Source organism: Corvus hawaiiensis, chromosome 13 (genome assembly GCF_020740725.1).
Source record: "Corvus hawaiiensis isolate bCorHaw1 chromosome 13, bCorHaw1.pri.cur, whole genome shotgun sequence".
Taxonomy (NCBI): domain Eukaryota; kingdom Metazoa; phylum Chordata; class Aves; order Passeriformes; family Corvidae; genus Corvus; species Corvus hawaiiensis.
Genome location: NC_063225.1, coordinates 5063874 through 5202122, shown reverse-complemented (window position 1 = coordinate 5202122; position 138249 = coordinate 5063874). Strand labels below are relative to the sequence as shown.

Genomic DNA, 138249 nt, shown 5'->3' with positions numbered 1-138249 from the left:
TCCAGCTCTCTTGCTGCTCATTCACACAGGTGATTCCTGGCTGCAGAGCAAGGCAGGAGACCTGTCTGTGCCGTGGAGAACATGACTCATGGCTGGCAGAGATGCACAAAAAGAGTGAGAAATCTGGCCTGAAGTACCAGAGGAATGCTAAGGTCCCAAAGCTGAGAGCTTGCCCATGCCAGAATGGCCAACAGCCAGGAAAAAAGCATAACAGAGACTTAGGTAGGACTGTGTGAGAGCCTCAAAAGTCAGCAGACCTTGCCTGTGCTTTGCTGGCTCAAGCCTAGAGAGATTTGAGCATGTCCTTCAGAAACTGCGGGCTAGGAGGGATTTATTTGGGGCGGGTGCCCTCTGCCAGGAATGGAAAACAGCCCATGCAGCCATTGCTGCCCATGGCAAGCACAAACTGAAAGAGCACCTGCACCATAAATCCACCTGCCCCCAGAATGCCAAACATAGGTACTTCTGTTCCCAGGAAGACTGGAGAAAGTCATCGTGCCTCTGGTGTGACCTAGGACAACCTCTAGGCACTGGGAAACCCATCGCATTGCCCATGGCACTGGAGGTGGCTGTGACAGCACTGGTGCTGCCCCTTCAGTCAGCGAGTGACCCTCCACAAACTGGAGGAGAGCTCCCTGGGCCAGAGAGGACAGCTTTTCAGCGGCTTTGTGCTGCTAAAGATCCAGAAAGGGGCTGGATCACAGCCACGGATCCAGCGTTCTGTGTTTCAAACCAGGAGGCTCAGGGTTTCTTTCCTTTCTGTGCTGCTCAAAGCAGCAGTAACTTTTGCATCCCCTCTGGCATCTTTCCCTGGGTTTTTTTGCACCAGCTGGGCACAGGGCATGGCCTGAGGAGAGGGAGCAGCTTGTGATGCCGTGCCAGAGCGGTTTATCTTTCCTGTGGAAAAGGAAACAGCCTCTCTGCTTGTCTCTTCCACAGTCCTGCACGTCAGTGGAATGAACCCTGGTCACCTCTATCAGGAGATCAAGGGCTTGCAGGAGTCTGAGGTCAAGCAAGACTCCCCGGGCTGAGGTAGGAGTGAGCAGGTTTCTCCAGGCTTCCTACAGCAGTGGAGAGGGAGATTTCCTGCACAGGGCTGCTCACAAAGAGCCTGAGCTGCCGTGCATCAGTAACACTCAGGGATGCCTTTGCTCAGGGCTGGCGAGGGAGGCTCGGCAGCAGCACTAGAGAGTCACTGGAGGGGTACCTGAACGAAGGAGAGCCTCCTTCCTTCCCCCAGCACTCTGCCTGCGAGCGAGGGCGGGCAGGGCAGGCAGGGCTCTGCGAAGGTGCCAGCCCAGGCCCTGGCAGCCTGCAGTCCTGCCTGCACCGCTGCCTTGCAGGAGAGGAGGGAGATTCGAGCACCATGTCTTAGGCGAGGGCACCTCATGCTGGCAGCTCCAGAAATAGCCTGGAAGCCTTTGTTTTAGTGATTTCCCTTCTTTCTCTCAGGGTCACACGGCTGGTGCTGACTGGGTAAGAGGGTGCTCTGGAGCAGAGAGAAGCTGCGGGGACTAAAAAAGCATCCCAAACCTGGAGATCACCCTCCTGTTTCCTCTGTCACACGTTCCCCTGCGTTACCATGCCCAGAGCCACCCCTGCATGAGGCCGAGCCAGGTTTTTGTTGGACACAAGCACTATCCTCCAAGGCGACATCCCCAAGCTCCCGCTGGACCCAAACCCACCAGGACATGGGGGCTGTGGGGTGGCTGGCCTTCCACAGCCCAGATAGGGACACCCCCATGTGTGGTAGCAAACCCCAGACATTCAGGGCTGAGTGCCTGACCGCGATGCCCCAGTCTGCCCTCCAAAGGCTTCTGCATTTTCCCTTTCCTCCCAGGGCAAGCTGCCTCAGCAGGGGCATCCCTGGGCCTCGCCGGCGAGCTGTTATTTGCCAGCCAGAGGTGGGTAAGAAAAGAAACACCCTCCCTAAAATACAAGATGTCTGGTGTGAATATCCTGATCCTGCTAACCCGAGGGCTCGGCTGGAGCCGGCCGCGTGCAAGCAGCAGCCCCGGGTCTCGCTTAGCAACAGGGCATGGAGCAGCCCGTGGCTGGCAGGGAGAAAAAAGGGTCTTTTCTTGTCGGTGAAAGATTCATCGTTGGGCTGAAAGTGGCCCCTCCCCTCTTACAAATACTTGTCAGCAGGGAGAATACAGCTTAGATACTGGGCTGATCAGATCATGGCTAATCTGTTATTCCCGGCCATGAAAACTGCCGGAAGACTTTCAAACAACTTCACTGGGAGCGTGTGCGGCGGGAGGGAGCGGGCAGGAGGTGCCGGGCCACTGGCAGCCCCATGCCGGCATCCTGAGGGCATCCCCTGCTCGTGAGGTGTGCAGGGAGGGCAGCACTGGTCCCCCACCCCGTGCTGACCGGGGCATCCTCAGTGCCATGGGCAGGGGCAGCAGAGGGGAAGGGGTCAGTGCCGAGCAGTAGAAGATGGGCTGGCCAAAATGTCCCTGTGGTGAGAACAGGCTGTCCTGGTTGCATTTTTTTTTCTTCCAAATGAGGTGGTCTGAAAATGTTTGTCACTGTTGAAGGACATTTGACACTCATGTCTGGGAGCCTCCCCGCTGCAGAGAGTACCAGAAAAAGATGGCCAGCTCAGAGAAAGGTGCTTTCCTCCCTCTGGGCTGAGATGTTTGTAAGGAAAAAACCAGAACAGACAGGTCAGACAATTTGTGTACTCAGTGCTTTGCAGAAATTTCACATGGTGGCCCAGATTCTGCCCCTGTACATGAAGGTACATCAGAGAGATGCAGTATCCTACAATATCTCCTACAAGTCTTGCTATACCCAGCACTGGGGCCAGTGTGGGTGGCCAGCCCAGGGAACAGTGGAAATGCATCCTCACTGCCAGAAACTCACTTCTCCCTACATAACCAGGGTAGGTGGAGCTGCTTTAACCACTGCCACTGGACACACAGGTAAAATCTGATCCCCAGGCCTGGCACACACTGCTCTGTCTCTCCCCAGATGCTCTGCACGCCCGTACATCTTGGCCATGCACCTTGCCCTGCTCCCCAGCTTTCCTGCTGCTGCCTTGTCCTGCTGCATTCCACTGTCAGCTTGGCTTTAGCCCTAAATCTGCCTCTTCTGGGCTCAGCAGTAGCCCGGGTTATTGTCCAGTACATGCCATGAAGATGGACCTTTGGTGGGACAGCTCTGTGATAGAGAGGAAAACTACCCTGAAGTGGCCCAAACTGATGGTAGCCTGTGGGAGGGGGATGGATGACCAGCAAGCCTGGGGACTGGCCTGCACCTTGGCAAGCTCCTCTTAGTCAGGAATAATTAATTAACCTTCTCGAGGATCTTAGCTTCAGCCCTTCCCTGCTCATGCCCAGCCCAGGAGAGGAGGGAGGAGGAGACGGCAGTGAAGAGGGTAGAGAATTAATTGGACATTGTGTTGGGAATCGCCTCCTGGTTGCTGTCAATCTTGGGAGTGAACAGCCTCTTGTCTCACTCAATAGGAACTTTATATGCTCCTTTAATCCTTCAGTCTGTATTGTCAGAGCTTCCCCCCTCCTCCTGTCTCTCCTTCCCACCACAGGACTTTTGATGACCCCAGCTGTCTGAGGCAATACAAAGAAGCCCCTTAACTAACACCCTGTGATCTATACAGGCAATAAAGAGGGTCCCCTTGACAAGGATTTGCGGGCAGAATATATGCAAATGCTGGGAGGTGCACGGGTGGGGAGGTGTGCCGGGAAAACCACTGTGAGGAGGGCATGGCTCCTGGCCCTGGGGATGCCGTGGCCCGAGCGGGCATGTGGTGCAGGTGAGGGGTGGCCAGAGAAAACCAGGGCTGTCTGGGGCAGGTTGGCCATTGCACAGCCTGCCATGGGCTAAAGTAAACAGGAGTGCCCAGTTCATCAGGGCTGCAAGGCCAAGCCATCCACCATGGGCACCTAAACGGGGGACTCCTGGCCCATGCACCCCTGTGCTTTGCTCCTTGACGGCCACCTCCCGAAGTCAGGAGGCCATGCTCCTTCCCACATTAGCACATGAATGGGGTTAGGGGTGGGGGGGAGGTGTGAAGGGGGGCAAGCCCCCACTGTCCACTCAAGCAAACAATTTGGCTAGCAAATTGACATAATTACAAGGGACAGAGAGAAAAGAAAGGCGAGCCCCCTCCCCTGCGCTCCAGAGGGCCCGACCCCTGCCGAGTTACTTAGACCCTTTGTGCGACTCAATGCTAGGTACTGATGAGGGGACGTATGCCCTTTTCAAGGGCCCTAAGCGACCGGCTGCCCTAATCTGATTACAATTTACAGCGCTCCTTCAGAAGGGGCCGGAGCGGTGCTCACGCAGGCGTGGACACGCCGGGCCGGACACGCACGCGCTCGCTCCGGCCCAAAGGTAGGTGGATGTGCGTGGCCAAGGTGGGAGGATGTGCACAGTGGCACCACGGCCAACACCGTGTGAGCATCACCAGCAGCACCCACAGCGTGGTTTTCAGCGTGCCAGTTGTGCGAGGTCAAGAAGGCTGAGGCACGGCTGTGGGAACATGCGGCTTTGTACACATGGGCACTCTGCCAGCAGCAGATACGCAGCGGCCAGGGGCTGGGGTGTGCAATGTGTCCATTTCAGCCCAAATCTGGGGTTGGCACCATGTAGCTGCACTCATGCACACCAACACACACATGGGCATGGATGCAGTAAGCAGGCAACCCCCCTTGTCTCGGGCAGATCCACAGATGGGGCCCCTCTCCACCAAGAATGAGGGACAGCAGAGGTGAGCAAAGGCCTTCTGCCAAAATCTCTGCAGCAGCTTACAGAAGCAGGAGTGCGAGCAAAGCCCACCACCTGCCTATTAAAAGAGGGATTAAACTACGCTGTTCCCCCCCCACCTCCTCCCTGCTCTCTCTAACATCATCCCCTTGGGGAAACCACCACCTTTACATGAGATTTTCTCTTTTTTTAAACCTCTTTTCTGCTCCGTGCCACACAGATCCCAGGGGATTAGCAGCCAGGCTGGGCCTTCCAGCCTCCTTGAAGGCAGGTTGTTTCAGCGGCCCCCCCCCCCCCATGGGAACCTGCCCCAGGACAACTTTGGTCAATGCCTCCGGTGCTTCCCAGCCAATTTGTAGCACCTAATCCCCACGAGTATCTACAGCCCCTTTCTCACACGTTCTCCCGCCTGCCAGAGCAGCCCAATCCTCTGCTCTCCACGCTCCCCTGTTGAGAAACCCTCCGTCCACTGCTGGGGCGGCGACTGCACTTCAAACGCGCCAGCCCGATCCCAGCATTGTTTGCCAGGGAATTAAAACTGCACAGCCAGCCCCAGAGAGTGATTTAGGTACTGAGACCAGACTGAGCCCCGCAAGAGCATGGGCAATAAAACGCTTCGCTGCCCAGCAGCCTGGGCAATTTAGGTGTCTTCCCATGAGGAGGAAGCAGAGCCCGGAGGGACAGGGAACTGGGTCAGGGCTTCTTCTTCCAGCACGTGCACATGGGAACATCTCCCAGGGCTCACAGACCCGTCCCACAAGAGATGTGGGCTGGCCACCTCGCAGAAGCAGTAAGGGTCACCCAGTCTTTGCCATTACTGAACCCCACAGCCCCTTGCAAGCAGCTGGGAGGAAGATCAGAGGGTCATGAAGGTTGGACACACAGATTATCTGGGACACAGACAGAACTCAAATGGTGTGGGATGGAGGGACACCAGTCTGGTGACACAGTAGGAAATGCAGTGCCCAAAAGGTCTGCTGCTGCTTTCAGATTTTGCAGACTTGGGGGGAAGAGTTTAGAACTCCCTTTTTGAAATGACATTGTCTATGGTGCCTGTTAGTAAACATCCCTGTGGTGGTTTCTGATGCACTCTCTGAATGAAGCTGTGAGCAGAAAATGGCTGTTACATCCCTTTCCCAGTGCAGAGAAGCTGGGAGGAGATCTCCTTCCTTCAGGAGATCCCTGCACAGGGAAAACTGCCCTACATTTTCCCATCCCTATTCTGGAGAAAAGATGCAGCTCAACATATGCTTCAGCCTCTGCAGGGATCATTCTCCAGAGACCATTTCTAACCCCTGTCAGTCCTGCCTTTGCCATCGTAAAATAAATACACAATATACCACTTGCTGGCAAGAGGGCTGGAGCTCCTGATGGCCCAGCTACGATATTTCTGAATTTCTCCTTAGCCAACCAGCCCTTTCCCTGCATCACACACTGCTGCCATGCTCGAGACCAATCCTATGGAGGATTTTAGATCTTTTATTACTCTTCTTTTTTCAATGGTGAGGTTGTTTCAGGCCAAATGGAGGCAACGCGTGTACAGGAGAGAGCGTCTCCCGTGCCTGGCTGTCCCCGTCCCTGCGCCATGGCAGGGGAACACAGTGTTTCGGCACCTCCTCCTCTGTCACAATGTTTTTCAGCTCCACCAAGCAAAGTGTCCAATTAGAGCAGAGCCTCTTGCTTCCATCTTTGCCGACATTTAATTAACATGCTGCTGCTGGCAGCCGCTGACAAATTCCAGAAACATGTTGTAAAGGGTTTTTGTCTTTACTCAGCATGGAAAATGAGGGTGTCATATCCCAAGGGGATGTGAATAGCTACTTTTGACTCCCCCCCTCAGGTGTAAGAATTACAGCTAGATGCAGTGAAGAGACCTATCAGCCCTCCTACCTCCTTCCCCCCCCCTCTCTTTTCCTTTCCTGCTCCTCACATTATATCACCCTGGAAAACATGTAGGATTTTAGGCCTGGTTTTCATCCCTGTTTCCTCCAACTCCGTCTGAAGCCTGATGGTCCAGCTAAGAGAAAGTGACTGTCCTCTTCCCATCAGAATAGCACCAGTAAGTGGAAGGAGCCATCTGATGACACTGGTAGAAATGGCTGAAGCCAAAAAAGAGGAAAGGATCCTGTCAGTCTGTGCTGTACATCCTAACAAGGTTCCCAGGGAGCTGATGGAGGTCTCAGTAGGGCAGTTCAAGGGAAGGCGATGGCAGAGGCCATCATGTAGGAGTGTAGCTGGACTCACAGCTGGCCCTCACCCCACTGTGGATGGCACGATGAGTGCAGGGACAGCTGCTGCACCCCAGCATCCCCTCCTCAAAAAGAACCAGCCTGGCCTGTGCTTCCCATAGGGGCTCATCACCTTCTGAATTGTCATCTCAAGGTGCCAGCTCCCAAACTAAGCGTCTCCCCAGCCGGCACTATCCAGTACAGTATCTAACTAACACACCCAGCCTCTATTGCCACCGTTCATGCCTCCACTTTGTCCCCGAGGCACCAGGAGTGTCCCAGCGCTTCCACTTTGTCCCGGGCAGCCAAGAGCTCTCCCGACAGCCGGCGGGAGAGACGGCTCTGGGCGACATCCCATCCCGCTCGGCCGCTGACACAAAGCAGCACAGCCCTGGAAAGAAGAACACGTCTTTATTATATCCACAGCAGCTCGTTACGAACGCGGCAGAGTAGGGCAGAGCCCTCGTCGTCACGGGGAGAAGGCGATCCTTCGGCCCCGGCAGCGGGGCGAGCTCCTGCGGCGGGGGAGGCGGGCGGGCGGCGGGGCGCGGCTCAGGGCGAGGCGGGCTTGTCGGGGTTGTGCATGTGGTACGCGTCGCTCTCCTCGTCCTCCGGCACCTGCGGCAGAGCCCCCTGAGCCCCCCGGGCCGGGCCGCGGGCCGACAGCGCCATCTCGTGCCCCCCGCCCCGCTCCCGCCCCGCGCCCCCCTCACCTCCCAGTACACGTCGTCCTCGAAGCAGTTCTCGGCCGCGGCGTCCCCCCAGATGGGCAGCTTCAGGATGCCCCCTGGAAGGAGGAGGGCAGGGCGGTGGGCAGGGGGCCGTGAGGGATGCAGGCGGCATGAGGGTGGTCCACCCAAGGGGGCAAACGCAGCCCTGGCACGTTGCTCAGTGCCGTTCCCCCAGGATGATCGCCCCGGCCATGGAGAAGGAGCAGACTGATGCCTCTGTTTCAGCTGCAGGCTGGCTCAGCCCTCCCCGCTCCGCGCTCCCCTCCGGCTTACCCACAATGGCACCCCCAGCAAATGCCATCAGCAGAGACACCACAATGCCGGCCGCCTGGAACCCTCCCTGGATGCTGGGTGTCCGCGTCTGGTACGCGCCGGTGAAGTCAAACGCCTTGATGAACCTGCCGAGGGCAGAAATGGTGACAACAGCCCCTGGCAGGAGATATTCCCTGGCTCCAGAGGAACCATGTTGCCCTGCTCTCCTGGGAACTCCTTCCTAGCCCCATCCCTCTTCTACAATCGACCAGGAGAGTTTTGCAATGACCAAAACACTGCTCACTTCCTTCTCTGGCCCTGGCAAAGCTTTACCAAGGAGAAGCCCAAAATATAAACATTCGCTTTGTAATTCAGACTTTTAGCCTTACCTGACCCCACAAAACAATGCAGGGGGGAGGGAGAAGCACTTCCCTACCCATTGTGGCCCAGAATAATGCCAAACAGCAGGACTGTGGCTCACTTTATGAGGCCACCAGGAATCAGCTGCATAAGATGCTGCTATGTAAGATGGACTACAATTCTGTAAGCCCAACACAGTCAGTGCGCCCCATGTTTTTGAGGGACAACTCTGGGCAACTCTGAACTATTAACAAAAGCTCTTAATTGCTCCCTGCTCCCAGCCCACAGAGTTTCAGATAAAATCTGTTCTCAGGGAAGATTTTCAAGCCATCTTACCCTTCCTTTCCATATACATCTTCCGTGGCTGCGGCTGCTGTGATGGCCCCCACAATGCCCCCAATAAGGCCTGGCATGGCATGGAGGTTGTGGATGCCACATGTGTCCTGAATGTGCAACCTAGACTCCAAAAAAGGCTGAGGGGAAGGGAAGTAGAGACAGATGAGGGAGTTGAGCGTGGCCCGGGAAAGGATTAGTCCCTTCCATGGAGGACTGGGATAAGCAGAGAAAGAGGAGTGATATTGTGTCCCAATAAAGAGCTAAGGGCTTGTAGACAAAGATGTGAACCAAGCTCAAGGTAAAACAACAACAAATCCTCCAAACACACTCCTGTTGGGAGTATGAAACTTCCTGAGCACTTTGGGGCAGCAAAAGGAGTCAGAAGTGCACCTCATAAGGGATTCTGGAAAGCAGGAACCATCAAAGGGAAGTGAATCCATTTCTGGTCTCCTCAGCAGGACCAGGGCTGCAGACCCCTCGAGCAGCACTCACCGTGAAGTAGACATACCCCACCGTGGACACGATGCCAGAGATGGACCCGACAATGAGGGAGCCGTATGGAGTCAGCATCATCTCGGCGCTGGTGCCCACGGCCACGCCGCCGGCCAGTGTGGCGTTCTGGATGTGGACCTGCAGAAGCAACCGCCCTGCCTTGGCATCTCAGGAAGATTGTAATTGCTCAGGGATGGTGCAAATGGCAAACTGGGAGAATCAGCTCTGAAAATGTTTCCAGAGGAAATATCAGGGCCCATTTTCCTGCTTGGTGGTGAAAAACAAGAAAAGAACAGGCGGCTTCTGTCTGTAGCACAGGTGCACATAGACTCCCACTCCCTGTACCACACACGTTCTTTGCATCCACAGATATGGGTGGGGAGTTGTGATGAGATGGAAATTGTCTCACCCGTGTGTCATGCAAGCTCTGCTGTCACAGAGACATGTCACCCACACATCTAACACGTACAAGTCAGCCCCCCGATTGCTCACGAGCTGCTGCGCAGGCCTGGTTTGCTGGGGAGCGCTGCCAAACACGCCCAGCAGAGCAAGTCTAGTCCCTGCTGTGACTTGGGTCCACCACAGATAGGGCATCACCCCACACCTCAAGCCCCGCAGGACTCATTCCCACTTTCTTATTTCAGAGCTTCTGCCTGGATGCTGGTTTCATCATCATGCCCTGAAACCCTGCATCTGTTCAGCATAGCACAAGTGCCAATTGTTTCCTGGGCCCTTGATCAACCTCATTACATGTCCTCTGGGCAGTGCAGAATGCTCTGCTCCCATCTTACCATGTCAAGCTTGCCCTTCTTTTGCAGCATGCTGGAGAAGGCCATTGTGGTGAGGACACAGGCGGCCAGTGAGCAGTACGTGTTAATGGCAGAGCGGTGCTGGGAATCCCCGTGATCAGAAATGGCTGAGTTAAAACTGGGCCAGTACATCCACAGGTACAGGGTACCTGGTGGTGGGATGGGGCAGATGGGATGAGGAGGAGAAAGGGAAAAGAGAGAATACAGGGACTGAAAAAAAACCTCTAAAGAAGATACTTTTGCACAGGGGGAAATTACATCCCATAGTCCTCCTTCCCCCGAGCCGCACCCCGCGTGATGAGACCAGCATCAGGAAAAGCTGGCTGAAAAAGGGAACTAAAATACATCCTTGTCTTCCCAGGCATCATCTCAGACCAGGCACTGATGAAGGGAGCTGAGTAACTCTGAAAGGTGAAAGCCCTCTGGGATGCAGAGCTCCTCAACTCCATATCCTGGGTTCAATTTTTCCCAGAGACACAGGAGGAACCACCCTGTGCAGCTGAGTGGTCCCCACGTAGCAGCACCCCCGAGATGAGGGCTGACTCACCGATCATAGCAAAGAGGTCGGAGTGGTACACGGAGCCCTGCTTGTCCTTACTCTGCTCCAGGTTGGGTCTGTACAGGATCCGTGTGACTGTGAGGCCGAAGTAGGCTCCGAAGGTGTGAATGGTCATGGAGCCACCCGCATCCTTTACCTGCAGCCATGGGAAAACAGAGGTTTGCTTCTGCAATCGCCACTCATTCTGGAGCTGAGGCCTGATTTGCATCGTGCCCAGCTTGTCTGCGCACTTGACAGAGGGACCCAGTGCTCCTGAATTGCCAAGCTTACGTGTAAAACCCCAGAAGATCTCCCTTCTCAGGCAAGTACAACCCACTGCCCCTCTCCTTCATAATCTGTCTACTTTTGCTGCCTGAATTCTTGCATTTTAAATGCTTATGAAGGCAGTGGCTTGGTGGAGCCATAGCAAAGGGAGACAGTTTGGAGAGGTGCAGAGAGGAAGGAGCAGAACAAAGCAGGTACTACCCAAAGCCTTACATGAAGAAGGTTGAGGAGGATGTACTCGTTCACTGAAAAGAGCGTGACTTGAAACAAAGTCATGACAAGGAGCTGGATGGGGCTGGTTTTGCCCAGGATTGCCCCAAAGGCGATGCATACGGACCCCACGCAGAAATCAGCATTGATCAGGCTGGAAAAGGGGAAGGAAAATTGTGGTTCAATAAGGAAATACTCCTCTGTGAATCACTCTCACCTTCACCCTGCTCTAGAGATCCCACCTGAAGACAAAGAGGTGATTAGGAGACATCTCCGGATTTCCCACTGACCTTCCTCCCATCCTCACACACCCACATTATTTAGATAACGCGGATGATACGTGCTCTCAGCACTGACATCCGTGGTGCTTGGCTTGGCACTAAGGGGTGACACTCATCTCAAATCTCCCTTTGAGCAGTACCACCACAATGGCAGGTACCTTTGGACTGACAGGTGGAAAGCAAGTGGACGTATGTGGAGGGAAAACAACAGTTTAGAGACTGATTTGATGTAAGTGAGGGACAGGTGTTGCCAGCTGCTTGGCTCTCATTCCAGCTCTGCCACTGGCCAGGCAAGAGGTGCCATCCCGGAGCCCAACTCCTCCTTACTTCTCCACTCCAATGAGGATCTTCCCGTTCTTGAAAGAGTGGAACCAGCCTTGCATCAGGAGAGCCCACTGGATCCCAAAGGCAGCAAGGAGGAAATTGAAACCCACAGATCCGAATCCATAGCGCTTGAGGAAGGTCATGAGGAAGCCAAAGCCCACAAAGATCATCACATGGACGTCCTGGAAGGCTGTGCAGAGGGAAGGGACTGTTAGCTCTGTGAGGACAGCAGGGCTGAAAGTGCCACGTGCATTTGGTGTTGAATAGAAACTAATTACATCAGAAGCAGTACGGGGGAAATTCAAGCAGAAATGTGTGTTTGCCTCATGTCCCCACATTTCTAAGTCTGAAAAGGGCTCAGCTTTTGGAAACTGGCTTTTGGGTAAAAGGCTCAGCCTTTAAAGTAAATGTTTACTAAAAGCTGTGTGCAAAAGAAGACCTGAGAGTAATGGAGTGTACAGAGGAAGACATTTTTCTGTTCAGATTGTTTATTCCCCTTTTGTAAAAAACTCAAAAAATATCATGTGAAATGAACAGTAAAGTTTTGTTCAAACACGTAAGTGGTCATTTTGGGTAGGTCCATTCATTGCAGGGTCCTGGTGACGGCTCAGAGCAAGGAGAGCACAAGAACAAGGAATGTTTACAAATACATTTTTAAATGCTTTGGAAATCAGCAGCAAAATACCCTTGAAACCAGAAACCCACTTTGTGAGATTTTTAGTGCTTAAACCAGAGAGACCCAGTTCTTCCCACTAATGGTCAGACCTGCTCACTCGAGCCCCTCAGATGCCCTTCCCCGGGGGAAACCAGATCTGTGTGAGCCTCTTGAAAGACCTTCTTGGTGCAGTAAACCCACTGTACTTTTTAATGCTGCACGTTTCTATCAGATAAGCATTGCTTTGCAATTAAGTGAGCTGAAACGCTTGCATACTTACAAATTGAACCATGCAAACCCTCACACTGCAGGCCACTCAGCCCATGGAAAGAACAGGAGGCCCAAGGCTGGGATCCCCCCTGGGAGGCTCCCACCAGCAAACCCATGCTGTAGGACAGATAAACACAGCATTGATGGAGCTAAACCAGAAAGTTCTGCATTTTGCAGTGCACAAATCATTGTATCCACTATATCCAGCAACATCTGTGCACCTCAGAGAGGGTGTAAACTCAGGGCAAAGGAAATTCAGTGACTGCAAGTCCGCTCTACCCCGAACCTGTGCTGAAATCCATCAGCCCCTGGTCCATTTCCACAGAGCTTGTGTCTGCTACTTCCACTGAGGGCTGGTGAAGACTTGCATGAAGTGCAGCTCTGCAGAAGCCATGACTTTCATCCTTTTGTGCTTTAGAAGACCTTGCAACTTGTTTAAGATGAGCATTTGGACAGGCTTAAGCCATGTAGTGCCATGCTCATCTGCTTGCTCTTAAAAAATGCCTCCCATGCCTATGAAATCACTCTGAAAAAAGGAAGGAGGCGAGATCTGCAGCTGGCACTGTTCAGCAGAGGTCACTTCAAAAGCACTTCTCCACATGTCCTAAGAAGCAGCCTTCCTTACTGTGGTTTTTCCACACAATCCCATAGACTTTCTCTCTGCAGCTGTATTTATTTCCCCTCTCTCTTTTCCAGTGTAAGCAGCACAATATACTGCTAGAATTATCCACTGCCATTTGCATTACATATTCATTCTTTCTTCCTAAAAGCAGAAATACACACGTCAGACTTAAAGCTGTGGACTGTGTGCCTTCCAGAAACCCAGAGGATCCCACTGTGTGTTAGACCCTGTACGAACTCAGGAGGAAGAGCAGATCTTTCTTCAAACCGCACCCAGACTAAAACATTTTTCTAACCCTTGCCTTTGTTTTCCCTTAGTAAGAATAACACGGTTATCACCGAGAGGCAGAACAAGCATTGCCATGCCCTAAAGGTTTTGTAAGCCCACTTTTGTGGGAGGACAATTGCCATAACTACCAAGAGGAAGTGTTTGGGCTTTGGGAATGCTACCCGGGATGAAAAATCGAATTTCTTTTTCCCTAGAGAGCAGATGAGTTACCCATTATGGAATATCCATGTGCAATCCAAAATGAGAAGGAATTGTCGCACTGACTGGACCTGGCAATGGGCACCACTGACACAACCACGCACTGGCTTCCTGAAGCCAGGACAACTTCCCTCTGCCCGCCTTCCCAATCATCTCTGGCTTGAAGGACCTGTCAGTTTGTCACTCCTATCCCTCTGCCATTGTAGACAGGTCCTGTGGACAGCAGTGATCGAAGATATGTGGGTCCAAGTGATCTTTGGGTGTTCAGCCACCACATTATTCTGAGCAGCACTGGATGGACACAAGGATTAAAATTCCAGGGCTTGGCCACCTTGTCATGTTTGTCCGTCTTAGCAGAGAGAGAATATTTCTGATTAGATAAGGGAGAAAGAACAGCTGCGCTTTTGGGCATGTGAACTCTTCCTCAGATCTGAAACAAACGTAATTCAAAGCTAAACTGAGCAGCTGCCCTTAGATTGACTTAGTTGTGTTGAATCCATGCAGCCATTTGAGGGGGAATATTTGGCACTGCAGAGCAGGAGTGGGATATGAGGACAGAAGAGATGTCACTTCCTTAGCTCCTACACGCTCTTTCTTGGACTCCTGATGTCCTCCCAGCACACCAGTGACAAGAGCAGCCCTCAGGCACTGCTTCTGTTCCACACCAACCTGCGTGGGGCTGGTCCCAGGGGCAGATGTCCAGGGAGAGCCTAGGGCAGCCACGACCGTACATGAACCTGGAGGCTGACTGAGCAGCAGGTTTCTGTAAGCCAATCCTTTTCTGAACTAGCTAATCCTCAGCAGCCACAGGTTGCTATAGCTCCTTTGATTTAGCAGGTGTTTTTAATGGAAATGTTCTAAATAGATGCATGACTCAGGCCTGTTGCTTCCTTGGAAACAATTGCCTACAGAAGCAGCCTGTTCTGAAAGGCTCACAAAGATGACCAGCCTTGGAGATCAAAGCCACCCAAAGGCACTGCCTGGCCAGAAGGGCTTTAACCTTCTTAATAATTTCTGTGTCACTACAACGTAGAGACCCAAGAACCCTAGGATCCTAGCAGCTTAGGAGGACTCTGGCATTGAAATGCCAGTAGCTAAAGGGTAATTCACAAGTGAGGGGGTGGACGGAGGAAGAGGAGGAAGATGTCACAGGATCTCGACAGCTGTTCCTCTGTGTGCACAGAAAGGCTTGCTCTGATCCAGAGCTGAGGGAGGGGGCAGCAAGCTGAAACTTTCACAGTGCTGGGAACACGTCAGCCCTATTCCTGGAAAAAAGACATCACGATACCCTGCTGACAGAGCTCCAAGGCACTGGAGGGCCATGAGGCTTTTCTCTTGCTCTTTGGTGAACCCCAAACCAGCCTCAAGGCAAGAGCGCGACTTTCCAGCCATCGGTGAAGACAGCGCCTATGACAGGCTCTGCCACAGGACAGGATGGATGGGATGGGATGGGATGGGATGGGATGGGATGGGATGGGATGGGATGGGATGGGATGGGATGGGGACCAGCCAGCACAAGGATTAGGCTCCCAGAATACTCACAGGGGTATCGGAAGTAGAAATCATTCTCTATGTCACTGGTCAGGTTCATCTCTCGCTTCTCTTCCTCCCAGTGTGCATCAGCTTCGGCACCGAAGTGCACGAAGACCCCAAAGAGGACGATCATGGCCACCTCCCAGAGGAGGCACACGAGCGGGAGCCGCCAGCGCATGTAGGTGTTCTTTGCCATGCCTTGGTGCCTCGGCCTCTCCATCCACAGGGATTCCGGGGGACCGTGCGAGCCCGCGTCCCCCGCGCCCGCCGAAGGCCGGTCACATATATAGGTCGGAGAGGGCGAGGTGGGGCCCAGGGAGGTGCCTCTGGCAGGATCACATTTCAGAGCACTGGAGCTTCAGCAGGGTTGTTTCTCTAAACCCACCTTCCTCCCTGGGAGGAGGGACAGGCTTCAGTACCTTTCCTCTGAGCTGCTCCGAGCACCTCTGAGCCCTGCCTCCACGGGGACGAGAAGATGTGGAGGCCAGTGCGAGTGGAGAGTGGAGGCAGCGTGTCCAGCCCCCTGCTCTGCCCAGTCCCACACCCCTTCCCAGCCCCTGGCAGGAGTACCCTGATCCCTGCTGTCCCCTCCCCCCTGGCTCTGGGTGCTCCCCTCACTCCCCTCCAGTTCTGCGAGCGCCCTTCCCCTGCTGGCACTGAGGGTGAAGGCAGGGTGCCCTTTCCTCCCGCTCTTGGCTTTTGGAAAAGCAACGGTGCTGCAGAACTGGAGGAAGGGGAAGGTGTGTGCTTCAAACCAGGTACCAAGATCCTGCATTGAGTGCACAGACACGCGACGGCCCCGCCAAGGCTGCCACAGAGCTGTAAGGATGTTCAAGTGACACATGTTCCATAATTTCCCAAAGCGATTTACCCAGAGCATCCTCCTGGCAAGGCAAACGGAGCTGGGGCTGCATAACCAGGGCAATACTGTGAGATGGTGCTGGAGGCCTGAACGCCCCCTCCTCTGGTATGAGGTTTCCTTTAATTAACAAACATAAACACAAAACTCCGTTTTTCCTACTGTTTTGAATTATGTTCTCTTTCCCCAAAGAGCCGGGCAAGTCCTTCAAATGGATCCCAGCTCCTTCCTCTGCCTGCAGATCCCTGGGTTGCTTGTCAGTCTTCAAGAGATGAAAGACTGCAGCCCAGGCAAGCTGCCCAAATTTGCTGATGGCATCTAATTGTGGCCCGCAGGCTGAGCAAGCAGCGCTGATTTTGGTGTTGATTAGGCAATAATTTGAGTTTATTATTTTTTCTTGTGTGCTTTCTTCTCAAAATGACAGATGGCAGAAAAATGCTGTGGATGGTCTTGAAGAGACTGACGGCCACACAAAATCATTCCCCAACCTCATTTGAACCCCGTGCAGGCAGCAGGATAGAGACAGCGCTGAGAAAAAGAGAGAAGCCCATCTGCCTTAGCCCTTACCCTGCATGAGCAGAGCTCTGTGTGACTGGGGTCACTTTTTGGGGACACCTAAAGCAAGTGGATGTTGCTGTTATCTGAAGGATGAGCGCTCCCTCGAGCGATGCTGCTCAGGGTATGTTTTTGGGTCTCCCATTACACAGGGTTTCTGCAGGGCACTCTCAGCTGTACACACCAGGAAACAAAAGATCTCCAGCTAGAAAGAAGCTGAAATCCCCAAACAATACTTGAGCTCTAATTGCTGGAGCACTGTTGACAGTTGCATGTTCTCGTGCCAACTATGTGGTAAGACCAGTATTCCACCCTGCCCTAGAGCAGCCCTTAAACACCTCAAAAAAGGCAGCACAGAGGAGCATTTTAAAACAAAAGGGAACTTGCTAAGGTACTGTATCCACCAGCAGCTATGCTCTGTGATTATGGTAAATAATAATGGCAAAAGAGTAACTACAGAGCTTTTCTAATCTATGGCATCACTGAAATGGCAGGGTGTCCAGAAAAGCAGCTTGCAAAGCCCTTGTGCAGCCCCAAGAGGCAGCAGTTCTGCCCCTCCTGCTGTCCCCAGCCCCTCTCCCCAGGTGTGGAGGCCAGGAACAAAGGCTAATGGTTTTTCTGCTGGCCTGATAGGCTCACTTTGTTGCATGCCTGGCGCTGCCCCTCCTTATCAACCCGCAGATCAGCACTTTGTCACTGCAGTCCCATCAGGGCTGGCATGCTCCACTGGCTGTCCATGCTGTGAGAGCCCGTTAAGGGACCAGCTTCTCTTCAGGCTCCTCCTGAGGGCCAGGATAACACTGGGAAGGCTGATGGGGCTGTGCCAGCACCTGTCTGCAGCAGTGCTGGCAGAGCACTTCCTGTGGTGCCTTAGACCACCATTGCATCCACCCTACAAGATACCCAACTGTGTGGTAGGACACACAGCGCAGGTTTCACCATGCCCCAGTCAAGAATACCAAGGTGCTTAAATGTCCTGTTGGAAACTCCAGGCTGGTGTGAGCTTGCTCCACCACAGAATTTCACTTATCACGTCCAGCACCCATAAGAGCTGCAAGGTTTCCCCAAAAAATCACTGGGATGATGCTGGGGGAGAAAGAACATTTGCCTTTCTGCTTAAGAGATGTGGGACTAGGCCTGGCAGTGGGCAGGTCTTAGTTGCCTTGGGTGATGGTTGTACAGTACTGGCCCCAGCTGGGTCTCCCAGTTTCTCACTTTTATGAGCACTAAAAATATTTGAAAGATGTAGAAACAAAATCGAAAGCACACAGAAATCCCTCTCTCCTGCCAGGAGGCCTTGGGGCAGCTTCACCCTGGATAGGAGGGAATGGGTGCTCCCCAGAATTAGTGGTCAAAGCTGCCACTACCAGTGGCCTTTGGGCACACGGGGTGGAGAGGGCACTGGAGAATGAGGATATGGGGAGGCTTGGAAGCCTTCATGCAGCACAAGGGAGACTCTGGGCACTGCCCAGTATCAAAGATGACTTGTTGCTTGTGCAGGTCCTTGAGGAGTGACCTGAAAGCAAAGCATCTGAGTCAATACAAAACAAAACTTTTTTTTGAGCTGGCTCAGCAGAAAGGCAAACAAACTTTCCACTGGGGCAGGATAGAGTGGTGGTATGAGGGGAGATCAAACAAGTTCACTTAAGTCTGGGCTTTCTCAGCTTTTTTTTTAGCCCCCACCATTAAGTATCGCTTGGAGATAAATGCTGGAAACAGGATGAAATAAAGCGAGACTTTTTTAAGTTTAAAAAATCCTATCTGGATCAAAGTGTCAACCACATGTGAGCCAAATTTACAAATGGTTTTTCTTGCGCCCTCTCCTTCCTCCCAAGAAACAGCATTTATCAGCAAGTAAATGATTGTCCAGAAAGAACCCAAGGACTGTTTGAGAGGGAAGTCAGTGTCCTTGTGGAGCAGGCAGAGAGGGCAAATGTCTCTGTAAGCAGCACAAACATGGGACAGCATAAGAAGCAGAGGTGTGAGCAACTCTGGCTGTCACACTGGGAAACACCATCACCTGGGCTCAGCCAACACCTCTGCTGGCTTTCCCAAGAGCTGGACAGGCTTCTAGAACAAATACACTGTAGTGGGCAGGAAAGGAGAAAGGGTTTGAGTGGCCAGCAGCAGTTCCTGTGTTGGAAGCTGTCAGACTTTGCTGGGAAACTCCCCTTTGCCCTGGGTTTGTTTCTGGTCCCAGGTGGACTGTGATAAGGCAGGTTTTGGTCACACTCTGCTAAGTGTCCTCAGCGGGCTGCTGGGACAGATGCCGGTGGCTGGACAATGGCAGTGACATGGTGTGGTTGGCTCTTCTTCAGGGCTCAGACAGCAGTGATATACTGGCAAGCAGCACAAGATGTCAACCCTCAGCCAGGAGAAGGGACCCACGGCTCCCCAGGGAGCCCACATCCCCAAGGCTGCAGGCTGCCCTCCGCACTTTCACCCAGGGAGAGCGGTTGTCCTTCTCCTGCTCTTGGTGGCAGGTTACTCCTGCCCACCCGAGTGGATCAGCTCCTTGTGTTCCAGCCCATTAAACCCACTTGTGTTCACAGTCACCAGCAGAGCCAAATGGGCAGTTTAGTGCCCGCTTGTCTTTGTTGCTTTATAAATATGACTGGCTGCTGGTGACACTGGTTTGGGCTGGGGCATTCAAGCTCTGGAGGCGAGGGTGGAGCGGGCAGCTGGGTGGCTCTGCTCTTTGGGGATTCCTCTGCCCTTACCCAGTGCGATCACACCTTAACCACCAACAGCATGGGGCAAGATGTGCTTCAAGCCCTGCAGGGAGGAGATGATCCTGGCCAGGGCAGCTGATGACGACCCAGGGTCTTTGTCCTCCACAAGTGTCAGCCCCTGTCCGGGTGCTCTGACCCTACACTTTTTCACAGAACCATCAGGGTTGAAGAGACCTTTACAATCAAGTCCAACCATCACTGTAACTCCTAAACCACATCACCCAGCGTCAGATCCAGATGCCTCTTGAACACCTCCGGAGATGCTCTCTCCACCACTTCCCTGAGCAACCTGTTTCAATGCCTGACCACCCGAACACTGCATTTTTTTTTTTTTTTCTAATATGTAATCTGAATTTGAATTTCATCCATACAGGCCCTGGGCTGTCTTTGCTGCCCTCCAGGGAGGCTCGGGGAGGAGGATGCCGTACCGGCAGGACCCTCCAGGCAGGCTCTGTGTGCCGCCGTCCCTGTCCCTCCTGCCCGCGGGCGGTAGCGGGGATGGGGAGGTGCCGTTGTGCGGACGGACGCAGACCTCTAGCGGCACTAGAGGAGCCTGCCCGGGTGCAGGGTGGGCAGGATCGGGCCGGGGCTCAGCCCCGGGGTCGCGGCCGGTGCCCGGCGAGCGCTGCCACGGGCGCTCGCTCCGCGGGTTTCCCCGCCCGCCCCGGTGACGTCATACCCTCGCACACGGTGACGTCACCGCTCCGCGCGCCCCGCCGGCTTTAAATTTTAAACCGGTGGCGGCGGCCAATCGGCTCGGTCCGCGCGCTGGCCCCGCCCCCCGCTCCGTCTCCGGTCCCCGCCAATGGGATTGGCTGCGCTCGCCGCGCGGCCGGCCAATCAGCGGCGAGCGCCCGTCTCGCCGCCGCGCGGCTCCGCCCTCCAGCTCTCCGCTCTCCGCCAATGGGAGAGGGAGGCGCGGGAAGTGGGCGTGGCGCGTGCTCGGCGGCAGCCAATGGGGGCGCGCGCGGGGCGAGGGCGCGAGCGGCCGTACCGGGCGGGCGATGGCGGCGGCGGCGTGAGGAGGCTGCGCCATGTCGTGCTCGCACAGCGCCGTGTTCCTGCTGGACACCGCCGGCCCCGCGCGCCGCGAGCGGCTCCAGCGCGGCGCCCTCCGCCTTCTCGCCCTCCTGGGCTGCCGCTTCGGCCTCTCCCGCCTCCGCTGGGCCTTCCGCTTCTTCGACTCGCTCGGCGGCCGCGGCGGCGCCTCGCGGGGCGGCGGGTTCCGCCCGCCGGGGCCCCGCGCCTGGGAGCGGTTCGAGGAGGAGCTGGCGGAGCGGCTCGGGGCGCGGGCCCCCGCCGCCTTGCCCGGCCCCGCGCCGCGCGCTGCCCTCACGCACAGCGGGCTCAAGGAGACGCTGCTCGACTTCCAGTGGGACCGCCCGGAGATCGCGTCCCCCGCCAAGCCGCCCCGCAGGAGCCGCAGGACGGGGCTGGCTGCCCGAGAACCCCCGGAGGCGCCGCCCGAGGGCTTCGTGAACGCCGTGTTCCTTTTCTCCCCCTGCCCGCACTCGCGGAGGGAGCTCCGGCAGTTCGTGTCCGGGAACGATGCCCCCTCCTCCCCTGGAGAGCCGCCCACGGCGCAGGAGCTGGCGGAGAAACTCCTGCCCAAGAGTGTCCAGGAGTTGCTTACGGAGCAGAAAATCACCCTGTTCTGGGTGGACACTGCCGACTGGGCTCAGGTAACGAGGTTACACCGCACAGCTTTCAGCTGGGAGCACTAGCGGGACATCTGCCACGCTACTTTCTGGCATAAGTCATCTTTGGGTGGTAGGGAAGCGCGCCAAGGTTCATTTACTGCCTCACAATCTTAGCAAGGGACTGAAATCTGGAACGGAATTATCCACCTGGAAGCTGAGATACATCTGCAGTGGAGTAGCTGTGCAGTGTTTATTGATGGGATGCCTTGTGCTTTGAGTTAGGGGGGTGTTACAGTTGTTCAGAATTGCGGATAAGCAGCCTGATAGTTCAGGTGTGTAGACACCAGATTTAAAAAAAAAAAGAGCTTGAAAATATTGCTAGCTTTTAGATCACTGGGAATAGTATAAACTTTGCTAGGTTCCTGTGAAGGCTGATAAAGTCCATAAAAACTCCCAGGAAGCACCGTGTTTAGATGCTTTGGATAGGTTTCCTATACCAGCTTTTCTGAAAACGTGCAGTCTTTATTTGTTTACATGGAAGTTCTCTCACTGCCAACCTTAACTTGAGACCTCTCTTACTTTTATTTCAGCTGATCGAATGCCCGGATCATGGGGGCTACTGGACAATGTTTGAAGTGATTTGTCAGATGGGAGGCACCATTTTGCCAGCTGAAACCTTGGTGCACTGTTTGAGTCACCCTAGGGCAGATGTTGCTGCTGGCTTCCTTGGGGACTCCAGGTTCCCAGTGCCACAGGCTGTGCCTTGGACCACGCTTCTGCCGCTGGATGCGACTTTGAACTGCTTGTTCTCGAGGCCATCCGTGTATCGATCAGTGTTTCCCCAGCAAGAAGGAACGTTGTTTCTCAGCATGCCTGGTAATAAAAAAAAAAATGAAAGAAAAATGTAGATATATATGATAGTAACTGATCTCTCATGCAGGGTCCTTGATGAGCTTCCCTTGTGAATAGTATGTGTAGAAGTAACTTCGGATATTTAAAAGCCTAGGTGTTTTTTTTTGTTAAAGTTCTGGTGCTCTATTTCTGATTTAGCCTCTTCAGTTTTCCATGCTCCTAGAAGTTTGGATGAAGAGCTCTTTGCTGGTCCCACCTTATAGAGGTGTACTCCCTTTTCTCATACGATTATTCAGTTTAGCTAAAAAAACCCCACAGATTAAAAGCCTCTTCAAAATAAAACAGATCAGCTTTAAAGCAGCATGCAGTATGGGTGGGGTCTTTCTTTAGTGGTCCTTCCATGCACTCAGCTCCTTGAGAGCTTGGGAAGGAGATCAGTTCTGTAACACACTTACTGCAGAATGTATTCCTCATTTAATCTTGGAGCTAGCTTTTTTACATTGAACTTGTCTCTTCACCTAGATGGAAAAACCTTTTTTACTTGCTTTCAGACTTTTGTTTTTATCCTATCCTTGCACAGGAGGGAAGAAGCAGGAAAGCTGTGCCGTGATCCTGGAACCTCTTGCCATGAGCCAAAGACACCTGCAGTGTCCAGTCAGCATCTTCCTGAAAGGAAGCTTGACAGGTTGGAGCTTGGCACAGGCTGGCCACTTCTTCACAGAGAGCTGGATACTGCAGAGCTCACAGGCTGAGCAGGGAGAATGTAACACATCTCTGTTTCATCAGCTGTTGAGGAGTCTAGTGGCTGAAGGGCTGCACATGGTAAATCTTCCTCTTTGCCTTAAGCTAATATCTGCTCTGAAATGAGCTGTGACAAAAAGGGTGGCAGTATCATGTTGGGAAGACAATAATAGTAATAAAAGCTGCACTGCAAATTGTTCATTTGAAGCTAAATTCAGAACATTTTCATTGAGATCATGTGACTCTACAACCTGCTTGTAAAGTATCTGTGCTCCTTAGGGCTCTGTATTTCCAGATAATGTAAACTCTTCGCTTTTCCCTTTTTTTTTTTTTTCTTTTAAAATGCAGGTTGCTGAGGTATCTCTGTCTAAAACTTGGTGCCCCTGCACTGCTGTTCTGTCACCACTTTCTGAGGATACTGCAGTTCTGACTGTGCTTGGTCCTGAGAAGACTGCTGAAATTCAGGGATGCAGCCTTGAAAGAGCTGTAGTGGAAGACTCTTCCCAAGACTGTGCTACTCACCTGCCAGAGATTGTGAATAGTGTGTTGAGTAAAATTGACATGTCAGTGGAAAATTCTCTGGCCAGTCTGGGTAGGTGTCAGGAAATGTAAAACTTGCCATCTTTTGATCATCTCCAGATCTGCAGTGGAAAAAATCTAAGGTTAATGATTTTGTCCTTGAGGAGTCTCATTTTTGGGACTTGTTCATTGTGTCATCTGTAGCTGAGGCCTTGTGATGTGACACAGAAAGAAATCTGCAGGGGTGTAGCTTTCTGGCAGAGTGTTAGTTTCCATTAGCTTGCAGCTAAAGCACAGCTACATGTGCCTGGGGCCATGTTTTCAGAAGGAGGCTTCCTAAAATGTGTCACATGGGCTATCCCTGGCCAGGAAAGCCTTTGGGTGGGACGGCAGCAAGAAGGCTGCTTTTACTGGTGTGTTTTGTGTTTGAGTGAATCTTTCATCTTCTGATGTATTAGCTATGAAAATGCCTTTCCAGGATCAAAGGTTTGGGAACCTCTGCTTTAGAGCCTCTCTGAAGCCTGGGACCTTCTGCCACTTCGTTCAGCTTTTCTAATTTTTATGTATGTGTGTGTCTGCTTACAGGAGGAGAAACTCCAGTGCCAGAGTGGGTCCAGCGGGAACTGTCCCACACAGGGGCCTGGCATCCTTCAGTGCTGGAAGCATGGTATCCTGCATCAAATGCTTGTGGAGCAAGCTCGGATCTGATGGAGTCATTCAGGTATTTTTCTGAATGTCTCTGAGTAGTAATCAAGGATTTCTGCTTCTAGTTAAAGGAGTATGGCTGTAGCATTGCTTAGAGTTCTATAATTAAGTGCCTCTTAATTAGTAGTGCTTTTATTTCTGTACTCAGTTTACTGTTGGCTTAAATCTTGGTGTATAGACAAAAGAAAATGGGAACAGGTTGTTTGGGTATCAGTTTGTGTGGATCAAAATCTTGGTAGTTTCAAGAGTTATACAGGTCACTTAAAATGACCTTAAGCTACTTGGGAAATTACAGGCTTGAGCTTTTATGGCATGGTAGGATCCAGTGCAAGATACTGAAGATGTGGTTGTGTTCTCACAGTTGGTATTTATTTGGAATGAATGAGCTTGCTTTCTTCAAAGAGCTTGCTGAGTGAAACAAGAGAGTCTAATGCAGGGTAGTTTAGAAAGCACAAAGCTGCTGATTTAGTTTTGTGGTACAGGTCAGTGCCATATCCATTGTACATTAATGTAATGCTTGTTTCCAGCTTGCCATGACCCTTCTAAGAGGGTGGTTTGGGTTTTTCGCATCTCCTAAGTGTGTTGGGGAACAGGTGCTGGAAGAGTTACTAGTGTGTGCTACTTGCATTGTATTGCTGCAGAGTGGAACCTAGAAAAACCTTGTTTCTGTCCACAGGGAAGAAGGGATACACCTCCTATTCCCACCTTTTTTTGATAACTGTAGTGTTCTTTCATATAGGCTCCTGCAGGCTCCTTGTGCTAACAGGAAGGATGATGCAGACCAGTCTGATGTGGAGCTCTCAGAAAGTCTATCTGAGCTGTACCAGAGAAAATTCAGTGAAACTTCTGCTGCAGCTGGACCAGGAAATAACAAAAAAAGACGTATGTATACTTTGGGATTATATATGCATGTTGTCAAAAAAAGATAATGCATGAACTGCAGAGATATGTACTCTTAAGTAGTAGCATGCTTTGGATTATTTTATTTAGGGACAGTCTCATTTATCTACTAAGTATTAGGTTTGTCCTATAGTAGAACTTGAATTACTGTAATTCAAGGCTGTGCAGTGACTGACAAAGCTGTTAAAAGCAGCATGCAGAGCTCTGCAGTTTAATTAGCTGTTGAAACAGGGACTGCTACAACTACTAGTAAATATTGCAACCTCTCAATTTTGTTCTAATTAGAGAAATAGAACACTTTCTTCTACAAGAGTTTAATCATTGCATTTCTCTACACTAACCATAGTTGACTTTACCCTAGCCTCATGTATCTGCAAGTCCTACTCTGTCAGCTGTTTCTATTTCTGTGACATAAGATTGCCTCCTATATATATAAATTTGATTAAATCTACCTAAGTTCTTATGCAGAGCAATGTGCACCTGCTTTTTATTTGGAGAAGCAGCTGCCTACTGTGCTGCCTGTATGCTCATTTCATGAAGAAATGTGAACCTTTTGGGCCACACTTTCCTCTAGGAGGTTACTAATTTCACTTCACAGTTACAGAGTTTAGTGTTGTGCTCTACCTTGGATGGAGTTCCTGTCCCAGCATGCCTGATGGTAGAACACTTTTTTGTGGCATTGCAGGTGGAGTTCCCCGAACTCCAGTCAGGCAGAAGATGAAGACCATGTCCAGATCCCTGCAGATGCTCAATGTAGCAAGACTGAATGTAAAAGCTCAGAAGTTTCAACCTGATGCTGTGCCACCAGCAGTGAACGAGAAGGTTCCACAGAAGCTTTCAGCAAAAAGATTGGATGAAAAGGTGGAAGGAAAGGAAAAGGCACTTAAAATATCAATTGGTGTGTGTTAAGTCCTGTTATCTTTCTGTCTTGATACATCCCATATGAACTCTTGATATCCTGATATAGGAGTCCATGCAGGATTTTTATGGAAGGGAGAGCAGAGAATAATGGAGTATTCAGTGCCAAGGAGCAGATCAGTGTTTGGGTTTCTGTATCTTCAGCATGGCAAACAGTAGACATTTTTTTCCCATCTTTACCCCATTTTGTTTCTGTCTCTTTACAAACTAGTGTTACAGCTGCTTCTGGGGTTAGTTTCTTGCCTTATATCCATCTGAAAAAAGCAATAAGGATTTACTTCTTTATTTTTTTAACCAAAAAAAATAGAGGGAAGCACCCATCAACGTGTAACTGGAAATGTAGTCCTGTTTACTAATTAGGTGGAAATAAAGGGCATTTCTTGACTTTGTTGATTATAGAATTGATTTAGCTTGTAGTATGTCAAGGGCCTGGACCTGGGACTGCTTCTGTTAGTGTTCTGTGGTCTGGATGTGTCCTTGCTGGAGAAAATATTTATTACTTCCTCTGTTCCCCACTTCAGCTGGGGTGAGTATTTTATCGGTGAGGTGTGGGGAACAGGCACTTTGTTAATGTAGACCATTTCCTTGCAGACTTCCAAACAGAGGAGGAGCTGCAGTCCCACCTGACTGCGAGCTACCAGAAGGCTGTTGCTGAGGGAATTCCCTCACCTGCACGTGCCCAGAATATGATCATGGCCATTAAGAGGTTCTTGAAAATACAAGATGCCAAAGAGAAAGAGGTAGGTAAGAGCGTGTGAGCGAGGTTGTTACTGATCTGGAAGTCAGAATTTTTACTGTTTTGGGCTACCTTGCCTTCATGTTCTCTGAAGTTTTATGTGCAGTTGCACCCTGATCACTGACTGCTTCTATCTGTGAGGACTCAATAGTGAAAAACTGTGGATGGTTGTAAAGAACGTAGGAAAATCCAGTTCAGTTATCAGTTTACAACTTTGCTAAACGTTGCAAGACGTCTTTTCTTTATATTGGCCTCCTTAAAAATTCTAATTTCAAAGACAGTATTTTTAAAAATACATTCTTGCAAACTGTATTGTAAAGAAGGTGCATCTTTTGTTTTTCCATTACGTGGCAAACCTAGGCCTGGCTTTGCCAGCAAAGAGAAATCGTTCAAGGTATTTCTTAAAATCTTTAGCACTATTTACAGGCTTACAACAATCTGAAACCAAAACTGGTAAACCTGTGATTAATTGAACAAAAATACCGTGAGAGACAAATCCAGAGTGAAGAAGGCCTGAAGCTGTGAGCAAGAAACCTCTGTGATTTCAAGCTCTAAGCTGTTCTGTCTCATCATAACTGTGCTACTGAAAAGTAATTCCTTTCCTTGAAAGAAAAGGAAAAAACTGAACTACATCCAAAAGAATGTATTGGGTTGGGGGGATAACTGGGGGACAAGGGAGGAACCTGCCCTTCAGACAGGGAACAGAGTTGAAGTTCTTGCTGTCATTATGTGTCTGCAGGTGGCCTGTGTGGAAAGAGTCAGAAACCATCTCCTGAAGACCAGCAAAATGCTCAGACAGCAGCAGGGCTCACAGAAGGAGACCAAAGTCAGAGAGTATGAGACACTGTATTTACTTCAGCTTCTGAGATACTGTGGAGTTGGTTAGCAGTTTTTAATGGTGGCTTTTTTGTACAACTGGAAAAGTATTTCCATGGGGCACATGTTTCAAGGAGAATCTCTGGTTGCAGTAAAACCGTTTCATTAAATGCAGATATACCCATGCTGTGTGATAAGCACTGCAGCCTGTATCTGGAATGAGACATCTCCCTTGCCACCAAAATGAAATGCTAACTAAATTTTGCTGTCAAAAGGAACCACTTCCCTTCCCATTGCTTTTTTTGAGCACACCTTTTGCAGTAAATATGCTGTTTCCATTAGAAAAAGAGGTGATGGATAATTACTTGTTTTCTTAGGTGCCGACTTCAGGTATTTCTGCGCCTTGAGTTGTGCCTTCAGTGCCCTTCGCTGCAAAGCAACGCTGAGGAAATGGAGCAGCTGTTAGAAGAGGCAAGTAAAGTATAAACCAGGTTGTGTTTCTGCATGGCACTGGAAATGCAGACCTGGAAACTGCTTTTCCTTTGATTTTACACTAACACTTTATATTCTTTGGTAAGATATCTGGTGCTGCAGCTGTCACACCTTAATCCATTTTCCCACCTGACTTTCTCTTCCAGATGACAGATACGCTGCGCATTTTATGTCTGACTGAAGACCCAGCCTATCTTACAAAGTTTCTAGAGGAAATATTAGAATTGTAAGTTCTTTAGCATGACTTACGTGTTGCTGGGGACTGTGGTTTGGGTTGGATCTTGTCTGTGAGTAGACAGCAATCAATAGCTTTGATTACTGCATCTTTGTAATACCCAGAAATTTACATGTGTTCTGTTTCTTATCTCTTGATTAAAGAAAAAGTAGCTGATAAGCAAGTAAACTAATTAAAAAACCCAGTTGATATTCAGTTTGTTGTTTGTTTTTAAATTGACATGTAAGAACAAGGATTTAGCTCAAACCTTGGGATTGAAATACCAACAGTTTTGAGGAGGGGTGTATTTGATGTGGGTTCTCTCTGATGCTCCAGGTATATGAATTCTATACCGAAGACCCTTGGAGATATTTATTATGGTCTGGGTACACAAATACCTCCGAAGCTGGCATCTGTTCTGCCTTCAGACTTCTTCAGTGATGACTCCATGACTCTGGATAGCAAATCTCCAGGCCTTCCACCCTCTTTATCATCTGTCTTAACTCCCAGCGCTGTTTGCAGTGAGAGTGATCAGCTGGAGGAGCTGCGCACCAGATCTGCCAAAAAGAGAAGGTAATAATTCCGAACAGGAGGCAGCTTTTTGTTGGCTATAAAAATACAGTCTTGGTTCTGTATTTGTATCTTATGCAAAAGTAGAGTTCAGGAGCATTGTCCAGGAGAGGAAAAGCATGTTATGCTGTGCAGTAGCTGACCTATATTGTTGAAAGTGATTTACTGGAGATTTCTGTGTTGGGGATTCTGTGTTCATATTAGCAAATTGTGAATGAGTTCCAATACCAACCTTAGATAGGAATAGCTTTTTATATTGCAAGTCATATCTTAGTATAGTAAGTGAGTTATCAATGCAGTTTGCAATTTCAGTTTAGGTAAACACTTCCTATGTCTCGAGTCAAACCTGAGTTTAATTGTCAGTAGGTTGATAACTGTGCTTCTGATCTTATTTTAACTTTTGTTTGTCTTCTAAAGGAATAATGTGTTAGCCAGACACAGGAGCATGACAGAAGCACCACAGAACTTGCGTCAAATTGAGATTCCCAAGGTAGCCAAGAATCCCATCAGAAAGGTAAAACTCTTCCAGAAGGACTGTGTATGAGTTGCGATGCTTGACTGCAAAAACTCTTGCTCCGTATTCCCTTAGTAAGTGTGCCCTGTAGCAGCTGTACAGAGATCAAATTGTTTCAAAGGAGAAACTGAAATAATGAGTGGTTCAGAGCTTACAGTTAATATTCATACTTAAACATAACATTGCACTGCTGCTGAGGCTGATTTCTCATTTGTTTCAGGAGAACTTGCGTTCTTACCTTGCCACTGAGAAGTCCCAGCAGGTACCTTTGTTGCAGAAAGAGGCAGTGCAAGGTATATTGACTTCTGGCTTGTTCATGGAAAGGTGCATCTTCAGCACATGTTGTCCCTGTAAATTTTACTGAGCCATGATGAAATTATGCTGAGGCATGCTGGAAATGTGAAGGAAGTTTTGCTGAGTTATGCAAAAACTTTGAGGGGGAAAAAAATACGCGATATTCTGTGTACTCATACGCAGAAAACTTAAATTCTGTGTCCTCGAAAGAAAACCTTGACTCTTGAAATTATTTCCGTCTTCTCTGTCCTGGAAAGGAAATGGGGACAAGAATGAACTATATCTGAAAATAGGATATATCCCCACAAATACTTAATAAAAATAAATCTCACGTGTTTTCTCTGAACCAAGATGTGCTTTGGTTGAGATTTTGTAGTACACCTAATGTTCCACATGGGACACACTGACTGTCTGCTTTTTCTGCTATGGCATCTGCTTGTAGTTTATTGCTGGAATAATGCAAATAATAGAAATTCAGGAGAGAAGGCTGGAATGGATTTAGAGGAGGACATGTTCCAGTAGCAGAAAAAACAACTTTTCAAAGCTTTGTAGCCTCTAAAAAGTTGCCTTTCCATGCTGGTAAATTGTTCCTATCCCTAGTGGCCTGGCAAAATTAACTTTGTATGATTTTTCCTTTCTTTCTTTTTTTTTTTCTTCTGCTTTTCCTTGTAATCTGATCTTTTCTTGCTTTTCTTGCCTCACAGAGGTTACAAAGGTAAGGAGGAATCTCTTCAATGAAGAGATACCTCCACCATCAAAAAGGTCACTGAAAAAGATGCTTAGAAGCCAGTCAGTATCTGCTGTGGAAGGCCTAAAATACAAATGCACCAGTGAGGGCAACAAAGGTAGGCTATGACTTGCACATGTAAGATTGTTGTGGAAGAGCTTTTGCTAAAATTCCTATTTTTGCATTCTTAGTTCTATGAAACAATTAGGATCTGTTTTTAATAAAGGAGGAGGTCATCGCTGTGGTGCTTGGGGATTGAATAATGATGGTATTGAAGCTGAAACCTGTTTTTTACTGAACTCTTTACATATAAAGAAAATTAAAATGCTTGGTTGAAAAAGGACCTGTGAAATAAAGATGAAGAATGAAAGTTATCTCAGTAGGTTAACTGTGTCTGACATGGTACTATTAATAATATTGAGGGAGTGGGAAGGAGGCGTAGACACTGGACTGAAATAATGATAGCTTGTGAGTGCTGGGAGACAGCACAATGGTTCTATATTGACTGTCATTCTTAAGCTGAAGCCTGTATGAAACTGTATTTATTTATTTGTTCCAAGTGCTTATTAATTGTGGGATGTTACACATCTTGCATGATTTTTAGATCATCGCAAGTTACTGACCAGGAGAGTTGCAGAAACACCACTACATAAGCAGGTGTCCAGGAGACTCCTACACAAGCAGATCAAAGGCCGGTGAGTTCCTTCTGAATTTTTCAGTAAGTATTGGGTGTCTAATTAATGGATGTCTAATTAGTGGCTATGAGCAGAATTATCAGGTATCGTTGTGGTCGAAGATCATCTTCACTTAAGGCAGCAAGGGAACCAGTGGAGGCTAAATGCCACTGGGGGAAATACTGCTTGCTTCATCATGTAAGTCAGGCTGCTTTAATTCCTGCAGCTAATGTCTGTCTGGATTGAGTTGCTGATTCCAGGGCTTCTTCAGAAAAGGTTCCTGCTGTATCTTGTGGGCTCCAGGCTGAATTGTAGCGTTTTCTTTCATGTAGAACTGTTACCTGTACAGCTAGGGAGCTACCCATACTTAATTACATGTTAATAGGAGGTGAAGTGCTCACTAACTGCTCACTTAGAGTAGCCCACAAAGCAATATATTGGTGTAGAATAGAGTACTGCTTTTCAGTCTCTGTGCAAGTTGTGTTCCTGTAAATGTGCTTAGTATGCTAAGCCCAAACTGTCTGTTGTTTCTCAAGGTCTTCTGATCCAGGTTGTGACACTGGTGTTGTAGAAGAATCTCCAGAGAAGGCCATATATGGTAAGCACTGATTTTTCATTAAAGGTGGTTTGGCTGTGTCATAGCTCGTAAGACGAGTGTGCTTTGATTTAGTTAATTTATGAGAAGTCAGCCCAAAAGTGTTGTACTGTTCTGTTGGTGGAGCACAGCTGCCTCTGAGAGAACCACTTGCTGCTCATTGCTTTAACAGCTCTGTACAGTAGAGGTTAAGAAAGAGAGGTAGATAGTAAGTCTGTTAAATGAAAAACATGAAGGACTTGAAGGGTGAACAAGATTCCGAGCTGCTATAATTACTGTCAAACCAGCACATGCTTATTTTTAATGTAACTTCACCATGTTGTGCTGTGACCCTGCTCTGATTTCTGCTGTAACAGACAGCCACTTGGCTCTGGGGAGCGTCTCTTATGTTGGCTACTGCTGTTCCTTATCCCCAGAAGGGAAGAAAAAACCAGCACGTCTGGGCAAGGAGGAAAATGAAATTGGTAGCAGAAAGAGACAAGAGTATTAACCCATCTTTTAACCTGGATGTAACTTGCATTGAACATGGCTTTTCTAGCATTCCTTTCCATTTAATTGCTAAAGAGGAATGAGTGTAAACATGACTCAGAGGAGGGGGCATCATAATTTAGAAGAAGATTGGTATGCATAAATATTCCAAATTCTCAAGAAAGCTGAACCTTTTCTTCACCTGCTTGCCTTGCTGGGTGAGATAGGTATCTGTAGAGAAGTTTATTCTGAGAGTATGTTCCTTGCAGTTGGGAACTGTTCCTGATGATGTGCCCATTGTTGAGGGAGAAAGAAGGCTCAATCTCCAATGTCCTTGCCTTTGCAGAAGCAGGTTTGAGAAGAAGTCCACGCATCAAACAGCTGTCTTTGAATAGGACCTGCTCTGGTGCTTTCTATTCCACTACACAGCCCAGCTCAAAAAATTCAGAGCACCTCTGCCAGAGACAAGAAAAGGAGAGCTGTAAACTGCAGGATGTAGAAGGTACTGAGTGGGATTTGAGCAGACTGATACTGCTGATCTGAAAAGCTGGCATGGATAGCTCTGAGTTTGATTTGATTTGGCTCTACAAGAGACTGTAAGAAGCTAAGAGCTGTCATGTAATATCTTCTGTAGACAGAAATTCATCCTCAGTAATTATTTTTTTTAATTGGTAATCTGAATTTTGAGGATGGTAAGGCAGCTATTTTGAATTCACTGCCAACTTAACAAACCAGTCAGGCCCATCTAACAGAATACCACTGATTGTCAGTCTGCATTCCTTACATGCAGTGAAATCCTTGTAAAATATGGGACAGAAATCCTATAGCTTACTTTCAGTCTACTCTGTGGCAGCATAAAGCAATGACGGATGGGATCTTCTTTGCGGGCTTTCTCAGTAGGATTATCAGCTAAAAATGGTGACACTTAGTTCTTTATATTCTACTTATTAGAATCCTTAGTCATGAACCAGAACTATCTAAAGCTACAAGCTATAAATAGAATAAGAGGCTGAGGTATTTTGTACCTTTTTTTACCATTGGAGCACTCTTCCTACAGATGGATATTAATTTCATAATGGGAAATAACAATAATTCTGATGAAGCTTTAACACTTGGCTAGAAAAGCACATGCCAGGGATATGAGCTTTTTACACTACTTTTCCACACACCTGATGTGATTCAGACAACTGTGGCACGTTACTTTGTATTAGTTAAATTGTACTGTTCTATATTATAGGCCTTAACCAGCATTCAGAGAGCCCCCCTGTCCAGACTCCCAAGAGGTTTTTCTTTGGTGCAGTCATTGACATGTGTAGTCCTGCAGTGAAGCATTCACCTGGAAGGAGGAGAACAAGAAAAGATTCCTTACACTTAGAGGAGGTCACCTCATGTCAGGTAGAAACAGTTACCTCTTTCTTCCCATCCTTGTTTTCTATTAATGTTTAGTCAGACCTATGCATCTTAAATGTAGTGTTCTTTAAGTCTAATCCAATGGGTTTTTTGTTTTTCAAATCTTGGGAAGTAAATATGAAGATGAGTAGATGATTAAATTAAATTCTTTAATTTAATTTTCCCCTGCAGACTCCTAGGAAAACACCTCATAAATTTGCCCAGAAGCCACTGAATTCTGCCAGTAAGCTCCCAAGGAGATCGCCTCGCATTGCCCACAGGACGCCACAGAAGCTGGAGAAGACACCTGGCAGAAGTCCAGCAGCTAAGCAGACTGTAGCTAAATGTTTGGGAAAGTACTTTTCTCATCCTTCACAAAGGGTCAAGTCTCCATCTGTGCTAAGTGACAGCAAGAGGGTTCACTTACTGCAAGTAACTGCTGAGGCCTGTTGTGCAGCACAAACACTTTCCCCTCCTTGCAAAGAGTCTGGCTTGCAAACACCAAAACGTGAAGGGTTCGCCGTGCTTAAAGCCTCAAAATTACCTCCAACAGATTCAAACCCAACTGCTTCTTCTTCCCCCTCTGCCATCCAAGAAAGGTGTTTTACAGAACTTCAGACTCCAAGACGTTCCTTGAGATACCTCTCAAAATTAGCATCTCCAGGTAGTGCTCGAAGGCAAATCCTCACAAACGAAATTCAGGTGCAGTTAGATCCGTTACCTCGAACACCTAAAAGGACTCCCAGGAAACTTGAAGATCCAGGTTCAAAGTTATGTACCATCCCACTGAGTACAGAAATACCTCAGCTTTCTGTGAGGCCAGAGCCTTTCTGCAGTTCTCCACTCCGTGAAAGTTCCACAATCACTGAGACAATCTGCTCTCCTTCCCACACACAGGCTGGGGAGTCTGGTGCATCTAAACCATTTTCTCAAAAGACTCCAGGCACTTCACTGAGGTCCCTGCTTCACACATCCAAGCTGGCCACACATGATCCAGATTCTAGAGGAGAGAGCCTCACACTTAAATGTACAACGCTTTCAGAAAATAAGGACAGTTGTCATGATACTGGTGGTAACTGTTCTGTTGAAAGCCTTCAGCTTCATCAGTCTGAAAATACCCCTGTATTGGAGAAAAACAAACACATGGATAGAGTGTCTCAAAAGCCTCCTTCAGGGGAGGACTTGGAAAACCATTTGTCTCCAAAGCCTTTTGCTGGAGGGCAGGAACATTCACAGAATGCTGAGAGAGACTGTGAGCCATCAGTTAAGGGGGAGAACTGCAGTGCAAACACCTGTGAGTCCTTCCTAAGTGATTTGCAAACAGTTAGTGATGACTTGGAAGCCAGAACTCTGCTGAGGGAAGACTATATGGGGCTGAAGGCTCCAAGTCTCAAGAGACGCTCCAGATTTGCCCTGAATACGTCGCCTCCTATGCAGAAGTCTGCTCCTGCCTATTCCTTACGCTGCACTGCAGACAGGAGGCAGCGGGAGGCTGCGGCACGGATGGGAGAGCCTCCCTTTGTAGCCAAATTCTCGACTCCTGAAAGTCATTCTAAACTCCCTTCTGCCAGCCCACCGACGTACGAAGTGGAAATTGAAATGCAAGCTTCGGGCCTGCCCAAGCTTCGCATTAAGAAAATTTGCTCTTGCTCATCGTTGGAAGTTCAAGCTGAAGCAAGTGCCAGCAAACTCAAGGGAGGAGAAAGCCCCTTCGGTGATCTTGCTATGACCTGGTGCAGCAAGCACCCAGGAAAACTAGCAGCTGCCTGTGTTTCTCCGTCCTGCTGCCGTTCTTTCCACAGTACACCTGGGAAAGGTGCAGGACAGACGTACATATGCCAGTCATACACCCCAACAAGCTGTGCCTCTAATGTCACCTCCCCATTTCCCTTGGAAGCAGGAGTTCTCCAGACACCTTCTCCAAAGCAGAAGGGAAAGACTACTCCTGATGCCATCAATGACTGGCCTCGGAGGAAGAGAGCAGCAGGCAGCACTGCTAACGGGAGCTGTGCTCAGAGCGAGAGGAATGCTGATGAACGGACGTGGGTGTCAACAGGCAGAGAGAGAACGATGAGGGTCTCGGAACACTGCAGCAGCAAAGTAACGAATGCTCTTGGGGAATTTGAACTGGAAGGGATTTGCAGGCTCCAGGATCAGGCATCTCCTAGTGACTCTGAACCGAGGGCTGATGAGGACTCTGCCATGGGAGCTTTTGGCTTGAAATCTCGGAAGCGGGTCTTTACTTACCTATCACCAGAAAAGGAGGAGAGTCACGGTGCCAAGAGATCACGTGCTGATAGGTGCAGCTTGGATCTCACTGGCTGTTCCACAGATGAGGGCAACAGAAGCAAATCAAGGACAGACTCTGTACTACCTGAGAAGCCAGGAGCATGTGCTCTCAAAGCACTGGAGCAGCACAGTTGTCTAGGGGATGATGATGTCTTCCTTTTGTCAGGTAATTAAGCGGCATGAAAGACACTCCACTGACGTTCAGATGTGGTTAAAAGTGGAGGTTAGACAAAAACAAGAACCCAGTTTTCTGTGTAATTATCTGAGGGAGAATGAGGTGAAAGGGGAATGGTTTGTAGATGACATGGAAGATACTTACGTGGAGAGGCAGACTGGATATGAGTATTAATGATGGAAGAGATATCAGAGAAATATGAAAAGAGCAGGAGGCTGGAGGAACTAAAAGGAAAGTTTGAGAACTTGAGAGAGGATTCCAGTGGCATCCAGCTGGTGATTTGTTCAGGTTTGTGTAGATGCCACTGGCTGTTTCTGCCCAGCATCCAGCTCTGAAGCCAGCAGTCTTAAGTTTAAAGCTTGGCTGCTTCAGTGTAGACTAGAGTGTTGGTGGGGTTAATCCTGTGGGTGTTGGTGTTTATTGGTGCTCCAGTTGTCTCTGCCTGTGGTGGTGGGCCCGTTGAAAGTGGCTACCAGAAATGATTCCCTTGCTAGCAGTAATGTTGTATCAGTAGGTGTATAGGTTTAAGCTGCCTCGTTGCTTTTGCTGTGGGTACAGACGAGTCAGCTGACCATGGTGAAACAGCTCTGTAAACCAGGCCTTGTGAATTTCAAATACTTAATCCAGTATTGTTGTAGAAATCACAGGGGCTTTGGCAGGTGTTGTTCTGAAGTCATTGCACTTAGCTTTGGTGTCGTTCCTCTTGCAAGGAAAGATCTGTGTACAGAGGCAGTGTCTTACTCAACATTATAACAGAGGAAAAAGGCCAAACCTTTAAGCAACATTACTCCATATTCAGGACATGAAATAATAGCAGTGTTTAGCCTCAAGATGGTCCTGTAAGAGACATTCTGTACCTACAGACCTTGTGTTTATATTTCTAGATCATCGTGGTTATAATAGTTTTCTTCCAGGACATGTGAATTACCTGTGTTTAATACAAGTGAAGTGCCTTTCTGCTAAAACCAGCTAAGAAAATTAAATGTGCTAAGAGCTGATTCCAGACTGCCATTTACCTTTCTTGAATGCCAAAACCCCACTGTGCCAGCCTAGAGTTTGCTTCAGATAAACTCAAAATATCACTTGTATTGATGGCAGTTTTGAGGTAGCATAAAGGCTGTGTGTGAGGCTTAGCACATGAGTTGAGTGGTTTTGCTGCAGCATCTCACTGTGCTTCTCCAGGCTCCACACCACCCGTGGAGAGAGGACTTTCTGCCAGCAGCCTTCTAGCCCTGACCCAGTCTCCACTGCTGTCCCCACCGCCAGCTCGGAGAAGGCGTGTCCAAGGTAAGCACAAGTGAGGAAAGGGCTAAGTGAGAAGTGCAGCTTCCAGTTCTTGCTGTCTCCACTTGGTATTTGGCTTCTTGGAATCACCAGCGAACTCTGGTAAATTGTGGCTCTCATGTATTCTTTCTGTTTTTTTAGAAGAGGAGTCTGATGCTGTCCAAATTACTGCCAACCAGGAGCTGTCTCCATTCCACATCATGGTTTCCAGGAGGCGTCCCCTTAGCAGGACTTACTCACGGAAAAAGCTGCTCAGCTGAACTTTGGAGCCAGGATAGTATGGGAAACTTTGTATTATCCCAGCTGTACAACACACCTTTTAACAAGGACCTGTATTTGGTGCTGGACTGGAGCTGGCTTGTGCTGGTAGGAGACTGGATGCAAGCACATGGCAGTAGAAATAAGGACCACTCTAAAAATTTATGGTTTCTTAAACATCACTTGCAGCATCTCTCCATCCATTCAAAGCCTGGCTCGGTCTTTCTCCTTGTGGAAGCTTAGAGTGAGTTCTGCACTCTAAGAAGGTTCAATTCTCCCAGGTCAAGAGGGAGAATTGTCAGTTCTCTACAGCTTTCTTCTAAAATAAACTGATACGAATCTTCTTTGTGTCCCTTAATCCAAAATCTGTCTTTGGCTTTAGGGATGGGGGCTGCAGGAAGGAGGATGCTGGAGGCGAATGGGTACAGAACAAGCTGCGTGCTCCTGCTGTGTCTTGTCCTGATACTAAATGGATCCCTCTGTTAATTGCATCCAGTTTGCCACAGCTTAGTGGGAAAATAACAAGGGAATTAATTAATTAGCTGAGTGCCAAGAGTACAGAAAAGGGGAAGATAATTTAACTGGGAACATGTTTGTAGATCATGAATGGTTTGGTGTATCCGCTCCTGGCTACTGCTGGATAAGCAGATGCTGATGGAATGACTTCATTGCCCTTTTCTGCAAACTTGCAGTAAGCAAGAGAGAATTGGCTGGGGAAGTGTCCTTGAGAAGTAAAACTTGGATGGAATAACTGGAGATGTCAGTTTCAAGACTACTCTTTACCAAACTGAGTCACGGATTAAATAGTGATTTAGTTGCCTGTGCCACATTTGTGTTCTAACCCCATGAAGAGAGCAGGAGCTGCGGTTCAGTGCCTGAGATGTAGCCTACAAGGGGCTAAAATAGTGCGTAATATTGGAAGGGCTGAATTTTTTCCCTTGGGATAGTGATCCGTTTGTGCATAGCAGGATCTTGGGGAAGTCACCCCACTGTGTCTACTGACTGCACAGGAAGTGGAGAGCTATGAAGATGGTGTGAGGTCATCCTAAAACAGGGCATGGGAAACCAGAGGTTTGTTAGGTTGCTTTAAGGCTTTGAGGGGCTAGATGGGATTGAGTGGAGCTTGTTTCCTGGACACACTATTCATTGCAGGAAAGCTGTTCATTTCCCACTGGGAAGAGGGGTGGAATCCTGTGCTTAACAGGGATTGTTTTGCTTCTGGGAGAGCTGCACCTGCTTCAAGGACGTCGAGTGACAAGCATGGAGCTCTAAATCTACTACTTACTTCCAAGTAGGATGGATTTTTTATTTTCCCTAGTGAAGATCTTTGTTTTCAACAGCAGGAAGTAAAGTCTCTGAACTTAATCTTGTGCAGCTCAGCCACAGCCAGAGCCCTCAGTAATATCCCCCCTCACTGTGACACCACTACAGGCAAGGTCAATGATGCAGGAGATCAGAAGGTGGTTCTTAGAACAGATGCTGGCTTTTAATGTGCTGTGTTACCCCTCAAGTAGTGGTTGTGGTAGCTGTTCTCATGATTTCAGGCTGAAGCAGAGGCTTGTTTTTAGGGTCAGGTAGTCAAGCAGCCCTTTGTCCCTGCCCCTTGCCCTTCTTAAAGCAGATCTCTGGGCTTTCATTTCTTGCTCTGCCGGAGTTAAACTTACGTCCCCCTTCATGAGCTGTCAAGTGTTAAGATGCAGGATTATATTTAGTCTCCCTTAAATCCAGACTGGAAGTTCTCTCCAGAATATTAAAACCCTGCTTAAAAGCAGCTTATAGGCTGCAACAGAAAACCAGAACCACTGAGTTATCATGGATGTTTCAGACAATTCTGCTGCTGGCTGGAGATGCTCTTCCTGTGGCAATTTAATGTAGGAGGCCTACTAGATCTGGTTGGGACTACTTAAAGCAGGTATTTAGACATTAGGGCAACACTGTGACAGCAGCTGACTTCCCATGCAGTGAGATTTAAATACAACTCCTTTCCTACATAGCTGGAGTACGTGGCCCCTCCGACAAGTGACCATTTCATAAAACTCACTCTGCTTTATTAGAAAAGTTATAGTAGAAATGTAAAAAACTCAGAGTTACTACAAAAATCTATGTACAAATTCTGCAGGACTGCAGAGCATCTCCCTCTGAAGCTGCCAGGGCTGAGCAAACCCTTGAGCTGAGGATTCCAAATTGTAAACAAGTTTTTAGTGTTAAGAGGCCTGGAAGGAAGGTGTCTCCTGCTTCACAGTGTTTAAGCTGCTGAGGGAGCAGAGAAAAAGTCCCATCAGTGCTGCCTGGACTGGCAGCACTGTGGAGAATGTAGGCTGGTGCTCCCACGCCTTACACCCTCAACTCCCTTAGGGTGACAACTCACATCTTTCTCAGGCCTCTGAAATGTAACAGGGTCGTAGTCAGGCTGGCGTGCGGGGTCAGCAACACCCGCTGCTCCCTGCCCGGTGCCAGGTGAGTGTGAAGGCTGTCTCTAGAGCGGGTTTTTCCTCACATCTATCATGGCTGGGTGATAAGGCACTGGGCTCATGTTCAGGCTGGCTCTGCGCAGCTCCCGGCGGGGTTTGGCAGCAGGAGCCAGGCTCCGCGCTGGCTGCAGCTCGTGGGGCTGCCCCGCTCTCAGCGCCTGCTCTGCGTCCCTCTGCCGAAGGTCACCGGAGCTCTCGTTGGGCAGCGAAGAACGCCTCCAGGTCGAGGGCAAAGGGGCATGCACCAGGTCCCTGCTCTCATCCCTGGCCCGAGGGCTCTCTTCAGCGACAGCTGGAGGCATGGGCTGTTCCCTGAGGCTGGATTCCTCACAGGTGCCGAGCTCAGGGGCAGCTCTGTCCCCAGCCCCATGAATGCTTCTCTCCATCCCTGCTGAGAAAAATTGAGGGTACAGTGAGGTGAGTATCAGGATCCCTACTTTCCTCATCAAAGTTGGTGCCTGTATAGCAGTTGCTAAAGGACCTATACGTGGACTGCTCTGGACTGCTCCAAGCTCTCACTGCCAGGCATGGCAACTGAAACTCCGTTTTAACTTGGCAGGAACAGCAAAGCCCTAGCCTGTGTTTCCTCTCACCTTTAGTCTGTCCAGGGTGGGGGTTCATGTTACTCAGTCTCTGGTTCAGCTCCTGGTTTGCCCACACGTAACGGCTCAGCTCCTTTTCCAGCACCTGAATCCTCGCCTCATACTGCAGCTTGCTGCTGGCCAGCCCCTCGTCCATGTGCTCTACAAGAAAAAACAAGGCTATTCCAGCCTGGGCGTCCTGTGAAAGACCAAAGCAGTGGCACTGCTGCCCGTTTGGGCAGCTGGGGGGTTACCACGGCTCTGCTGCAGCAGTAACTGCATGTTCTGCTCGTGCTCCTTCTGCTGCAGGGTGAGCTGGCGATCCATCTCCAGGCGCTGGCGCTCCACAGCTGCCTCCAGCCAGTACACCAGCTGCTGCTGCTCCTCCAGCTGCATCTCCAGCTCTGAGAAGGCAATGTGCTGCCTGTGCTGATCCTCTCGCAGTGTCACCACCTGGGCAGGGCCCAAGAGGAAGGAACACTTCAGCTCCTTCATGCCTGGGAAGATTTCCTGCCCCACTGAGCCTCAGTCAAGTTAGTTTTTTGGTACAGCTTACAGAGGTTAGTACTGCTGGGATGTCAGAGCTGCCTCGTGGAGGGAAGAGCAAGATGTGGCTGCACTGATGTGGCAGAGCCACTGCAGGGATCCATGCATCCTATGACTAGTTAAGCCCCTCTCCCAGCTGGGGGTCATGGTGCTGTAGCTTTGTGGCCTGAGTTTACAGGAAAACTACAGTATGATGCAAGGAGAAAGCTTGAAACTGAGGAAAACAAGAGTTTGGTCAGATCATAGTTTCTGTTAACAAGTGCTTTCAAGCTGTGTTAATTTCATTATGTGTTCTGGCTGGCTAATAATGTAATCACTAAAAGCCAGTAAATGAAATACAGCTCCCACCAGCACAGAAGGCAGTCGTCTCCCACCTTGTCAAAGTACTTGCAGAGCAGAGCTCGTGTCTCAGAGGAGGAGAGGTAGCTGAGCTTGGCCATGAGGTTCATCTCACACTGGGACAGCAGGCTGGCCGAGGCCCGCAGGACTCGCTGCCTGCACGTGATGGACTCATTCTTGTACTCAATGGCTGCATCCAGAGCCTCGATTGCCTCATCCAGCTGGAACAAGATCCGTTCTTCCTGCCAGGGCAGAGCTGCAGTTACTAGGGAGCAAAGGGTTTGCTCTGTCTCACCCTGCTCTAACCTTGTCATCACAATAGTGATGGTGGGAAGCTGGGATATGCACTGTTTGGGATGCGGGGGAGCATCTGCTAATGACCTTGTGCTCAGGTTTTTACTTCTCTCCTACAACCTCCTGCTCCCCAGCCCCAGCAGAGGTACCTCTGGGGACAGCAGGGTGCCCTGACGCAGCTTGTTGTCGAGCTCCAGCCTCTGTTTGAGCAGCTGGTCCTTCTCCTGGCGCAGGCTGTTGATCTCCTGGCGGATCTGCTGCTGGTCGTGGGCACTGCCGTGACGCAGCTGCCCGTTCTTCTCGCTCAGCTCCTTTTCCAGGTGCTCCAGGCGGCTGGACACGCGCACGATGTCATCTGTCAGGGCCTGCAGCAGAGGATGCTCAAGGGGAGCTACTCTGAAGGCAAGTCAGGCCCTCAGCCCCGTTCTACTTCCTCTGTAGGTCAAGTGACCCCCAGGCAGACGTAAGCCAAGGACTACCAAACCAATGAGCTCAGAGGCACAGCACAACCAGTCTTCCATAGAGACAGAGTTCCCACCCACTTTCCAACACCACCTAATCCTGGCCTGCAGCCCTCTGCTAGACCCAGGATGGCACCTACATCTTCCAGCCTCCACCTCTGCTGAAAATAAAGCACGGGGTTGAGGTGTCACACTCCTGTCCTACCTGGCTGGAGCGCAGCCGTTTGCTCTCCAGGCCATTCTTCTCCTGCAGCAGGGCTTCCTTTTTGGCCACAATAGCTTCCCGCTTCCTCAGCTCATCTTCCAGCTCATCCAGGGCCCGGCGCTGCTCAAGAACTTTATCCATCTCCATGTCCAGCCACTTCTTCTGTTCCTCAATTTTCTGATGGAGGGAGAGGCAAAAGGCATGTGTGTGTGCAGACAGCAGCAGCAATGCCCAGGACTCCTGGACTACAGGGCAGTGGGGTTGAGATCAGAACAAAAGTCTCAATTTCATCTCTGCTAACCCCTTCAGCCCAGACTCCGCTGGTTTTATCCTTCCAGCTCCTCCAAGAGGCAAAGCTAAACTAAATTCCCAGCTGTCAAGGAGTTCTTGGAGGGCACATCTCCCACCACCCTTCTGCTAGCAGACAAAATTTCAAAGCTTCTTTACCAATGCCAGGATTTAGGAGAGATCCTGGTTCTAGGGGTAAGACAAGATCTTAAGTCCTCTGCTACTAGATGCAAATGACACTATGGACTGTCCTTCTCAAGGGCAGGATGGGCTCAGGTCCCTGTTTTCAGATCTCCCCCATCAGCCTGCAGTCTGCCAAGCATCCCCTCTGAACAGGAATGCGGAGGCAAGGCTTGCTGTCTGTACCTGCTGCTGCTCCAGGCTGATGACAGAACCATTGCTGCCACTCCGCCGCTTCCTCTGGAAAGCCGCAATTTCCTCTGTTTTGATGCGCAGGATTTTCTGGTGCTGCTCATGCTTCAGTTCCAGTTCCTGCGTGTGAAAAAGCAGCCATGAGCATGGAGGGAGTGGGAGGTGTGAGGGCTGAGGGACAGCTTATGTTCTCCTCTATCTCTTCGGATACTCTCCGTCTTCACGCTCTCCGAGAAAATCGCAGACCACATCAGAGCCCACCCGCTGTCATCCTCACAACCACCACAGAAGCACAGCTGCTCCTGCCCTCTCCTACCTTGACTCGGTGCTGTCCCTTGTGCACCTCAGTCTCCAGCCGCCGTTTCTGCTCGCTCTCCTCACGCAGCCGCCGCTGCAGCTGCCCCTGCTGCCGCCGCATCAGCTGAATGTTCCTCTCCAGCTCCTGCACGCGCTTCTCGCTCTGTGCCGACAGCGACACCAGCCTCTCCGTCGCCTGCTTCTTCCTGCACAGAACCTGCCGGAGGGTGAAAATCGTCCTTGGCCTCGGCATCTCCCTGGTGCCCTTTGCAGAGACGCCCCCAACTCTGCCCCTGCTCAGCGCCGGGGTGGGCAGAGCCCTTCCCCCTCACCTGTGCCTTGCTCTGCGCGGCCGCCACGCGTGTGCGGTACTCCTGCAGCTTGCGCTTCTCCCCGGGGTCCCATGGCTCTTTGCCCTCCAGCTCCTGGAGCTGCTTCTGGCTGTCGCTGAGCTCTGTCCGCACCTGCTCTGCTTCCTGCTCCAGCTCACTGATCTTCCGGCTGTACTGCCTGTTCAGAGCCTGGGCGTCCTTGCCTGCAACACAGTCCCCTCTCTCACAGCCAGGATCCTGACCCTTTCTCCCCCTCCCCAAGTATTTCTGGCTACAGACACTGAATGTTCCCTTTCCTTCAGCCACTCCAGAGAAGCAAGAAACCAGTGGGAAGGGTTTCTGTCAGCTGGAGGGACGGGCAGACAAGGCCCTGCTGCTTACAGGGGAAGAGACTGAGCACAAGCAACACAGGAAGAGAAGACGGGGATGGAAGCAGAGACCAAGCACCAAGAGTAGGAGCAGGTTTCATGGGAAGTGGGTGTGTATCCCACCAGTAGTTCTGCACCTGTCTTAATGAGCTCTGTGATCAGCTCCTCTTTCATGCGGATGTTGATCGCCAGCTCTCGGATCTTCTGCTGTGCTTGCACCAGCCTCCACTCAGAGTCCTTCCCTGGCAGGCGCTCCCAGGAACCAAGCAGTGACTCCCACTTCCCACAGACTTCTGCAACACAGATTCTCAGGTAAGGAAAGTCGTATCTTAGCAGCTGGGTGACAGAAGGATGATCTGTTATTGGATCTGTAGCCAGAGCCTGGCACAGCATTGCCCAGAGTCACCTGAAGCTTCCACCAAAACACACACCCTTGCCAGACCCTAGGAGTTCAAGTTTCTCCCTAATAAAAGCAGCTGGACTGTCAACTGCTCCATTTTTGTCCTCTGGGCTCAGGTGGGACATCAACATTACCCCGTGAAGCACCGCCAGCCCAAGAAGATTGTCCAACAACCTGTGGTTGCTACTTGCCTTTTGACAGCTCCAGCTGCTCCTCCTGAATTGAGTGGGCATTGCCTCCACTTGGCTCCTCACTCAACTTGAAAATCTCTTTCTTGCTCAAATTTTGGATCCCATTTCTAGAAGGAGAAGCAAATTAATCAGTTTGGTCTGGGCAGTGCTAAAGCTGTTCCCAGTAAGGACCCTTATGATCGACAGGCTTCAGGAGGAGATGGAAACAATAGCTGTGGTCAGGAGAGACGGTAATTAGCTCCCCAGGGAGCAGTGAGGTGTCTGGGCAGCATCACTGATCCCTCAGGCAGCATTTGCCCCTACATCAGACATGAGGGCAGAGCTGCAGCAGTGGGACAACCAGCTCACTGCCCAGGGCACTGCACAGGGCTGGGACAGCCCCAACTCACCGGCGCTGGGACAGGGACCGTTTCCGTTCCCATTCCTCCAGCTCCTCTCCCGAGGACAGTTCTGATGGCTTCTCCAAGTCCTGGCTGAGCTCCCTCCGCAGCACCACATCTCTGACCTCAGGATCACCAGTCAGGCACTGGGTGTGGTTCAGCTGCCAGCCTGCCGGCTCCTCCTTCTGCAAGGAGGAGCTGCTGCTGAGCTTCTGGGGCACAGAATTGGAAAGAGGAAACAAGCTGTGTGAGAGCCAGTGTTAGAAAAAGTGGCTCCCAGCTGAGCATCGCTGCTAGACATAAAGAAAGGCAACAAAATGGAGCTGAGTGTATTTTCAGGAGAACTGGTGTGTTGCCAGACCCAGCTGCCTGTGCTTCTGCTGCTCAGACACTGAACAAATCTGGGACTCACCCACAACATCAAAATAAAAGCCTCAGTTTTGAAGCTGGGCTGTTTTTGCCAGAGCTGTAAAACTCTGGATTTGAACACTGAGCACAGTCCTCTGGACTACGCTTCTGACAAGGGTCACGCTCAACATAAGGGAAAAAGCAATTCCTACAGTGGGGAGCAGACAGGTGAAGAGGCAGCAGTTCTTCGATGGCACAGCCTCATGCCCTCACCTTCTTGCAAAGAGCTCTTCCCGTCTGCTCAGGAAGCAGCCCCGAGGGAACCCCACCAAGGCCATGGGATGGGGCAGCATCCAGTGGGGCCGTGTGAGGTCTCTGGCTGGCAGTCACCAGGTGAAGATTTTCCAGCAGTCCTGGCACACACAGGTTTGGCATTGCCATCTCCAAGCGCACATGCAGCTCCGAGATCTTATCCTGCTGCTCCTGCAGTTTGTCACTCTAGGAAACAATGAGCAAAATATGGTTACACACATGTTGATCTGAGACCTACTGCAGAGGAACCTGAAAGCTGGGCTGAGTGCCCCTGGGCAAGGAGAGGAGTGGGGCAGGTCCTACAGAGAGAGCAGAGCCCAGAAATACCTGCAGCTTATACTGTTCCATAGCATCCTCCAGGGCAGCCAGGAAATCACGGTTCTCCTCCTCCAGGCGTTCCACTTGCCTCTGCAGCTTGGCCACTTGCTCGTCTTTGATGGACTCACACTTCTTCTCGGTGCTCACCTGCTCCCCAAAATAAAAGAGAGGCAGCATCAGCATCCACCTTGGCCCTTCCCATGCTGAACTCTGTAAGGACACAACAGCTCTGCAGACTCAGATTTTTCCTGTAAAATATATCTCAGCTGCAGCTGAATCCAATTTCTCCCTCCCTGCTGGGATGACCATGTCTTTCTGCCTCCCTAGGGCCTCCTGGACAGGTTGCTTCTCCTCCCATCCCTCTCCTGACCCTTCCATCATGCCACGCTGGGGCTGCTGTGGCCATGAGACGAACCCAACCTCAGAGCTGTAACACCCCCATCACCTGGGCTTTTGCCAGCTTTGAGCCTTGTGCCTCAGCGCCCTGATCTTCCATGGAGGTGCTCTCAATGCCGCTATCCAGCCCGGCTGAGGTCAGCTCGCTCCTCTCACTCTCCACCGCGCACAGCCACTCCTTAAGGCGCAGCACCTGCTCCACGGTGAGGTTGCTGTCCTCCTGGAGCTCCATGAGCAGCCGGTACGCGGCGTCGGTGCAGGTGCGGTAATGGGCGCACTCGGCCAGCAGCCGGGCCGTGGCGTCCGGCGCGCAGCGCTTGGTGCCGGCCGAGCGGTGGATGATGCGGGTCTCGGAGCGCTGCCGCTGCTCCAGCGCCTTCTGCAGGTTCTTTATCTGCAGGTGGAGCTCCTCGATGTGCTCCGTCTCCTTGCGGCAGTTCACCACCGCCTTGTTCTGGATGTTCTGAGCCCGGTTGGCGTAATTCAGAGTGTTGAGGCTCTCGTCGAAGTCAGAGGATGATGGGCTGACACAGGCTATCATCACGGTCTGGGCGTTCCCCCCCAGAGAGTCTTTCAGGATCCTAAGGGAGAGCACAGGGATTAAAATTGCGGAAATACAAAGTAACACAGGAAACAGAACGTTTTCAACCCTTTTCAGAGGTTAAGCTGAAGGAAAATGATGGCCTTGCTCTGTAGGTGGTTTGGCACTAGTGAGGTGAGTGGAATCATTAAGCAGAGGATTAACAGTTTGCACCACGGCAAATTTCCATCCACGTAACTCCTCAGGTTGGGAGCTCCCTGACTCTGTGATTGCTGCTAGGTATGTGCTGCCAGGGCTCCTGCTGGAGACTGCAAAGGCCACCTGCTCGAGCAAAGAGCTAACTGTGGACCATGAACTGAGCCTACTGTAAGTAGTTTTTATTCCTTGCCCGGCAGGAAGGGCAGGATAACCCACAGCAACACCTCATCTCAGCTTCAGCAGCACGACTCATGCAAGCCTCATCTTCTCCAGCACTGCAATGAGCTAGGCCTGCCATTTCTATCCTGGCCTCATTGCTCCTTGAGATTCCCTACACGAAAACCCGCAGAGAGGGCAGACCTGTTAACTGAGCCCGTGAGATGTGGGAAGTCCTGGTCCCAGAGGTACCTGGTAATTTTGGAGTCTCTGTATGGGATGTGGGTGGTCTTTCTCCGAGGATCTCCCAAGGCACTGATGACGTTGCCCAAGGCCAGGAGGCCGCAGTTGATCTGGATGCTCTCCTTCAGCCTCTCCCCTGTGTTTCCTGTCTTCACAATTCGCTCTGAGCCCGCCAGATCCACAAAATGAAACTTGGACACCAGGACCTGTCCGGCGGCGGGGACAGCGGGGGGGCGGTGGTGCAGGGGCAGCCGGCCAGCCCCACGCCGCTGCTCCATGGTCACTGTGAAGATGGTGTGCGAGCGGCTCGACTGCCTGTTGATGTGGGTGGCTCCCGTGTGCTTGGCTGTGTTCCCCATCTCCAGCAGGCTCAGCACCTCGTCCAGCCCTTCCACTTCTGACTCCTTCACACCGCAGAGCACTGCAAAGCAAAGGCAGCTGCGGCTGGGAGGGATGGGCTGCCCGAGGATGCAGCTCCTCTGCACAGCCTGCTGCTGTCACCCTGCCTGTAGTGGGCCTTGCCCAGACCGGCTTTCAGGACTAAACACAGCAAACTGCTGCAGGAGACAAAGGGATGGAGGAAGAAGACCTGGCTCTGCCTTCATGGATAGATAACCCAACTCTGGCCTACAACGTGGGGAGTAAAGGAGCCCGCGCACAGCCACACATACCAATGTTCCCCTTGTCATCCTCCCGGATCTGGATGTCTTTGCTGGCTGTATCCACCTGCAGCAAGTCCCGAAACTCCTCCTTGTACACTTCCAGGTAGGACACTCGGACTGTGTAGTCGATCAGGTCATTCTCATCGATGAGCCTGAAGGTCTCGGCCATGGCTCGTGGGATGATGCCCTGCTCATCCTCATTGATGGAAGCTGGCAAAGAGAGGCACACGCTCACGGAGAGCAGGGAATGTCCAGGGAGCCCACGCTGGCTGGGGACAGAGCTGTGGTCAGAAGCCTGCCTGCAGCACACGTCAGCTGGAAAGGAGCAGCCTCACAACTCTCCCACTGCTCAGCCCTCGCAGCCTGGGTTAAACATCCCACAAGACCTCTGGGCAAATCCTATCCCACTGCTGTGCTGGATTCCAGCAAAGCTTCCTGTTTCCAGTCCTTCCTCAAGAAGGAAAAAGCACCTAGCATTTTAGTGAGTATCAAACACCATGTCTGCAGCTACAGTGTGCTGTGCTTTGAAGCCAACATGGCTCTACAACTTTTTCCAGCTCCAAGAAGAGGTTTTTTTGATGCTTGCAGCTTGCTTGTATCTGACCACAGCACTCTGCTGCCTGAACTTTAAATGTTTTTCCTTTTGTCTCCAACAGCCATGTAAAATGGCAATTCCCAAATTTGGTGCAATGATAGCCTAAAATGGGAGACTGAAAACAGAGGTAGATTAAAAGTATGAAACAATTTAGTGCTTACAAATGATGCAATTAAGTAAAGATGACTGAAATATTTACAGTACACCCTCTGTAAGAAACCACAATGCCGTTAAATCAGAATGAAGAAGTTTCCTCTTTCTCCATTTCCTTCATATAAAGAAACTTACAGGATTAACACTTGCAAACCTCCCTCTCCTTCAGGTTTATTTCAGGACCTAAGACTATCACCACCACCTCCAGAGCTGGTGGAGGACCAGGTCCTGTCACTTGTCCTGCAGTGAAAGAGGAGAAACCTGCACACCCTGATCTCAAATGTGTCCATGGGGGTTGGCTGCAGCAACAAAGGTAGGGGGGAAGGAAAGGCTGCCGGGGGTACGGGGGGGGGGGGTTTGGCTTGAGCTGGAGGGGCTGGCAGGGTGTGTTTGGGAGTGATACTGGAAGTGATGGAGATGATGATGCAGTTGGGCTCGGGTAGAGAGAGCAAAGGTGCTGAAATGGGTGTGGACAGCAGCACCGGTGAGGCTGGTGGGTTGGGAGAGATGGCTGAGATAATGGTGGTGTGGGTGGCTTGGCTGGGGATGGAAGGAGATGGCGATGGAAGGAGGTGGCGATGCGAGGCTGGTGGGGATGCTGGAGGGATAGGGATGCCGGCGGAGCAGGGATGCTGGCGGGACAGGGATTCTGGAAGGACAGGGATTCTGGCGAAGCAGGGATGCCGGCGGAGCAGGGATGCCGGCGGAGCAGGGATGTTGGCGGGACAGGGACGCGGCGGAGCAGGGATGCCGGCGGGACAGGGATGCCGGCGGAGCAGGGATGCCGGCGGAGCAGGGATGCCGGCGGAGCAGGGATGCTGGCGGAGCAGGGATGCCGGCGGAGCAGGGATGTTGGCGGGACAGGGACGCCGGCGGAGCAGGGATGCCGGCGGGGCAGGGATGTCGGCGGGACAGGGACGCTGGCAGAGCAGGGATGCCGGCGGAGCAGGGATGCCGGCGGAGCAGGGATGTTGGCGGGACAGGGACGCCGGCGGAGCAGGGATGCCGGCGGGGCAGGGATGTCGGCGGGACAGGGACGCTGGCAGAGCAGGGATGCCGGCGGAGCAGGGATGCCGGCGGAGCAGGGATGCTGGCGGGCACGGCGCCTCCGGTCCCGGCGAGACTCACCGACGCTGGCCTCCCCGATGGTGTAGGTCTTTCCGGAGCCGGTCTGCCCGTAGGCGAAGACGGTGGCGTTGAAGCCGCGGAAGAAGGCGCGCAGCAGCGGCTGGACGCAGGCCCGGTACACGGCCGCCTGCCCCTCCGCCTCGGGCAGCACGGCGGCGAAGCGGAACCGGCGGCGGCCCAGCGCCACCTCGCCGGTGGCGGCATCGCCCCGCAGGCAGGGCCGGTGTCCCCGCAGCGCCTCCCGGGGCAGCAGCGGCCGCACCCGCACCGCCACCCGCACCGCCGCCGCCTCCGCCGCCATGGCCGCGCCGGGCGCGCCGCGATGGCGTCAGCGGCTCCTCCCGGCGCCGGGAGAGAGGGAGGGAGGGAGGGAGGATGCGGCCGGTCCTCGCTGCATCCCGGGGAGAGCGCCCGGCGGCAGCGGGGGACGCTCGTGGGCTCTGGGGGTTGCGCGGCGGCTCCCCGGTGCTCCCGAGGAGCTGCGTCACTCGGGAGGCGCTCCATCACTCTTGGGATGCTTCGCCACTCACAGGGGGCTCCATCCCTCGTGAGATGCTTCGTCACGTGCGAGACCCCGTTAATCGTGAGGTGTTCCGTCTGTGGTGAAACACAGTTCCCCCACCCGTGAGATGCTCCGTCAGGCACAAGGGACTCGCATCTCTCGTGAGCTGCTTGATCGCTGACGAGACACCCCAGCACTTGTGACACTCCTCCACTCCTCGCAGACATTCCCACGATCACCGTGGGGAAGGGAGAAGGGGCTACGTGGCCCTGCCGAGGCACAAAGTGCTTGAGGTGGAGGCGTGGGCACCTCCTGGGATGCAGTTTGCGGAGCAGCTGGTGCAGACAGCTGGTGCTTCCCGGCCGCCCGCCGTGCTGGGGGCTGGCAGGGCCGGCTCAGCCACTGACGTATGTTCAGGACAATCTGAGCGATGACAAAGTTTTTCATCCGGCTGCCTGCAGTTCCCTCTGCACCGCCCCTGCGGCTGCGGGGAGGGGTATGGGGCCTCGTGGGTCCCCCGGGTGCCGTGGGAAGCGCTGGACTGTCGGCTGTGCCGAGCGGAGTTGTACACACGGCTGGGACTGCCGGAGGGGCACGGCCACGCTCGGCATGGGGCTCCGGCTCCCACTGCGCCGCAGCACCAGCTTCACCCCCGACCACCCTGCCCTCATGGAGGTGCCTGGCCCCACTGCCCTGAAGATGGAAGCGAACGTCCTTGTCATGGGAGCAGACAACGTAGGGAAATCAGGTGAGAACTGACCGTGAACTGGAACAGGGGATTCCCAGGCTGAAAACTGCAGCGGTGTTTGGAGGACGAGTGGCAGGGAACAGCCCACGGAGCAAATTGATGAGATGGGGCTGAGCCCTGGGGTGCAGCTGTGATTCAAGGTGGGGACGCTGAGCACAACCTTGTAGGCAGCTGGTGAATGACAGGGGAAGGTATTTTGCACTGAGCTGCAGTTTGCTGATGCTCCGGGTCATGCTGATGCTTGGGTTTGTGCTGTGCCTCTGCTGCACTCACAGACCTGCTGGGGGAAACTCAGAGGTCGTTCTTGCTTGTAGGAGTTTACAATGGGATGGTGCCTGACTCTGCTCTGGGTTTAGAAAGGAGAGTCCTCCAGGTTTAGGGTTATTCTGATGATTCCTGTCCTTCCCTCTGCAGCTCTGACCGTGCGTTTCCTGACCCGGCGTTTTATTGGAGAGTACGGAGACATGGGTGAGTGCCAGGCCAGGTCCAGGCCAGTTCCCAGTAGGGACTGGGGTTGAGAGACAACCCTGCTTCTGCCTGTGGGATTTCATTGCAGCCTATCCTCTCCTGCCTTTCTCCAGAGCCTTTGCCTGCTCCCAGGGGCTCAATGTTGTATTTGTTCAGTGACCCATCTGTTTGCTCTGGAACTGCTTCTCTGGGGTGCAAAAGGTCCAGGGTGGCAGCTGGTGACACCATGAAGACGACTATTTTTTTTTTTTCTTTCATGGGGGGCAGAATTCATCTACAGCCACAACCTGACTGTGGATGGCCGAGAGATTCTCTTCCACATCTGGGACGTCCCCAATTCCCAGGTGAGAGGGCTCCACTCCTATCACCCGCTTCTACCCCAGGGACAAAAAACCCCTTTACTGGATGTTACCTATGGGGAACCACAGGCTGGGAGGTGCAGTTGTGCAAAGCTCTCAAATCAGAGTTTCATAGGCGACGGAACCCTTCTCACCTGCCAAGCACAGGGCAGCAGTGTTGCTGACAGGGTAGCAATAGTTACCTTAGCCCAATGGCCCTCTGGCTGAGAACACTGGAGCTGAAGCACTGATGCTAATACAGGACTGTGCTAAAGAAGGGCAGGTGCTGCTCTGAGGTCCCCACACTCTTACCACCTACAGCCTGCAGTGCTTGGCAGCTGGGTGAGGGTTAGGGTTAGGGTGTGATGCTGAAAGCTGAATTGTTCCTCCGTGGTGAGGTCTGCCAGGTGCTGCTCTGCCCTCCTCAGTACTCCTCTTTCTCTCTGCCCTTTTGCTGTTCTCTAGCTGTTCCTGTCCCGTCAACCTCAGGATTGCCCTCTTCTAGCAGGCAGGCGTGGGGGGAGGGGGCCCGATAAAACAACCCTTCCTTTCCTCTTTCCCCAGGAGCAGGCAGAGGATGGCTCCTCAGAGGAGAAGCGAATCCAGTGGGCAGACAGCTTTGTCCTGGTCTACAGTATCTGTGACCGTGCCAGCTTCAACATCCTGCCCCTCAAAATCCAGTTCATCAAGGCAGCCAAGGAGGGGCAGAGCCAGGAGAAGGTGCCCATTGTCATTGTGGGCAACAAACGGGACCTGCACCACCAACGGGTGGTGTCCAGCGAGGAGGGGCGGCTCCTGGCCCTCTCTTTAGACTGCGGTTTCTATGAGGTGTCTGCAGCTGAGGCTTATCACGGGGCCCTCATGGTCTTCCATGGACTGGCCAAGCGTATCCCGGACACCAAGCTGGCTCTGAAGAAGGGTACAGGGATCCGTGGCATCGTCAAGACCATGTCGGCTGTGTTTGCCCGTAAGCGAACGGACTCCCTCTGAGCTACTGCACGGATGTTGCTGCCCTCTGTGCTGCCCAGCTGGGCCCAACCTCCTCGCTGGGTGCTCATGGAGATGGTGTGTGTCTTTCCATGAGTGTGATGGGTTCCTTGCTGTCCTCCTAGTGTCAGGGTCTGGGTGTCCTGCCATGCACAGCCAGTGCAGCTGAGGACTGTAGTGTGTACTCTTGGCTCTGCCATGGGACAGTCTCATCTCTTTGCTGTACCAGCTTTTTAGGTGCCTCCTGCTTTCTTCTCCTGTCCTCCAGCACTGGAAAACATGGGGTGATTTTGCCAAAGCTCCAGGCAGCAGCATCCCTAGCTCCTGCCACAGGACTGCCCAGGCTGTCAGCGAGTAGGGAAGAGATCCTGCTTTTGTACAGCACACGACTCCCTGTCTCTCCCCTCCTACCCTGGGATCCTTATTCCTCTTTAACACTCATCAGGATCCTCTTCAGTAACCCTGGAGCACCCATGAGCTGGAGAGGAGGTGGTTTCTCCGCTGAGGAGGCACTGGTAGTTCCCACGTCTGTATCACCGTGTGAGTGTCCCAGAGCCCACGGCACTGGCAGTCCTGGAGCATTTTGGTGAGGGCTGGTGCTTCCCATCCCCCCGCCTTGCTTTTGAACAGTCCTGCTCGTGGCCTTCTCCCCCACAGCCTTTCAGCGATCGCAGCCGTTTCCCTTGAGCGGGCGAGTGCTGTACAGGCTGTGCCTGGGAAAAGCCAGGCGCGGGGCTCGTTCCCAGGATGGGGATCGCACCACACGCCTTCCCAAGCCACTCCTTCTGCAGGGCTGCCAGTCCCCGGGGAGGAAAGGAGGTGGGGAACGGGGTCGCTGGGCTCCTTGATGAACCCTTCTCCTGCTGCGAGGTTTTTCCCTGCCTCTCCCAAACCCTTCCCTTTGAGCCCTGGGAAAGCAGTATGTTGGAAGAGGGTTTGTGCATGCTGAATGGACACTGATTTCTCTGCTGTGTTCTTCTGGAAATGCAATAAATTGTCTTTGGCAGGAAGCCCCGGCTCCTTGGAGCTGTGAATTTGTACTTGGGGCATGGGAAGAGACACGTACCGTGCTGGGCATGAGCACCCACTATTCCTGTGGCAGCTACCCACAGGGAATGTAACGGGATGTTTCCCACACCCGCTCCCCTGGCCCTGAGTTGGGGGTCTCACCCCACTCTGTTGCCTTGGTTGGGTGTCTCACTCCCATAAAGCAGCCGAGCACATGGGGTGAGCGGCGTGTGGTTTATTATTGCAGGTTTATTATTGCAGCAGATACAACAAGGTGGTGTGGGAAGCCAGGTGATCCTGTGGGAGAGGGGCTCCAAGAGCTCCACCTGTTCTCACCAGCCTTTTTCCTGACCCCACCAGCTGGGAGGGAGGTCCCAGGGCTTTCCCACTCATGAATCCTGCTGGTTGGTGGGGATCTTCAGCCCCTCCATGGAGGAGAAATCTGTGGCCAGGGATGGGCCCTGCAAGGAGGGATGGAGGGAGGAAGGATGGAGAAACAGGCTTGCTATGGTGATGTTTGACAGCTTTGCCATCCTCCCTGCTCTCTCTCACTGCTGTTCTCAATGTGTAGCCCATCTAAGTTCACTCTGTCTGCTGAGCAGGCTCCAAGGTAGCCTCGTGCCAGCCCTGGCTGGTCCCTTTCTTCTGGTCTCATGGCTCTTTCCACATCTCCTTCACCTTTCTAGTCCCACCTTCCCCCACCTTCTCCTTCCAGCAGCAGAGCTTTTGGTTGCCTTTATTCCCCCATCCTGGCCTTGATGCACTCCACAATAAGCTATCCCATGGCCTGTCTACCACTTCAAGCTCCTGTCCTGGAACAGGGGTGTGTGTGGGCAGCTGGCAGGGGCCCAGGCAAAGCGTGCTGAGGGGATTTGAGAGGGGCTGGGATGTGCTTGTCCCCCTCCCCGGCTCAGTCCTTCTTGAAGACAGGACTGTAGAAGTTGCCGTAGTAGGCCCGGCTGTACATGGACTCGGGGCTGAAGCGGTAGGAGCCCTCGCTCACCCGCCTGTTGTAGGGGGAGAAGGCGGATTTCCGCGGGAAGGGGTAGTCGGGATCGAAGGCAGGGCTGCGGTAGTAGTTGTGCCGCAGGAAGAGGGGGTCCTCGAGCCCCAGGAAGGACAGGGGGTGATGGCCGCGGTACTGCCGCCAGTCACTCCTTAGCTGGGATTTCTCCTCAGTGGAGGGGGCAGCAGGCTTGGTCTCCTCCTCCTCCTTCTTCTCTTTCTTCTCTGTGTCGGTCTTGCTGCCCCTGGATGCTTCTTCTTCCTTCACTGACTGTCTGCGGAGCTGAGAGATGGGGTAAGCACCTGGCCAGGCTGTACCCACCTGCCAGCCCTGCTCCACCTGTGCCACACAGCCCACCCTTAAATTGGGATAAGCCAGTTTGCCCCCAGGGTGGAGGGGAGTGGGTGGCTTGCAGCCCTTGAGCAGCTGTGGTGGAGAAATGGTCCCAGGGGAACAACAGGCTGAGGTAAAGGAGAGGGGACAGGATCTCAGCGTGAACTTTCACCTTCCCAGGAGTGTGGTCACACCTTGGCTTGGGCATGAACTGTGAATGTGCCACCACAGTCTGACCTGTTTGTTCTACTGGAGGCCTCACTGTCATGGCTTGGGGGATGCTCAGGAGGAGGGTGGGGCTGAGGGGTCTTCAAGGCACCCCATCCCCCAGTCTGGTACCCCCTGACATTGCCTGGAGTTATGGGGTGCTCATGGGAGGAGATTAAGCAAAATGGGGTTGCTGGAGATGGACAGGGCCTGGCTGGGGACAAACTCACCGGCACGTAGCTGTACAAGGTGCCCAGCAGATGCTTCGGGGCACTGACGAGGGTGCCCCCAAGAGCATCCACTGTCTCCATGGCCCTGGACAGCCTGCGGGGGGTGAAGAGGATCAAGCCCTCTGCCGCATCCCAGGCCACGGCTGGGACCTTCTTCACGCTGGAGATGCCAGAGGCGCAGGCTGTTTGCAGGTTGTGAGCCATGCTGCCCACCAGCCCGGGGTCCTGCCCTGCCTGCCCAGAGAAACCAGCTCAGCTCCTGGCCGTGGCCTCTGCCCCACCGGCCCCTCCAGGCAGAGCAGGGGTGGCCCTGGGTTCCCTATCCCCTTTGCAGCACTAATCCTGAGAGATTTCAGCTTGCTGCTCTGCAAAAGCCACCACAGCTCTTTGCAGCGGGGTCTCTCCCTGTCCCTGCCAGCTCCCCCCACTCCAGGCCCCGGGGGACCCTCTGCTCGGGGCTGTGCTTCCGCTGCAGGCAGAGGCAAAGGGCGTTGACCCCAACCTGCCGCTTCCCGTCCCCAGGTCCCAGCGGAGCCGAGGCTGGAGACTGTTCCCAGCGCCACTGGCTCACACCACCCCTCACAGCTGGGACCATGGCAGGGGGATTTTCAGAGGTGTTCAGAGGCTCAGTAGGGAGTTTGGTGCTGACATCCCACAGCTCCAAAGGAGTTTTGAACATACAAGCTGGGGTGACTTTGCCTGGCACAGAGGCTGCCCACAGCCCCCAGCTTTGGGGAATCAGGGAAGGGGACAGCTGGGGCTGCCCCACTGCCAACCCCTTCTTGCCTCCTCCAAGCTGCAGTTCAGGGTTGAGCAGGGGTGGGGGCCTGGTCCCCAAAGGTGTGGGGGAACAGCCTCCATGCTTGCATGCTGCATGGGTAGAAGGATGCTTTGGAGCATCCCCAGCTCATTGCTCTGCTTTTCTCCATACCTTGGTGTGCTTGGTGTCTTTCTTCCCTGCCTTCTCCTGCTTCTGCTCTGGTGCCTTGCTCTGGTGCTGGCTCAGCCAGCCCGTGCTGCCCTGCCCATCGCTGCGGGTCTGTGGGGCTGGAGGGACACTCGGCTTGGCCAGGCTACCCTGCAAGGGGAGCAAAAAGCCACGGCTCAGAGGGAGCTGGCTGGTCCCATCCACTCCATCCTGCTCAGCCTGAGGATTTCACAGGGGTGTGCAGGGAGCAGGGAGTTCATTTGTGCATCTGGGGAGAAACCCTGAGGGCAGATGGGAGCTCTGGGATTTTGGCACAGGCCAGGGAAGATATTCCCACTGCAGCATGGGATAGGAGAGGCACCTCCTTCTCCCCATCCCCTCTGGGTCTCTGCAGGGGCTTTTTGCTTTAGGAAAGATGTTATGGCAAGGCCATAAATCAACAATTACACACTGGGAGCCTGCTAAAAATAACTTGTCCCACTAATGTGGTACATGGTTACGTGTGAACATCATGCAGGAACTGCCAGCCCCAGCTTGTCCTGCTGAGCAGGGGAAATGTACCCTGCTCAATTTGCTCCGAGGAGCTTGAAGTGTCTTGTCTGAAAGCAGAACCAGCTCCAAAGAGGATGTGGGGGAGCAGGAACCCAGCAGGTGGGTCCTGGCACTCACCAGGATGGGGATCCAGGAGGCCAGCTCCTGCCCTTTGGTTTTGGCACGCTGGAGGCTTTGGGTGGTTTGCTGGTAAGCACGGTGGGACATGGTGCTGACCAAAGCGCTGATCCGGCCCAGGGTGCTGGGAGCACTGGGAGCGCTGGGAGTGCTGGTTGTGCTGGGTGCACTGGGAGCCCTCGGAGCACTGAGAGTGTTGGGAGTGCTAGGAGTGCTGGGCTGCTGCTGGGATACCTTTGATGTTGACAGATGTTTCTTTTTGGGCTTCTTCTCTAAAGGCAGAAGAGTACAGGCAGAAGAATGGTGGGAGGGTTACATCCTGGTGGGACAATCCTCCTAGGTAGCCTTATGCCAAAACCCAGGGGCTGCCTCCTGCCCTGTGCACCCCACAACCGAGGAGGCACTCAGCTAGTTGCCACCAAACTCCCTCAGAGGGGATTTGGGCATCAGGACTACCTGCTTCTTCATCCTCCTCTGGCAGCAGGTATTCCATCAGCTTCTCCAGCCCTCCCAGGGCCGTGTCGACCCCTGCAGCTGCCATCTGGGTCACCGAGTTCTTCCTCGTGTACTTGGCTGTTGTTTCCACAGTGTTCTTGGTGGCCTCATAGCCCTCTGCTGCCAGCTCTATGATCTTATCCACGGAGCTGCCAATGGTGCTTTTGGCGCTTTGGAGGGGGCAGGAGATGGTGTCCTTCAGTTCAGATGCAAGCTGTGGGCACAGAGGTGCAGAACAGCCCCACTGGTGTGCTTGGGGTGGCATGGGACAGCCAGAGGGACTGCAGGGACCCCATCCATGTCCATGCCAGCAAACAGCTCCAAGAGTGACATAACACCTCTCTCCAACCTGGGCTGGGGGTAGCTGGCAGGGATGGGACACAGGGCATTGTCGACTTATATTTGGGAGCCCAAGCTGTTCTTTAGGCTGCAGCAGCCCTTGGAGGAGCCCTCACTTGGAGATGCTGCTGTGTTTCCCAGCCAGCAGCCCCTCACCATCCAGAAACAAGACAACAAGACTAGAGGAGATACGCTGTGGGCTCTTCAGAGGGGCTGGGGGGGTCCCAGATTGTCCTGCCTGTGACTTACCTTGTCAACAGGGTACTGGAGGGCAGGGATCTTCTCCTCTAGGTGGTCCAAGCCCCGGCAAGCCAGGTTGTTGGCTACAGTGACTGCCTTGGGCAAAAGCATGGTAAGAAATGCGCCTGGGCTGTGCCAGGCACGTGCTTGTGCCAGCACTGTCCCACCAGGGGAGGCTCTGGTGGGGTCCCCTGCCACATTCCCCCCAGCACATGGACTCACACTGCGGCTCCAGCCGGCGCACCACGGGCTCCATGCCCCACATGGCCAGGGCACCGGCACCCTGCACGCCACGCTCGTACACCTCACACACCGAGGCCATCAGCGGGTGGGACTCCTTGGTGCTGCTGTACTTCCTCTGCAGGGTCTCGCAGGTCGAGCTCACCACGGGCAGCTGCAGGACCCTCTGCAGCACGTTTTCCTGCAAGGGCAGATGGGCATGGGTGAGCCAAGAGCCCTTCCCTGAAGAGTGCCCCATTGCCCACACACCGGTGGCTCTTGGTGGGTTGCAGTGACCAGAGGACCTCGGCTTGCACAGGAGGAGGAGGAGGTCATTTCTCAAGCCCCGCTGAGGGTCTCCCAGGTATGTTGTGTAAGGACGAGCAGGCTCGCTGCTGCCACTGAGGGAGCAGGGACACTGCAGGCATGTCCCAAGGGAGACAGTCCCTACTCCTTCAATTGTCCAAGAACAGCTACTTGGGTGCTCCCTCTGGCTTCCCACCCTGGTGGAAACCTCCATGACTTCTGGAGGTTTGGGGACTAAATGGGGCACGGATGAAGGACAGGCACAGTTGGCAGTTATCAGTTAGTCCTTGCATCAGCTCAAGGTTAACTTTTTTGAATCGGAACTATTTAATTTCAAGCAAGTAAAAAGGTTTATCCTTTCCCTTTGATGATGCTCTATACTACTGCAGGTACAGATCTGTATAAAAATAACACAGGCACATGTGGGATGGCGTGAGATGTGGCTGGCATTCATCCAGCAGTCAATACACACTACCTGGCCCCCTTGGCACATCTCTGCCCTCCTCTCTCTCCCTTTCCCTTCACCCACCTTGGCACTTCCATCCTGCAGAGCCTGAGTCTTCTTCACCGTCATCGTGGCGCATCCACCTGCAAAGCAAAGTTGGGAGCCGCAGACTCTGCCTGAAGGCAGGGCTGGGCTTGGGCTCCCCCCTCATTCCTGCACCCCCCAAGCACAGCAGCTGGGCTGACACACACCTCCCATGGGTGCAATGGACGCGGCATTGCCCAACGCTTGACTTTTTACCAGTTAAACTGTAAAACCAAAGGCTGCACGCAGCCCTGCCCTGTTCATGTGCCTTAACACCCAAAGATACAACAAAATTAGTTGAGAGGCATCTAGTTTAGAGAAATTATGGTATGGGCAGGATAAAAGATGCTGGCAAAGCAAACTCAGAGCAACCAGGATGCTAACAGATGTGCATGAGAATAGACTCTGGCTGAGGAGGGGTAAGAAGGCAGCACAGGAGCAGATAGAAGAGCAGTGGGTAGGGATGTTTTGAGATGTCCAGCTGAGGTCAGCATCCCCCTCACACACATCTGCTTCTAATGCCAACACTCATCCCTGTGAAAACAGCTCCAGCTCCCAGCCCCAGCACAGACCCCCTTTTCTTAGCAGCAGATGAAATTCTGGAAATCTAGAGAGAATGGGTGATCCCTGCTCTCACTCCCTGGTCCCACAGAAGCTGACCCGGAGCACCCAGAGGGCACAGGCTACTCACCAAGGGCCAGCCTGTCCCCAGCAGAGCAGGAGCAGAGAGCAGTGTCTGCACCGTCCCTTCACCCGGGTCCTGTGAGGGTGATGCACTGGGCTCTGGCCACTACCACCACCACGAGGCCCCACCTCCCAGTTGCGTGGGCTTGGGAGCTGACGGATTGCGGTGGAAAGGGGCCAAGGAGCTCCCTGAAACCACTGTAATTGGGAACAGATGATGGCAGAAAATCCCCTTTGTTGCCTTCCCTGCAGAGTCCAGAAGCTGCAGCCTGGCTGAAATGCTCCGGGGTTTAACACCACTCCTTCCACAGAAGATCAGAAGAAGCTGCCCTTAGACCTCACCACCTCAAAAGCAACAGATCTTGAGCAGACAGGGAGAAGGGGAAGAGTCAGGCAGGCTTTCCTAAGAGATGAAAACCTTCCTGTATTTCTGTAAGCCCTGTTATGCCTCATGATGGACCAGGATACAATCCTGCCGGGAAACCTAACACAGACCAAGAACATGGTTTCTCCCCAGGAGAGTTTACTAAGCACAGGGAGTAGAAGGCAGACGTGGGGAGACATATTCTGCTTGAAACAATCTGGTTTGGGCAGGTTTGTAATTTCTAAGACGATTCATGAGGCTTTTGGTGAGGAGGCTTTAACTGAGGGTCAGGGCAGACACTACATTAGGAAAGCTTTAGGCATTTGGGATACAGGGAGAAGAATATCAGTTTGGAAGTGATCTCGGGAGATCACCTCATTCAACTCTTGCTCAAAGCAGGGCTACTCTCAAAGCCAGATCAGGCTGCTCGAGGTTCTTGTCCAGTCTTAAAAACTTCCAGGGAGAAGATTCTCTTCTCTCTGGGGGCCAGTTCCTGTGCTAACCATACTAATGGTTTAACTATTTTTTCCTTATGTCCAGCTGGAATTTTCTTTGTTGCAATTTGTGTCTGACATCTCCTGTCCTTGCTCTGTGCACCTCTGAGCAGAATTTGTGCCCCAGCTGGTGCTGGTGCAGCATGTGTTCCATGCCCCTCAATGCCTTATCTCTCAATGATCCTCTGCTGGACTCTAGTCAAGATCTCTCCTGTGATGGTGGGACCAAAACAGGACACGGTTCCCCAAATGTGGACTCACAAATGCTTTGTGGAGGAACAACTGCCCTCCTTGACCTGCCAGCAATGCTCTCGCTAAAACGCTGCTCTTCCATGGCCTCACTGCACAGGAGGCACACTGAGGACTCACACCATCATTAACAAATTCATTTGTGGTACTGACTGAAAAAACCACACCACCTGTGAGGGGCCAGGGCAGGTCTTGGTTATTGACTACGGATGAGCCACACTGATGAGGACAATGTGGTGGAAAGAGGACAAATGCCAGAGGACAAGGCAATAATCAGGGAGATCAGTGCAGATGAGTGGTCCAGGGCTGCTGTGTGTCCTGGACCAGCTGGCACGAGGCAGGGAGACCCTTGGCATGTGGCTCACGATGCCCACAGCTGCCCAGCACTCCTGTGCAGGACATGGAGGTGAGCACCCAACACATCTCTGTGGCTCTCTGCTTGTGGCTGCACTGCTTGTACTTGGGGGTGGGAGGCTTGGGAAAGCCACAGATGGCAGAAGAATACCCCCTTTCCTTCCCAAAGAGTGCAGAGTTCACTGCCAGCCCAGGGCTGTGCCTGCCTTGCTGGCTGAGTACAGAGGCACATGAACGTGCTGGGCTGCCTCCAGCTGGGTGCTGGGGTCAGTCACTGCCCTTGAGACAGAGGGACAAAGGGCACCAGCCTGCTTAAAGGTTTGCTCTCTTGGCACTGAGATGTTTTCCAGCCCTGCTGGCCTGGCTAAAAGTGCAGAGGGCACGGCAACCTCCTCTCTGCCTTGGCTGGAGTCAGGAGTCAACACAGCCTTTGCCCTACTAACGCCTGTGCTCATCCCCTCCCCTTCCTCTGGGGCAAAGGCTGTGCCAGCCCTGGCTCTGCAGGGCAAAGGTACCACGGCCTCCCTGCCCCACCACTCCAGCTCACACCACAAACACTTCCTGTGCTCCTGCAGGCAATGTTTAGAGCTCACAGGATCTGCAGGGTGCAGGGAAGCAGTTCCACACCCCTGTCTCTGCAGTCTGCTCTGTACTCATTCATATACCATGGCGAGGGGATGAGCCAGATCCCCAAAGCCCTGCAACGCACCTTCTCACTTCGGTCTGTGAGGGGGCTAGAGAAGGATCTGATCCATTTCCATGCAGGATCAGCAGCCCCATAACCACTGCTGACAGATGTCTGCCCAGTTTCTTTATAAGGACTGCCCTCCTGGGCAATCTATTTAGATTTTTATTTTACTGGCAGTTCAAAAGAAGTGTGATTTAATTCTTTGTGGCAATATAAAAGTATTACCTCCTGGCTTTAGCGACTGATTTATTGCCTTGCTCTTGGCAGAAGAGCTTTTAGACACTTGAAGACTACTCACACCCTCCCCCAGTCACACTTCCTCTACAGAACTGGTTCATTTGGTATCTCCCTGGAGATGTTGGTTTTTAACCTTTGACTGCTCACCTGGGAATCCCCAATGGCTCACACATTCCTTGAAATGTCATGCCAAGCATAGTGTTAATGTTGGGAAGGCCTTGTCTGTAAGCAGAAGAGAAGATGACCACTCTCCTACTGTTTCCATTACAAAATGTGTATGAGGCCACTGATCCAGAAGGAAACTCTTGCTAAAGCATTCCTGAATGCCATGCTTTATACTTTGTTCAGGAGCTGACAGTTTGGAGCTTCCAAGTTTGCAAGACTCTCACTGCAGGGGGTAGGAGCTAACAGTGAGCTCAGTTTAATGGTTATCCTGGCTCCATCCCTTGCCACCTCTGCTGGAGATGTTACCCTTTGTTCCCTCCCTGAACTGGAATTTGTCATTAAACCATGACCATCCAAATGAAAGGCTGTTCATAACATGCAGTTTTACCTGATACTCATGTATTTCTTAATGTTTTTTGCAGCTGAAATGGTGACTCTAAACTAGCTGGATGAATCTGTCTGCCAGCTGGCTACTGCAAAAGGGAAGCTCCAGCACCCAACCACAGGCAATGCCTCTTTAACAGTATCACCCTGCATAAAATTCAGAGATGGGAGGAATCCTCCCTCCTTCAGCATCTTTACACCACCTTCTCAGTTATACACAGACACAGTGCCACACTCATCACAGTTTATTGCTCATTTTCAAACACCTTGTTCTTACTCCAATTGCTGTATTAGAAACAGATACAAAACAAGGCACTAAAAGGATTTTCTCCATATGATCCTGATCCTATGGCTTCAGTTGCATTACATTAAGGTACCTTAAATCACCAGCCTCCAGCTGAGGAGCAGAAGGCAAATATTAAGTGCTTAACATCCAGTACCAGAGGTACTCCTGTATGTTCTAGCCTGCATCATGGAGAATGGGACAGGTAGGGCTGAGACAGGCTGAAAACTCACCCCCCATCTCCCACATTAAGGCTGTACATGCTAATCCACACCAGGCCCTACCCAGAGACATCGAAGCCTGGCTCAGGGCTTTGCACAGCGTTTGCCTGCAGGGCACAGGGAGGGGGAGACTGGGCTACATCCCTGTATGGGATTCCCTGCAAAGTGTAAGAGAGCAAGAGAAAGCAGTTTGCAAACCAGTGAAAGTATTTTGTGAAATATTTTGCATCTGAGAGCTCCTCTGAGTGGGATTGAGAACACATTTTTTGCAATAAGATGGAATTCTGTAGACAAAAGGTGGTCAAACCTCCACGGTCAGATCATCAAGACTCCCTTTCTGCCAGGGGCTGCTACACACTGGGATAATGATCAAATCTGACCAAGGGAGGGATGGGTTCACATTGCCAGGAGATGAAAGACAAATGGAGAATAAAACAAAAAAATTCCATTGTTATAAAGGAGAGGAAGCCTAGAATATAACATATCCCACACACAATGCTCCATTTTGGCCTGAACTGCCAGTATGCTCTACTTTTAATGCTACTCATTTCCATATAAAAAAGAAGAGCTGCTGAAGGCCACATCTGGTCTTCAAACACAATTATCCTGCCCAGCAACCTCTTACTTTTTAAACACTTCACTGGCAGGCTATCACTTCATAATCAAACTGGAAGTAATTCCAAGCCCAACCACAACAACTTCAGGTAAACTGGAGCACTGCCTCTCCTGCCTACTTAATTCCATATCCTTTGCCTTTTAATAAAGGAGACCCACACCTTTTAATTTTCTGGTTTTAGACAGCATCAGAAATAATAAGAGAACACGTTGGTCCAGGTTACTATAGTCTGTTCACATCTCCTTGACAGATTAAACAAGGAGTTCTTACACCAGGAAGCAGCAGAACACACAGGCCTAACTCTGATAAAGAAAAAAGTTAAATTTATCCCCTATATAATGTGCAATTTTGTCTCAGATGGTGTCAGACTGGTACTCTGCAAAGTCAGGAGCAGCAAAAACTGCATGCCATGCTAGACAGCTGGACACAGCATTTCTGTTTTAACCCAGTTACACTGCCAGCCATCACTGCCAGTGAGGTCAGTGATGAACAGTAATGCAGTTGCAGGGCAAACATGAAGCGTTTTCAAGTGGTTGAACCCATTCAGCCAGCGAGAGAACACACAACCAATCTTGTGGTCATGAGCAGGGAGGATAGGGAGCACCAGATAGGAAAATCGAAACCATGAATGCCCAAATCCAGTAAAAAGCTTTTCTTCTCCCAGGGAATTCTGATGTTAACATGACCAGCTCCATTCTCTTCCCTCCTGGAGCTTGCACAACTAGAAACACGTCCTTGCAGTTTTTCTGACTCAGAGAGCTCTGAGCCAGGCTTCTCTCCTTAACAGCAGGTTCCAAAGTCCTCATTATACTGGAATTTTTAATGTTAAATTAAAAGAAAAAAACAAGGTCCTTATCACAATATGATTAATGGAAAATTGTTGTGCTTGCAGTTACAGGGGTTTGGGAGTTAATGTGCTTTCCTGCACCAAAGCTCTCAGCTGTGGCTGGCTGGAGCAGTCGGAGTCACTGGCCGACAGTCCTTGGCTCACAGTATCAAACGAAGAAAGTGCAGATTTCGTGGGACAGGAGTTGGCACTCACTAGAGTACAGCTCCAGCACCACCAGTGCACACCACAGAGATCATCTCCAGGTGCACTCAGACAGTGCCTGCAGGACACAGGATCCACCAACCCAAACCCATCAGAATGCTCATCCCTGACTTCAGGCCATTCTAACCTGCCTTAGCCCACTCCAGACAATCTGACTGTTGGGACCTTGGGTTAGTGAACTGAAGCTTTCCAGTGTAAACATGATTAGTCATGAATCATATACCTATTGCAGTTGCCTATGCAGCTATTTCACAACCCTGTATTAAAATAAATGAATATTTTCTTATCTAGCAGCCAAGTTCCAAGTCCTCTTTCTGTTTGTGAAATATTACTTGGCCTCCTCTCTCCACTCCATCAGGGAGTGTGTCATGGCACCAAATTCTTCTGCAAAGGCACAAGGAAGGAAAAAGGGCAGAATTCACTTATTCAGAGGAGAAAATTAGTCTTGAGGTTATTGTAAGACACGATCATTCAAAAGTGCCATGTGAAGATAAAAATCTATCAGAAGATCAAAGCTGCAGCCTCATACTATGCAGCTCCTTTTATGTCACTGTTTCAGCTTCAGATGTGGGATTGCTAGTGTGAGGATCCCCACCAGGGAGGAGAGGAGGCCGCAGAAACCAATCATTCCTGGGTTGGTTTTGTAGATTCCCAGCGTATCCAAAGGGCCTGAAAGATCACAGAGGTTCTTCATCAAGTCCAGCAGCAAAGGAGGATTCCTTTTCAGTATCTGAAAGAGCTGGCAGAGAAAACCGTGCACACCATCACTTTTCACACCGTTTAGTTCCTTGCTGTGCTTCTGCCAGAAGAAATTCTCCTTGGTCTGTTCTTCCAGCGCAGCTTGTTCCAGCCTCCAGGAGATCTCATACCAGTCCCTGGCCAGATTCATCAGGAGTGAGCAGTAGTAGCACTTGGTAGCCCAGTTCTGCCACTTGGGTTTGTCGATGTCCGGCTGGAGCCCGACGCTCCTGAGCCACAGCACCGCGTCGCACACGAAGTACAGGGCCCGGCTCAGGTGCGAGGCTGTGAGGCAGAAGCGAGGAACCACCTCGGGCAGCTCTGCAGTTCTCCTCGCTGCCACCAAGGCGTGCACCACGTTGCCCAGTCTGAGCACTGCAAGAAACCTCACAAAGGTTAGCACGGCCTGGCCTCACGAAGAAGCCGGCCTGCCACGGTCTGCAAGTACTTTTACAAAACTTAGACGGCTTTGGGCATTTCTGTGCTTAAGCATTTGCTGGAATTAGTGAGGAAAGGGGTGTAAACATCTCAGTTCTGTGTAAACATCACCAGCCCAGGACCTACACACGTGTTTTGTCAATAGCCAGGACTTGCAGCCTCTCCTGCCACTCTGTTCTTGCACCTGGGTGCCCTCTGGACCAGTATCACCCTCAGCTCTGCAGGAGTCAGTGCCAGCAAATAAAGAACACAAACAGAGCCTCTAATTTCAGATGTACACCTCGCTGGATTTTACCTCACTCTGTGGACAGAAGATGTTACTGCATTAATCCTATTGCAATCATGAGCTACAGCTTTCCTAAGTGTCTGTGAAAGCCGGTGATTCACGTGCTGAGCACAGAGACCAAAATCCCTCCTCAAACATGAATCTGTCAGAGGGACTTGTAGCTCCCTGCAAACTGTGTGGAACAGCATATTCCATTTCAAGCTACAACAATCAGGCAAACCTGATTTCACCTGCTGCACAATTTGGGTTTTGTTCCCCGAATGTTAATACAATATTATTCAAAACACTTTTTACACCCTGCTGCCCTGTCACAGTGGCAAATGTTGGCAGCACCCAAGCCTGGTGGAACTACAAGAGCCCTGAATTTAGGCCTGATGTCTGTGAGTGATTTGTTTAGCAGAAGCACGAGAATTATGGCTATGCTGACAAACCAATTGGCCTCCCTACTAGAAATTACCATACTCTGGAGCTAATGGAATAATAAACAAATCAATGGCAATACCATAGATTAGAATATTTGTCTCATATTGTTGCAGTTGTTCCAGGATTGAGCAATTGAGAAGTGGGTGGAAGACCAAGCTGAAAACAAGGGATACAAACATAGCAACAGCGTAACCGTCATGGATGCAACCGTGACACAGAATGGAGGGATGCAAATGGCCAGGCTGTGCGAGAAGCATGGAAGGGTATGTGATTTAGTGGGGTATAAATGCTAAAGAAAATTAATAAGTAGGATATAAAAGCCATATTGAAGGATGGTCCTTCCAAAGTGATTTTTTTGGATGATGATCTTTTAACGCTGGCTTGTCTCAACCCATCAGCTGGAAGGACTAATGAGCACACAGTGAGCCAGCCTTGCCTTGTAACCCTGCTCTGTCCTTGAACAGAGATGACAGCTTGGCCTCTACAACAACAGCTGACTGTTAACTTATTCCTCTCATCGTTCCAGCAGTAATTCCGATTGCCTAACTGGAGAGGAGGCTGAGGAAGTAAAAAAAGTCTATCTGGCCCTACCTAGCCTGGCAAGCCATGGCAGGGATAAGGTCTATCGACAATTTTGTAAATATACTAAAAGACGTTTTGTGGCTTAAGGTAGGTTAACTGCAGAAAACACAAGGCCAGGAGCTGTTTTACTGGAAGGAACAAGTGAAGAAGGTCTTATCCCTCTAGACACCAGGTACTTACTTTTCCGGCCAGAGCTCATGCTAGATTCCAACTGCTTGAGTTTCATTACCAGCTTCTTTTTATCGGTTTTATTCTCTATTAAATAGCTAAGTAACATGCATGTGTACTGAGTGGCTCTGGAAGGGAAAAAACGAGAGGGGGACACAGGTGAGACACAGACAATCACGGGATGGCAGCAGCAGGACAGGTTTATTTCACAGAATCACAGAATTGTCAGGGCTGGAAGAGAACTCTGGAGACCACCCAGTCCAACCCCACTGTCAAGGCAGGGTCACCGGCAGCGGGTGACACAGGAAGGCGCCCAGGGGGGTTTGGAATGTCACCAGAGAGGGAGACCCCAGGGCTCTGCCACACGCAATGGAAAGAAGCTCTTCCTCACGCTGAGGTGAAACTCCTTGCGTTTTACTTTACGGCCATTGCTCCTCGTCCTGTCGCTGGGCACCACGAGCCTGGCACCGTCCTCTGACAGCCGCCTTTGGAGCAGAAGGTGCCTCTGGCCCGCGCCGCGCCAGGGCCGGGCTGTGTGCGGGGACGGGGCCGCGGCCCGGCGGGACGGGGATGGGCGCGGGGCCGCTGACGGGCCCTGGATCGGCGCTGGGGGGTCCCGAGGGGGACGCCTTCCCCCACACTCACCGGAAGAGCTGGTCGCGGCCCTGGCAGCGGTTGGTGAAGTCCACGAAGCCCTCCATGGCTCGGCGGCACGGCGGGAGCAGCGCGGGGGCCGCGGCCGCTCCGCCCCGCCGCGCTCGGGCCCCGCCCCGCCGCGGAACGCTCCGCTGCGCGCTACGTTCCCGGGCCGGGCTGCGGCACCGAGGCGCCGTTACCACGGCAACCGTCAACAACGAAGCGGCTGCGGTGTCACCCCTAAAGGGTTCCCCTGCCCGGGAGCCGCCGGCCGCACCTGCGGCGGATCCTGCCGGGAAAGCCGGAGGAGCCCGGCCCGGCCCCTCGAGCCCCGGCCCCGCTCCGAGGCCAGGCCGCTGTGAGGGGTGACGGCGGTGGGGGTGGGTCCGCGTGAGCACGGCCCCGCCGCAGAGGTGAAGCTCAAAACCAGCCGGTGTCTTGGAAATGAGGTATAAAACTTCCAGTGGGAACACCTGCTTTCCAAGTTAATTGTTGGGATTTTACCCAGGCCGAATAAGTCCGTTAATGAAGAACAAGCTACTGGTTTTGAATGCTTTGTCATAATTCTTACACGAGCTCGTGACAAAGTTTTTAGGCTCCCTTTCCCTGTGGGCAGCCTGCAGATCCCTGTGTGGCTGAGATCGCCAGAGCAGGACAAAACCCCCGGGTAACAGAGCTGATACAAGGAGAAATGAGCTGTATAGAACAGGGCTGCTCTGGCTATCAACACTGAAAGGAACCCCCCTTAGACATCATTAATCATCTTTTCCCCCATTACCTCATGAAAGAAGGTATTGAAGGTATCCCCTTCCTTCTTCTGCATCCAAGGTGATTCCTGCATCCGTGGTGCATTTTGCATCTGGAAGGGGAGAACCATGGCTGTGAATACATGGAAGTATCCCCTGGGGATTCCCCCACCATCTGAAAAGGACTGGCCAAAGGATGAGGAAGATTTCTTCCTGCTGGATCCTGATCGAGAGCGTGATGCATTGCCGCAGCCCTTCAGGATGATCAACAAACTGGTGATGCAGGTTTTTGAGAGTGCTATGGAAATCATTGAAAGAAGGGAGACGCTCCGAGAAGCACAAAAACGAAAGGTCCAGCCCAAGAAGTGCTTCCCTACAGCTGAATTCCAGGTACAGAGCCTCTCACAGCAGAGATAGCATTAACCACCACAGCAGATTTTGTCACTCTTCTGTTCATGACCTTCCTCAGAATCCACCACCGTCTCACTGGTTCTCTTTAAAAGCCGGCAGCTTCTAAGCTTGTCTGACAGGTTCTGCTTCCCACTCGACTATCACACCTCTCTGGAAAGAGAGAAGCAGGTATTAAACACTAAATTCACCTTGTGCTTCCCAGGCTGGCTCCACCCTTGTTTGCTGAGGAGAAGGTAATTAGTCGGTAGCACACAAGTGGGCAAGCTCAGCTCTGTGTTGTGGTGAATACTCCAGCACCGTGAGCAGAATGACAGTACTGCCTTCCCCATGATTATGTGGGGGTGTCCAGGAGGATACACTGGTGTCTGCTGGTGTTCTATGATTGCCTGGGGGAGTTCAGCATCCCATCACATCCCTGCTCTAGAATGGAAGGGCTGAGTGCTCCTGAGTTCTTGGCCTTTAAAGCCCCTTCTGTTTGTGGGAAGGGGAAAGGTGGGAGAAAACTTCCTCTTTCCTACCACAGGCCAATCTCTGTGACAGAGATGAGAGACCCTCCCCTGCTTTTCTGGGGAAAGAATGTATCCAAGTTTTTCCCTTGTGGAAGAAATCAGCATTTTCTGGTGAAAAGGCCAGGAATATATCATTAGTATGGCTGAGGTGTCCTCCACTGAGAAGGCAGTCGGGTACACTCACCTTTTCTGTTTCTTGGTAGGTAACTGAAAGAGCCAATTGCCTTGCAGTGTCTGGAAAATACGTCTTTGTTGGTCTGTCCGAGGGTCTGGCTGCCTTCAACACGTGTGACTTCAAGGATGTCTGTGCTTGGGATGCAGCCAAGACAGAGATCTGTGCCGTCCATGCCTTGGATTTGGGGAACGAGTGCCATGTCCTGCTTGCTGTGGATGAAATGGGTTAGTGTGACGTGGATTTCCTTGCCCTGGCTGGGGATAACTGTGCTCTGGAGCTGAATTGGCAGCTGCACTACAGAAGACTGCTGGATCAGGAGGAACATTAGGGTGGCTGACAGGTTTCCTAGAAAGCCCTTTAAAGAGGGCATTAGACAGCTAACAGATTGTAGGGTGACGGGGTGATTAGCAGAAGGTGTGGGTTTGGTGGCCTCTCTGGAGCAGCAGAGGCAGGTGCAGAGCTGAGGATCAAGCACAGTAAAATTTAGGAACATCTTGGGCTGGACGGAAAGGACTAAAAGGCTCGGTATGACCCCCTGCCTGTGACCTGGTCCTGCACCTGTAATAGTTTGTTGGTTCATCTGAAACTCATCAGTTCTGGTGGAAACACTTTTCAGACTGGCTTATCCATCTCTGTACACAATCAAATCTTTACTGGTGCTGGCATAAGGAAGCCAGCATAGGTTTAGTGCTGGAAACAGTGAGATATTGTTCCTTGGGCCCAGGAAATAATGTAGCCCTGTTCACTCTCCTGCACATGTTGTAACATCCATCTCCCAAGAGTGCGGCTAACATTCATTCACTTTTCTCTCCCTCCTCCTGATACTTCTGTATTTCTATTTCAGGGCTTGTCTGGCTCTTCTGCTTTCACAAGCAAAGCTTCCTGCTCGTTAAAATCCTGAATGAAGTGGTAAGTACTGAGCTAATTCCGTAGACTCTGGGCACAGGCTGGGAAGTAATCAATCATGAGGAGTACTAATTGCCCTCAGAAATTTATTCATAGGCAGCAGCACTCCAAGACTGCTGCCCAATATTTATTCTTGTTCTTCCAACAATCTGCCTGGCCTTCAGCCTGTGGAGAACCGTGTAAGGCCATGGAGCTCTCTGAATCAGTGATCTTGCTTCGATGCCAGCCTGTTTTTCCTTGGCAGGAGGATATCAGCCAGCGAAGCACCTGTGTGGAGGAGGTGCTGTCCCGAGGAGGTGATTATGCAGGAATCCTGCTGCAAGGCAAGTGCAGGAACGTGCTGTGTTTGGAGACTCTTGTGGTCTAACAGAGGGGCAGCAGCAATGTTTTTAAAATGCTGCAAGTGGTGTGGGTACCCAGGGACGGTGTTATAACTCTCCCAGTTCCTCCTCCAGCTTAGAGAGCTGCCCGTGCCCCTCCGAGTCCCCTCCTTGGTGTGGATCAGACTGATCCCAAAAGTAAGCTGTTTGGAGCTGCTCAGTGCAGTCCCCAGCTCCCAGGAGACTCAGTGAAAGCAGGGTACCCTCCCTCCAGAAGTACCAAACTCAGTTCTTCCTCTGGCTTGCTATGGCTCACTTTTACACTGGAAAGATGTACATAGACCTGAAGAATTTTCTCTGCAAACATAGGCCAGAGAACATAGAGAACCTCTAAAAACACTACAAGAAACTCCTTGCTACAACATTGTTCTGTTTCATGGCAGCTGAATCCATGGCAGGCAGGATTTCTGGCCCCATGTTTGGTGGAATCTGCCTGGACACCTGCTGAGAATGACACATGTAGCATCCACAGAGAACTAATATGAGACCATGTCTCCATTTCTACTTTCTAGTCTACTACTCAGAGGCTACAAGTCAGATTCTTGACTTAGTAGCTTCATGGAGTTTCTTTGGTGGATGTGGGACCTTGAGGAGTTGAGCTGAGCTATCAGTCTCAGTCAAGCATGTCAAGCATTAAGTGGGAGAAGAGGTGGGCTGCATGGAGTTCACAGAGACTTTACATTTCAAAAAATGCACGAATCTTTTTATAAGAATATAAGATAACAGAGGCTGCTTGCCTGAAAGACCTTTTCTCCTCATTTCCAATTGCTTAACATGCTTTCCCAATGCAGACAGCACAAAAGCTTGGCTGGAGATCTACCAATTGCCTAAGGATTCCTGGCTGAGAGAGATGGAAAAAAACTCAGGAGCTGCAGAAGGGCTGGCTTGCAGTGAGAGGAGGTCAAGCTGCTTATCTGAGGTACAAAACAGTTCCATCTCTCTCTGTGCTATTTTCTCTTACACCTTTTTGCCCACAGGTCTTCCCCCAAGCCTTGCTGCTGCAGACAGTGACAGCAACACACAGCCTGAACACTCCTATTGGCCCAAGGGGATGATGTGTGTGTGTGTCTCTGCAGCTGCTGCAGCCACCCATCCCACGTTTCATAAGGCCTCTGTGCTACTGGGACATGTTTACTCTCCCAAGACAGGCTTTCCAAAGAGATTTCCCTGGTCCCAGGGTTAGTGTTCTTGCTGCCCCTCCCTGAAACTGGCAGCTCATTTCTGAGCAGTATTGCTCCATCTGAGGGGGCCCTGTGTAAGGGTATTCCCACAGGGCTTCTCCCTTATGTTACTGGGGGAAGGTGAAGAGGAGTGGGGATCAGGCAGGATGCCTCTGTTTGGGAGTCTGGCCCTGAAGCAGGGTTTGTGTTTTAGATTACATGCAAGAGGAGCCTGGTGGGGTCACGGCCTCACCCACCTGAGCAGGGCAGAGCCTCTGCCTGTGTGCACGAACCACTGTTACCTCTGGTTCTTTGCCAGAAAACTCAGGATCTACGTGGAGATGGTTCTGCAGAGATGGTCACTGGCCTCAGTGACCATCCCTGAGCTGTCACAGGAAATTTTAAGTGCTGAGTCAGTGCTTAACCCTCCCCTTTCTCACTTTCACCCTGCTGGATTTCACCTCTCAGCACACAGACACCTCCTGCCCAGCACCTTGAACTAACCCCCTGGGATAGCTGCCTCCTAACTCTTTCCTCTTCCTTCAGCAAAGACTTGTCTGGACATTTAAGAGGGAACTGCTTCTCAGCCTTGTCTTTAGGACAAACACCCCACTTAACTTAGCCAAGCCAAAACCAAACACTCAGGCATTCCCTCTTTGCTGATTCCATGTAAACTACCCAAGTTCCTGCCCCTTCCTTCTCAGACATGTCTGATTACTAAGCCAAACCTTTTTTGTTTAGCCCAATGTCAATGTGTGTGGGGTGGTGATGGTGGTGAGCACACACTGGTGTTGGCCCCCTGTTACAATTTTCTATTCCCAGCCAAGCATATATGTGACCTCCTCCAGTCCTGGGCTCTGTGAAGTAAAATCTGGTTCTTGCTTTCAGCAGACACTCTTCAACCTTTAGTCCTGCTTCTTTTTTTTTTCTTTTTTTCCCCTTTATTTTCTGAACATTGCTCTGACTCACACAGGCCTGTGCTGCAATAGGAATAATTCAGAGATGGCACAAAGACAGGAGTCTGGGCAAGACATCCTTAGTAATGTAGCTGAAAATGTAGTGACCTCCCTGGAGCTTCTGTGTTTTATCCTGAAGAATGAGCCTAAACCCTGTATCTCCCAGATGGTGCCAGCCAACCTTTGCATATACAAAGGAGTTTTTCCTAAATCTTAGGAAGCATTTGATTCCCATGGACAGGTGAAACTCATCAGTGTAGCACACAACACAGTTCTCAGGCGGGCACTTTTCTGTTGCAGGAGCTTCCCGTGTCTGCAATCCAAGCTGATGTAGAGCTGGATCTCCCAGTGCTGCTGCTGACAGTGAGGCCACCCAAACCCATTACAGGTCAGGACTGATTCTGTATGTGCAGCCTGCAGCCCGTTTCAGGTGGCAAAGGAATCATAGCCCCTATAAATACAGAACAGGTCAGAAAGTTTCAGTAACCTCCTCCCTGGTCCTTTCCTGACCTGTCTTTCTAACTACATGTAATCCTGTAGTGGGAGTTGCTTCCTACCAGACTATCTCACATGTCACCTTTGCCAGCACAAAATACTTCAGGGTATCTCAGAGTGGGTGTCATTACACCCTTGGCTTCAGTGTCATTGGAGAGGGAGGAGGCTGCTTCCTAGATCCTAGCAGTACCCCTAGTTCATCACTGAGTCCTGGATTTATAGAAAAATGCCAAGGATGGGGAGGGGACAGACTTTATGCTGGGAAAATGCCACAGAAAGGCAAGGTGAGCAGGATCCTCAGAAGTCTTCCCCTAATCCCTGCCTTCAAATACTGGAAAATGGACTAGAGATGTGGAAAGTCCTACTGAAGATAAAGTGTGTCCTCTGTGCTTGAAGACAATGCCAGCCCCAAATACCTTCGTGGTGTCTGCTTCTCCAGGGCTGTGCCTTTTCCCTCTGTGTTCCCAATCCAGGCACTAGTTTTAAAGACCCTTTGGATGCCTTCAAGGAAGTGGATGATGACAGCATGCTTGGCTTGGGGTACAACCACCTAATCAAGGATTCCCAGTGGGAGCTGCACGAAGCAATCTTCTGTAGCACTTACCGGGAGTATCTGGAGGGTCAGGGCGTGACCAAGGAGGAGATCCCCAGGTGAGTGGGAGCACCAACCAGGATTTCAGTCCACGAGTCATCCACACAGGGCACTGGGCACTCATAGATGGAAGCCCCTGTTTTAGCTTTGCTTCCTTCATCCCAAGGCTTCAGGGCAGGGGGCTGGAGCCATGCCAGGGCTTGTCACAGTGCTGCCTACTTATCAAAGCCTTTCTTTTACATGTATTTCTTCCTTTTTTCAGACATGCTACCTTTCATTTCCTCCTGCCTAGCCGGATCCTGATGGGACCAGAAATGGAAGTACAGCCAGGTAATCCAAATGGACAAAAAGCTGTTAATCTGTGAAGCACGGTCGTTGCATGACACTGAGCTCCAGTGAGAGCTCAGTGGGTCTGGCTTGCATCCACTCTGTAAATTCCATCTCCAAGGACATAGGCCTTTGTAAAACTGTCAGCTCTAAGACTTATAAGTCAGTTATCAGCATGGGGTAAGAATCTCCGTAGTTTAAAAAACCCCCCACTACCTCCCCCCTGAAAAAAACACCAAGCAAGCCCCCCCCAAAAAATGAAAAAAAAGGCATATAGTCAAGGTAAAAATGACAGAGGAGAGGTTATTCTGGTTTAGTTTCTGTGGGAGCAGAGCTTCTCTCAGGGGAACTATGAAAGCTCTAATGAGAGCTTTCTAATGGTGTTTTTGGTGTCCTGGATTGTTCCTTTCTTTGTCCCCAGTCTTCTTCTCTTTTTGTCATCCCCTTCTCTGTACCAGATATTCCAGTTGGCATCGGTGTGCATTGGGATGGAAACCACAATTTCTGCTTGTACTTACTTAACCATTCTCTCAAGGGGAAAGCAGGTAAGAATGTTTTGCTTTTTCTAGCAGAGCACTCTGTGGGGAGTGGGAGTGTTCTGTGGCCAATGGCTGTCATTCTGCCAGGTCTTCATGATTCAGGGAAATGAGGAATTGGGAGGAGAGCTGACTCATATCTTGTGGGTTAGGCTGGCATTTGGATTGTGGGGCTCAGTGTTGCACAGGCTGGCAGTGTTTTTAGTGAAGCCACTCTGGCAGGAGGCTGCAGAATGGTGCATGTTTAATGGGGAAAATGGATGTTAGTACCATGTGAGGGAATGTTCTGCACCTTCTCACGTCGTCTCTCTTCATGCCATTCTGTTTAGATTCTGATCTGATGCCTGATGTTGTGTGGCCATGTGCTGCTCCAATTGCATGCTCGGCTGTCAGTTCCTGCTCCAGGTACCTGGCACTGGCAGGTGAAGATGCAACAATAACTATCTGGGATAAACACCTAGGTGAGCTTGCCCTTTAGGACTGTATATTGGGATCACTGTCGATAAATTAGGTCTTTGCCTAGGAGTTTGAGGCTCAGACTTAGTGTAAATTAGGGGCTGGTAGTGAGTCTACAAGCAAATCTGAAAGTAGTTTGGATTCAGTTGTCCATTGGATGCTTGGCCAGAAGTTGCCAGCACAGAATGACTGCCCTGGCCTTTTCAGAACCCATCCAGGGCAAGGCATGGCCTGGAACTGCTGCAGCAAGGACTGGTCACAGTCTTTCCTCGAGGCTGTGAGACAGTGATGGTCACTGCTTTGCCACTGCACTCTCAGGTCATCTTTGAGTGTTGTGTCATCACAGTTCAGGCTGCCATCAGTGCTAGTGTCATCCTGCCATGATGCAGGGACTCTCCTGGCAGAAGAATCTTCTTCTGCCATCTGCTTGTTCTCCCTCTGAGCGGGCCACACTCCAAACTAAGCTTTGCTTGGATAAATTACCAGTTCCTTTTTTCTTCCTTCCTCAGGATACCCACTGTCTGTGACTGCCATTCTAGAGGAACGTTTCATCCGTAGTATCCACTTTCTGTGTGGCTCTGCAGCTGCCAGTGATGAGACACCTGGTACAGATCCTGTCTGTCCTGGTGCAGATCCTGTCTGTCCCATCATACAGCTTCTAGTGCTGTGTACAGACAGCTCTTTCTATTTGGTGAAAGCACCCAGGGCTGGGAAGTCCAGCATCACACTCCTGGCAGACAGGTGAGGTAGACTCTGACAGACCTCACTTCAGCCATGGTTATAGTGGTCAGGTCTAACAGGGAGCCCCAGATTTCTGTGGAGTAGAGAGCTTCCTACTGCTCTTACCCAGATGGCTCTGCCATGCTGCTGTCAGCAGCAAGTGTGGTTTTGCTAGTGCTAAAATCCGGTGGTTTGCCAGAATTAAGGGTGTTTCCGGGTTCTTCTGTGCACCAGAACACAAATACTTCTAGCACAGCTCCAGGGCTCACGTTGAAGTATTTGTATCTGTGCCAGGTACCCGGGGGAATTTTTTTCTTCTCTCTTCTGCCCTTAACAGAGTAACTTCCCCCTAGAAGTCAGAATAAACATTTCTTGCCATCTTTCTATCATTTTTGGGTTCACTTATCCCCTTGGTTTGAGGAGAAGGAAAGCTATTGCTCTGAAGACTCTGGATTCATGCCTCCATGGCATTTGTATCTCCAATGTAGTTCCTAGGCAGGTTTGCACAGGGATGGGCCTCGGGGGTTCCTGCCTGGGATGAGACAGGCTTTGTCTCTAGAGGGAAGGGGCTTTGTTGGGACTTTAGGCCACCCAGCATGCTGAAAACTGCCACTGTCATGATCACAGCCTCTCAGTACGTGCCAGGTACATGCAATAGCAGCATAAAGCTGTGTCTCTTTTACAGGCCTGAAAATCCAAATCTTACTATCAGTGCAGTGGTGCCTGTCCTGGCCTTCCCCAGTGCAGTGAGTATTTCTGCCAGCTCTCTTAACAACTGGGTGGGAATACATGTCCAGCTGTGCTGGGATCTTGTTTCCAGCAAGGATGGTAACTGGGTGCCTAGAAGATAAAGACAAGGGCAATCAGATACAGTTCTTCCCTCACATCCTTTCCAAGCCTCCAAATATTTTTAGCATGAAGACTTCCTGCACCTGTTACAGGTCTGTGTGTAGCTGGTAATGCTCACAGGAATTATCTTCCATGATGTTACTCAGTATCCCCTTGCACCCATGTCCTCTAACTGGCCACTGAGGTGCACATGGACAGGTCCAGCTGGGAGGTGAAAGGGTTCAGCCATGAAGTTTCAGGCATCAAGGTCAAATATGAGAGGGCATCCTGGGGAGGAACACAAGTCCAGCCAGACCTTTCAAGTGGCCTCAGAAAGTTTTCAGGCGTGAGAAGGAAAGGACTAAAAGCCACTCACCATAGCAGCCATGCAGAAGGCTGGATCTGGCTCATTTCTAATGTATTCTGTTGCCCTTTTCTAATCCCAACCTTCAGCATTTTCAGTCCAAGTTCCCTGCTAGGCCTGTTTTTGATCTGCTGTGGCCCTATGACTGTGGGGCAGGCAAAGAAAACAGCATCATAGTTGGGGATATGAGGTCCTGAATGTCATCCCATGAACTTTACAGAAAATGTTTCTCACTTCTTTTACACCTACGAGTCAATTTTGGTGCTTCAGGTCCTGATCTTCTCCTGGGATGGCACAGTGTCCCTGATGAACACTGACACATCACAGACTGTTTACTGCTTCTGCACTCCACCTTCTCATGCTGTAGCACCCCCCTGGCAGCCAGTGTTCACAGTGGACAGTATGAACTGCTGCCTGCTGCTTCGAGGTGGGTGATACCTTGGGGTGCTCACAGATACACCATCACTGGGCACATTCAGCTGTGCACTGATCCTTGGTAGTTCTTGTTGGATGACTCCTGATGCAGTAGCTAACTCTTCTTGTTTCTGTCTAGGAGATGAGCAGCAGCAGGAAGATGAATTGGCCCAGAGCAAAGCCGCTCAGAGCACCATCTTCCTTTTTGACTTCAATTCCTACCCACTGAAGGAGGCTTTCCCAAAGAAACCAGATTTGTCTCTCAAATCTTTGCAGGAGCTGAAGTGGATTGAGAGATGTAACATTTTCTTACGTGATAGGTTTCACTTTCTGCCAGAGAGGTAAGTGCACCTGCATTATTGTCAGCTGTGGTGTTGCTGAGTTCATGCAAGGTCTCACCCTGGAGCTTCTGGGTTGTTCTGAGTGCTGTGACAGATTTGTGTCTGAGTGAGGTTGGTGTACAGGCAGCTGGATTCCTGACAGCCACCCAGAACCCTTCCTCCTCTCCCTTCTGTCCTTCCTAGACAGCTTCAGCTGTAAGTCAGGATGCCTGGAGCAGGCTTGTCCTTCCAGGTAGAGAGGGCTTGAAAGTTCTAATGTGTTTTTGTGCAAAAGTTTGTGCAAGTTTGTCAGGGAATATGATCCTCACGTGTTTGCATATTCCTTTTGATCCCTTTGATCTCCCAGGTAGAGCTGGGATCTCTTTGTACCTCTCTCTTCCCCTGCATTCCCGGGTTCGTGTGATGTTTACATAGGTTTGTGTCGGAGATTCCTCGGTTCGAGGTGGTCCCCGGCAGCCTCGGGGATGATGCATTGCGTCGATGCTGTCGTTAGATGGCGCTGTGACACCTCTTTTTGGGGTCCTTTGCCTTGAATTCTCTTGGGAACCCGGCGCTTGATCCATGTCAATATTTTGCATCTTCTTTTCACTATGCCTTAATTCTCCAAATTGAAACGGGACAGGTGGGTGCAGGTGTGACCTTATAGCACATATTACCTGGCAGCCTTCCCTAATTCCTTGTCTCCAGGGTGAATCCTGTGGAGTTGTCTGGTTAGTTAAGTGCAGAAAAGTGCTATCCTATGCTACCAGCCACCAGTTCTGTTCCTCCTGGAGAGGAGAGGAGACCCTTGTCTGCCTTATACCAGAAAACCGGGCAGACATCACCTCCAGGGATATCTTGCTCCCTGGGAACTGAGAGCTGAAGCCAGAGCAGTGCAAATACAACTGCAGTGTGACCTGTGTCTACAGACATCTACAGACAACAGAAATTCAGAGGTCCTTGCTGTCAGGAACAGTAAACTTGAGTGTTGATTGGCATGAGGGGATCACCGAGGTTTTTCAGACACAAGAAGTAGAACTGCTTAATTGGTAGTGAGCCCCAGGGGCCCTTGGGGGAGTTGTCTGAGCACTGGGGGAATGTCAGGGACTGTTTTTGTTTTAACCACCCTTGTTTCCCCTTTTTAGGCAGCAGGTACTGCTGGAAATGGAGGAGCAGGAATACTGGGATTGTCTGCAGGCACAAGCAGCTGCCATGGACAATGAGAGAGAGAAAGTGAAGGGAGAGAAGAAGCAGTAGCCAGCCTTGCATCCTGGGGGCCAGGCTCATGATCCAGCACTGACATTTTGATAGACACTCTATTCCAATCATCTCTCTCCCAGCGACCTGGAGCATCAGAGCAATCTGGTATGTTACAATAATACAGAGGACCTTAATAAAGTCTTTTCTCCATTAAAAGTCTCTTGCTCTTCATAGGACTGGCATTTCTTCAGACTCTGATTTTCTGTCCTTGTGTTGCTGGAGCTCACCAGTGGGTCTCATTTTCAGCTCCTACCCTGATGGGCAGCCAGCAGCATCCTTGTGTTTAACCAGAGACCTGGTCCTTTCAGAGGAGGCAGCAAATTGGCTGTGGAGGTGTCTGTCATCCCCCAAAGCATAGCAGTGCTAAGCAGCAGTGACACTGCAGAGTGTGACAGGCCTGACACAGGATGTTCTGCAGTTGTTTCTTTTGGCTTCAAAGCAGGAAGTTTTGGGATAAGACCACTTAGGATTACAACCTGGAAACCCTATGAGAAAGCTTCAGTATTTTTACAACTGATCATGCTTCCAGGATGATTGCCTAACCCACAAAGAATCTGACAAATCTCCCAGGAACTACTCCAATCTGTGTGCATGGGAGAGGGTTTTTTTCCCCCAGGTCTCTCTCTAGTGCCTCCCCCAAAGTACAGGAGTGCATCAATGCAAGGTGCCAGGGATTCGGCACAGACTGAGCTGTGTAGATGCTCCTATGCCAAGGTCCCATTTCAGATTTTTACAGCAAGTTGTCTTGTTTTGGGCCAAGTTTTGATGAGAGCTTTCAGCTGATCCCCTGGAAATAAAGTCAGCCACTCTGTTGGGGAGGTAGGAAAAGGGAGAAGCATTTCATTTGTTTCACAGTCTCACATGCCTGTCTTTGCTCTGGAGAAGGACAAGCTATTTGAATTGAACCTTCCTATTTGCTACCTTTGTGAAGGCTCTGAGGGCTGTAGTAAAAGCTTTTGTGCTGTCATTTTCCATCTGCCACAGATTACAGCTTCACAGCTCATCTGATTGTTACGGATATTGGGACTGGGCTGTGTGAGCTCTTGCCATCTGCCTCAGTTCGAAGTCAGGTGGGTAAGCCCAAAAACCACCCTCAATTCCTGTTTAAACCAAGCCACCTGGGTCAGCACTGAAGTGAACAAGGAGCAATCCCTGATCCTTCCTTCTGTTCTTGCTGTGGTGGCCATACAGCTTAATTATTTTGTTTCTATGGTACTTCCAGGAACAATAGACCTTCTGCCATAGCCAGGCATAAGGGATGACTCAGGGCAGGAATTCCTATTCCTACATTGCTTCTCATGCTGCAGAAAGCCAGCACAACTGATATGTGGCCCCTTGAACAGCATTGCGTCTAGTTCTTGCTATTTGTGCAAATATAACGGGCCTGGGGATCTGTGCCATTAATCCTAGCCCATCTGCTTTCCATCCAGAAGAGGAGCAGGACTTTCCTGGCATCAGAAGAGGCAGGACAGGATCTGCTGAAGGGTTAGACGTACTGTGCATCCACCAGTTTCTGTGCATTCCTCTCAAGATGTACTTGTTTGTTTGCAGTTCAAATTTGCTCTAAGATTCTAATCATGTGCTTGGCCAAGATAACCAGGAGCTGGCAGGCTCCACAGAGAAAGGAAAACAACAAGCAGCTGCAGGAGGCTGATGAAGAGCCTTTGTTTTAACTCATGACTTCAGCGGGGGACCATTTGCTTCCTGCTTCTTCGAGGGATACAGAAAAATTGGCATGATCAGTGTGTTGACATGTGTGTTGGTGATGGAGCTCTGTGCTGAGCTCCACAGCATGTTCTGGAGACAAACACAGGCACCTGACTGCTTATTCAGAGACAATGCCCTTGGCAGCTACGCTTTCATTCCCGGTCGCTCTACAGCCCTGGGCAGCTGTGGGTCTGTTCCAATTTCAGCTGTTCTGCTGCTGGAAACTACTGAAAGGCCTTGAGTGTTATCATATATACATATATACATATATCTCACCATCAAAAGATGAAACTGTGAATTCTGGCTGGGCCAGCTCCTAGCTCAGTGCCAAGTTCAGTGAACTCAGCGGTGCTGCCAGGATATAATAGGAGCAATTTGGCTCTGTATTTTAAAAAATGTAAAAGAAAGGTAAAAAGATCAGTTGATGGATAGAGAAGGCTGTGAGGGAGGAAGAGGGGCTCAGAGCCACAGAGAGGCGCTCGAGCAGCATCATTCCAGCAGAGCCAGGTTCCTGCCCAGCCGGGTGGAGATGGTTTCTCTGCGCGAGAAGGGAGACGAGGCTGTCGTTTAATCTCGCTAAATTATCTGCTGTTCTCTGCAAGAAGCCAAATGTCATCTTACTTCTTTGCATACTTGCCTTTTCTGTGAAGGCAGAGGAAATCAGAGGCTGATCTGATCTGATTCCCCCGCTCCCAGGGCCAGCAAAAGTTTGGGCTGTTTGGGTAAACCACTTCTGTGTCTATTGGAAGGAGTGTGGTCCTCGGAAGAGCTGAAGTGCTGTGTGCTCCAGGATCTGCACTCCTTGTTGCCTGTGTTGCCAATTTTAATGCAAAAATCCACGTATCTTGTAGTGTCTAACCACATAAACCTGAAGCCATCCTGAGGAGGAAGCTGCAAAGACCTCTGTGTCCTACCTGGGGGAAATAATGTCCCTGTAAGACACTGCGGGACATGCAGTGGTGCCTGGGGCAGGACAGTCCCAGCAAGCTCTTTCTCAGTTTGCTCTGAAGTAGCAAGGGAAGGTCAAGCTGCCTCCCCTGCTCTATGAATTTTTGTCTAGATATAGGTAGACCATGTACTGCATCCCATTCCTAATTTCTGAAATAGCTCTCGTTGTCCAAACTAGTGTCACCTCATTACCTCTAATGCCAGTTCCCTGTACCAGGGTGCAGTTTCTCATCTTCCTCTGAGTCCAGGCTATTGCTGTTGGATTGTGCTGTTCAGCCAAGCCATGCAGATCAACTCTTTTAATCTTCCCTAATGCATTGTGCCAGACATCTCAGTCGGGTTTAATTTGGGGCTTCTGCAAACCCTTCCAGTTTATCCCTGTTTCTGTTCCAGTATGATGGTGACCAGTGTTTCTGGTACTGCTCTGTCTAGGGCCTGGTACAGTGTTTGTGTGTGGTCTCACATGGGGAGCCGGGTTCTTCTGGCCTTAATACCAGATTTTGCAAGAGCAGGACAATTGGCTGGGATGAGAAAAGAGCCACGTTTTTGAGGCCAAGATACAGGATGAAGTTGGCTGAGCTTAGCTGAGGGTGCTCGAGAGATAAGAGACCTGCACGATGAGGAGGGGGATGCTGCATTTTGGCTCCTGCCCCGTTGGATTTACAGGCACTCCATGCAGCTGAAGACAAACAGTGCTTGTGCTCTGAGGAACTCACACCCTACACAAGCCAAGTGCTGGGCCTGGGGTGTAGAGGAGCAGACTCGTTGTGCCGTAGGGGGGGATTTGTCCTCGCAGGAGCCAAGCCTTCACGTGGCACACCTCTGTGCGGTGCCACGTGTTGGCTCGGCCCCAGGAAGGTCCACGGTTTAAGAGAAGGGGAAGGCGAATGACTCATGTCACTGCAGGGCTGCAGATCAGACAGGAGGGAAATGTACAGTGTCTGAGTAGTGAATTGGCTGTGCTGCCAAGTTTGAAACACTTCCACTGCCTCAAGCTCGTCAGACTGAACAGTTCGTTTTATTAGAAGCTTCAGGTCAGCCCGCTCGGGCAAATAGCAGCTCTTCTTCATGTGAAGGGCTGGATTGTTGGAGGGAGAAGGAATAAATTTGTGCTGTAAGAGGGTGTTCACAGGAAAAGGAGATCTGTAGGGGCAAAACAGCAAGGCCTGCACTCAGCAACGAGGAAGATACACTAATCAGGCAAGGAAGACGAACCTGCTAGGTTGCAATCCTGACCTAACAACCAATTATAGGATAATATAGCACAGCAATACAGGGTAAACACTAAGTGGAGGATGCTTCCGAATTAATTCCATTTTGAAACACAGCAATCATTTAAAGACATCCGGCATCCTAATTTTAAGCTGCCCATCACTGATGCCAGCACAGCCTGTGGTCAGTCGTCACAGTTGTTAAACTACCTGTGCTGTTTGAATTTGCACCCTGTTTCTGACCTGGATAGGTCACGTTCCAGCCTCCAGCTTGTTGGGTCTCTGGGAGATGGAAGACTCCACCAGCAAAAGGTGTGGTTTTCATGGAGGGACTTTAAGCTGAGTGTGGGTGCAAAGCAGATGTAGGGAGACTAAAGAGGCCGCAGTGTCCATGGGGGACCTGAGCAGTGGGTTCAGGTTAGAGGTGAGGGGAAATTTGCACTGGCTGTGGAGGCAGCATAAGTGTGTATTTCTGGGGAGTCATGCAGCATACAGCAAGTGGAGGGATCTCTTCTGGCCAGGGAGACTCACTAAGACAGGGGCACTCTTGAACTTCTTCTAGCCCAGGTTCCCTGTGATTCTCAGTTTCTGGAAGTGAAATGGACTGGGTTCCTGAAGTGTTTCCCACACATTCCGCATTTGGGTCCTCTCTCTCTTTGAAGGCTATAACATACAGAAGGAAATGAGAAAAGCATTTCACATGATTCTTGGGACAGTGCAGAGAGGCAACAGGAGCAGGGATACAAACCACAAAAAAGATTTGCAGTTGTCCAAATGGGAATGGGATGTTCAGTTCCATCTAGCAGCTTTTGCTCTTTATGGACCTCCCCCATGACAGACTCCTGGCAGAGACGGAGGCAGCAGTGGTGGATGAGACAGGACTAAACAGATCTGCCAGGTTGTACTTCCCTCCTGGTTCAATAACTCGGATCCTTTGTGCTTCCCAGTGAGCAGGCAGTGCCTACTATGGTTTTGTCATTTTTTCTCCTGGTCCTGTCTCTGTGGAAGTTCGTATTTTAGCAATTCATTTTCCTAAAATTATTTCTGCTAAAAGCATTACCAGAAAGTCCCTTGGCACTGGCAAGTGTTTGCAAAGGCTGAGTTGTGTTGATCAGCGTTGCAGACAAGTCCCCTTCCAGCAGATTAAATCAGAGCCAGTGCTGCTGAGTGGAGTAAAAAGGGGTAAGGCAGGTATGAGTGATAAAAGGAGAAAGCCATGAGTTATTTGGCTTTGCTATGATCACCGTAATCAGTGGTTTTCAGGAACAAGCTGTATTTTTCTTCAGTGCACATTACCAGTGTTGTAAATCATCATTCCTCAGGGATCAGAGAGGCTGAAGTTATTTACTTGTTGGAACCAGAGTGAACAAATAGAGACTTACACATTTCCTTTACAAAATGAATCTGAAGCCTTCCTCTGTATATTCTCCACCTCTTGAGGGAAAACCTGAAATCCAGACCTGGACTTTACACTTGCATCTTGCTATGATCACACTGATCCCCACCTTCCAGACTGGGGAAGAAACTGTAAAGCCTAGCTGCCATTTAGGCTACCTGTTCTGCTTTTGTGCTTCCATTTAGTCAGCCTTAACAGCAGTTTTTCTTTCTGAATGCATTAAGACAGTTTCATTACAGCATAATTATTTTGTGTAAAGACATGCATCTTGTTGCCTCATACCAGAGCTTCTGGAGGAAAAATGCTAATGCAGCCTGCAGTTTGATTATCATTGTGGTGACAGTTGTTTTCCCATTTAATTTTTACTTTGCTTTCATTCTCTGGGAACAGAGGGATGGCTGGAGCCCCTCTCCCTCTTTCAAAGATGCCACGCTGCAGCTAGGAAATATTTAGCAAGGCACTGGGGCAACACAACAGACACATAAAAGGCACGTAATGAAATACAATGAATTGTTGGTGAAAAGATCAGCCAATTAATTATTTCAGCTGTTACAGCACAAAACCCCCCATATTCCCTTCCCCAAAGGTAGATCAAGTGCTGTTATGAATTCCTAAATCCTCTTTAGAGAATTTAAATGCATCATCCAGCTCTAAGCTGTGGACTCACGTAGCATTCCAGTAATAATATTTTCCCAAGGATGAACTGTTCCTGAGCAGAATGGCCACTGAAGTGCATTTCATATGTAAGGGATTTCAAGTTAGCAGGAGCTTATGGTTCTAGAAGTAAAGTTTGTATCATCTGTCAGAAATCTAAATATTTCCCCACGAAGTTTGTAAAAAATCCCGTGGTTTTCAAATTTTGAATAAAACCCCCGTGTACTTTTACTTGTCTTTGTTAACTTATTGCAGACACAGGGTGAAGAAGGAATAAGAACTCTAAGGAAGAAGGTTTATTTTTTAAAAATTTTTCTCAAAGGAGAAATACTGCTGCATTTTGTTTCATTAGTTAAAAAAATTACAATCCTTTTCACTGGAATCGTCTTTTGAGCAAAACTTGTTTCAGTGCTTTCATGTACATCCTCAATACTTTAGGAAAGAGCAGAGATGTGGTTTGCAAAAGAAATGAATGATTTTGGATGCCTTTATCTCATGTACTCAACTAGAGTTCCTTCAAATGGACTGTTTTCCCTGTACCTCAAAGGCCTCCTTCAAAGCAAATCAGAGTGTCTTGAGATTTTCAGATGAACCTAAGATGCATTGAAGATTTGGCTATCATTCATGTGAAGAAAGAACCAAGTTTTCCACTGCCCCTTAAAATTTCCCTGGGCTGAAGCTGCAAATGCCATTGGGCAGTTTCAATGTACACCTGAGCCTGTGACATGAACTTCCCTGGGTCAAATTCACTCCTGGAATGGGTCAACTTCAGTGGATTTACACCATGGAAAAAAAATAATTCCTATTTAAATCAACAGGAAGGAACTTCAGCTAACTGCAGCCATGCTGAGGATTTGTAGGTGGGCAGAAGGCAGGTGCCTCCATACATCCCTCAGACATTGCATCAGGGGTGCATTTGCAGAGCCTTTTGGCTTCACTGCTTCAGAAGCAGGGTGTGGTAATCTGCCATGGCTCTCTGCACCTCCAGGCCAAGGCAGAGCCTCGTGGGCTCCCACCCAAAGCCCCTTTGCTGGAGCACCATGGCCACCCCAGCTCTGAAATGCAGCCAAGCAATGATTCTGTTTGTCAGCCTACACGAACATCAAGTTCTCTGAGCTGAGCCTTGCATTTGCTGCAAGTCCTTGGGCAGACCCCAGGGTCTGGGATCAGAGAAGCTGAATGGGGCTGAAATTGTGGACACATCTGCAGTCACTGAGCCCACAGCCCTCCCTGCTACAGCTCTGTGCTGGTGACAAGTGGCTCGTGTGAATGAGACTGTCTGGCAGAGACAACACAGCCAGTGCCCAGGCAGGGGCAGGAACCTGGAAATTGCCTCCCGCTGCAGCACATTGCTGAGATAGTACGGGGAGGTTGAACTAAATCTACTGGAAATTCAGGGGCCTTCTGGGAAGGATGCTGAAGAGGGCAGAGAGCTGCAGGATGTCTCTTTTTGAGGAACAAATGTGTTTCATGCAATCATTTTAGACCCCCTCTTGGCTTCAGTGCTGTCCCCACAACAGTGAGGCTGATTATTTGTGCTAATGTCCTCATCTCTGGTGAACAATATTGGTGCTATATTTAATATGAGAGAGGGTTATTACAGTATTATCCAGAATGAGCCATAACCATTATAGGTTGCTCTGTGTCTCAAAGCTAGTTTTAATTAAAGATGCCAATAACTTTGGAGGTGTTTGACTTCTGGAGTTGAGACAAAGAAGATGCTCAGGTAGTTTCATTTGGTTGTACAATGAATTATTAGGAGGGTGGAATCAGGTTCACTGACAGCAGAGCCCTGCACTTTCTGTGTTATCTGTGAGAGTCCACAGAGCCTGACTGGCCTTCCCAACACGTGCATATATTTGGGAGCAGGTTATCATTTCCCACAGGCCCATGGAAGGAGAGATGCTATCCTCCCTCACACCACTCAACTTGATTTTATTATGAGGCAAAACGTGAAGTGGGACTTTATGTTGCTTGGGGTGCCATTTGAACAAACTCCCTGCTAGCCAGGAAGAAAGAACTGGCTCCTCAGAAATTGCTTGGTCTGAAGTAAATTCTGAGATTTTCCAGCTCCCTCCCAAGCTTCAGCAAGTCTGGACTTCACATCTGCTCTGCCAGCACGTGCAATGGAACACAAGGTCACATCTCCCTTTACCTGCAGCAAGTAGAAAAGCTCCTCACAAGGGTGCTATTAAAAGACTGAAATGAACATGCAATTAGAGATCAGAGAAGCCTTCTGCAGGAAAGTGCTAATTACTCCAATCAGAGATTCCTGTGTCTCTCTCTACCTGTGCACATCAGAGTTCAAGCTTTTGGTAGTCGCAGCAAACTTGGAAAATCCATTTATATCCACACCTGATGGCTGGTATAAGTGACATAATCGATCTGCTTTGCTTAGACCTTTGCCCATGTCCTACACAACCTCAACAGTCAAACGCAGCAGAGGTGAGCTCAGGGCTGAACTCAGGCAGTTTGCAGTTGGATACATTCTTTGGTTTGAAATGATTCCCCCCTTCACCATGTACCTCCACCACCCTCTCACGCTCTGTGGATGTGCCTGATGAGTTACAGGGCACATTCCTAGGAGGGAAAGGGGAAACAGTCTGTGATTTCATGTGCTTTAATGCAATTTTGTGAAGAGGGGACCACTTCAACCCTAGAACCAAAAAGGAGTAATGAAGAATTAAATAACCTTTTCCACCCTCTTCCTCTGCCTGTGCTTTTTCTCTTCAATATCACGTGGTATGTGACAAGTTTTCTTCCCTGATGGAAGTCACTGGGCAATTTCCCCACCTCAAGTGCTGATGGGTGCCCTTCCATATGCCAGTATGCTTAGTACTGTAATCACTACCTCCAGGAGAACAATCATCTCAGGTTTACACTTCCAGGAGTTTTACACTCAGATTTTCAGCCTGTCCCTTTCCTTGGAGTGCAGAAACAATCCTGCCCCATTACATGGTTTGAATAATCTGGAATCCTACCAAGTCATCCATCTCATTGTTGACATAATATCATTAGAGGTCTTTGTAAGAAACTGTATGAACTTTGGCTTTATTTTGGTATCTAATCAGTACACATTGAGTCAGAATTAGCACCGTAATATGAGAAAAAAGACAGTGCATTTGTTTGGGAAAATGCACGCAGGCAATGATGGTAGGTGTGAGTGATATTCTTTCTTAGCTGCACCATGAAACCATTTTTTCTGAGCCTGAAACTTCAGTCTCAATTTCCTTAATAGCCAATTCTTTCATTTTGTTCTCCTTGTTCAGCCTTAAAAGTTATTTACAAGGTACTTCTAAAAGCATGTGATTTAGGCTGCTCTAATGCTTCGTTTGTTTTTGTCTCATCAAATTGCCTGCTGCCCTGCAAGTAGTGGCCAAATCAGACTGAAATTAAAAAGGTGGTGGAATATGCCCCAGTCTCTCCTCAATCAATACCAGCCTAAATTACTGCAAACCTGGAGCCTTGGTGCATGTAATACATCATTTTGTAACCCCATAAATTGCTTTTAGCCAGTCTCTTCTGATTTCTCTCTAATGGCCTTTCAGCTGAGATCAAGTGTAGCATCAGTTCTGCATCAGCTGTGTACCCTACACAGGGACTGCCTCACACTGGCGCTGGGATGAGCTCAGCCAAATGGGGAGAACTCCTCGATGCTGGTCATTTGGAAGCTGCTCTGAGATGCCTCCCCTCTGTGAATCGCATTCAGAGAGCCAGTACCTGGCTGCCACAGACTGTGAAGTCCTGCCCAGGGCTGGGTTCTTATCTCATTCTTTTTTCAAGGAAGTGAGGAAGGGAGGTGGAGAGATGACACTGGAATTTGTTATTTAACCCCTGGATCACATGGCCCCACAGCACTAGCCCTTGCCATGATTTCTTCTGACTGAATGGAGCAGTTTCAATCCCCAGTGGGGACCTCCAAAAGCCACAGCTCTTTCCATGGTCTCAGCAGCCACAGCTGGAGAGGCAGCACCCTGGGCAGTGCCTGTTCTGCTCGTGGATCATCCCTTTGCTTGCACGGAGCCACGTGTGACTGGAAGAGCAGGTGTTGAGCCTCCCCTCCTCCTGAGAGAGCCCTGCAGCTTCTGCTGAGATGGAAGATCCTCACCATCTGCCAGTGCTGCTGGCCTGGCCACGCCACTCTCTTCCCAGCAGGATTGTGCCTGTGTCACAAATCCCACAGCAAGAGAGGCCCTGCCCTGCCTGTGGACCAGTCACCTCTGCAGCTGAGCTGAGAAGGTGATGGGCTCTGAGAGAGCAGCTTGATCCCTTCCACTGGCCCTTCCCAGAGGCTGTGTCCACAGAGTTACTGTCAAGTAACTTTTGAGAGAGACGAGTTAAGCCCAGCCCAACCAGAAGCAGGACCAGCACTGCATCTCTTCGAACAGGACTCTTGCCTTTGATGCCTTTCCCCATGCTCAACCCCTTTTCTGTGGCTGCTTGCACAGTGATCCCAGTTTCTGGAGACACCCCCTCATTTCCCATGAGCTGTGCTGCAGAGAGACATCTGCTCTGGGTGCAGCCCCTGCACCCACCGGTGCCCCCTCCCTGGGACACCCACAAGCTCCCACTTGCTTCTGGGGTGACCCACTGGGGACTCGCAGGCTCCTTGTTCCAGAAAATACAGTAAAAGGAAATTGGACAGACTTTGCAGGACTCCACCGAAAAGAAGTATTTTTACAAGAAAATAACGAGAACTTTAAGAATAAAAGGTTTAACTTTTGGCAAAGAAAGATGTGTTCTGTGTGTGTCTGCTGAACTGCCAAATATGCATGGCATCGAGAGCAGCTCCTCTTCTCTTGGCTCTTCTGTTCCACTTTTCCCTGGTGATTGTCTTAAAGAGCTATTAGTTCTGGGAAGAACTATGGAATAAGCTGTAATTTAAGTACAGCCTTGGTCTGTGTTGGTGCAACGTGCAAGTCAAGTGATTCCCTGGGCTGGGAGAGATTCTATGAACTGAATTACTCATAAGATGCTTGAAATTTGTTGACTTGATCAGTGCAACTTTTAACACTCTGAAATGTCAACGTAGGCTGCAGAGCTCAAAACACTTTCAGATGTTCAGAGATGGTCAGAGATCAGTTTTCCCTATCAGAAGTATCAAACACCCCCTCCTTCTACCAAAACACAATCTTTTTATAAACATCTTAATAGGAAAAACAGGCTTGCTATTGGAGGCCAGAAATGCAAATGTCCTATTTGAAGCTGGCATTTTAAAATGAAATGAAAATTTCCATTTTGGTTTGTTTTCAGTTTTCCCAAGAGGAACAACATCATTTTCCCACTGGAACAGCTGCCTTCCTTTCAAATGATTTTTACTTTGGAAGAAAACTAATTTTTCTCTTGGGACAGGAGATATAGGGGTCAGTCTCAAAGAAAACAAATAATTTCTGAGACTCTGGGAGAAGATGCCATGTTTCCCTCTGTGTTCCAATGCCCCTTTTCCTGCATAAGCCACGTGTACATAAAGAAAGACACAAAGGAGCAGTGTGTGTGTTGGGGCAAGACTCACACAAGCAGTGGCAGAGCAAACCATGAGTAACTGGCTTTTATTTTTCTAGGAACTGAAAACCAGATGCAACCCAAATCAAGTCAGGGTGGGATTTCCCAGCTCTGGCTGCTGAGGGAGAGAGCAGTGTAAACACTTTGAGGTTTGCTGTACTTCTGCTGCCTTTCATCAGGAGCTGACGGAGGTTTCAAGATGACATGGAGAGGTCATTCCTGTGGCCTTTTTCTCTTGATGGACTTCCAGTGGATTAAGGGCTGCCCAGAAATCACTGCACTTTACAAGCAATGCAGTCATGGATGCAGGGATGTTGCTGGTGGCTTCTGGTGAGGGTGCTACTTGTCACTGTTACTGCAGGGAGTCTAAAATCTCCTCAGATCTTCTGCATCTGAATAAAATGCACATCCAGCTACAAAATTAATTCATTTTCATTTCTCTCTGAATGTCAGGAGCAGCATGCTAGTAGGGTAAACCCTAATGCTTTTTTACATATCTTTATTTGAGGCTGCAGTATTTAAAACTTTCTGTTAATAAGAGTAAAGAGGCCTTTTAATTAATAGAGCTTGTAATAGCCACAGTGGCATACAGAGCAAAATTTGACAAGAGAAATTACTTCTGCAGAAACATTATAATGAACTTGTGTGCAGATCACAGTACTGATAGGCATAATGTACTGCATCTGGTTTCAATTTGCAGGTCTGACCTTTCACCGAAAATGAATTTTAATAGGCAATTGACTTAAATAATTCCTATGTGCTCAAATCAATACTGGAACGTGATGGTTAAGCGGTTAAAATAATTGAGGTGTACGAAAGGGGTTTTTAAAGGTTTTCAGATGCCCATCACAAGGCTGGTGTTTGAGGAGTTCGGAGCTCAGGTCCGTGGCTGTGCCGTCGCTAACGCGCCGTGTGTGGCCACAGCTGCAGCAAAACTGCTTTGGTGCCTCCTGGAGCCCTCCCAGCCCCACAGTGCTCCCTCCTCCTGCTCTTGCACAAGGGGTCATGGAGCTGAGAAGGATGCCGTGCTCCCTGGACTGCCATGGGAGGGAGAACCCAGGTGCGCATTCACGCATCCCACACCGCTGACCCGAGCTGGCCACGCACAGGGGGTTTGAGGCTCCAGTGCCTGTGTGGTCTCAGTGAGCTCATCTTCTGCATGTGCAAAGAAAAAACATGTTTTGCAGAGAATCGTTTCTGCAGTGGTCCACAAGAAGGTTCCCTTTGACTGTACAGCATGGCTGTTACTCTGAATTTCATTTGTGATGTGTGGGTAAGAGTAGGGGATGTCTCATTGCACCAGCAGCAAATGCTCTCAGGTGTGTACTGCTGGGGACCTGTTCTTGCTTCTGAAGCTAATGCAAAGAACTCAATCCTGCATACTGAAACAGGGGCTGAAAAGTGAAGGGCGAGACAGCACACCATAGTCTGGGGCCTCATTCTGACAGGTTGTGACTGCAAACCTGCCTTGCTGGCCACTGCACTGGGTGACAACACCAAGCCCTGCCCTTCCTGCCACCCCCAGCCCGGCCAGAGTGAGACCTTTCTGCACAGGACAATTGTGCCAGTGATTTATGAGGCAAAGGAGAGTCCAGGGTTATTTTTCCACTGCTGAAGAGCAGAGCAAGACTCTGATGCTTTTATTACATCTGCACAAACATATGGTTTTTTTAGTGCAAGATGTGTGTTTTGCTGCTGACTTGACCCCTAACACTTTTATACTCTGCATAGAAAAGGTTTTCTTTATCCAGAAAACAAAAAACCCAAACCACCAAACTTTTCCGTTTGTGCCATCCCTTTTCTCTAGGTTGGCCTCTTCTCTCTCTCCTGTGAAGGAACACAAATGTTTTGTCACAAAACTCACACGTCTCCTCCCAGGGCAATCCAGGAGAATGGGGTCAAAGCTTTCAGGTGGGGAGGATGAGCTTTTTTGGTGCACTGAATCCGGACCCCCTGACAAAGCCTTAAGGGCCATGAGTTTATAAAAGGCTCTTCCCCAGATCAGAGAATGGTGGTAGGTGGGGAGTTTAGGTTGGAGGATGAAGAGCATCTGCAAAGGAGGAGCATGGCTGTGGGAAATGGAGCTGCTTGGGAGCCTGGATGGAAAGCTGAGGTGGTGTCTGCTCTGGTTTTTCTTGTGCTTGGAAAAGCTGCTTTTGTTTGAGGCTCAATCTCTTGTTGAGGGGCGCTGAGCAGCAGCAGAAGGCTTGTATTTAGGCAAAACAAGTGAGAAAGCAAACCTCCTCAAGCATATTTGGGGAGAGAGATTTGTGCTAGTGCAAGACCTTGCAGTTCAAGCAGCTTTCAAGCAGTAGAGTTGCTTCACTTGATGCTGGGGGAGTCAAATGTTGACCCTGAGTTTGAAACAAGCACCCAGGAGAGACTTTTCCAGTGTAAAGTGCAGCGCTGAGCCTGTTTGTAAGTGGTAAATGTGTTCTGTGTCCTGGCACAATTTCCCTTCTGTTGAGCATTTATATCAGGAAGAGGAGGCTGAGTGGCAGAGCTGGGTAATGTGCCTGACTCAGGTTGAGGGATAGAAGGGGAAGGGCTGTGGGCTCTGGCTTTTGCATTTATAACAAATTTTGCCTTTTTGTGTTTTACCTGTCAGCTTCTTTTTGGCAACAGAGAGATGGAACACACACATGCATGTTTCAGCTTCTTAAAGATAGTAAACCCCAAAATCGAGGGGCTTTTGCTGCCTAAGGATTTGTGATAATGCTACCTCAAGTCAGATGAGTGGCCTTGCAATGCTTCCTGTCTGTCTGGTGAGGCTGTGGCTGGTGGGGACAGCCCAGGGAGGACTGTGGTGTTGCTGGGGACCACAGGCTGTGTGGTGCACGATGCTGATGTGCCCCAGCGTCCAGAGAAACCCCACATCTCCAGGGAAGAGCTGAGCCTGCCAGGAGGCATCTCCCTCTCAGCACAGCAGCCTGAATCAAGGAGAGTTCTGCTGCAAATTCTGAAGCTAAATTTAAGAGTTCATTTGCAAGGAGTTGCCTCTTTTTTTAGCCCAGATCAGTTCCTCAGTCTGCTTTTGCTGTGCAGCTGCATGTGCAGCTGTAGCTGGGTGATGGAGGGAGCAGAACAGAGCTGAGGGCAGGGGAGGGATCAGCAGGGCTGTGCATTGGCTGTGCTCAATTCGTGTGAGGGCACTGAGCTCTCCTTGCACTTGAAATTGGAGGGAAGGGTAAGAAATTGGTCTCTGGGGCTGCTGTGATGCTGGTTTGCTGCTGCAGTTCTGACATGGCCCTGAGGACCTTCTGCTGTCCTTATAGCTGGCACCAGTGTCTGCTCACCCCAAACTGGGCAAGGCTCAGTCTCACCTGGGAAACCAGTAAGTGCAAGGTGACTCAGTGGTGGAGTAAAAAACTTGGCTGGACATGCAGCAAGCTGGGGGTGAGCATCATCTGACTCCAAATGAGATTTCTCTCCTCTTTCATCTGCTTTTGATCTTAGAGCTGGACTCTCATAAGTAGACTGAACAGTGACAGCAACATCATTATATTTCACATGCTTCATACTTAGGAGACTCTTCATCAAAAAGGGTGGGCAGGAGCTGGATGACAGTGAGAAGAGATGTGTTTTGCATGCGCATTTTTTTAAGAGCTGGAAATTCTGCAAAATACAAAACCTTTCTTAGCTCTATTTGTTCCCACAATGGAATAGCTGCCAGCTCAAATATTTTTGTGGTGCTTCTCTAAATAAGGTTCACAGGTATGACTGATATCATCGTGCCAAGTGGCTGCTCCACTCTGCAACTGCAATTTGATCCCTATGGAGAATAACTTCTTTAATATACAGGGGAATAATCATAGACTGTTTTCCCAGCATATCCCTTCTCTGGGAAGATAAAGAAATGAAATCTTTCCATCAAACCATGTTTCCACCTAATTAATGCATGTGCAGACCCTTTGGTGGAGTTGTCCTTCCCAGGCGTGATGCTGATGAACGCAGCAGTGGATGGCAGATGGGCCTGACACGGACAGAAAAGGAGCAGGGGGAGAAATTTTCCCTTTTCTCTGTGAGTAACTGGACATCCTCAGCAGTGCATCTGTCATAATGCTGCCCAGATAATCTATCTTCTGCAGCCTGAAATCTGATAGGATTTGAGACTGACAGTGTGGAAAATAGAAACTGTCTTGGCACTGAGCAGGCTGGCAGGGAAACCTCTTCCTGGGGGTGGGATTGACAGCGTGGCAAAACCAATTACCCTGGACCCCAGCCTCTGCTCTCCGGGGCTGTGACTGCAGACAACACTCCTGATTGTGATGGCTCTGCTTGTGCTCAGGTGAGCAGTTGCCATATGCTGAGGGTTGCTGCTTTCAGGGGTTTTGTGGTCCTGAACAGCTCTGTGGAGCTCGCTCTTACAAACTGCTTTTTGCAGCTCTGCATTATGTACTCCAACGCTAAAGCAATGCCTGGAGGAGCAGTGCCTTCTGGAAACATCACTTCACTCCTATATCTTCTGGAAAGTTCATTGCTGCCTTGACAAAATTCGGTTTTTATTTAAAATGATTAATGTCTATGAATTTAATCAAGGCGTGTTCACACAGCGGTGGCTTTGCTATAATAGCTCAATTTTAAACAGCTTGTGTCCTGATGCGTGAGGTGCGTTATGTTATTTGACAGCAGTGACATTTATATTTGTAATTACTAAATGGTGACAATCCATTGGAAAGCCTGCCCCACTAGAGGGAAGGAAATGGATGGAAATGCAGGGCACTGAAAAGCACAAAGTGTCACAATACATCAGTGCATCCCGAGATTAAAAAAGCCATGGATGACATTCTCCTACTAATGAAAGCACATATGTGTTCCCAAATAAATTGCTGAGTTTTAATTATTTCTTTTGTATTCATGAAATATCCTCTTCCTGCTTGTTGCCTGGCACAGCTACCTCTCTATTTCATAGCACAGGAGGAGCAACTTGAAAAGCAGAAGATATCATGCCCATGGGTCATGGGCCTCTCGGGGTTTGGTTACAGAATGCTGAAAGATGGCGCAAGCTGGAGCAGAGAACCCAAATCTGGTACAAATCTTGATAAATTGGTCAGGGAAAAATGTTTGGAGCTGCTGTTTGTGAAGTGCTGACATGTAGGATAAACTTATCAGCTGGTAGACGCTATTTTGAAAGTGGCTTCAGACTATTAACGCTTTGCAGATAGGATCCCTCCCCCTGCAAGAGGAAACTCGGTATTTATCAAAGCACTCGAGAGCGGGTTAGCAGCGAAAGGAGATATCCTCGGGCCTGCAGGTAATTAATGGTACTTATCTCCTAGTTAAGAGGCGCTGCTGGACGAGATCCCTATCTGGATTCTGCAGGTGGTGTAAGAACAAGGAGCTCTAAATGAAATTCGTAACTTAGGCGGTTTATGTGACCTGCTGGGGTTCCTGGCGGCACTGGGCTGTGCTTGTCCTTGACACCAATCTGCTCTTCTCATCTGCTTGGTCTATTAAAACTTCTCCTGCCCGCTCTGGGTCTCTGTCCTGTCTGCACAGCAATGCATGGGGGAAAAGGGACTGGTGTTCCTACAGAAACGGGCAAATAACCTCCTGCAGAATTGCTTCTCTGGCAGATGCAACACTTCTTCCTGTCCAGCCAGCCCTTTCCAGGAGCTCTGGCACGTTAACTAACAGCTGGGAAGGATGGTGCCCTGATGGGTGTACACCCATCTTCAGGCTGTGTAAGATCTTAGCAGCTTTGGTTTTGTTTTGGCTTTTTTTTTTTTTTTTTTTCTTTGCAAAACTCCCGTTGCTGAAGAGGTCTAGCTGTAAATAACAACCTTGTGACTTCCTCAAGTTCATGTTGCACCTGGAATCTTTCTGATAGTCATAATAGATATTTTCTTTCCTTGTGTATTGGGTTTATCCTTTGCAGGTGCTAATTTATACTGATTGCAGCTCATCAGTCTTGCATCTTGTCTGCCACAGGGTTTCTTATGCTTTCTGATTTCCTGAAGGAAATGTGTATTGACAGCTCTCAATGAATGCCACAGTACAAGGAGGTGCATGTGGTGCCAAATCCTTGTGGAGTGCTGAGTCCCAGATACTCCCCGACAATGCCTAATGGTTTTAGACTCAAGGAAATGTTTCACTGTATTAATCCAACAATGGCAAAAGTAGCACAAGACTTATGGTAGTCCTTTTTTTGCCAAAATAAAAACACTATTGAAAATAAGTGACCTATCTATCATCTTATCATAGGCTGTTCAGTAGGTGGCAAAAACTGTCCTTCAGATAAGACTGAAGTCCTCTTCCTCAAGTGGTTTTCTAGTTTTTAATCAAACTTTCCGTTTGGGAATGATCTATAAACTCTATCAGTACTTATGTAAAAAGATGTTCATAATTCAAAATGAAGAAATGAAATATTTAGGCAAGATTAATCCTGAAAACATCACTGCTTTAGCTGCATAGTCATTCATCTTATGACATGGACATATTTGCTTGGCTACAAACTTTTCCTTTGAAAAAAATCTAGTTCTGTTGTAGCTTAAAATATTAAAGTGGGGAGAAAGGACAAGTTTTGGGAAAGGAGCAATATGGGAATAGAAGCTGATGGCATTTAAACTGAAGGTAAAATGCCATAAGTCTGGCACAGGAGCAAGAATAATTAAAACTGCTGTGTTTTGAAGGTGGTCCCTGACCATGTGCACCTACTCAGTGCAGCTCTACAGGTTGTTGTCCAAGATGTCCCTGCAGAGGCAGCAGGACGGAGTAGTTGTGCTGCTTTTCCCCACCTGAGTGAGATGCTCCAATGGTCTTTTTTGTCCTGGGATAGGTTAAAACTTGTAAGAAATACCTGAAGGGCATCTTTGCAGCAAAGAAATTACTGATGTCTCTGGGGTACCCTTTGCTGCCTGGTGGGTCCTTCCATCCCTCAGGCTTTTGGGATGGGGCCACTGCAGAGCTCCCACAGATCCCATCCCCACTTCCAGTGCATCTCGTGTGCCCAGCTCTGCTAGATGGAATTGAATCTCCATTGTCTTGAGGCTGGGAGGTTTTTTGCTTACTTGTCTATAGCATTTCCCGAACTAAAGCCTGATTGCTGTTGTGGCAACCTTGAACTTTTGCAGTTTCTCATCTTCCAGCTAAAATGATTCAGTCTGGAGTCTGGTGAGGCTCTGAGCTGCTTATGAATGCATAGCTTGCACCAATAAGGGAAATTAATAATTCCTCAAAACCATGCAACAGTTTAGTCAGCTGTTCATTTTTCTAGTGGCTTTTTAGAGTTGAAAGGCACTTTGGAAATTTTACCCTGTGTGGTTTGGGGGGACTGGTGCACAGACTGAGCTTGAGTGTTGAGTGGGGTGAATGGCTGGCAGGGATCAATGCTCCTTCAAGTGCAAGGTCCTGTGAAACCTGCTGGGAAATAGATAACAGAGTAGGAAGGTTTCACTGAGCAACTTCATGTGAAATCAAAATCCCCTCAGATCTCAGGCAGGTGGAGCCACAAGGATCTTCCAGAACATGCTGAGTGCCCATCTTGGGACAATCAACTCAAAACAGGGCTTCAAATAAGTACCAGGGGCACGGGGCTAATGTGGAACAGCTGGCACATTGAGCTCAGGCAGCTGTGCAATAAATCTCTAGCCCAGAAGATGCACAAAGTATCTGTCACAGATCCCTATAGACCCGAGAACTGAAGTACAGCATGTCTTGCAGGCTTTGCAAGCTCCAGCACTATCTGCTCTGTCTCCTGGGGTCAGATGTGGCAACTGCTTGGTACACAGCCCTGCCTTTTTACAAACAATTTGGGACTGGTCTGAGGAAGCTGTCTAAATCCTGAGGATGCCTTAAGCACCTTTCAGAGCGAGGGGATGGACCATGGCTTTGGAAAAAGGAAAGCTGTTCTCCTGTCCTCTTGATGAGCAACAACCACCGAAGCTCTGAATTATTCCTGTGTGGGGGACACTGCTGGAGGCCAAGCCCAGCTGAGACTTCCCCACCCTTGCTTTGCATAAGTTGATGTCCACTTTTGAGAGTAAAACAGTTGTACAGAACACGAAAGCAAATGAGCTCTCAGGTGCTGTGCATATCTCTGATTTATCCTTGGAAAAGAGCATCCTGATGTCATTCCCAGAGGGGGAGCAGCTGAAGCCAGTTGCTGTATTTACAGCTTGTGGTGCTCTGCAGCCTGACCTCTGCTCTGTGGCACAGCCCTTTCATGATGCAGGATGGTGCTGGTGTGGAGGTAAGTTAAAGGTCTGAGGGTTTTATTAGCCTACGTATGAATGATGAAATTGCACTGGCGTTCCTGCAGTTGTATAATTTAACACAAGATTCAATTAGTTTTATCCTGCCCCTAAATTTTTAGTTTTTCAGTATATTAAACTTCCTTCCTTCCTCCCCCCCCCCCCCCCATTCCTCTCTGAAAGACTTGGAAATGCTTCATGGAAATATTCAGGGATGAGGAGACTGAAAAACATGGACAGCTTTGGAGATGCTACTGGGGATGTTGGTATCCACACAAATTGCTGTGTGGGGTCAGGGAAAAAGGGAAGCAGCTGAAAGTTTAACTCCGTGTCTTGGCTCAAGGAAGGATCCCAGTCCTGCTCAGAGAACTTCCAAGCAGGTGGGATCCTTTTGATAAAGGATGCTTGTTTCTCCCTCTCCTAAGGGAAAGCTTTTCCAGCTATGCCCTCATCTAACACTTAGATGTTTAACTCGGCAATGTATTTGTGCTGGAAATTAAATGTAAAAAATACCTCTTGTGCCCAAACTGCTTTTTGTCTTGCACATTGTTGGTGGAGTCAGGGGTCACTCCAGCTCTCAATGTAAAAATAGGCAGGGTCTGATGCTGGTAATCTCCCTGATCTCTTCAAAGACTGCAATTGTACCACTAGACTTTTCATTTGCAAACTGAAATGAATTATTTTTAATCTTCTTTTGTGAGATTAACTAAATATGTATGGTTCTTTTTACCTGTTACCATCTGAATGAGCTCTTTCCTAAATTGGGATGCCTGAGCAATGACACTGATCTTCGGCTTCTCCTGTGCAGACCTTCTGTAATAATTGCAGAAACTCCTTAGCTTTTCTTGTGGCTCAGTCACATCATCAGCTTGTTCTATCAACAAATACACAAAGGATGTCATTTCCCAGGGCATCTATTACACTCAAATAGAAACTATGTTTTCCTGTGGGTTATTTTTTTTCCTATTCTTGTTTCAACACTTTCCCTGACACGAATACCTGGTTGTTTCAGGATCTCTATGGGCACCTGTGAGATTGGCAGCCATAGTATTGTGTGGCTGAGAAGCATCTCAGGGTGAAGGATATTGGGGCAAATCAGTATTGCTCAGCAATTCTGGTTCCTGAACAGCAAATCTGAGCAGCTGTGTTAAGGGCAGTGTCTTTCTGCCTGGTAAGGGATGGAAGCACTGCACTGGGATGCTGGGAAGATGCCACTGTGGAGATGTTTTTTCTCTCCCTGTGGGGGTATTTCTGCAGACCCTGCAGGTGGCTGGAGGGAAGGCTGGTGTGGGCTTTCCAGCCTTTTCCCTAACTAGTTTAGGAAATGGTGGAGGTGGGAATTTAAATGTGTGAAGGTGACAGGATGAGAGGAAATGGCCTCAGGCTGTGCTGGGGGGGCTTACAGAATAGATGACAGGAAAAATTTCTTCACTGAAAGAATGGTCAGGCAGTGGAACAGGCTGCCCAGGGAAGTGGTGGAATCACCATTCCTGGAAGAGTTCAAGTCATGTGAATGTGGCACTTGAGGACAGTCGTTTAGTGGTGAACACGGTGTGCTGTGTTAACAACTGGACTCCAAAATCTGAGATCTTTTCCAGCTGTAGTGGATTCTGTGATGTTAAAGTGGATCAGGACTTTACCTCTGATCTCTGACTGCCCAGAGACTGTGGTGGTGTCTTTTACAGTAAAGAAATCAAGTGTTTGTCTCTCAGCAAGGCTTTGGAGGAGACACTGTTGTGAACTCAGGGGGCTGTGTGGCACTGCTTGGGTTTTCACGGTCCAGTCTGCCCTGCTGTGCTGCAAGCTGTCCCAATTTTAAGCTATTTAAATAATAACTATGGCAATTCTCCTGCAGAGCCAAATGCAAAGCGTGTTGTACAGTCATTCTTAGGCAACAGTGGGTGCTGAGTGATGCTTGAGGTCAGGTGGCCTCAAGTACCCAAAATTGGCCACTTGTAGCAAGGTACAGTTGATTTTTCTTCTTCTTGCACTGGATGAAGTAACACAAAGTATTGTCTCTAATCATCAGGTCAATTCCTGTGAAAGGAAGTCTGATCAAACCCTTAATTTATCTTCAATTGATTAGATAGTACTGACATGTTGAGAAGACACTTATAAAGACTACTTCAACCTTAATAAATTCCAGAGGAAAAAAAGGCAGTTCTTAATTTTCCAGTTGGCTACATAGAATTTGTTAAAGCCACATTCTGTGAAAATTGGCTCACCTCAGATAGCTTCAGGTCTATCACATTGTGCTTTAACAAAGGGCCTCAGCAAAGCAGCAGATGAGTATCAAAGATTTGAATGGCTGAGTGTGGTGGGGGGGTTAAAATTATATATGGAAGGAATTGTTATTGCCCTTGTGAGTGGTACAGCTCTTTTAGAGCTTTTGGTGCTCTCAGAAAGGAGACCTTGGCATCATGAGGAGCAAATACAAATTGATTCAGCCAGGACTGGTGATTTTTGAGTCTGTAACTTAGTCCTTTTGTTTTTCCTCTTGGAATCTAGCCACCCAAAAATGCAGTGGGATCTGTGCAAAGGGCCTGTTCCTTCTCGAGGGTGTGAGGACCCACAGATGTCTGCTCACAATTCCCAAGGAGTCAGTCCCCGAGAGATAAACAAGGCATAGCTGCTGTTGTGGGCACTCATTTACAAATGAGAGCCTTTGCACTGACTTCAGTGAACGGCCTCATTCCCTAATGGAGCAATTACCTTACCAGCAACGGGAATGTGTGTGTTCCTCATGAGTTTCTTTTGTGGAGGTCTTGCAATAAATCTGCTTTATGTTGCTATTGACTAAGCTGATACCCACAGAGGGGGGATGATTGCATGGCAAGGGTACTGTGGAAGGAGAGTGCCTCGTGTCTGGGGATGATGCACCCTCCTTCCAGCGCTGCTCCTGATTCCAGCTCTGTGCAGAGCTGTGGTGTTTGTAGAGCAATCCTTTCAATATTTGTTAAAGCTATCAACAGTACTGGGCAGGGCTTCCTTTTTTGTTGGAATAGAGTTACTGAATGTATGCACAGAGATGTTTCCAATAGGATTATTTTATAAAGCAGAAAATAAAACAGAGCCCTCTCCAGCTTGAGAAACATACTGTTTTGTTTTTTTTTTTTTCTTGAATTCTTAGTGAAGGTAGAAATTAAAGCTATTCTTAAAGGAAAAGAAGGTTTTTATTTTTCTCTTGCATGGCCAAGTCTGATCTTGGTGCCGTCTTTTCACTGATTTCAATGGCACTGGGTCCTAACTTGTAACCACAAACTTTCTACTATGTGAGTTAGAGGTAATTAAAATCTAAATGGGCTGTTTCTGGCTGAAGTCTAAGGACTTCAAATACTGTAGCTGCAGAATAGAACCTTTTAATCAATTGTAGTTGATCTTTGCTCCTCTTTAGGACTTGGGGGAATGGGAATTTAGTAAAAAAAATTTTTTTTAAAAAAAACCCCTTAATTTTGAGGGCAGATGTTCTAATTTCTTTTCCTTTTTTTTTTTTTTTTTCTTTTTTTGCCATCAGTGTTGCTCTTAGTGAGAGCAGGTGAATGAAGGCTGTTTGTGAGGAATGGAGGGGATCCACCGGAGTGGATTAGGAAACTGAATCTGTGGTTTACTTTTCAATTCACTTGTGATGGCTTGAAAACAAATCTGGGTGGAAAACTTAAGGTAAACTAAGCTCCTCTTGATCTAGTGGTTTCAAATAAATGATGGGGAGGGCAGGCAAACACCTAAGGAAATCACTGCCTTGATGTGGAGTGTGGCACCTGTCTTCCAAAGGCATGTGGGAAAAAAATGATGTGAGATGAGCTCTGGCCAGATCCTGGATTTTCATCCTTCCCCACCTTGAGCAACACATTCTCAAGGACAAGCTGGAAGCACTGGAGCATTTTGCCTATACTGCAAGTATCACAGTAATGAAAACTTCAGTTCAAATCACTGCATAACTCCAGGACAATTGGAATTTTTTTCATTTAGAGCAAGTAAATTTCTAGGTCTTGTGGAGAGAAACCTTGAGCTAAGTATAGCCTAGAGCATTTAAACAGACGGCAGATGAAAATAATGCAATGGTTGCAGCTTTTTTAATAATGACTCTTAGGGTTTAATTCATGACTTTAAAGCTCTTGGGGTTGGAAGTCTGAGGACTCCTGAGGTCTGAGGCACATCAATAACAGTAATAGCCTCTCCATGGATTGATGAGCTGAGCTGAGCAGTGGAGGGAACCAGCTGGGTTCAATAATGGTGGCAGATACATCACAACTTCCCAACGGTGCCCTGTCTGCAGCACCTGGGATGCTTTTACCTGGGAAACAGGTCCTGAACAGATCAGCTGGGGCTCCTAACCTCATGGGTGTAGTCTTAATTCTCAGATGAGTCAGACTTCATCATCTCCAGCATGTGCATGTCCTTAAGGAAAGCAGACCTCAGGGATGGTTTCCAGGCTCTTCACAGTGCCCCCCACTCCCATCGTGGCCGTTTGTCTAAATGGAAACTCGAGGTCTTGGTTTGTGTCCTCGACCCTCCCCACACCAGAGCCATCACCCGGGGGTTAATACAGCTTCTGCCTATCAAGGGGCTCTGCTGGAGGTGCACAAAAGTAAAATCTTTGAACGTAAATGATTAATGGTGGGGGTTGTAGCTGCAAATCCCTGGATTTTGTTCTTAACAGAAGTACTAAGGCAATATATCCTCGCTGTCAGGGCAGTAGTTCGAGCAGGGCTGCTACTGCTGGAGTGGAAAGCTGCTCCTTTCCAGCAAATAGCTGTATGAGATTCTGACTCCCTCCTCATCTGAATGGAGGAAAAAAAACCCAACCCACCCTGTTTAGCAGGCAAGTCAGCTCTCTTGCAGTCTGATAAATACTCCAGGCTTGATAGTCTTGCTTCCCCCACAGCAGTGCTGGTAGCCATTTGCCAGCTGCTTGCTCTGACCTCCAGTCACCAGTGTCTGTCAACAACACACTGTTTTTCAGAGGTGGCAGTGTGAGATCTAGCAACAATCCAGTAATCTGCACCATTGCCTGAAGATCTATTGGGCAAACTGAGCGAGGCTAGAGCCAGAGCTGGAAATTTCCTTATGCTTCCAGTCTTAACCGCAAGAGGCTTAAAAAACAAGAAATAAAAAAAAAGTATTTTCAAGTCATATAAAACCACATTCATAAGCCAGGCTGCCTATGAAGAGCTTTTATGAGAGCATCTATTTGGCCTAATGTTGATTTGGTATAAATTAAAATATAGGAGGGAATCAGAGCTCTTGAATGGGCTTTAATGTGCTTTGTGCATAGGAGCAGGACAACTGTGTGTTCCTCTGGCTAAACTGAATGTCAGATTGTTTTCCCAGGTGAGAGTTGTTTGGTTAACAGGAACTCAAGAGCATGGATGAGTCTTGTGCAGCTCCTAGCTGTTCTTGGCAGTCCTGCTCCCACACAGAAGGGCAAGTTGGCCCACTTGAGCAGCAGGTGTGTGTGTTTGGACCTCTGAGAGGTAACACCTTTGTCCCAACAAAACTTCTGATGGGGTAAAGGCCTGTGTGTAGAAAGAATTTTGAGTTGTGCTGTGTGTGTTGATTCTTTTTTATCCCATCCCATAAATATTCTGCAGCAAATAGCAGTGGCTATAAAACAAAAATGTACATGATTTCGTTATCAGCAAAACACTTGAACTGTCACTTGAATTCTCAATCAGAAACTTTGCCAAACCAGCAATTTTTTTTCATTGTTTCAGCTGAGAAAGTTTCTTGGAAACAAAATCACACTCCAGAATTAATAAACGCTGATCTGAAAGTTCCCTTTCAAGGGGATGGTTTGCTGGGCAGGAATTCAAGTTCTCTTGTTTGAATGAGGCAGCTTGTTCTCTTCTGGAGCGCTGCGAGGCAGCACCTGTGCCACCAAGGGTGGTTCCCACTGGGCTCTGGGACACCAGCTGCCACCAGGAGCGGGATGGCAGCACATGGCTCAGGGTCCAGCTCTGCAAAACAGCTGGTGCCCTCAGTGGTCTGGCTGCTGGGCATGATGCCATGAAGATTTTTGCCTTTTCTTTTATACCCCTGTCATACCTTTTTACAACTTCTGTATTCTTAGTGCTTTTTGCCTACATTCTTGGACTTGTTTGTCAAGCTAAGAGACTAAACATTTTAGAAGCTTCGTAGCTGGGGATCAGTGTGCCCCAGACCCCAAGGTCCTCTCCAGAACACATTCTGTAAACCAAGATAGAACCATCCAGGGGAAGGTTCCTTGGGGAGGGGGGCTCACTTGAGCCTCTCATTGGGGAATCTCTGATAGATCTGCTAATTAGTAACACCTATAATGTTATACCCAATCTTTTGGGGGTGCATTGCAGTGTGCACTGAGGTGCATATGACCTGGACATGTGCACCTGAGGATCCTTAAAATAAATAACAAGGTAAAATCCCTTTTCCCCTTCTAACCATGTATGACTCTTGATTTTAAGACCAAGGAAAGGCATCAGGCACAGCTTGCTGTTCATTCAGCATCTCCTGCAAGAAGGAGGCTCAGGTTCTCCTCTTCTTTGCCAACAGCTCTGATACAGTCTAGCGAAGTGGATTTTTCTCTGCCCTCCTGCAGTGTTTATTCTCCTTAGGTGATGGTTGGCACTGGAAAGCCTCTCTGTAAGGGCAGAGCAGGAAGGCAGCACAAACTGGATGCGTGTTGGTGCAAAGTGTGCTGCTGCAATCCTGCTGGCCTAGGTTTTGGTTTGGGGTTTTTTCCCAGCTGTGTAGTGTGAAGAAGGTACTAGAAGCCCAGTGTGTTTTTGGAGCCCAGAGCCTCTCTGAATGTTTTCTTTCTGCCCCTCTGGGCTCCTTGCACATCAGGTAAGGGTTGGCCAGCACAAAGTCAGTGGCCTCTTGGGTGCTGTGAGCCTAGGGCTGGAAAAGCCATTTTCTGTCTGGATGTGGAGCTGGTGGCACAAGGCTGGCACAATAAGCCAGAGCTGCTGCATGAAGAGAGGCATCTCCCAGCTGCTGCAAAGCTAAGACAGAGGTTTGTGGCTGCAAAGTGCCTGCTATGAGTGCCTTGGCTGATCTCCTGTTTTTTCCTGGTCTCCCTGTGTTGTCCTTTCAATACGAGCTTGCAGGAAAATGTTCTTGCTTGCTTCCCACTCCCAGCTGTGCCCAAGCAGCCCTGTTGGGATCCTGATGTGCAAAACAAACTGGTGATGGACCTGAAGAGCTAACTTCCTCCACCCTATTTAGTGCTGACACTTGAGGTCATTGGCTGTCTTGTGTTAGACCCTTAATGAACTTAATTTCATTTACCTCTGTTAAGCTTTCCAGGTGTCTCTGCCTGTAATTACATGGTCTGCATCTCTAACACTCACTTTCCTTACTCATTTTCTCAGCCTGTTTTGAGCCTTCTGCTCAGGTTCCCATGACCCTGGGTAAGCCCAGTGGTCTCTGTAAAACACAACAGTTTGATCAGAGCTGTTCTGCTGTGCTGGGTCTTAGGCTGGCTGTCCCTCTCTTGTCCACAGCCTGTGGCCCTAATTAGAGGTACCTTATTGAAATGCCAAATCTGCCTGCCTTGGGGTCACCTTTTAACCCCTTCTGTCTGTTAATAGCTCACCTGATGCTCCTGCACCAGATACTCATCCTGGCCAGCAAAACCCAAACTGAGCAGCCACTGCCATTTAATTCTTGGCCGATGAATTGTAGACTATCCTGAGCTGGAAGGAACCCACAAGGATCATCCAAATCTAACTGGTCCTGCCCAGGACCACCCCAAGAATCACACCACGTGCCTGACTGTTGACCAAGCATTTCCTAAACTCTGGCAGGCTTGGTGCTGTTCTTGGTGAATGAGCCAGCAGTTTCCTTGAAAGCAAGTGCAGGTTTATTTTCTTTGGGTTATTGTCATTTTTTTTCCTGTTGTATTGCTTCTACACCCATAGCCTGCAGCAGTAGATTAAGGAAACAACTCTACTCTGTGAGATGCAGCAGAGCCTCTGGAAAACAGCCTTCCACCTCCATGCAGGGCAGTGTCTGTGTTGTGCAGAGTAATCTGCACCTAGTGCTTTGGGGTGTGCTTGGCACTGGCTGCCTGTGTTAATTTGGCATCACTGCTGGAGCCCTAAAATGCCTTAAAGACACAATCCAGACTCACAGCTTTCCACTGTTCCCTTTTTATCTCCCTGAATTAAACAGCAGAAGTCTGTAATGGTGATTTTACATGTGCTGTATTCCCATGTCACACTGCAAAGCTTTTGACACTGCATGGCAGCTCACTGGCACCGAAGAGGGGCTGATCCTTGGAGTGCCAAAGGGGGTCTGCTCCACCTCTCCACCCAGGCAAACACTGATGAAATATGGATACGGGGGCCTGGCAACATGGTGTGGTTAGAAGGCTTCCCAAAGCTTCACCTGCTGCTTGAGACCACTTCTCCTGCTGTTACAGATTCTTCCCTCCCTCAGGAAAGAAGAGATAAACCAAAGTGACTGTTAATCTGTGTCTCATTAGTGCTTCTCTGCCTTTTGCTGATACTTTCCAGTGGCACTTTCTTATCTCCATCTTATGATCTGATCTGGTTGATGATGTCCCACCTTGATTCCTCCTTGCCCACCTTTGACTCAGGGAAGTTATACCAGGACAAAGCTTCACATGAGCTGACAGAATTTGCTGCCCTTTGCTGTGCACAGCTGCTGACTCCAAAAGAGTTCTGTGCAAAGGATGCTCCTTAAGAGTTGAGCACTGGGATGCTTTTGACTGGCTGTACAAATCAGAACACAGGCTGTGGCTGAGAACCACCCAGCTGTGAAGCACAGCCCAACCAGTGACCATGTGGGGTGCACAGGTTGGAGGCAGATTTAGAAAAAAGACCTGGATTTGGTCAGTTTGTGGCCATTCAGAGACCCGTCTCATTGTGGGGGTGGGTGGTGAACCTGGACCTGTGTGTGCTCAGCACCCATCCTTCATGTGCGTGGGGAGGGGAGAGCCAGCAAGGGGAATCCTTTGGGAGGATGAACTCTGGACCTCTGCATCTGTAACTTCTTTTGCATCCTTTAATAGCTCTTTGGAGCAGTAAGGTTGTTCAAGAAATGTCTTCTCTAGTGTTGGCATTAATCTGAAGGAAATGTTAGATTACATCTCCCACCAGCAGATTTTAATTTGAAGACACACTGTATTTCAACAATCAGAAGTGTTGTTTGGATATAAACAAAAAATTAATTCCAGTGAAACTTACTGAATCAGCATTAAATATTTAGAGTTCATTGAGTGTGATGTAGATTGTTTTCAAGAAAGCCTTAATTTAAAAAGGAACTGGAGACTTTTAACTGCTTATCTTCCGGTCTTGGACAATTGTACTCTGCAGCCAGAATTAAAAAACATTAGATAAAATATTTTTCCTTTGGAACAGTGAACACGAAGAAAAGGAAGAACCTTGGAATATCCTTGCCTTGAATTTCAAATAAGCTTCTTATCTGATAAAGCTGGAGATACTCATCCAAAGTCTCTGAAGTCAGGAGGGCTGGGGTGGTTGTAAGAACATCCATAAAATATTACCCTGGCCTCACTTGTGTGAAGCATTTGCCTGAACACTGAAATTGGCATTTGATCAAGGGAGAATTTTGTCATCCTGTCTGAACAGGCCCTCTGTGTCAACACTGACCAGACCTTGTACCAGCCCACCAGCAGTGCCAAAACAAGGAGGCACTTTCTGCTCTTGGGCTGAGCCTGGGGAATTGGTTGGACTTGAGGATGTTCAATAATACCTTCTTCCAACTTAATCACCAAGACTTTTGGAAAGACTTCCACATGCACTTCTCAAACCTCTAAAACACTTTCTGAAAACTCTTTGCCCACTTTAAACTGCTGTGAAGCATTTTAAGGACAAAATTATTTTCTTTTCAAATACTACAGGGGTTTAAATCCTCCTCCCACTCATTCCTTGGGCCGTATTTTCTGCAAAGAAATTATCAGCCTTTGCTAATTTTTATCAGCATTATTAAATGCTTTTAGTCTTAAGTAGATCTTAGTGAATACTCAATATTTAAACCCTCTCGCAGTCTTGAACTCTGATCCTGTTGTACTCCTTTAATATGTCTGTGTTGGATGCCAGATTTGCACCAGGGATGATGTGCTGGTAGCTCTGTAGCACTTTGAGCTGAGCTGTTCTGTAGTGCCAAGGAGACCCAGCCCTCCTGGATGGTGTCACAGCTTTCCTGAGGATGCAGCATGGCTCTCCAGGGCTCAGGATGAGGCCCAAGTGGCCCCTCCTGTTGAAAAGTGTGCCTGGCTCCTGCTCTCCAAACTGATTCTGTTGCAATGTTTTGCCAGGCTTCTCATCAGCACGGTGTGCTGAGTCAGAAAAATGTAATTCACCACGTATTAGGAAGAATAAGCAATTATCCCTTGTCAATTATGCCTTCAATCAGTGCATATAAACAGCTGGTGATGCAGAAGAGTCTTCACTTAAAATCAGAGAACCTTTTAGGAGAGTTGGTTCATTTCCATATATTTACCAAATTCTCTTCCTGTAAAAATATTGTGTCTTTAAAAAAAAAAAAAATCTGTGACTTAATCCTCTTGGTCTCTGGGGCAAATGATGTATTTTTAGGTGTGACTAATTAGCAAACATGTGGAGGGGGGATTTTAAAGCTGCTCTGAGAAGAGCTCTGTCACTTGAAACGTTGAGGAGCTTGCTGCTGGTTATTATGTCTCTCCAGCTGTGTCTAGCTCAGATGGACAAGGTTGGCTCCTGATCCACAAGTGTCAAACTCTTGCCCACCAACTTTTCTGGGAGCCTGATGCATGGGAACTCTCCGCAGGCAGATCCCAGAGGGAGCAGCATTGGTGCTGTGTGTGGGGTGATGCTCCTTGGTGAGCATCACTAATGAGCCATTATAAGGCCAGGCATAGCATGCAGGGCAGTTAATTTTGACTTTAATTTTATTTAATAGTTCATAACATTAATTTCAATATTTAACAAGCTTAAACAGAATGAACAACTTGTGTGCTTTTTATGTTAATTGGCAACATTTTGCTGCTGACTGCTCCTGTGCTCTTAACCCTTCTAACTCTTTTCCTTGACCTTAATTGATGCTCTCCAGGCTTTCTGCTGTGACACAACTGAAGTTTATTTCTTCTTGTTGTTACTGCGTTTGAACAGAGAATATTCACCAAACTGAGGGGGAATGGCAGCTGAGTCACTGGCAATGCCTCCTGAGATGGCTGCATGGTCTGGAGGGGTGTGCGGTCAGCAAGGCACCTGCAAAACCTTTGGGGAGAATGTTTGCCCTTTCCCTTGAATGGTAATGCACAATTTTAATTGCAGACAATGAGTACTTCCAAACATAAATGCTTTGAACCACCTGAGGCCAAGTACAGTTTGCAATTGCAGGCAGAGGGAGGAAAACTGCAGATTTTTTCCATGACTGATACGCTTGATCTACCAAAAGAAGTTGGATTCATTTTGCTTTGCTGAATTGTTGCTGTTTTAGGCCAAAATGGACTTTACCAAGGAGTGGAACAAATGACACCATTTTGTGGGTGTGTGCAATGGATGGCTTGGGACATGATTGGTTTTGGGAAGAGGCAAAAAAAATGAACAGCTCTCGGAGATGGTTTTGTGGAGAAAAGGCCCTCAACCCTTGCCCCCAGTGTGGCATTAATTTTTCTCTGCCACCAAAGCTAAGCAAGGATTGTTTTTCTCTTGAGGGATGGTGAGTAAAACAGCAGCAAAACCCCTACTGTGCACTGTCCTCTGATTAAATTTTAGTCAGAGGACTTCTTTCCATCCGTGGCCTCTCTGCTTATCACTTGTAAAGCAACAGAGTACAGTGATTTGTCCAGCCTATGTTCCTCTTAATAGAGTCCATCATAATAGAGGGTTTAATGGGTACTGGGAGCACTTCTACATAACTCATCAATATGCTTATGGAGTGCCCCTTCCTTCACCTTTCTCCAGGGTATCTATAAAAGTACAGATATGCAGTCTGTGCTCATCATTAAACCAGAGGTAGTAAGTACTATTTCTTCTCATGGGGTTGTGAAAGTATGGGCAGTGTAAACTCATTTGCGCCAGCCAGAGGTAGAGGCCTGTATCTAAACTTCATCTTATCACTGGAGTTAATACATGGTGATAGGTGCAGATAGCAGAATGATTGATTGACTGAGGTTAATTTGTGTGCTGACTGAGAGATGTGGTAGGGAAGGGAGACATCCATCACAGGAATGGGTTCTATATATATATGTGTGTGTGTGTATTAGGATTAACTGCTGCTGCTCAGGTTATCAGGAGGAGTAGAAAATTGAAGCTATGTCAAACAAAACCAGAATTATTTGTGTCTCTGTCAGTGCTGCTCCTTGTCTTGGCTGGATCAGCCTGTACTGAGTTTGAGACCTTCATGTGTTGGGATGTGGAGGAGCTGTGCCTGGAGGGTTCCTTGGGGTGGGACACATCTCATCCAGTGTGTGCAGAGCTGCTCGTGGTGCAGGGACTCACAGGATCCCACCAGATCTGCCCTTGCCCTGCTCCTGTACCATCAGTGTCTCTGCATTAGCAGCCTGAAGGGATCACTCTCCAACAGCCCCAGTCTGGTGGTGTCCCTTCTCCTGCCAGGGGAAGATCGTGTGTGGAGAAGCATTGATTCTTCTTGCTGCAAAATGGGTGTTCCCGCCAGTGAAGTCTGCAGCACACGGGCAGGTAATACCCAAACCACTGTCTGAGGCTCCAGTGATCTGATACTGAACAAGCATGTGCATTTTGCTTGGCTGTGACCTTCAGAGAGGGACACTGGGCAAACCCTCATAATCCTTACAGCTGGGATGGCATGGCCCTGGCAGCAGGGAGGGGCTGGTGGTCTCTCTTCCTTCTGTTCTTCCCTCCAAGCATTCCTAGCTCGTGGACAGAAATGCTTAAAGCCCCGTACTAACCTGCAGAGAAGAACGATTCATTGCTCCTCCCTGGGCTATGAGTGAGTGCCACAGGAGTGACTGATGCCACGAGCCTCCACCCTGGTGTGTTGATGGAGGGCTTGGCAGGACTGGTCCTCTGCTTGGGGCATCTCTGCTGCTCAGTTCACAGCAAGCTCAGCTCTCGGCAAGGGAACAGAACGGCTTCTGGGTGAGAGAAACGTGGACCATGCCAGCCAAAGCTGTTTGTTCTCTGTGGGAAGCAGTGTTAGCAGAAATTGGAATTTACAAGGCTTTGCTGCACAATTATTTAAGTGTATATTGGTCTCTCCCCTCTCCTACCTCTTTTATGGGTTGGTGCAGTTCCTGCTCTGCTAGGCTCCAGAGGAGCCAGATGACCACTGCCAGCTGTAATAACTCTGTGAGCAATAACAGGAGCTGCTGCAGTTTGGCAATTGTTAACTATGTTCTTTATTGAATTTTGTTATAGCTGTGCAATTAAGCTCACCTTAGTATGTTACCCCTAATGTGTTTATTAGGAAATCTAGTGAACCAAAACAAACCCATCTATACCATCTGACAAACTTGTTTTCCACCAAAGTTAATTAAAGAGGTGGATTCCTCCCATCTTAAATATTTTCTTGCCTTGCACCTTAAAACCAGCTAATTTTAAACTAATTGGATTGTTAACCATTCTCAACAGAGAGCAGTTCTGACTGCAGGGGTTTCCCAAATGTGTGGGGACATAGTGGGCACCATGCAGGTTAAGCAGGACCAAGCCTGGTGCAGGGCAGCAAGGCAGGGAATATTTTATGTATAGGTCAGGCAGTGAGAGGGAGGCTGGCTCTCCAAAGCCAGGAGCTGAGATGTCTGAAGAACCCCCTGGGGGATTTTGGCTTGGGTGAACTCACTGCTAACCTGGAGGGCACTGGCTTCCTCTGAACTATTTTGTCTTTGTCTTGGGGGAATTTTGCAGTCTCTGCAGGACTGTTCAATTTAGCAGGCATGCTGGGTTTTGATGGCAATGTCTCTTTCAGGTGGATGTTATTGCACATGCTGTGGGAACTGTTGTGTCAAGGCGGAGCCAGGTCAGCAAGCTCTGCAAATTCTTTAAGTGTTCATATGTCTAGAGAAGGTTTGCAATATCTGTATTAATGTAAAAGGAGGCAGTGAGGAAGGCTTCCAGGCAAGTGTGTTCCTTCCTATTTTGTTTTTTATTATTTTTTTTGAAGCTACATTGCTGTTCTAATAAAATACAAAGCTTCCAGGAAGAAGCACTGTCTCTCTCTTACACTCATAGACCAGAGGTTATTGCCTCCCTAAAATCTTCCAGAGGGAAGATGTGCCAAAATAGGTGATGGGTGGAGGCAAGGTTGAACACCAACACCTGAGCTGCACTGGCTTCCCCAGTGCTGGAGGACAGGCTCTGGAGAAATGAGGGATGTGCTGTGAGGGACAAAAGTCTCTATCTGACCATTTCCATGGAGAGCTAGTCTTTCCCAGAGAGCTTCTGAGACAGCAACTCTAAAGTTTGCAAGCAAACTTTGTTTTCTAAAGAGCACTGAAGAGACACTGTCAGCTCTGTCATTCTGCTCAGCTTAATGCTGCAATCTCTTTAAAAGCCATCATTACATCTGCTATCTGTTAAGTAAGAGTGATTTTTTTTTTTAATAGTGAGAAAGCTGTTTACTTATACTTGAATGCCATCTAAGATTAAAAACTTTATTCAATTACCTTCTGAACGGTACCTAAGTATGATCTGATGATAGACAAGTAGTAATGTGAATTGATTTGATTTTGTCTGAGAGATTCATCACAGGAGGTGAAAAACCAAAATATTCCTCAGCAGTAAATTAAAATTCCTTTCCTGCTCATAAAAGATCAAATGCTTGTTGTATTCATATATTTTAAGCTTGTTAAGATTCAAACTGTGGATGGTCTTGTAAAGTTTTCTATTGCCCTTTGTGAGGAGTAGCTGTTTATTCATTATTTCTGTAATGAAAAGTGAGCTCTGGCTCATCATCACTGATTTCCATTTCACAATGTCTGAACCTCTGGTTTCAGGGAAGGCGGAACCGTGAGTTGCTGCATGGCTAAATCTCTTTTAAACAGTTAAGCCTCAAATTACACCAGGACTGGACCTTCTTCTGTCTCCCCATGGAAAGACAGCTTCTGATTTTACATGCTGCTGCTCTTTGCAGGTGCTTTCTAGGCTGGATCAGCACCTTCCCCCCCCATTCCCAGTGTCTCTCCCACTTTCTTCACTGTACCCAAAGGCTGAAAAACATGCTACAGTGCAATTAAACCAAATTATCTTCAGCATCCTTGAATGAGTGATGCCCTGGAAAGCCTGGTTTGGCTGTACTACTCAAATCCTGGCTGTGTTGCTCCTGTCTGGTTCCTGCAGCGGTGTATGGAGATACCAAAGCACAAAGACACATGTTTGGAGAGGGTAGCAGACCCTGCTGAGGCTTCTTGGTGCTGGACTCATCTCTTCTGTAATCTCTCTGATTGTTTGTGTGCTGCTGGTTGTTCCTGCAAATAGCTGCTGAACCTGAGATCAGGATGCTTTTGATTAAGACATGCTGGGATGGAGACAGAATGTGCCTGCCTGATGTTTCCAAAATAGGAAAACTTCCTAGCACTGCCACATTATGGCTTGGAGACGGGAAAATTATGCACTGGCTTCTCAGGAATTGTCATATTTTTTTTTTTCTTTCTCTGTAGCACTTGAGTCACATTCATTTAGTAACCTTATATGGGGTGGGTTTGGGGGGAATTTTGTGCAATGCAGTGCAGCTTAATTTGAATTTTATAGCAGTTTAGCACCACTTGGTGTGTGCAGCCTTTCTGGATTTTATTCCTTTAATAGCCATACAGACATTTTCCTGCTGACGAAGTATCTGCCACTTTGCCCATACAGGGAAAATTGTGCTTGCAATGTCGGAGCTGAAGAGTCACTGTGCCTGGGCAAAACTCAGGTTGGGAATGTGCTCCTGCAGTGTGCCTTTGTAGGTGTCCCAAAGGGCAACACAGCCAGCTAAGGTTCAGGCCAATGTCACTCCTGTTTGGTACTGGACTTTCCTGGTGTGGCCCAGGGAAATTGTGCTTTGGGCTTTTCCACAGTAAGGCTGGGTTTGACTGGTGCTGGGACTGTGCTGATTAACAGCCATAAACACTGAGCTTCTCTGTCTGGTGACAGAAGAGTGGTCCTAGTCCTTTCCTTTGCCAATGGTTGTATTTTTCTAAACATCACCTCAGTGCTGCTGGTCCTCGTGGGGCAGGGGATTTGGCACATGCCTGATGTCCATCTTTGGTGCCTCAGGGGAATCCACAGTGTAAAGCTGGAGGTGGAGTATCTGGGCCTCCCCTTTGTTGGCACGAAGCAAACTTCACACCATATCATTGGCAATGATGTGAGTGAGTTTGCAGAGGAGAGGGGATGGACTGAAACTATGTGAAGAAACACAGTTGTGCTGCAGCTGTGGAGAGAACTGCAGGCTTGGAGAGCATCAGAAACTGGATGGTTTAGGGCATAAAATTTCTGCAGAACTTTCCTGAAACTAAGGACATACACACCACTGTGTGTCTACTTCAAAGGACAATAAATTGTTACATTCCCTAAAAAAAACCCAACTCATTTTGTGTGTAGGCTTCTTAAGCACCTAAGATGTGAGAATTGAATTTCGTCAACCATAGAAACTCAGATTAACCTTAAAAAATTAAGCCACAGCTGAGATAAAAGATGGGAGGGCAAGAACACAGCATGTGTGTATTCTGGTCACCTCCTTGGAAAGTTTCTTGCTGCTAATAATTTTTGTAGCCCTCCCCCTTTTTTTTTCTAGTTCCAACCAGCACTTTCTCATGCAGTTTTATTTCCAAGTTCCTTCCAGATGTCCAAATAGATTAGACTTACCGCATTTTTCCTGTTGAAAACTGGTTATCTTTTTAAAGGAAGATATTGGATTCAGTCTGGCATGAGCTTCTCTTTGTACACCCATGCTACATTTTATACTGCTTTCCATTAACCACCGTATCTTCTAATTATTGTTCCCTTCATAACTTGTTCAGGAAATCTTCCACACTACTGCAGTTGGATTAATGGGCTTCTCTTAAACATAGTTTTGTATTTGCTGTTTCCTAGCACACACTGCCGTTTATGCCTTGATAGATTTAATTTTTTTAATTATCATTATCCTCAGGAATTAACCAGTCCCCAGAACCTGATTGTGTTAAGCTCTGGCTCTTACTTTCACTTCAGATGGGAGTGATTTCCATTTCTATTAACTCATTCATATTAGTCATCCTATTTGTGCCCCATCACTCAAAATCCACTTTTTGGAGTGCAAATTGAAGTCCAATTTTCATTTAGGCTTGAGATTGTACCAAGTTATATTTATTTTCTATTCCATTCTTGTCATGCAAGAGCCCCCTCCATGGTAGATGCTGCACTGAAGAGGCCTCGGTCTGTGATGGTGACCCTACAGGAGAAGCAGGGCATGCAGTGACTCTTCCCTGGTACGATCTTCCCGTCCTCAGTGATTTGCTTTGAACGTGCCACGAGCAGCCCTGTGCCTTTTTGCCATCTGTTTTACAGCCTGAGCAGCATCTCGGTGCTCGCTCTGGTTTGTTTGGGCAGCAGTGCCTGCAACACCCTGTGGCTGGCTCTGGGTCCTGCCAAACTCCTCTGGGTACTGAAGGCTCTTGCTCAGCGCTGTTCTGTTGTCACACACGTTCCTTGGTGGTTTCTCACCTGCCATATTCAGTTCCATATTCCGTTCCCTCAACGAGCTGAAGTGTTGTTAACTCCATCACCACCTTGAACATGCTGCTTGCAATGTCCCTGGGGTGTTTCTTCACTTCCCCTCCCTGTGCTCAGGGATCTTAGCCCTGATTTGGGCGGGGAAAAGCAGCACTCTGGGAATCCTCTCATCGTTCACCTTGTTTGAGATGCAAGAAATCCCCAGGTCTGCTGTGACATTGGTGTCACTTTACATTTTACATTTATTTTCTTCCTTGCACTTTGATGTCTGGCCTTATTATCAATGCAGGGCACTTTGAGCCTTTGCAAGAAGTGCTCTCCACCCATTTCCACAGACTGGACCAAATGGATAAGGGACATGGCATAGTAAAATAAATTCTTTGATGAACAGTTCTCTACACACAGTGAGTTTTCATACTCCTTCCTACAAGCCATGGCTTGACTGGTGAACTGTGGGGATGCCAGATGGGAGTGGTAAGTTCAGAAGGGTAGGAGGATGGAAGTCCCCAAGGAAGGCTGGTAAATGGGATGTGCTTAGGGAAGGGGACCTGTGTCTGAGCCGAGGTGGAGGGAGGAATGACTGTAATTGGGGAAAACGAGGGGAAAACAGAGTTCTCCTGCCAGGACTTTATGTAGGTTGCTGTCATGGGAGGTAAAGAAGAGATTTAGAAAAACCCAGCACCCACTGGAATACTGAGAGCAGAACACTTTCTGCTAAACCAGAGTCTCCCATTCCCCATGCTTGGCTAGAAAACAAGTTTTTGTTAAAAGAGGCACTGGCACTGTGCCTCAGAGCAGAATGAGAAATGCCTTGGGGTTTCACCAGGGAGAAGAGGAGGAAGAAAAAAGCAGTTCTTCCTAATTTGATATTCAGTGCAGCTTGTCCTGTGTTTCTTAACACTGCCTTAACACACTCTGGAAGAGGCCATTCCTTCCACGCTGCTGTTATTTGCTTTATAGTTATCATTTATTTCTATTTATGCTATCTAAACTGCTCCTGCCCTGGGCATAAGTACAAGACACATTTTAGAAAGGGAGGAGGATGATAATCTAAACTGTCTGAGCTTTTCCTGAGCAGGGAATGGCCTTGAGATGACAGTGGAGGTTTGCTGGGTCAGGCCAGCCACAGGAGTGGGATGGATCCAGAGGCAGGAGCTGAGCCCTGGGGCTGTAGCCCCCTTCCATATTCTCCCTGTTCTGAGGACCAGGAGAATCTGGTCCTGAGGGAAATGCAAAGACCTTCATGAAGCCCCCTTTCTGCTGGGGTTTGCTCCTGTGTATATTTGACTCACACATCTTGCTCCTCACGATGCTCTGAAGGCTCTCTCCCTGGTGCCAGGGAGGGAGTTTGTTGGTGAGGGGCAGGGATGCAGCCTCTATAGATCCAAGTATTGACAGAGGTGTCAGGAATTGGAGCAACTCTCCTGACCTCACTGACAAGAGGCCAGAATCTCCCATTAGATGCATCTGAAGCCCCTGAGAAAGGGCTGGGATACTTTAGCTCCAGGAAAAACCTTTTCTTGCATGAAGGAGACTATGCTGTTTCTACATGTTTCTCTTTGGATGGTTTTAGTAGATTCTTTTCAGGCCCAGTCTAGACATGGGATTGTGTTTACTAGAAAAAACTATTTTTCTTAACAGCAGTTTAAAGAATGTTCTTGGCTAATGTAGTTTGCCCCTCACAATGGCAGAGAGGGTAGTGTTATTTAAGACAAAGATTTCAATTTTGTATAAGCCTGAAATCTACCCTGAAAGAAACGTGCTTGCAATTTTATTTTTTTTTCTTTCAGCCAGGAAAACATGAGAATGCAGCCTGAAAAAGACCAAAGTCTTATTGTGCTTACAGGCTTTTACTGTGATCAAAACCAAGTCCTTTCAGCTCAGACAGGGATCTGCTTTATATCTAAGTCTGATTTACACTGAGGTGGTTGTACAATGCCCCAAAACATGTTTGTATTGGTATTTTTAAATAATTAATTGAGGGGTTCATCGATGTTGTTGTGTATGTTAAAATCAGTTAGGTTAAGGGAGAAAAACCAGCTTCACAGCAGTGTTAATTAGGAGAAGAGGAAAGAAAATTGCAACAAGTAGAAAATCCTGTTAGCAGCCTCTAGGGGATGGATCTGTTCTCAGTCACAGCTGTACTTGTAGGGCACTCAGAGGGTTGAAGAGGCAAAATAACCATGACTGTAGGTCTTTCTGTGCTCCACAGAATAATAGTGGAACATATGATTGCAAAACACTAGCTTGGAACTGCTTGTGCACAACCATTTGTCTGTACGTGGAGGGTTTTCCTATAACAGCTGGGGAGGCTATGATGAAAGGACACTTTTTATTTGAAATAAAAAGAAGTGGCCTTAGTCTAGCTCAGAAATTTTTTTTGTACAGAAAAAAATTTCTGCTTGCTGGACCTGCTGAAATGAGGATTCCGGGGAAGTTGTGCCTGAGGAGGGTGGGGATACAAATTGCCTTGATGAGATTGGGTAGAATAAGGCAGAAACAAATCCCTGAGCAAAATGTTACCTAAAAGCATGCAAACAAAACCTGCAGAGGGTTGCAAACTGGCAGCTACTGTGTGATGTTGGTGGTTGGCTGGAGCAGTGCTGTGGGTCGTAAAGCTTCCTGAGCACTCCCCTCTGGACCTGCCTGCCTGGAAGCACCGCTATCTTCTTACTGCTCTAAGTGAAGGGATAATTCATCTGTGTGTTTTTCTTCCTTTTTTTTTTTTTTTTTCTTTCTTAAACATTGCTAACCCTGCAAATTAAAAAGGGACCCATGAGTAATTAGGCTTTTCTTTTTCCTTTGTTAAGCGAGTAAGTGATGGTGACAGCTGAAAAATGCATGTGGTCTTTCCATCTGAGTCTCCAGACCCTGAAGGTCCCCAAGTAGAGGAGAAAATGTTTTGAGATACAGATTTTCTTGGATTCCCCATAGAATATTTTTCTTGGGATTTTCAATTGTCTATGTCTACACAGGTTATACATCTAGTTCAGTAGAAGCAAGACAAATTTTAATGGAAGTTTTTGTTAAAACTAATTAAACATCTGGCTCCCTCATCACCACACACAGACAGAAGTTCAACTATAAAAGAAGGGCCAACTTCAAATTTGAACAGGAATTTTGGAAGACTTAATAACTTGCATTCACCTTTTGCTTTATCAGTTGCTGTGTTTTCTGGCTGTTACAGGAAGCTACTGGTAACTTAGGTGTCCTTGGTCACTTGCAAATGGCCTGCAGAACAGACACTGGCAAGCATTCAAGGAACAGAAACTAATTGATTAAGACCACTGTCTCCATGAGTGATTCTTATTTCCTTAGTCACATCTTCATCATCTGCAGTTTGCAGATGAATCTTGACTTCACAGATTATAGTTCTGTCAGAAACCACGCCATCTGTAATGGAAATGCTGGGAGGCACTTGACAAATTTGGATCAGACACCTTTATTTCCCTTTGACATTTTGATGTAAGCAAGGCCTAATTGGGTTTCGAGAGCGATCGCTGTTCCTGTGGATAATATCTTCCCACAAGAGATGTTCAGAGCCCCTTGCCTCATTCAGCTCTTAGTATGGACAGCAAGAATCTCTTGTGCTTCACTGCACCTTCTTGGCTGTTCCTGCTCTTTGCTCCAAAAGCCCCATCTATTACTTCTCTTTGATGCTCTTGAGCCAAAACTTGGTGTTGAGTTGCCTTCAAAGTAGGCTGAGCTGGAAATGAAATCTTCTCCAACAGATGGTCTGGATCCAGCACTGGCCCCAGCCACACCTCTCTGCTTTCCCACTCCTCATTCCCACCTGCTCCTCGGGAAGGGGTTGCTGATGGTCTCCTGAGCCCGAATTTGACCTGATCTACATTTGCTTGTTTTAATTCCCAGCTGTCACCACGCTTGTCCCTTGCCCTGCTCTTGGACATCTGCAGAAGGCGCTGTTCCTCTAGAGCCTGGGGTTGTGATTTAGGGTGGTGAAATGCTGAGAGTAATGTCCCAAACAGGACCCCTGTTCTGGGGCTGGCAGGGAAGGAAGGATAATTCCAGCTCCTGAGAAGAGCTTGGATTCTCATGGATAATGGAAATGCCTTGGGATCACAGTTAAGTTTCTTCAGACAGACCTTCTGTTCACCTTTTTTTTTTTCAATTGTTCAGCATGTTCTTTTAGTAATTTCAGTCCTTTTATTCTGTCCAGATTTCAGCTGTGAAAGTCTTTCAAGTGATTTTGGCAAGAAATCCTTGAGAACATTGGCTTGATACTCTCCCAAGTTTAATATTTTGATGTAGTTTTTTCATTTCCATTTTTTTCTTTCTTTTTCTCTTTTGGCTTTTCAACCTTCATTTGTTAAAGAAACCTTTAAAACCAAAGAATATTTCTCATCTATAATGGCATGAATAAATGAATGTGAGCTCTGTGATTAATGTGCCTTTATGTAGTTTTATATAGTTTATCATCCCAGAAGGGGGGGGAAAGTGCTTTGTACTTGTTTTCTAGAGAGCGTGCAGGGAGCTTGAGACAGGGTCCAGTACTTAGGGAGAAGGCAACAGAAACAAAAGAATGAGGATGCTCTGAATGCAGAAGGTAGCTATTAAAAGAGAAAGATCATTCAATGAGCCCAGGACTTGTGCAGGGCAGAGGGTTTTTCCCTCTCTCATTTGACAGAGCTGCCATCTTCCAAACTGAAGTTGTGATTTCAAGTTGAGATGTAAGTCCTGCTGCTGCACCACCAGCATTGCTTGGTCCCACTGTGCTGGTATGTGATGTCAGTGATGTCTGCAGTCATTTTGGTACAGAAGGGAGGCAGTGAATTACTCTGGGAATAATTTTCCCACTGGAAGCACCAAGAGGATGCTCTCAGGACATGAGGAGTGTCTCCTTCCATGACAGTGCCCTGAGTACTTAGGCTGGCACTCGCCCTCCAAAGGGCTGAGATCTGTGAGCAAGCAAAAACAAAACAGAAAGTGGTACTTTGACACTGATAGAAACCAATAACATGGTGCCAAATCAGAGCAGATCCAAATCCTGTAAAAAAAAAAAAGGCTGGAGCGAAGATCAATATCTGTGACATTCATCTGCTTTTAGCATAGAAATCACATAAGATATTCATAGGAGGCAAGAAGGTTAAAATGGTTAGCTGAGAGAGCAATTAGGCAATCTCCACTTTTTTTTTTTTTTTTTTTTTTTTTTTTTTTTTTTGTATTAAACAAAAGCAAATTCAATTTTCTGGCTGTGCAGGCTCTTTTCCATTGTTTGTGCCCGAGTGAGGGTGTGGGATCAAATGTCTCTGATTTGGAGAGTCTCCTGGTGCCTGTGGCAGGCAGGAGGGAGCAGCAGCAGGGGATGGGGCACTGAGGTGATCGTGGTGGGGAACCTCAGGCAGGAAGGACGAGGCTGCCTTGGAGCTGCAGCCCACGGGGCTGCTTTATCTTTAGGTGCAGCTGTTATTTGTCCATAGAGGAGATTTCAAGCTGCTGGGGCAGGGGGAAACAGGACCTGTTCCTGCACCAAGCTCTCTTTTCAGAGGAGCAGTTGGAAGTGTAATCTCTTAATTAGTTTGTTCCTCTGCTGTAGAAATGCCTTCCACTTTTCAGGGCTGGAGTCTGTACTGCAGAGGTGAGCTAGGTATGAATTATAGATGTGAGGACCCAAAACCAGTGCAATTCACTGAGCTCTGGCTGTAGACCCTCTTGAAACTGAATAGATTTCCCCCTCCTTTCCACCTTCCCCCATTAAATCTAAGCTATTATGACATTTCAAAAGACTTTTAAAAAAGGCATGATGTGGTATATTTTACATCACTTGTTATCCTGAGGGATGGTGTATTTTTTGCACTCGTTTCCTCGGCTTTGTCTGTGATGGATAGAACTGCCTTCGTCTCAGTGAGGTCTTTGAATCTAGCAAGCCTTGACATCTAATGCAATCTGAATAATCAACAGAAGCAAATAATGAGATGCCAGTGTCGAGAGGAAAATTCCCGCAGCTTAATGTCCCAGTGCAGAGCATGGTGTACCAGCTTTGTAACCTGCTAATTTAATAATGGAGCCAACTGAGCTGTACACATAAAGCATCTTCCAGTGCACCTAGAAATTAACCTTTAAAAGCCAGTTGACTTTGTCTCTCAAAGTCTGTGATTTTAGGCCTGTGGGTTTTCTGTAAGATTTAAAGGTTTTGGGTTAATTAGGTAGAGGGGAGCTGGATGAACCTGGTTTGCCCATGAAAACTCAGGTGAGGATTTTGGTTTTTTTGAGGTTTTTTTTTTTTTTTGTTGGTTTGTTTGTTTCAGTGCCCAGAAATATGGATCAGGCTGGACCCCTGAAAAACTTCCTGTAGCCTTAGTATCTGCAACTGTGAGCATCCAGAAAGGCACATAGTAATGTATGGCAACAGGCACATCTCTGCTTTAATAAAACCCTGCTGTTTTGCCTAACAGCACTTGAGAGCTTCAAGTTGAAGTTTACCCAGCTACATAGATCCTCAGTTTTCTTTTTATTTTTTTCTTCATAAAACCCAAACTTTCAAAAGAGCTGTAAAATATTTCCAGTCCATTTCCAGTGCAGCATTAAAATGCGCCAGCTGGATAAATATTTTGGCATCTTCTGGGGAGAAAAGAAACATGGGGAACAGTAACAAGTAAGGACAGCCTTTCAGCCTCTCTTTCTGGGCGTTTGGTGAAAGACAGGCCAAGTTTTGTGCTTGTTTCTTTATTGGAGGTCCCAGCAGCTCCCTTGCTCCATCTTTCTCCTGCTGTGAGTGTGCACCATGTAACAGGATTTGCATTTGCTCTTTGTAGCCATGGAGCCAAATCCAGCTTGATCTGAACAATTTTCTGGGTTTTCCATCTGTTTGAAATTCTGATGCAAACTCACATGTCACTTGTACAAGAGGCTGCAGATGCAGGATGGGAGAAAACTCCTCTAAACTGGTTGGACACAGGTGAATGATTTCATTATGCTTATGTGGGTGTCCTTAGTTCATTTGGGCTTCTAACACTTAATGTGTGACAACATTAATATTGATTGCTGACCAGTGTGATAATCACTAGAACAATCTCCAGTTGTTTTTCACTATTTTCTTCTGCTGTGCTCTTCTGTTGGCAACTGATCTCTTTTAAGCTACATATAAAAACATCCTTCTTCAAAATAACATGTTTCCTTTGGAGATATTTCAAACACGTTTAAGAATAAACTTGCTCCAGTGACTTATTGCAAGCCCAGAGGAGTCCTCTAACATTGCAGCATCTTTTCTCTCTCTTTAGCAGCTGTTTTCTCCTTTTTTTCTCCCTGTGAAAGGCAGCCTTTGTGAGACAGGCCCTCATGGGAGCTGTTGTGTGATTAACCCTCCCAGCACCATGGACAGCTTGTGCCCAGCACATTTTTTAAGCTCTCCCACACCTTAGGCTGCCTTCTGCAGCCCCACACCAGCTCCCCTCACTCAGGTTTTCCTACATGCTTCCAGGCATCTGGGTCACTTCCTCTCATGGTTTAGGTCTAGAGTTGGTCCATCAGATCCAGGGGATTGGCTCCTTTGGGCAGCTGAAAACCATAAAATGTAAAACACTGGCTGTGCATAAGGGGCTTGTAACACTCCCTGTCTCCAGGGCTGTGTTGTGCCAAATGCTCCTGGAAGATGGGAAAACTGCAAAATTCTGAGAACCAGTGCTAGATACTGTAGTCCCTCCAGAAGAGCCTGGGAGATTAAGAAGCCCAAAGTCCACTCGGAATTGTCCATGCCTCTGTTGTTTTTGGAAACAGGATGCAAGGTTCATAACTGCTGTTAAACATCACCCTGTCATTACCTGTTCAGAGTCCAGGGTTTGCTGGAGGAATAATTGTTTTGGTTTTGCTAGCAAGTGCTGCCAGCACCATTCCTGTCTGTGGGAGAGTCCTCCTGGGGAAAGTGGGGATTTTTGGCTGCTGGGTGCCCACGTGCTCCATGGTGTCCTAATGACACGAGGAGAGCATGAAAGACCACCTGATGGGCCCAGGGGTGCTGCTGGCTGCAGTGAAGGTGGGACTGTGAAGAGAGCTGGGCTTTTGCTGATCAGGTTAGCTGAAAATAGGTGAGGTTGCATTAAAGACAAGTTTAATCACATTGAGAAAAGCAGTAATAACCTAGTTTTGGGCAGGCCCTGGGATACTTTTCTGCAGTTTTTTTCTGCAGTTACTGCCTTATGAGAAAAAGAATGGGGGAAAGAAAAACAGTTGTCCCAGATACAGCAGGCGTTTCTGATAACTTGACTCCTGAAATAATCTTGCTTTATAGAAATTGATTTTGTTCTTTTTCTTTTACAAAGAACAACAGAGAGAAGGAGTTCATGTTTCCACAAATCCTCTCTAAAGGAGCAGTACTATATAAATCAAACTCTGGTTCAGGAGGTTTATTTTTTTTTAATCTTTAATATTTAATTTAAGCCATCAGTTTGGATTGACATCTATTTGTCTCTAAAGGGCATAGGTTTTTTATTTTCTATGAGAGAGTGGTATTTTCCCTTTTAGTAGACCCTTTATATCATGCTAGGGAAAGAGGAAGAAGCTACAATATTGCCCCAAGCGTATCACACTCATGACACCTTGTTTTCTCTGCTATAGATTCAGACTAAAATAAGGTCCTTTAAGTTTTTTCCCTTCTCCTAAAGCCCTGGCACATTAGGAGGATTTAGAGTCCACCAGAATAAAAGCAAGGGCTGGGATGTCTGCAGCTGCCTTAGCTGCCATATTTCCCAACTCTTGGTGACCACTGCATCAGTTGGAGCTGTCGCTGACCCGTGCCCCAGTTGGGGTTTCTGAGTTGATGCTTTGAAAAAGGAGGGAGGATGTGGGTCCTGAGGTCCTGAGACCCCCTGTGCCCCTGTCACATAGCATCCATCAGTTTCAGAGAGAAAGTTCCCAGAGCCAGAAGAGCTTCTGAGCAAATACTCTATTAGTATTTTTTTTTCTGAAGGTTTTCTTTATGTAAAAGAAAACAGGCTTTAAGATCCAGCAGTAAGTATTAAAATGAAGGTGTTTCTCTTCCAGGAGTTTGTTCAATGTGCAAATAAAATCAACCTTCATGCACAAAAATCTGGAAGGTTTCAATTTAAAATTCATTGGGTTTTCAAGAGCAGAGTGTGGGGCTTTTCTCTGCATGTGCAGTAATGTATTGAGAAAGATCCTCCTCTGCATAACACATCAGAGAACAAATGCCAATTATGGATTCATAGACTAGCAAAAAATGTTATTTTTGATTTACCCTTGTGATAAGATTTATAAAGCACAGTGATAGTCTATGCTAAAAAGAGTGACTCCAGTTGGTATAAATGAAACCAATAAACTTGATGGTAAAAGTGATAATATCAGCCTGCAACATGATCTGAACAGTATGAGGCAACACACAAATTGGTAGTTGATGTCCAGAGGAGAGGACTGCATTTCCTATTTGCACTTGAGGGATATATGAGCTCATTTGGGTCTGCAGGAGAGTTCTCGTGTGTGACTCAGAGGAAGAGCAATGAGAATTACTGCCCCACTCATTGAAATAGGAGTTTATACTGAAGTCTCCACTTCTGAATTTAACTTGCTCATTGCAGGATGGGTTGGCACTTTGCAGTGTGATATGCAAGGACTCAAAATGTACATCTCAGGAGCCCTCCATCTAATTTTACTGCAGACTGCAACAAAATGTAAAAGCAAAGTCCCACATTAGTTGTGTGTCATCAGAGCAGCTCTGCTGTGATAATGTAAAAACACTCCAGAAGATGATGTGTTTGCCCCGAGAAAAAGCTGCTCGGAGATGCTCAAATGTATTACGTGATGGAGGAGGGCCATCCAAGCGAGTGTGAATGTGCTGCACTGAAAGCCTCAGCCTGACAAAATGCCTTCCTGGGGTGCTGTGCCTCTGCACAGGTAGGGAGGTCGTGGCCAGGGCTTGAGCAAAGTGCTACAGAGCTGGCAAAAGCTGCTCCTGATGTCTGCAGGGATCTCCTTCCAGCGACAGGCACGACTTTTACACCTCTTGTAAGGCTAGAGCAGGATAATTTGACTGAAAAGGAATCATCAAAGTATTGACGAGTTGTGGCATTTACTTTCTGTGCCTCAGTTTCCCACATACTGTTTAGTGCCATGGTACGGGATGATTAGGCATGGTATTTTTTTAAGTCAGTATTGCTACTGTGTAAGTATGGACAATGGTTATTTTCTGTGATTTAAAAGCCTGCTCTGCCACTAGCAAAAGGACTGAGCCAAGCATTATGGTTTCTGATCCCCATGAATGTTAAAAATCCCATTATTATGAGCTCTCCTCTGTATGAATCTGTCCTGGCTGTCAGCAGCAATCAGGACAGCAATCAGCAGGTTGGTCCTGCAGGGATAGAGGGCCCCAGGTGTTTGTGTGCACATCAACAGGTTTTGGTTGCATTTGTATCACTTGCCTGCCAGGGTACAGGGCAGGAGCTCCATGGTCCTCCTGGCCACTGGCCTGAGACCAGGAAAACACAGCTGTGGTGAAAACCCCACCATTTAAAAAACTGAAAGTATAGAACTCTTGGGAATTCTGTGGATGGTATGGGTTGAATTGGGGCTTGGAGGTCTCGGTGGTATCAATTATCAGGTCTGGTGTCTGCTCGGTGTGAGAACCTAGACCTCAGAGCATGGCTTGGGAGCAGCATGCTTTCATCCCACCCAAATGGGCCATACAAACCTGCTCAGCAACACAGCAAGGCTGTGGGGAGAGAGGGAGAGCTTATTCTCCTTTCCTGTGTGGCTATTTCAAAAACTCACGTTTCTGAAGAAGTTTTTTTTAGTCCATCAATTTACATTTATTTGTTCTTGTGCCAATATTCTCCTTCAGCTGAAATAGCTCTTCTCTCTCCCCCGTGTTTACCCCCTTGATGTATTTATAGAAAATAATCACAGCCCCTCTCAGGCTTCATTTTGCAAAGCTAAATGGAGCAGCTTGTCCACTTTCCTCTTACAACACTGGCTCATCCCTGTTGCTTCTTGCACTGAATTGGGCATTGCTGAGCACAGGAGACCATGTGGGGCAGGGTTTTCCCAGGGAGATCCTCATCCTTCCCAATGATCTGTGCCCTGCAAATGTGTCAACACTCTCCCCAGTAGCTGTGTGCAGAGCTACTCATCCCGTTCCCTTTGATTTTGTATGGCCACAGCCTGTCAAATGCTCATAAGCATCCTGTGCTTTGCTTTTCCCCTTCCTCCCCACTGATGAGCTCCCAGGTGCTCACAGATACTCTTGCTGCTCCTTCAGTACAGAATCATAAATGATTTTTTGTGTTTGACTCATCCCTCAGCCTCTTGTTCTGTGCAATTTCTCTAAGAATGCTTCCCAGCTCTCTGTCTAATGCCACTGAAGGCATTAGTGCCTTTCTGCTCTGTCTACGGATAATTAATGAAAATAGTAACGGAAATGGGTCCCAGACACAGAGGAATTCCTCTAATAACCTCCCCCAGCCTGCTCATCCTCCTCTTGAAATGGCATGTCAGCATCTCTCCTACAGGGTGGGTGGAGAAGTAGTTGTGAATTAATCCAAATAATTTCCAGTGAACTTAATTTTCCATGTCTGCTGTTTTGCTGAAGTCCTGATAGGTTATATGTGCTGCTTTAAAAAATGAGGTTTTTTATCAGAGAAAGATAACGATGTCCCCGGGTGTGATTTATCTTGGTGCATTTTCTCCTGCCACCATTTGCTTCCAGAGCCCTTTTCTTCAACGTGTATTAAAAAGCCTCGCTTGCCTGTGAAATCAGACTGAAGAACCCGTAGCTGCCAGATTGCTTGTCTGCACTTCTAGAAAAATTGGAATATCATATTTTCTCATTCTATCTGATTGCACAGATTTATTAAATAAATCCTTGCCTTGTAGCTATCTTACATCCAGATTTTCAAACCTGCGTTGGGAGGATGATGGTTCTTTCTTTGATGAAATCTATTGAAAACAGACCAGTAAATGAATCCCAGTCACCATGCATTTAATAACAAATGCAGGCAAATAGAACATCCTTAGGGACTCTCATTTTTCAAGCTCTGTATAGGTAGCATGGCTTCAGGCTGCAGCACTGTGTCTCAGTGCATTTAAACACCCTGTCACCTGCAAAGAGCAGTAGTTCAGATACACAAAGCATTTGGCAAAGAATGGCTGCAGAAAGGTTTGCAACGAGCTCTGTTATCACTAACAGGTTTGTCATTATAGTGGAATATCCTGTATGGATACTTCAACTTTTATCATTCCTCAGAAACAGAAAGCTAACATGGTATTAACTGAACTAGTATGATAGATGGCTGTGTTATAATTGAATTAGTTGGGAAGCATTGACCTTTTTGATGTATAATGTCTCTGAATGTGAACAACAAATACAAACTAATGCTTTTATGACTTTGCTGGGTGAGTTTAGTCATCAATTGGCTTGTGATAAATAAGACATTGTACGCTCCAGTCAATGGAAAACATGTTTGCAGCTCCTGTGCTTATATTTCTGTACTCTGTGAAATCAGCTCTGCCAGCACATGTTACTCAGGTGTGGCTTTTGTATTACGAGCTGGACTCAAATGAGAATTCGAGTCCTCAGAGGACCTTATACTTGCTGGATAATGATAAGCCCAGCAGCTAGTGCTTGGTGTTAATTGTTTTCTCCCTTACTGTGTGGCCAGATTAGCTGACAACGACCTGAGGAGATTTCTGCTGTTTCTGCAGCACCTCTCCTTGTCAAAATAGTTGTAGATCAATAGCTGTTACCTCCACAAGCCATAGCGAAAGTGGAGTTAGATGGGAAATGCAATTAGGAGAGAGGAAGCTATTTGCAAAGAATTCATGTGGTTTGTTCTTTTTCTGTTTCTACACCTTGGTCCTTCCAGATCCAGAGCAGAAAATGAAATTTTTCTGCTTTTTATTCAGTTTGGGCTTGACAGAAAAATCACTATTGCTCTAACCTGGGACATTTTATTAGTGTTTATCTGACCGTGATGAATTCACGTATTGCTGCTTGCCACTGGAGCCAAAATAAATGATCTCCAGTGGACAGGGTGCGTGGGGTACTGATGGATGTCTGATCTGCCTCTTCCAATGCAGCCTAGGTCAGGAAACCTTGTCTTGAAAACCACTTGTCTCATGCAAAGTGAACTGACAGGTCTCACCCTATATTTTGACACCTCCAGAATGGCATGTCCTGGCTGCAGGAAGATTGCCCACTACCCCTTGTGCCTATGTGTAAGAGCAGCTAATTCCTGGTGGCTTTGATTTTTCTCCACCTCACTCCCAGTTTTGTGCAGTTTTCAGGTACTTTCTTGGACACAAGAATTTCCAAACTCCTTTCCAGGTCTGAGACTCAGCCACAGCCTAAGAGCTCCAGCTGTAGCAGCTTTCTCATAGTTACTATTGATTTAGGTAAAAGTATAAACGTTGCATTCTTCCAGTTTGTGTGTCTGTCTCTCGCCTCAGGCTCGCTCTTTTCCTTTGTAGGATCAATTACCTTTTTATCCTTGGATGCAGTCTGGCATGCCCTGCTGGAGCACAGAAGCAGGGCTGCTGGTATGACAGTTCGGATCAGAAGAGCCCCTCCAGTGCAAGACCTGGTCACCAGGAGGGCCAGCAGCAGGCATTTTGGGGAGCACTGCAGAAATGCATAGTCATGGCTTGATTTTCATCTAAGAAAACAACATATATTAGTGCCTCCACAGTGAGGTCAGAGCAAGCCATGGAAGAGCAGAACCAGACCAACCAGTTACCAGCAGAAATTAAATCTGTCTCATCACTGCTTTTGTGCGTCTGTGCCCCACTCTCTATTTTTGGGCATCCCCCCAAAACTCATGTATGATTCTGATGCTTATCACTCCAAGTCCAGATAGTATAATTGTCTAGAAGAGACTTTAAAAAGCTTTTTTAGCTCTTAACCTTTGGCAGTACTCGGTGGTGGTGAAGTTTTACAGTACTGATACTTAAAGGAAAAGGTCTCCTATACCACTTTCTCTGGATCTCGGCAGCAGTGTTGGATTAAATGAAGATATTGTAAAATAATTTTGTCTTGCAAATTCAGGAGCAAGTTCTTGTTGGGCTTGATGAAAATGTTCAGTTGTGGCAAAGGGAGAGTGCTCAAAAAGCATTTCAAATGCAGCTCGGGTGAAAGTGCAAAGCAGGGTGAGCTCTGTTCCCTCCCTATGCACAGAAGTGGGAGGCAAGAGCTGCATTTCCATCATTCCCCACTTCAGCTGGAAGCTGGAAACAGTGGCCATGGCATCACTGCCTGTGAGATGCAGCTCACAAGGCACGTACATCCTTGATCTTGGTGCTCACTGCCCAGAAGCTGGCACCAGGAGTCAGGCTTGACTTGCTCTTGGTACCTTCTTGCACTGAGCAAACCTGTTCAGCTCCAGCCCAGCTGTGAATAGATGCAGCTTCTTGGCATGAGGCATTCCCTGGGATGCTGCTCCTTGGACTCATCTCTGTACCTCCAGGCGAGACTTTCCTCAGTCCTCATGGATTTGATGCACGAAAGCAGGTCAGGTATGACACACCTCATGGGTCCCCTCTGGTACAGAGCAGAGGAGCAATTCCTTTTAAGTATTCCATCTCTCCCATGAGCAAAACAAATTATGTCAAAGCTGCCACGTAAAATGTGCTTCTACATGGTCCCCATTGATAAAGCAATTATGGAAGGGCTGGGCTGCAGCATGTGTATAATCCCCCAGACATCACAGGGCAAGAGTAAGGACTTAGAGTAACTCACACAGGGAGCAAATGTTGCAAACCTAATAAAATGCAATACAGATACAGAAGGAAGAGAGATTCTTTCTCTCTATGGCCTGCCCGTGGTCAATGGGAGAAAAGATTAAATGCTAGAAAGGTTTCAATCTATTTGTTGTGGTTCAGGAGCCTTGTACAGGATGTGTCACAAACAGTTCACTGTCTCCATAATGTAATTTAAGTTACTGTGATCCATATGGGTCATTCATCTGCTGTTTTTCCCAGCATGGAGAAGCATGACTTTTTGGCTTATAAAGACATCTTGTTATGATGCATCTTATTATATCATGCAATACCTCCTGTGAATGAGCCAGTGACACCAGGGGAGGAATACAAGAGAATGGGAATATGTGAAGACACTGTTCCCTTTCTGTCCAGTGGCAGTCAGATGGTATCACACCACCTGCTCCAGCCTTATCAGCTACTGGAGAAATCCCAGGGCTGCTGAGATCAATATGCTTTTTGCTGACAATTTCAAATGAAGAGAGTGATTTAACCCCACCAAGCCCAAAGACACAATCTGATGTGTGCTGCTGCCTGGATCTTTGGATTGCAGCCAATGAATTTTGCACCACATTGAGATACAAAGTGGCCTGGAGAAGCCAGCAAGGAATGGCTTTTTTCCATAGATACGTTCCGAACTATTCTTCACTCTGGGAGCACAAAAACTTGCATCACCTCAAAGAATTTTAAGGCAGACAAATTCAGCCCAGAGGTATGGATACTAGGAACAGGGAACAATTTAGAGATTTGAGCTGAAACATGTGAAAGAACTCCTTTAGAGCTTCGACAAATCTCCTCCCACAAGCCTTCCCCTGGTCCCCTCCCAGGGAAGCTGACCTTGGCCCCCACACAGCAGTTGTTGTTGTTGCAAAAGTTCACTTTTGACTCTCTACTTTGCATGGGCTCAGAGAAAATACATTGCTCCATCCCTGAAAGCCTTGGAGCATCTGGTTAATACATGATCCTTATTCCCACAGTGAAGATGCAGGAAATGGTTATAAATAAAAGCACGGCCAAAGAAGCCAAGGTTAAGTGGAGGTGCATTCCTGCCCACCATCAGACATGAACAAGCTGGACCTAGGACTGTTACCACAATGTGATATTGTTCCCCGGAGCAAAACTGACAGAAGAGATGGGGAGCTAGAGCTCAGAACAAGCAAGACAAAAATACTGAGGGAGAAAAAGGCAAAGCAGTGCAACTCGTGATTCAGCTGGAGAAGGAGTCAGAATTAAACCACTCCATCACAGCGATGGTTGCTTTCCTCCAACCCACCTGGCAGAAGGGAGAACTTGTCCTTTCTCTCAACAATGATTTGCAAAGATTCTCCCTCCATTTTCCAGACTGCAAGGCTGGAATTAGGATGAATAGCTCAGTCCCCTATGACAATTCGAGGCATTTCTCTGCAAGACACACTGTGTCACACTGCTCTGGGGGATACAAACCTGTGAGGGTGCTGGGCTAGAGATGTTGGTGCTTCCCAGCCAAATGTCCAGAGGTGTTCAAAGGTGGGGGGGATATTCTGTATTAAATACATCTTACTTTTAAACCAGAGATTAAGCACCAGATAAACCACTGAAGGCAATGATGGTTTCTTAATTTCTCGATTTCTTCAGTGGAGACTGCAGGATTTTCTGGAAGATACTTTTTAATCAAATGCTAACTGCTGAGCTAAACACAGTGGTTATTGAGTGAAATGCTACGGGATAGGTTATTCTGCAGACCGATGAGCTAATAGTCTCTGCTGGCCTTAAAACCTGGATGGACATTTTAAGGAGATTCTATAAAAAGGCCATCCCAATAAATAATTACTCAGGGCTGTAAAAGCTAAGGCATTTGTGAATTCCTTGGTGACCACAAGAAATCTGAAGACTGTTTAGTGTATTACTAAGTGCCAGTGAGCACAATCAGGCATCCATCGATACGACTGGAAAGTCTCCTCTGGCTTCAGTGGACATTTAGTTAGGTCACAGTTGAGGAAATGTGAGGGCTAAAGCCAGCAGGGAGGCAGAGCTGTGCCACCCTCCATCACAGAGCATCACTGGATGAGAGCTATCTTCCTTCAGGGTTTTGACTCTCTTGAGAACGTTATTTTGATTTTCCTTACGAAAACCTTGATGGGCTTGGGGACTTGGGGATGAGCCAGTAACCAACAGAGAGACAGATTGCATAGAAAATTCACCTGAACGTGCAAGAAATCAGCACGTACCTTGCACAGCTTGGAAGCACCTTCACCTCTCTGGCACTCAGTATGGAAGGTAACACCTTCCCAAGAGCTCACACGGAACAAATCTGTCTCCAGCCCTGACCTGAGATCCTCCACAGCCTGTTGTGGAGCTGTGCTGGAGGGAGCCTTGCAAAATAGCAGGTGGTTACCTGTCACACTTGCTGCTGCCTTCACCTGTGAGATTGAGAGGAAACGGTGCCCAAACAGCCGGAGCGATGGCTGGGCACAGGTGAACGTGAGCCACCGTGACTCCATCTGCTTGGCCTTCCAGCCCTCACTCCCTCCTGCAGGCTGCACTTGAAAAGCAAACCCTTGATTATCTTTTCACTCACTTTTGACCTAAAATCAGTTGCACCCGTGCTTTTGTGCATGTTCACTCCAGAAAGGAGAGCTTGCGTGTGCCGTGACCTGAGAAGTGCCTGAATCGTACCCCTTCTGCTCATGGTCAGCAGTGCATTCACAAAGACCCAAACTGAGAAGTGAAGGCTCATTTGGAAAAGTATTGGTCGTGAATATAAATAATAAAATTGTTCTGGTTTTGAGTTTAAGTTGGTTAAACAAACTTAAATGTAACATTTCTTCTCTCTGATGGATTAGCCCATGGCCACTTTAATCATCAGTGTTTTTCTACATGGTTTTAAAAGTGCACTTTACAAATGCTCAAACGTGCAGTATGGGGGGGTGTGGATATTTTTCATAGGTGTTTTTGCCAGCGAAAGCCAGTTGTTCCCACACCCACTGAAAAGTAATTCAATATAGCAGAGGGAAACTCATTAAAAAATTTAGACCAATATTCACAAAAATATCTTATCCACCCTACTCCACAGTTACTGTTCTTTTTGTTTGTAAATACATTGGGGGAAAAATATCACTTCTGCCTAGAACTGCTGTCAAGTTGTACTGCTTTGAAGAATTTGGCATATTCTCCAGTCAGCACATCTGGTATGGGTGGATGCTCCTCAACAAACTGATTTTTTTTTTTTTTTTTGGTTGTTGTTATATTTCAAGTGATCCTGTGCCAAAGCCCGTTTAGCTGAACAAGAGGTTTGCCCATTATCAATCATGCACTGATAACTGCTGCCAGCTCCAGGATGCATCCTTCCAGGCACAGCCTGTGTGCACACTGGCTGCAGGAGTCAGCTTCAGCAATATTGAGACCCTGCTGAGATTTCAGAGGAAGTGCAAATACGGAGTACTCGATAAAAATAGCAATCTGCAGGCTCCGTATTGCTAAGTGCTATTTAACGATGCAGAAAGTTTTAGTATTTGTCTTTAAGCTAGGAGAGGATTCCATGTTTCACCCAGACCATGACAGAGAGGAAGAAAGCAGTGCTCTGGGTTGTCTGGCTCTTCCCCCAGAGGTTGCCTTGCTCTCCCAAATCCTGGTTAAAGAGTTCAGGAAGCAGAGCAGGCTCAGAGAGACTTGTCTGTTTGGAGTGTAACTAACTGTACTCCCAGCACAGGCTATGCTTTGGGCTTTAGATTTTCTCTTTCTCTTAAAAGCAAGCCCAGAAGAGATTAAGGACTTGCTACTGAACACTGGAAAATATAAACCAGTCTCTGCACTAAAGATGATACTGGCAAAGGACTGTTTTTTCTACAGTTTAATACCATTAGAATGCTGCTAGCTGTTTAAGAAATGCCTGTGCTGAAGAAGATGCTAGGCAAGGTCATGTCCCAGTTAAAATGAAATTTTTTTTCTTTTGCCTCTTAGGAAAAGAGATTCACCAGGAAACGGTTTGGGGGTTCCTGAGAGCAGCTAAAACACCAAATTGACTGAAGGATTTTTGGTCTTGCTTTTCTAATGGCACAATTTTGCCCAGAGGTTGCAATAAGGAAGGTGAAGAAAAGACTTGCTGCATAAAAACTAGTTAGTGCTTTAAAACGAGCCCTTGGGGCAGTCCCTTTGCTGTCCCTGGGACAAGCAGCTTGGTTTGAAGTTATAAACACTTGTATGAGTCTCTGCGAGGAGGGGCACGTAGCAGCTGTGTGGTGCTACAGCCACGGGCATGAGGAAAGGCAAAGTGAGAGCCCAGAGCCCAGGCTTGCTGATGTTTATGCTGGCTCACTGGATGCACACTGCTCTAGAGGGGTCGCAACAGAGAGGAAGTTTTGCAGGAGACTGTGGATAAGACAAGAGTGGAAAAAACCTGCCCCTCCACAGGGAGTTATTCACATGTGAAGGAGGCCAAAAAGTTTCAGAGAAATATCTAGTGAGTGTGGCAGTGATGAAAATCAGATTTTCTTTCCTAGACCTTACCCTCAACATTTCCCCTTCTGCATCCATCAGCTTCAGTGTTTCCAACCCTGAGGAACTATTCCTGTGCACAAATAAAAAGCACCACTGCTGCTGTGAGAGAGGACAGTGGCAACGTGTTCATTTTTGTGCAGCTGGAATCAGCATCATGTAAGAAGGAGGAAAATGCCCTGACAACCAAATTGGGCTGAATTATCTTTATATTAGGGCTGTGCTACAGAGGGAAGAGACCATGAGGAACTGGGCACCATTTCTGCAGCACTGTGATGCCCATCAAAGTGGGAAAGGTGGGTGTGCTCAGTTCTGGACACCCCTGGCTCGAGGAGACATCTCCTACATCCCGTGTTTAATTTGGAAGGAGTTGCTGAAGCAGAGGGGAAAGGAAGATGGGAGGCCTAGAGGGCAGGTGGAGCCAGACGAGGTAAATGTGCCAGCTGCTGAAGGAAAGAGGAGATGAAAGGGAAAATAAGAGTGAAGAACAAAGCAGAAATGTCAAGAAAAGGTGGGGAGGGGAGACAGGAGTTGATGGTGCCAAAATTAGATGGAGAACTGGGACAGGGAGTGCTGATCTGGTGCTCTCCTCTTGGACGAAATTCCCACTGAAGCTGCTGTCAGACGTGGCCTGGGGAGGGAGGAGAACTGGGATCCAAGAACTTGTTTTCCAAGATTGGAAAACAAGAGATAAAGGAGGGGTGGTGGCAGGTGCCCCTGCAGACCTGGAGCACCCCAATTACTCAGAGAGGGTTTCCCCAGCCCCAAGGGGAGCCAGCCCTGCTGCCCTTGGGACACACCACCCAGTGTAAAATCAATGTGTTTATGAGTCTGCACCGTGTTCAACTGTTTCAAACCAATTTTTGCAGGTGATTCCTAATTATATGCTGCTAGTCACAGCCCACAAAAAGCTAATGAAACCCTTGCCATCAATTAAATGTAATTTCTGCATGCTGAGGCAGAAACAAGGAAGGTAAAAGACGAAGTCACCAAATTTTCCTCTGGCTCCAGCTATGGGAGCCAGCTCTGAAAACCTTTCAGAACCCAGGCAAAACCAAGTAAGATCACCTAGACCTGAACTAGGGGTAAGAAATGTCTATTTATTCTCTGGTGTGTGCAATTCTGAAGGGTACAGAGACCTCTTATCACTGTTCTGATGACCTGAAGGCATGTGTTCTAGGAAGTGGTGTAGGGCTGAAATCACCCAGCCATGAAATTTGCAAGTAAATGGATACTTATAGACTAAAAAAATCTGATGAAAGCATGGAAAATGAGGCCCAAGGACACTGCCTCTTTCAGTGCTGTTGAGTAGTGGTAAGAATAATGTAGTATAAACAAGTTTTTTTCCATTTGCAAGGATGTATGTTTACCTTCTCCTCTTGTATTACTTGCTATATGTGTTAAGTGTCTCTACAGATGTTATGCATACACTGAATCACACACAATATTCTTCCAAGTCAGGGGAAGAACTCACCCATCAGTGGGTTTCAGAAAAAAAAAAACCCTCCTGACCCCTCGTTTCTCTCAGGAAAGCAAAGAGTTCTGTTCCCAAGGTTGTCAGAATAAGTAAACCAAATAGTTTCAGGCCACTTTGTCCATGGTGGTCTGACAGCTGTGGTGTGCTTGTGCATACAACCCTTCAAATTAGTTCATCTAGGAAAGGAAAGCCGATAGTCCGCTCCCCAAACAGTGCTAGTGAGAGGAAAAGTCGAGCCTTGACATCTTTCTGCTTTATTTCACCCAGCAACACCTCTATTAAAAACTCTCTGCAGTATTTCTGCGTGGCGTGGCCAGCCAGCAGCAGCAGCAGGGGAAGAGGCAGTGCTCTGATTGAGGTAAGACCTTGCCTGCCCAGACTGAGAGCGTGAGTGTCGTGGTGCTGCACGTGCACCGCAGCACACCTGGGGTGGGGACTCCCACCCACACCGTGCAGCCCTCACAGCCCCTTCCTACACCGCCAGACCCCATCCCTGCAAGGACCACCTGCCTGAGGGGGGTGTGGGCAGCTGTGCAGTACAGGGA

General features: G+C 48.7%; 7 protein-coding genes and 1 long non-coding RNA gene across 12 annotated transcripts; 3 read left to right on the top strand and 5 right to left on the bottom strand.

The window, feature by feature from the left end:
* Positions 1-7354: 7354 nt before the first annotated feature.
* RHCG (Rh family C glycoprotein) lies at positions 7355-15552 on the bottom strand. The gene is made up of 10 exons (XM_048317591.1): positions 15156-15552; positions 11584-11770; positions 10979-11129; positions 10490-10637; positions 9925-10091; positions 9134-9271; positions 8642-8778; positions 7967-8091; positions 7676-7749; positions 7355-7580 (listed from the first exon to the last, which is right to left on the bottom strand). The coding sequence occupies exons 1-10, from the start codon at positions 15364-15366 to the stop codon at positions 7515-7517; spliced, it is 1404 nt and encodes a 467-aa protein (XP_048173548.1). The 5' UTR covers positions 15367-15552; the 3' UTR covers positions 7355-7514.
* A 4743-nt stretch (positions 15553-20295) lies between these two features.
* TICRR (TOPBP1 interacting checkpoint and replication regulator) lies at positions 20296-37420 on the top strand. Its single transcript, XM_048317589.1, has 22 exons — positions 20296-20974; positions 21523-21808; positions 22365-22606; positions 22874-23117; positions 23630-23765; positions 24489-24631; positions 25335-25547; positions 26159-26307; positions 27043-27137; positions 27497-27590; positions 27758-27837; positions 28162-28398; positions 28813-28909; positions 29130-29202; positions 29908-30048; positions 30535-30625; positions 31141-31202; positions 32014-32169; positions 32905-33062; positions 33249-35511; positions 36703-36807; positions 36946-37420. Exons 1-22 carry the CDS (start codon positions 20327-20329, stop codon positions 37062-37064), a joined length of 5832 nt encoding a protein of 1943 aa, XP_048173546.1. The 5' UTR covers positions 20296-20326; the 3' UTR covers positions 37065-37420.
* On the bottom strand, positions 21216-32922 carry LOC125332569. Of its 3 annotated transcripts, XR_007206554.1 has the most exons (5): positions 32837-32922; positions 29148-29452; positions 27485-28382; positions 23048-23166; positions 21216-21805 (listed from the first exon to the last, which is right to left on the bottom strand). It is a non-coding gene; the product is annotated as an uncharacterized LOC125332569 (long non-coding RNA). The 3 variants fall into 3 exon arrangements; XR_007206552.1 differs by lacking the exon at positions 32837-32922 and having other exon boundaries at positions 29148-29897; XR_007206553.1 differs by lacking the exon at positions 32837-32922 and having other exon boundaries at positions 28224-28382; positions 29148-29897.
* Positions 37421-39093: 1673 nt separating the features above from the next.
* KIF7 (kinesin family member 7) lies at positions 39094-49938 on the bottom strand. Its single transcript, XM_048317590.1, has 18 exons — positions 49638-49938; positions 47771-47971; positions 47109-47520; positions 46011-46542; positions 45575-45712; positions 45209-45433; positions 44597-44799; positions 44208-44314; positions 43754-43909; positions 43249-43451; positions 42936-43133; positions 42614-42739; positions 41960-42136; positions 41443-41658; positions 41035-41241; positions 40369-40567; positions 40127-40276; positions 39094-39924 (listed from the first exon to the last, which is right to left on the bottom strand). Exons 1-18 carry the CDS (start codon positions 49936-49938, stop codon positions 39539-39541), a joined length of 4137 nt encoding a protein of 1378 aa, XP_048173547.1. The 3' UTR covers positions 39094-39538.
* A 66-nt stretch (positions 49939-50004) lies between these two features.
* LOC125332910 (ras-related and estrogen-regulated growth inhibitor-like protein) lies at positions 50005-53691 on the top strand. Its single transcript, XM_048318303.1, is given in 6 exon segments — positions 50005-50689; positions 50691-50747; positions 50749-50887; positions 51302-51355; positions 51623-51699; positions 52258-53691. Coding segments are annotated over 6 exon segments (873 nt in total). The 5' UTR covers positions 50005-50569; the 3' UTR covers positions 52684-53691.
* Positions 53692-53908: 217 nt separating this feature from the next.
* Positions 53909-59977, bottom strand: PLIN1 (perilipin 1). The gene is made up of 9 exons (XM_048317827.1): positions 59881-59977; positions 59190-59248; positions 58358-58556; positions 58145-58227; positions 57518-57770; positions 57062-57333; positions 56396-56542; positions 55465-55698; positions 53909-54976 (listed from the first exon to the last, which is right to left on the bottom strand). The coding sequence occupies exons 2-9, from the start codon at positions 59232-59234 to the stop codon at positions 54599-54601; spliced, it is 1611 nt and encodes a 536-aa protein (XP_048173784.1). The 5' UTR covers positions 59235-59248; positions 59881-59977; the 3' UTR covers positions 53909-54598.
* A 3061-nt stretch (positions 59978-63038) lies between these two features.
* Positions 63039-69138, bottom strand: PEX11A (peroxisomal biogenesis factor 11 alpha). 2 transcript variants are annotated; one of them, XM_048317828.1, is made up of 3 exons: positions 69029-69138; positions 67627-67742; positions 63039-66092 (listed from the first exon to the last, which is right to left on the bottom strand). In XM_048317828.1, the coding sequence occupies exons 1-3, from the start codon at positions 69100-69102 to the stop codon at positions 65527-65529; spliced, it is 756 nt and encodes a 251-aa protein (XP_048173785.1). In that variant the 5' UTR covers positions 69103-69138; the 3' UTR covers positions 63039-65526. The 2 variants fall into 2 exon arrangements, with proteins under 2 accessions (XP_048173785.1, XP_048173786.1); XM_048317829.1 differs by lacking the exon at positions 69029-69138 and adding an exon at positions 68260-68376.
* Positions 68423-79948, top strand: WDR93 (WD repeat domain 93). 2 transcript variants are annotated; one of them, XM_048317824.1, is made up of 16 exons: positions 68423-68699; positions 69078-69386; positions 70120-70315; positions 70936-71000; positions 71242-71320; positions 72169-72296; positions 73794-73881; positions 74462-74639; positions 74843-74910; positions 75366-75452; positions 75773-75904; positions 76409-76640; positions 77305-77365; positions 78064-78238; positions 78365-78566; positions 79691-79948. In XM_048317824.1, the coding sequence occupies exons 2-16, from the start codon at positions 69126-69128 to the stop codon at positions 79800-79802; spliced, it is 2064 nt and encodes a 687-aa protein (XP_048173781.1). In that variant the 5' UTR covers positions 68423-68699; positions 69078-69125; the 3' UTR covers positions 79803-79948. The 2 variants fall into 2 exon arrangements, with proteins under 2 accessions (XP_048173781.1, XP_048173782.1); XM_048317825.1 differs by having other exon boundaries at positions 68426-68699; positions 78082-78238.
* Positions 79949-138249: the final 58301 nt, after the last annotated feature.

Bases quoted from the DNA above. Each gene is read 5' to 3' on its own strand.
- PEX11A (XM_048317828.1), bottom strand. From the start codon at position 69,102: ATGCACCACGGATGCAGGAATCACCTTGGATGCAGAAGAAGGAAGGGG. The intron at 67,743-69,028 runs GTAATGGGGGAA...TTTCCCTTCCAG, and splicing joins TCAATACCTTCTTTCATGAG to AGCCACTCAGTACACATGCA. The intron at 66,093-67,626 runs GTAAGTACCTGG...GGTTTCTTGCAG, and splicing joins CATGAGCTCTGGCCGGAAAA to TGCTCAGACTGGGCAACGTG.
- WDR93 (XM_048317824.1), top strand. From the start codon at position 69,126: ATGGCTGTGAATACATGGAAGTATCCCCTGGGGATTCCCCCACCATCT. The intron at 73,882-74,461 runs GTCAGGACTGAT...TTCCCAATCCAG, and splicing joins GCCACCCAAACCCATTACAG to GCACTAGTTTTAAAGACCCT. The intron at 75,453-75,772 runs GTAAGAATGTTT...CATTCTGTTTAG, and splicing joins TTCTCTCAAGGGGAAAGCAG to ATTCTGATCTGATGCCTGAT.
- RHCG (XM_048317591.1), bottom strand. From the start codon at position 15,366: ATGGAGAGGCCGAGGCACCAAGGCATGGCAAAGAACACCTACATGCGC. The intron at 11,771-15,155 runs GTGAGTATTCTG...CCCTCTGCACAG, and splicing joins TTTCTACTTCCGATACCCCT to CCTTCCAGGACGTCCATGTG. The intron at 7,750-7,966 runs GTAAGCCGGAGG...TCCTCCTTCCAG, and splicing joins TGCTGGGGGTGCCATTGTGG to GGGGCATCCTGAAGCTGCCC.
- PLIN1 (XM_048317827.1), bottom strand. From the start codon at position 59,234: ATGACGGTGAAGAAGACTCAGGCTCTGCAGGATGGAAGTGCCAAG. The intron at 56,543-57,061 runs GTGAGTGCCAGG...CTCCCCTTGCAG, and splicing joins CCTCCTGGATCCCCATCCTG to GGTAGCCTGGCCAAGCCGAG. The intron at 55,699-56,395 runs GTATGGAGAAAA...TTCTCTGGGCAG, and splicing joins AAGACACCAAGCACACCAAG to GCAGGGCAGGACCCCGGGCT.
- TICRR (XM_048317589.1), top strand. From the start codon at position 20,327: ATGTCGTGCTCGCACAGCGCCGTGTTCCTGCTGGACACCGCCGGCCCC. The intron at 24,632-25,334 runs GTATGTATACTT...GTGGCATTGCAG, and splicing joins AGGAAATAACAAAAAAAGAC to GTGGAGTTCCCCGAACTCCA. The intron at 30,626-31,140 runs GTGAGTTCCTTC...TTGTTTCTCAAG, and splicing joins CACAAGCAGATCAAAGGCCG to GTCTTCTGATCCAGGTTGTG.
- KIF7 (XM_048317590.1), bottom strand. From the start codon at position 49,938: ATGGCGGCGGAGGCGGCGGCGGTGCGGGTGGCGGTGCGGGTGCGGCCG. The intron at 47,972-49,637 runs GTGAGTCTCGCC...TCTCTTTGCCAG, and splicing joins CATCGGGGAGGCCAGCGTCG to CTTCCATCAATGAGGATGAG. The intron at 42,740-42,935 runs GTAGGAGAGGGC...TTTCACACGCAG, and splicing joins AGGGACAGCACCGAGTCAAG to GAACTGGAACTGAAGCATGA.